The following is a 117,844-nucleotide window of genomic DNA, read 5'->3' as shown; positions in this document are numbered from 1 at the left end:
GTTTTGAGTTTGGACTTAAAGAGAGAGAAGGAAGAGATGTTTCTTAAATCAGGAGGTAGGGAATTCCAGAGTCATGGAGCAGAGCAGCTGAAAGCCCTGCTCCCCATGGTTGCAAGACGGGGGGAAGGGACGGAGAGTGAAAGGGAAGAAGAAGATCTGAGACAACGAGATGGGGCGGTGATCTTAACCAGGTCAGAGAGATATCGAGGAGAGAGATGATGAATAGCCTTAAATGTGTACAAGAGTATTTTGAAATTGATGCGATATTTGACCGGGAGTCAATGAAGCTGCTGCAGGACAGGAGTGATGTGGTGGGCAGAAGGGGTCCTGGTGATGACACGGGCAGCAGAGTTCTGGCAGTTAATGACATAATGTGTCATTCTAGACTAGAATAAAATATATAGATAAACTCAAGCAGCACACAGACAGTTTCTACAAATGTTAGTGAAAAATGGGTTGCTCTCAGAGGCTCAGTGAATTCCAGCATTGTACTGTGATAGCTTGTACCAATATGTCTTGTGTCTTCATCACAGCCTCACTAACTTCCTCTTTGCTTTATATTATTACCACTAGATGGTGCTGTCAGCTGACTGTAAATATATGCTGCTCTTGTTTGTTCAGAGGAGGTTGGTTGCTGCATCCATTGTTTGCATCTCAGCTGTTCTTCTTTTGATTCTGTTTTGTGCTTCTGTCTGCATTTCTCTCCTCATGTTGAACTTCACTGCATCTCACTTTCCCTTTAAAGCCAACTTTTTAAACAATCAATCACCATTTGTCACCTTCATATGGTGTCATCACAGTGACAATAAAGGCATTATATGTGTGTGTGTGTGTGTGTGTGTGTGTGTGTGTGTGTGTGTGTGTGTGTGTGTGTGTGTGTGTGTGTGTGTGCACATAAAATCACTGAAAATTCCCATAATCCATTACAGAGGATTCCGGACTCTGTTGTTCAGCTGGATGTCGGCTGTCAGCTGCGGCAGAGAAATGAAAGATGTGCACAGCTTCAGAGAAGAAGAAAAAAAGCTGACCGACAGTCAGCAAACGGTCGGCACAGTGTATTGTGGGACATCCGACTGTTTCTCCAAAGGTGCTAAATTATATTCAAACAGCTCAATAACTGAGAACACCTTGTATTGCCACAATGTGAGCCTCTTGAAATAAAATCAATTACGTTCATGATTTATCAAATGAAATGTCAGTATCTTGAAGAAAAATGACAGAATTCGCCAAACACTGCCTAGACTCTAAGAGAACAGTGGTGGTTTTTTTTTATGAAACCTGCTCCTGTTACAGTGGTTGTAATTTATCTTCAATAAACAAGAAGCAGTGGTGATCTGGATATGTCCCTGTAATAACTTTAATAAGACAAAGGCCCTGTGGCATATCCATTTAGCGCACACACAGCACACACCAGATGTGATTTCTGTATAGAAGGAGGCCTTTACTGTTATAATTTCTGAAATCTCTTTCTCGTTTTTTGGCTCTGGGTCCTCATGGATTCTGTCCTTGATGTCTCTTTCACATGACTCCTACTGTTTTACTTCACTAGCTCTCCTTTCCTTCATAATCCAGCTTCTTTGTTCAGTTTAGTATTGTTTATTAAGCGTCTGAGCATATTGTATTTGGTTGCCAGAGTGTTTCCAAAGTAACCTACAACATAATTTGTCAGGACATTTGTCAAGGTTCTTTTTATTGGAAAAATGATTGCAACATTTAAGTCTAACATAGACATGATATATAACTCATTCTCTAAGCTCACCCATATGGAAAAGATATATATAAATCTTATAAAGTTTTTATCTGTCTTGTGTGAAACTTGTATGAAAAGCATACAAAAGTGAAAACACATATAAGATCCCTTGAAAAATTATATAATGAAACTTGTATGTTTTGTATACTTACTAAAAAAATATATGAAAGTAATGAGAAAGTGGCCACTTTCATAAGTAAATCATATATGTTTTTACTATTTCTTTTCCATATGGGCACATTCTATGCACAAAGAGGTTTATACACAGCTTCTGATATATTTGTACAGCATTAACACTGATGAAGAACATTCGAACAGGCTGTAGACTTTGTCGAAGAACAGAATGTTTCTTAGAATCTTCAGCAGTCTTCAGATTGCAGTAACAGGCTGAGGCTTGGATGGAACTCTGACTGAGGTGTCTGTGAGCTGGAGATGGGAAAGAGGTGGGCTGCACAAACAAGAGTCTGAAAGGGAAAATGACAGATAGGACAGATTAAAACCTTGTAGAGTGGAGGCTGATTGGCTCCAGGGGCGGATGATTGGACTACTGACGTCTTTTTCTCATTATGGGATATAGTGTGTAGAATTTTGAGGTGAAAAAAAGAAAAAAAAGAAAAAGAAAAAAAGGGAATTTAATTAATTTGGAATTTTGTAACATGGCAAACTGTGGGACAAGTGAAGCACTGTGAACACTTTCCAGATGCACTGTAAGTTTATCTAAAAAATTGCCACAGCTATGAGTTGTTTTCTTGTTTTTGTTCTCTGCTAGAGAAAGAAATCAGCTTGTTTTTTGTTTTGGAATTAAAAATTTATTAAGTTTTAAAGTGTCAAACTCAGTTTCATTAAGGCCGTACTGGGAAAATTGAATGTCAGTCATTATTGATCACTCAAAGTGCCCTTACACTTACAGGCCTATTACCCATTCACAGTGCACTTTATCAAGTTTATTTGTCATATACAACGGTACATCATTACTGGGATCAGAGAGGCTTCTCTGGGCCTTCCTCCTACAGCTGTCGGGGGCATGGTCTGTGACCCAGCTCTTTGAGCTATTTAGAATTGTTGATGTCTTTTGGTAAAGTATTGTTTAGTTCGTGTGTTGTTCTTAGTTGAGGTTGAGTTGAGAATTTTGTATGTTTGATTACTTATGAGTAGGGATGGGTATCGTTTAGGTTTTATCCGATACCGGTGCCAAACCGGTACTTTTGAAACGGTGCCGGTGCTTAAACGGTGCTCAAACCGGTGCTTAAAGAATGGAGAACACAAAATTGGTCCAAAAACCTCTCATGTTCAGCTGTTTTTTTTGTAAAAAGATAACAATGTTAGCCTTTTCTGCAGCTATGGGGCATATATGGTATCACTCTTGGCTGGAAGCAGTGCTTAAACAATGGAAAAAACACAAACTTTGTCCAAAAACCTCTCATGTTTAACTGTTTTCCACTTTTTCTTTGGTCATTTTAGCCTTTTTAGCCAGGGTGAAGGGAGTATCTGCCATCAAACAAGAAGACAGCCGCATGTAGCTATGATGGTGTTTGCTAGTTCACCTTACATGCATTAATGTAATAACGTGGTTAGCCTACTCAACGTAAATTACACACGAACAACATTAAAGCACCGAAATAAAGCACCGAAATGTGCGCTGCTTTTCGGTCTGGTTACTACCATTTATGACAGAACCGGTGCCATGATGGCACCGGATACCGGTACCCATCCCTACTTATGAGTATTATTTTCGTTTTTAGTATTATTATTTAGTGTGTCTTAGTTGAGTCTGGTCTATGTTTCTTCTAGTTCTCCGTGTTCTCCGAGTCTTTTCCTGTCTTCTGTGTAGTCTGTCTTGTCCCCTGTGTTAATCGTGTAAGTTATGCCCGTGTCTTCATCTATCGATGTTTCCTGTGTTATTTTGAAAGGTCTAGTGTTTCCATGTTCGCTGTGTTTAGTTTCACTTCCCTTGTAGCATCATGTTCATTTATGTCAGCTGTGTTTCTCCTGGTGTTTCCACTTCCCTCTTTACCCTTCTGTGTATTTAAGTCCTCTGTCTTCCTCTGTTCAGTGTCTGTGCGTCTGTTTTCCTCCCTCCCCGTCAGGTTTCAAGTGTTTCATGATTCTGTTCTGTTCATGTTCATGCTTGTGGTACAATCTGCTGCTTTCAGTTCATGTGCGGAGGAGGAAAATAGTAAAGCAGTACTGTGATGCAACTTTTGAGGAGTGTGTATATGGACATTACATTTATTTTTATTCTACAAAAGGACCAGAGCAAGGGAACGTGTGTCCAGGACAGAAACAACTGTAATATATTGCTAACATAACTGCTGCTCTTTGCAAGTAGATGTACAGACAGGAAGCTAATGCAGAGCTATCCAAGAACACAGGGTAATGATAAAGCTGCCCGTATGTGACCCCAGTCCAGCAGCTAGACCCTGTGTGGTGCCCAAATTCTTTTGAACCCCTGAAAAAGGGGGACTATGTATAAAAAAAAAATTCCTAAACAGCTTATGTAATAATTTTGTTTCCCACTGAATTCAAGCTTCAGTCACAGAACCCAAAGACACCCAGCCTAGGGCAAATACCACATTGTGTCTTCTGTAAAAACATGTACAGGTAATTCATTTCAATTCAATTTTATTTATACAGTGCCAAATCACAGCAACAGTCGCCTCAAGGCGCTTTATAATGTAAAGTAGACCCTACAATAATACTTACATACATAGAAACAGAGGCTACAAACCTCACTGCTCATCATTGCTATGCCTTGGACCATGTTGAAGATCAGGCTCTGGCTAATGGGCTGGGTTTTTACATCACTCTGGACACTGGCTTTGTGTTACCGTGTTTTTGGTGCAGATTCTTGTGCCAACAGTTTAATGCAGGTGTTTCTGTTCCAGGCACAGTTTATGCTTACTATGCTTACTTACTATGCTTGCTCTTGTCCTTTCTCGCAATAAAAATGACAGTGAAAATTTCATTTATATTGCACCTTCCAATACATGAAAACTCAATATGCTTAACACAGGAAATGAAGAAACATTGCAAAGAACTGTACAGGTTTAAAGTAGTAAAAGGGTAAAACAGCACAAATGTAAAACTATTTTTAAAGGCAATTCTATAATGAGTCAGTTTCAGATTTTTAAGTGATAGAAAACAGTTCTGGTAACATTGTTGATGTGATTATCGAAACTGAGGTTACTATACTTAAATCACAAAATTACAAGAAAAATGTAGCTGTAATTAAAGCAATTAAAGTCAGCAACAGCATTTTTTTTTCTTGAGTGAAGGAAAATACAGTGAAACAATCTTTTCAAGGGACAATGTATGTCCTAGCAGGACTGTTGCCTACATTGTTAGGACATAAAACCATATCCACATAGTATTACATAGTCAAAGACAGAGAAAAAGAGAATGCAGATGAAGCAGACAGAGTGACAAGTATAGATGTTTCCAGGTAACGGTCTGCAATATGCTGTAATATTGTGAACTAGTGCATTAGCAGTAGTTTTTGATGTGAAATGTGTGGTGAGACTTAGAGTCTTACAGGGTAACTGTGGAATGCTACTTTGGTGCCATGAAGCCAGAATAAGCCACCAGAAAGAGGCTCTAATGCCACTTAATGGGCAATCGTGGTTTGTGTGTGTGAGTGTGTGTATGTGTGTGTGGGGAATAGGTTGTTGAGGTCTGCTGACTCGTGGGCTTTTGTGGTGAAGGAGCATTAGTAAAAAGGAGAGGAAGCATTTGTGAATCATAAGAACTTCGCAATGGGATTTAAAACAGCACTGGATGTGTGGTCTGCTTCCATTAACGTGGCTGAATGGGTAGAGATCAAGTCATAAAGTTGGTTTGGGAGTGCATGTGTGTATGTGCTATGAAACAGGGTTATGAAAGTGTGTGTGTGTGTGTGTGGGTGTGTGGAGGTATAGGAGGACTGCTGACATCAATATAACAACATAAAATCATAAACAGCAGGGATAAAATGCCTCTTATCGATGACTTAAAAGATAAAGTGACCACAGGTAATTGGGTTGTCCAGGATTGGTTTACACCTTCATCTGCACTTTGAGCAGTTTAGTAAAAAAACAAACAAAACAAGATCAATTTAAACGAGGCAGATTGTTTGCCATCTTATCTGAAAATCAGCAAGAAACCAAATACATTAATGGATACAAATGAGGAAATATTGTCCCGTAATGTGCTGAGATAAGAGGAAAAGCCATTAGAAAAGATTAAGTTGTATTTATTTCAAAGCCAACTGGCATTGGGTGTGCTAAAATGCTTGTTTCTCAACTTAAAATGAACAATCATAGTCTGCAGTGAGTGAAGTCACTGAGGCAAAACATCAGACAACACATGGAAATGGGGTAAAATATAAATCTTCTGGCATCCATACAGTTTGTGCTATTTATTCAGGTCCATACGATGGACAGCAGTCTAAGCAGAGATTCTCAGTACTTCATCTTTACTGCCACCTCCTCCAGCACTTCCAGGGAAACACTGGGGCATTCTGAAGCAAGCCAAGACGTTTTCTCTCTCATGTGGCTCTGTCTCAAGGCCTCATCCAAGCCCTTGAAACTCTTCACCTGGTAGAAAGGTGAATTCCTCACATTATTTCAACTTCTCCCCGATGCAAACTTTACATTTTTTGGCTGGGAACTATGGCCTCAGAAAAATTTGTATTCCTGCTGCTTCACACTTGGCTGCAAACTTCTCTAGTGAATCTTACAGTGCATCTGAGATGTATTCACAGCACTTCACTTGTTCTTTTTTGTCATGTTGCAGCCTTATTAAAAAAAAAAAAAAAAGATAGGTTAAATTCGTTTTTTCCTCAAAATTCTACACACAATACCCAATAACAACTAAGTTAAGTGTTTGCTTGAAATTCTTGCAAATATTTTCCAGAGGTGCACTGTTCCATCACGCTGCCTATGCTCCACCACTATTGGGCCAACACCTCCATCAGTGAAGGTACAGGTGTTTGTCTGGGTGGTGCCCATCCTGTCAGGTGTGTCAGCAGGTGAACCAGCTGGCCATCCCGGGAGTGCCACAAGTTACTGCTGATGGAGAGTCAGTTTGAGCGCATGGACCTCAGGCCATTTTACAAGAGTGCACGTGGACATTGCTTGATATTAGTTATGTACAGGGAGTGCAGAATTATTAGGCAAGTTGTATTTTTGAGGAATAATGTTATTATTGAACAACAACCATGTTCTCAATGAACCCAAAAAACTCATTAATATCAAAGCTGAATGTTTGTGGAAGTAGTTTTTAGTTTGTTTTTAGTTTTAGCTGTTTTAGGGGGATATCTGTGTGTGCAGGTGACTATTACTGTGCATAATTATTAGGCAACTTAACAAAAAACAAATATATACCCATTTCAATCATTTATTTTTTACCAGTGAAACCAATATAACATCTCCACATTCACAAATATACGTTTCTGACATTCAAAAACAAAACAAAAACAAATCAGCGACCAATATAGCCACCTTTCTTTGCAAGGACACTCAAAAGCCTGACATCCATGGATTCTGTCAGTGTTTTGATCTGTTCACCATCAACATTGCGTGCAGCAGCAACCACAGCCTCCCAGACACTGTTCAGAGAGGTGTACTGTTTTCCCTCCTTGTAAATCTCACATTTGATGATGGACCACAGGTTCTCAATGGGGTTCAGATCAGGTGAACAAGGTGGCCATGTCATTAATTTTTCTTCTTTTATACCCTTTCTTGCCAGCCACGCTGTGGAGTACTTGGACGCGTGTGATGGAGCATTGTCCTGCATGAAAATCATGTTTTTCTTGAAGGATGCAGACTTCTTCCTGTACCACTGCTTGAAGAAGGTGTCTTCCAGAAACTGGCAGTAGGACTGGGAGTTGAGCTTGACTCCATCCTCAACCCGAAAAGGCCCCACAAGCTCATCTTTGATGATACCAGCCCAAACCAGTACTCCACCTCCACCTTGCTGGCGTCTGAGTCGGACTGGAGCTCTCTGCCCTTTACCAATCCAGCCACGGGCCCATCCATCTGGCCCATCAAGACTCACTCTCATTTCATCAGTCCATAAAACCTTAGAAAAACCAGTCTTGAGATATTTCTTGGCCCAGTCTTGACGTTTCAGCTTGTGTGTCTTGTTCAGTGGTGGTCGTCTTTCAGCCTTTCTTACCTTGGCCATGTCTCTGAGTATTGCACACCTTGTGCTTTTGGGCACTCCAGTGATGTTGCAGCTCTGAAATATGGCCAAACTGGTGGCAAGTGGCATCTTGGCAGCTGCACGCTTGACTTTTCTCACTTCATGGGCAGTTATTTTGCGCCTTGGTTTTTCCACACGCTTCTTGCGACCCTGTTGACTATTTTGAATGAAACGCTTGATTGTTCGATGATCACGCTTCAGAAGCTTTGCAATTTTGAGACTGCTGCATCCCTCTGCAAGATATCTCACTATTTTTGACTTTTCTGAGCCTGTCAAGTCCTTCTTTTGACCCATTTTGCCAAAGAAAAGGAAGTTGCCTAATAATTATGCACACCTGATATAGGGTGTTGATGTCATTAGACCACACCCCTTCTCATTACAGAGATGCACATCACCTAATATGCTTAATTGGTAGTAGGCTTTCGAGCCTATACAGCTTGGAGTAAGACAACATGCATGAAGAGAATGATGTGGACAAAATACTCATTTGCCTAATAATTCTGCACTCCCTGTATTATAAACTATACTATATTAGTGCTGGACCTAAATAAAGAAAACTGGGAGGAAGGTTTAAGCCCAGGGGAAAATTAAACTGACACATAGGTGGCCTAACTTAGGTTGGACGGCTACCAAGCCTAAGTCGGGCAATGGAGATATGCGGTGGTGCAGGGGTGGTGCAGTGGTGCAGTGGGTTCAGGGGATAGTTCGAGGGGAGGCTGGCCGACTAGAGCTAGGACAACTAGAACTAGTGCTCATTATTTCAGCCATGTCGGAGCAGCCAAAGGGGTGGGCTGAGAAGAGTAACATGGCAAAGCTACATAAAATGTGTACTGCTCCACAACGCAGCCTATGCTTCAGTTTCTTTTGTATCACACATGCTACAAACTTGGGACCCCCCTTTGTGTGCAGTTTCTGTCATTCTCTCTCCTCAAGCTCCATCAGGTTGAATGGGGTGATAAATTTTGTAACACTTGTGGCAACTCAGTTGTAAAGAGAGTGCAGCAGCTGAAACCTCCTTCTGGTTGATCTGTGCTCTAGCAGTTTGCTGTGGTCACCAGTATTTTACATGAAAGATCTTGATTTTCTGTAATAAATAAATTACCCCAGGTCATGAACAGCATTTCTTACACAGCATGTCTCTTTAAACACGACTGGTTTAGTTAACGCCAAAAACTTAATTTTGGCCTCATCTACTCCACAGCATTTCCCCCTAAGGCTTCTCTGAATCATTTAGATGTTCACAGGCAAATTTAGATTAGTCCTGTACTTGAGCCTTCTTGAGCAGTAAGACCTTACACACACTAACTTTTAGAATCACCAGTTAACACTAACAAAGTGTCTTTGGACTGTGGGAGAAAGCCACAGTACCTGAAGAGAACCCATCCAAACATGTAAACTCCACACAGTAAGGCCCTGGTGAGGTGGTGGAGTTGAACTCAGGATCTTCTTGCTGTGAGGAAACTGTGGTAACTACTGCCACTGTGCTGGCCCTCAACTGAATACTTGAAAAATGAGAGAGGAGATGAGAGAACAAGCATTTAGCTAAAACATCTAAAGCAATCTGAAATTGCATTTTCAAAAACATAGGGAAAAAAGCTAGACCTGGAGCTAAAGTGCATGAAAATGAAGCACTGAATTTTTTTTTGAAACCACCAGTTAAATGCAGGCTGTTTCTGATTGGTGGCAGTTTTTTTAACACCCCCTCTGCCCCAAACATACCCACAAACACACACATATATAAACAGGTACATGTCCCCGAACTATAATGTGTGCATACACATTCGGTGATGTGGTGAATTGCCTTCAGTTTGACGTGTGTGAGATTTCACAGTATAAGATTTGACTGTAGCAAATGGTTACAGGCTTGTTACGTGAATATGTGCCTTGATCATTAAATCATATTGCCCTATCTATATGTGCTGCTGTTCTGTGTGGCCTTTGACCACAGCACAACAAACCACCATGGGGTTTTTTGTGTTGTCAGAAATTGTTGTGGGACTGAAACATGTGTTTTGAAGTTATAACTGGAAACAGCCCGAGGGAATAGTGCACAAAGAGGAAGAGGATGCAGGAAGACATGAGTATAGGAGGCTGAGGTTGGGATATGCAGTCAAATATGAAATAAATGAAGATGATCCTGGTGGGCATTAAGAACATTAGATGATGTAGTCTGTGAGAAGAGGAAGAGATAGGCAGTAAGAGCTCTGGATGACGGAGATGCTGATGTTAATTGGTAGATAGAGGGGGAAGGGGAAAAGCTAAAAAAGGAAAGAAGCGGATATAAAAAGGAAAGATGTCAAGTCACATAAACGCTTTTATGGAGCACAAAGATTGCTGGTGAAACTCCTTTGCAGAGATAACATGATTATTAGATAATATTACAGATATTACAACAATAATATCACAAGATACATTTAATGGAAGAATGTGTATAAACTAATATTTGAATCAAAGACACAACATCGTGAAAGCTCTCCATTATTACAAAAACAAAAGAAAAAGGATGGACTTATTGACAACCATGGGTTGAACTGTGCATTTCCACTTGAAATCAGTGTGTATTTCAGTCTTGATACCAGTGTGGAATCTCATTGTTGTAGTTAAAACATTAACAGCTGACACCTGATTACCTAACACTTTCTTCTCATTTTTGACCTGCTAATACTTTTTCTGGTGTTTGTTCTGTCCTTCAAAGCCATTTCCAAGTGCTCTCCCATGCTCTCGCTCTCAAATTCACACACTTTTGAAAAGCACTCATGCCAGCAGCCAGACATGAGCATCACTATTTTAGGTATTTTATGGTTAAGTTAGCATTTTTTATAGTGTACTACATCGGGTAGATAGGCTTGGGTTACCAGGTTTCATTAGGATGCACAGTTACGTATCATCTGTGTAACATCTGTATGAAGAAAAAAGGAAGTGGTCCATGAGTACATGTGTCTGTGTTTTGATTTTTAAAGATTTGTTTGTGGTCTGGTCCTTAAAAACCTTCTTAATGGCTAAAGGCTAATGGGTTATACTGCCAGGGGCACAGCACAGACTGTAATGGTGTAATAGTGTGTGTGTGTGTGTGTGTGTGTGTGTGTGTGTGTGTGTGTGTGTGTGTGTGTGTGTGTGTGTGTGTGTGTGTGTGTGTGTGTGTGTGTGCTTGTATGTTTTGTTTTTCATAGAACAAATAGGGACATTACTTTCCTAAATGGACTCATCTGTCCTTCAGCTCTGTGAGTCCACAGATAGAGGGTGAAATAATTCAATAGGGGGGACATAAATATATTTGTTAGGGCTAAAATGAATATTAAGAAAGCTAACCAGACTGAAAGGAGAATTTGTAGCTTTATCTCACTCATCCGTTTATAGCTGCACTGTGACACTCCCAGTCTAGTGGCCCACCAGAGGTAATACTGCTCAGTTGTTATGGGCTGAAGCTATGGATAATGTACCACCTTCATCTGCACTGTCTTTATTAGGTATAACTTTTTGGAATAGATTTTGAGTGTCTGCAACAGAGTGAGATGTGAAGATTTATGATAAACAAACATGAAAGCATATGACAGACTGGGGAGACAAAGGATGAAACACAAGGAGAAGAACATGGGAACAAACCCAGAGACAAGGAGGGCGAGTGAGCAAGAGACACAGAGTAAGACACAAATGGGAAAACAAACATGGGACAGAGAGGGAATAAATCAATACATGACTGAGGAAACATACACAGAGGACATGACAGACTGTCACAGGAGACACGGGGATGAGACAAAGACAAGAAAACATAATAATTGAATAGTTGGTTGAGTCAGCGTGTATTAAATAAGTTGATAGGTTTGGATGGAGTTTGATTGGCCCATTCTTTTTATGGACAAGGTGACAAACAATACACCAAAAGCACACAGTTTAAAGGAGCCAGTATGGCACAACAAAAGCAGATGCTATGAGGCCAGAGCTGGTAAAGTTTAAAAACTGAACTAAGTACTATCATCATCATTTCATCACCTTTAAGGTTTTATTCCTGCTGCTTAAAAAAAAATGATAAGAAGAAGAATTCCAGTTGCACAGGTGTTTGATTTCAGTACTCAGTATTCTGTGTCTTCAACCTTTAGGAAGCACATAATGTTTGATGTTTTCTATTTATAGTTATATGAATTTTACTATAAAATATAATAAATAACAATTAAAATGTGCAGCTATCAAGTGATGCCCTCAGTGTTTCAAGAGTCTAGCAACACCCCTGTTATTGCAAAACATATTGCAGGCCTGTGTTGTGTGTGTGTGTGTGTGTGTGTGTGTGTGTGTGTGTGTGTGTGTGTGTGTGTGTGTGTGTGTGTGTGTGTGTGTGTGTGTGTGTGTGTGTGTGTATAAGAACATGACAGAGGCGCTGAAAGACCTAAAAACAGAGAGGTTTGTTTCTATCCATCTATCATGAAACCACAGCCTGGTCACATGCTCTACATTAACCAGCCATTAGGAATCAATGGCTCATCCATAATGCATTATGGTCATAGGTACATTAAGAAGTCATGACATTAACATCTGATTGATTTCATCAGAATGGGTGGCACCAAACCCTTTTAGCCCAAAACCTAAGTGGAATAAATATAGATATATAGTGATTTACAGTAAGAACAAACTAAAATTAAATTTAATTAAAACAAAAAACAGGTGCACAGCTTATAGTATGACATTAGCAAAGACAATTTTTCTTTTCTTCCTCTTAATTTTTCAAAAGCCAGAAGCCTAGCAAAAGAAACAGAAACAGGAAATTCTACTAACGTGTGATTTAAATTTAACTTAATTCAAATTTTAAAAACTCCTCTTTAGAAAAATAATAAAGGTGAGACAACACCAAAAAGCCAATAATACAAATACCTAAGACTCATAATACACTAAAATTATCAAGGCTAATGGGCAGGTAGGACTCAGATGCAGGGTTTAGAAGACCACAGTTCAGGGCTTTTATTTCCAGTGAATAGATATTTACACCGTGAACAATGCAACAGGGGAATAGTGCTCCAGGCGGGTCCAGGGAGGTAGGGAATCTACACATTCAATATTTACAGGTAACACTCGCTCTCAAACGTCAAGCTCAGCACACCAGAGAAGGGAATCCGGGGATTTGTACAGAGTAAAACACAGGGTAAGAATTCGTGAGACACGAGAGGCAGACACACACATAGAAGTAAGAGCCAGTGTTTAACTGAGTAGTTCAATGATGCAAAGCATGACTATCAGCTACTACCTTAAGTAGTGGCTCCCTGATGCCACCTTCAGAAATGGGTGGTTGATTGTTGCATTGAGTCTCGCCCACAAACACAGACACAAACAAACGAGCACAAAGAGGAAAAAAATCAAGGGGGAGAAATATAAAGAAGACAAACCTGGAGGACTGAGGGACAATGACAACAATAAGGTTTTAAAAACTCCATCCATCTATCGATCCATACATCCATTTTTTTTATGCTCACCCAGGGTTGGGTCGCGGAGGTAGCAGCCTAACCAAGGACGCCCAGACCTTCCTCTCCCCAGCGAACTATTCCAGCTTATCGGGGGGAAACACCAAGGCTTTCCCAGGCCAGCTGAGAGATCTAATATCTCAAGCCGGTCCTGGTTCTGCCCTGGGGCCACCTTCCAGTAGGATATTCCCAGAGCACCTCAATCAGGAGTTGCCCAGAAGCCATCCTAGTCAGATGTCCGAACCTCTTCAACTGGCTCCTTTCGATGTGGAAGTGCAGTAGCTCTAATCTGACCCTCTATTGAATGACTGCACTCTTCATCATATCTCTAAGAGAGAAACCAGCAATCCTGACTAAGCTCATATCTGCCACTTGTATCAGCAATCTCATTCTTTCAGTTGCTACTCAGAGCTAATGACCATAGGTGAGGGTGAAGATATAGATTGACCAGTAAACCAACAGCTTTATTTTATGCTCATGTCTTTCTTCAACAGGAAAGACTGGTGCAACATCCACATCAGACTTGGCTCCAATCTGTCTCTCAATCTTCTGCTCTCCTCCCCCTCACTCGTAAGCAAGAGATCCAACAAGATCCAACTATTTGCAGCAATGTGGGCCTAGTCTTGCAATGGTTATACAGTGACTGAAAGGCTCATAGCAGTGGACCCCCCACAGGGTCCCCCAAGAGATGCAGTTCAGTGTCTTCTCCAAGTCCACAAAACACATGTGGACTGGATGGGCGAACTCCCATGCATATTTGAATATCCTGAAGAGGATAAAGAACTGGTTTACATTCCTCAACTAAGATGAAAATGACATCGTTCCTCCTTAATCTGAAGTTTGACTAATTAGCTCTCCTTTCCTGTACCCTACTATAGAGCTTCCTATTAGTAAAACAGAGTGATGGTAACAAAAGTAGTTAATTTTATTATTTCTAGGCTGAACTATTATAATTGATTATTATTGGGTTGCCTTAAAACTCACTAAAAGCCTTCCCTTGATCCAAAATGTTGCACTAAGAGAACTGAAATAGACTAGAAACAGAAGAGTATATTTCTATACGGGCTTCTCTTCATTGGCTCCCTGGTAAATCCAGAATAGAAATTAAAATCCTACTTCTTGCATACAAGGCCTTGAATAATCAAGCTTAATCTAATCTAAAAGACCTCATGGTATCACCCCAATAAAGCACTTTTCTCTCAGACTGCAAGCTTACTTGTGGTGCTTTGGGTATTAAAAGGAGAATGGCGGGCAGAGCCTTCAGCTTCCAGGCTTCCTTCTGTGAAACCAGCTTCCAGTTTGAATTCACAGGACAAAAACCCTCTCTACTACTCTACTCAAAGAATACGGTTAAAAACTTCCTTTTTAATAAAGTATATAATTAGGGCTGGATCAGGTGACCCTGAATTGTCACTTATAACTTTTTTTCCATTACTACCTAATGGCTTGATACAGTTTTTAGGGTTTTCCATTTGATGATAGTCCCTCATACCAGCTACTTTTTTAGTAGCTACTTGAAGTGGTTTGAACGATCCAAAAAATGTGACATTCACAGCCTACGTGCCGATTGGCTAGTCAGTGGCGTCACTCGATGAGTCATGAGAGCGTGTCTTTGAGAAAAATCAAACCACCATTTTTGAAACTCGGCAATGAAGGAAACAGCTGCACAAAAACAACACTGTGGTCATCGAGCCTGACCAAAAACAACAGACCAAGCAGCAGGTATACCGTTGCCTCAAGATCCACCTTTGTTGCGGCATTCATGTCGCATACAAATATTTCGCCGCATTGCTGTAACGAGCCAATACACAGATGGTACTCGATTGTAATGGAATACAAGTCAAACTGACTCGACTTGTTTTAAAATGCGAGTAAATTGGGCAATAAGTATGCTTTCAATTCTTTTGCATTCACTTCATGTCTGGAAATTTGCTTCATAGCTGCAATGAAAGATACTGCCTATGGAGGTCAGGCTCCCCCAACACTCACACGCACTGCCCTGCCTATAGTTGTTGTTGAGATATTTTGATCAGAATTTATATCATTGATACTCTATAAAAGAGAGAGAAAATTAATTTCATAAATGATACTGAGATTTGATAAAGATTTATTCCAACCAGGTTGTTTTTTTTAAATATCTTTTTGACCTCCTTTATATCGATCAAAAAATAGAAAAGGATTAACAACTTCTTCCTCAGTGGACCAGTTATCAATGCCTGAGATCAGTTGTGTACCACTCCAGCTGAAGTGCAGGATGATACAGGATGCATCATCATTCTGTTTTGTCTGCCCCTGATATCAATTGCGAGTATACGTGGAATATATTGATATACAAATATACACCACTCCTAGTGTTGGTAATTTTTTCAAATTTTATACACATACCAGTGAACATGACTGTGCCATCGGGTAGAAAGAGCCCACTAGAGACACTGTGGTGGCTCCCACACAAACTCTTCCCCCTCGGTGTAAATTTGCCATCTGTACATAAAACTAGTGATAGGTCTCAAACAGTCATTAAAGTGGATATCCTCCTTATGAGTCCTTTTAATATTACAGGCCAAGTGACTATGAGATGAAAGTCACATTTTCAACTGATATCCCTGGATGGAGGAAAACTGCCTGACGATCAGTTTGATAAGCTGTGATTAAACGGAGACAGAGGAAAACATGAATGGAAGAGTAATGGTCAGCAGGCTCATTGCTCTACATTAACATTCACGAGATGCTTTGTATAGACCGTTTATTGTTGAGTGAGAGTGTGTGGAGAACAGAATATGGGGGTAATATGTGTGGACACATTTCCAGGTGAACTGTGATTTCCACAGGACATGATCTGCAGGGGAGGAGAATCTGTGTAACATCTCCTTGGGATCCAACACGTATGCAGACACATATACTTACACGTAGATCACAGTATGCTCCAAAACTGGAGCTATACATTATGTTAGAAAGGAAAACTAAGCCTGTATGATCCCACAGCTACACTCTGTCATTCAGGGACCTCTAGTGGTCACATAATGCTATAGTTTCAGTCAGGCCAAACAGGGAGCGCTGTGGCTCAGCGGTCACAGCGCAGCTGCCTCAAAGGCCAGCTTTCATCCACCTAACCAAACCTTTACTCTTGCACCGTCACCTGAGAAAGAGTAGCTGCTCATTTTACAACAGTTCGAGAGCTTGATGGAGATAATATAACACACATATGTGTCTGATAATCACGAACTCATATTTATCCCAATTGCTATTTAAACTGTTCTTTACTGTAACTCAGCCTGATCAGAGCAGTGTGAATATCTCTCTCTTTCTCTCGCTCGTGTGTGTGCGTGCGCACAAAAGCAAAGCTGACGCGTGTCCACTGCGCTCCTCTGCCCAGCAGGTGGACTCAGAGGATGGGGCCTCTCTCTCTCTCTCTCTCACTCGACCCCTGGTGGAAGAAACGCCACGGGGAGCGAGAGAGAAAGAGAGAGAGTGTGTGGGAGAGACTGAGAGATGGACAGATGACTCAAAAAGGAGATGAAAATGAGGGAAATGCTCACTGCGACCGTACACATCAAACAGCGGGAGAATATTCTGGATTTTTCTTATTTTGTCCTCTTTGTTCCATCCAAACGTTGTTGGTGTGACGAGCAGGGAGGGGGGCGTGACTGGCATCATTAAAACCTCTGATACCCCCACAAGCACGCGCACACTCAGACACGCGTGAACACACGGAGGGAGATGTTTACAGCTTTGACCGTTTGGACTCCACTGAGCGGAATAAGGCGAGCGCAGCGTTCACACGGCTTCAGACTCTGACGGACTGAGTCATTTTCATTTTTAGTCATTTTCATTCTCGTTCAGCTTCAAAGTTGGAATCTGGGACTGAATCGTGACAGCATGGATTTGTTCGGCGCGCGTCGCCTTCTCGGGATCCGGTGCTGCTGGAAGGTTTCCGTTCTGCTCAGCGTTTTCTTTCACAGCTGCCCGAGCTCCTTGTTGGACTGTCCCCCCACCTGCACCTGCTCTCCCACTGAAATCTTCTGCAGTAAGTCCGACAACAGCCAGTTCTTCCCGCTGCTGTCCTTCCAGGGGACCGGGAATGCTGGGAATAATACCGGGAGCATCGAGGATCTTTTCCAGAACATCACCTCCATGTGAGTGCTGCTTCTCTAGATCAAAGCTTTAAGGATATTTAAGAGAAGTTTTGTCCTTTTAATTGGTGAATTTATTATAGTTTTTTTTTTTTTTTTTTAACAAGTGGACTAAAAACCCACGATAAGATCCAGCTACAGAAATGAGTGATGGTTCCTCGGTTGGGGCAAAAAGGCGATCTTCCTGGTTCAAACAGTTCTGGTGTTTTTCTTTTCATAGAATAAAATTGAAATCACAGAATTGTTCAAAAAATGTAAACTTTTTGAAAATCTGGCAAATTTTAAATATAATACTTAAAATATATAAAAAAATAAAAAAAATAAAATGAAATAAAATAAAATGATTCTTCTTCTTGTTAATGATACTATTAATAAATATTACTATGAATAACAGCAACATCAATAATGATCCAGATGACTCAGGGATCCAGGCTCAGAATACCGAAGAATGATTATGCAAATAAATGTTCCACTTGACTCAAATAATAAATGTACCTGCTTTATTCAGGACTTTATAATGAACCATCTTAAACATCCTCTTAAACATTTTTTGAGAAACTTCAGTCTTCTCCAAAACTTCCCTTCATCTGTGCACATGTGCAGTGGTTCCTCACTTTCGGGAACCGTACACTGTGATTAATGGTGATGGTAAAACCCCATCAGAACAAGCAGAGCTGGCAGGTCTGGAGTTACTTTATAAAAATTACATTCTGTTATTAATTTCTTGTAAAATAAATGAGTAATCTAAATGTAAAGAATTGAGCAGGTCTAAAAAGATTAGAATGATGATGAATATGGTTTATCTCACATGAGGAGGCTTGATCTTTGTCTGTGTTTAGGGTATTAAACAGGTCTTTGGTATGCCACAAGTGTTCAAGTGTTCAAATTCAAGTGTTCAAATTCCGAATTCCGAACTGATCTAAAAGATGTGAATGAATCAATTTATATAGGAAATGGAAATCTGAAATGCATGAATATATTTGATACTTTTAAACATAGCCATCTGTTGATGGAAAGTGTGCCTCTCCCTTAGCTGTTCCTGCATAACATTGCTAAATGCCATGGTTTTATAGGAAACAGTCCAGCGTGAGAGGTAATAGGTCCAGATGTTTCCAAATAGCTTTTTTATTGCATTATAAGAACAGTCATGACTCAGATAATATTAAGCAAATTTTAGTGCAGAAGTCTGTTTCTTTAAGATGAAGAGCCAACCAGCCATCCAGATATCCATGAAAAATGTTATCTGGGCAGATACTGAAAACTGACCACATCAGACCACAAGTGAATTTTTCTCAAAAACTTTCTTCTTGCTTTGGAAGAGAGTGGCAAACAGTCCTCAGTATATCATAAGGTTTTAATATAACTAAATTTATATTCATTTCTTTGGTGAGGAAATGTTGTAATAATAATAAAATAATAATAATAATAATAATAATAATGGATTACATTTATATAGCGCTTTTCGAGACCCTCAAAGCATTTTACAATGCCACTATTCATTCACTCTCACATTCACACACTGGTGGAGGCAGCTACAGTTGTAGCCACAGCTGCCCCGGGGCAGACTGACAGAAGCGAGGCAGCCATATCGCACCATCGGCCCCTCTGGCCAACACCAGTAGGCGGTAGGTGAAGTGTCTTGCCCAAGGACACAACGACTGAGATGTGTGTGTGAGTGGGTTAATGTGGCTTTTTGTATAAATAAATAAATGTAGCACTCTGTCTAAGTTTAGGGATAGTGTTTAGTTACTGGTCTGTGACTAAACCAAAGTCCAGTCTTCTTCTGAGCCTTTAGTCTCTTGCTCAGCATTGCTCGTGCTCTTTTTGGTGGCCTGCTTAGTTCAGCATATGCCATGGCTGCATTTGTCAAATCACACTGACTTTCGCTGTACACTATGTTTCCTTACTGTGAATTCAATCAGTCACTTTGCCCAGGAGGTAGACCAGCTCATCCATTAGCTGGAAGGGTGATGCTTTAAATCCTAATTCATTAAATCAAATATATGTTGAAATGTCCATGGGTGACATACTGAACCCCAAAATGGTGTGGTCAAAGTCCTCTAAGGGTGAGTGTGGTTGTAGTGTCGGGGTTAGTATATAAATATATAAATTTTCCTGATGCTCTGATAACTCTTCCTCATTAACTACAGATTGGTTTTATCTGAGAAGATGTGGTGTCTTCTCTCCTTGTCATATTCTTCCAGAGCCTCTTTGAGAACGTAGGTCATGCTGAGTGGACATCCTGCTTTGGGAGTGGCACTGCAGTCACTTTGATCAGAAGATCCAGATCATTACTGCCTCTTGTCTCCTCTAGTTGTCAGGAGTGCACCTGCTGCAGCACTGACAGTTTATATTAGAGCTTTGCTATAAACCCTTTCCTTTTAATATAAAGTCCACTCTAGTATTAGGTAAAGTTTACGTGGACAGTCCTAATCTCAGTGACCAGTCAAAGTGATTTTAAACTACAAAACCTCACCTCACATTCACACACATACACATGTGCTCAAGGGCTCAGGGATAATGCACATACACATACACGCGTGCGCACAGGCTGTGGTCCATCATGTTGTTGTTGTGGACTGAAGTGGACCTGACTGTCACAGCATCTGTAGGTTCTTTGTTTTTATCTCTTATGTAGCCAACAAAACACACATCTTGTACACACACTACAGTAAAACACACAGTAATTAATAAGAACGGGAAGAGTTTGTAAACTGTGGCCAGTCTACAACAAGATGGCAGAACACATTGCTACACGCACAGATTATTTTGTGAGCACAAAACCTCACTTCATTATTAACCTGGTTTTCTGAAAAATTATTACTGATCAAAGGAGCTGCTGAACATCGAATTCCCTCCTGCTTCTCCAACACTGATCGCTACACCCGGAAAAATAAGGGAACCGTGTAAAAAAGCAGTTTTACTTGCAATAATAATGATAATAATAATAATAATAATAATAATAATAATAATAGCCAGGAAGCCTAAGCAGAATAAGTGAAGCATGTGTAGTGTCAGATGTCAGCTCCATTGTTCCGTGTGCTCATCAGCACAATAGTGGAAAACTGGTTGAAAAACACAGGATTGGTTTCAGTTGCATATCCCACACAGTTAAGTGAGGGGTTGAGTTTTAACATGTAATAATATGAGATAAAGTGTGTGTAAGTACAGGAAATAAAGTTTATTTGAAGCCATGTCAGGATATTAACGTGAATAAAAGCATCTTTTCATTTCTGAAAGGAGCTTCGTTTAACTACGAGACCACCAGCATATCCTGGGTGGTTACGGTAACTTGATTAATAAAATGGTCAAATTGGCACAAATCATCATGAATAATTGTATTTATTGTGTAAGAATGTACTTTTTAGTAGGTTTGGGTTATCTTTAATTTGAAGTAAATTCACGATTTAATATATTTGGCTTTGAATTTAAATTTTTGGGGGGATAATTTTTACTTTGGATTTTTGTCTATTTCATTTTAAGTTTAATTTCAGAGAAAAGTATTTAAGGTTTAATATAATTCATTGCCACTAAATTATCATGGTTTCTGGCACTTTTCCCCCTTTAGCAGCCATTGTTTAAAGTTAAAATAAATTCAGTGGATATATATAGTAGATTTCTGAAATTTATGATGATGGAAAAGTGCCAGGAAAATCAACCAACGACTAATTTAAAATCATTAATTATTTGCTGTGAACAAACCAACATGCTGACTTTAAGAGCTGTATTCATTAAACAGTCATACTGACAATAAACATGTGACTGTGTCCTCTTTTTCATGCCTTTATGTATTTAACTGAGCTGTTTTTGAAAGACATTATGACACAACATCAATACTGTGCTGACATCAATATTAAAATGCTGTCATTTATGACCATGAAGATAAAGTCAATAAGTTCTTCACTAATGCACTAACTGAAATTACAGATTACGCAGAGAACAAAGAGATGTCTGATATGTCACAGTAAGTCAGAGAGTAAATAAAGTATCTGTTATCTGGAAAACAGTTTTTTTGTAATTGAATTGTGATTTAATAATAATAATGATAATAACAGTAATATCTTGGCATGAGTAGGATGGGTTAGGCTTTGAGGACTACAGACTGGAATGTACAATGTGACCCACATAGGGAGTACAGTTTAAATGTATCAAATTCTGTGAACATACCATCTTACCAACCATGGCTGTAAGACAATTTAAAACAATTAAAAAAAAAACAAACTATAATTTAAGATATTATTATTTTAAGAAGAAAACCTGAATTTCTGAAGATGGGGACAAACTGAGGAGAGCATAGTACGACCTAAGGGTGAAACTGAGGACTCCTGCAAGAGGAAGCTGGACAGTATGAGCAGAACAGTGTGAGGGATGTGTGGAGTGAAATGAAGAAAATCACTGGTTTTAAGGTGACGGACAATAACCGGCACCAGCAAGGAAACCTGAAGGGAGCAGAAAAGCTGAACGATTTTTAAAACACTTTTGGTTCACAGCCCTCTGCTGCTTTTCCCCACAACACACTCTACACACTATGGCCCTTACACACATTCATCGCCTTCAGGGGTATTAAAAAAATTAGGCTAGATTAATGCTTCCCATGCCAACCCAGTACACACTCACAAAGGATATTCTCTGTCTCCAGATATTCACTTCCTGATTAAATAAAGTTTAAAAAAGAAGTGGATTAGCAGACTCTGTTTCCTAAGTACACTGAGCTCCTTTAATGTAAAAACATGGCTATTTCCTGTCAGTCAGTTGTGGTGTGTACACAGTATACTCACCAACAGACTAATAAACTGATCAGGACAGATTTTTCTGTGATTGGCTGCAAACTGGAGACTTCTGAAGTTGTGGTGTAAAGGAGGTCACTGAACAAACTGTTATGCATAGATAGTTCTGATCACTACCAAATAGTTTTACACCATGTACACCATGTTTTCTTATTTATTTATTTATTTAATTTTTATTATATTTCAAGTTTTAAGGTTAAGTCAAGTAAAATAAACTAAGCCATAAAAATTACCTGAATTTGTTCTTCTTGGAAAACGGTCTTACATTAATAGGAGCAAAAAGAGTTCTGACAGTGTTGTATCTCCTGGATGATGTGGATTTAGTGTGTGTGTTTCTGCATATTTAAGTGTGTAAGTGAATGAGTTTGTGTCTGTACGCCTTTAAAGGAGTATGTGGCGGCTGCAATAAACAAAGGCAGCATCTCAGCATTCTCAAGTCTGCCCGGTGTTTTAATGCAACATTTTTGTGCTGAAAACAGACATTATGTTGGTGTAGATGTTAATAATTAATGTTAATAATAGCTAAGTGTCCAACCCAACAGCCCTGAGTCAGTGGCCCAGAGTTTTACTGATCCATGTAGAATTTTATTGGCCTGTGGGAAAAAAAAAGCTTTTATTTTTGAATTTTTAAAATATTAAAACAATTTAATAAATGTGATATTTACATTATTTTACTTTATATCTGAAAAATGTTTCAAAAGCTTTGAAATAAATATGGTCTAGTACACCCAATGCCGCCGTTTATACTCACTCCTCCTTGTTCTGCTTGCAGGTATCGCTGCCATGTAAAATGTAATATTTTATTTGACTAAAATTAACAGTTCTGTATATTTTAATGTAACTTCTGTAGCTTTACTGTAGATTTTTGCTGTGTATAAGAAATGAAGTTCACTTTCCTTCACATCAGAGCTTATTAAACAGGTGGTTTGATGAAGCTAGCTTTTTCCAAGTAAACATCTTGATGGTGATAGCTGTGCTGCTCATTGGGATGCTGGAAAAAACTTTTCTTTCACTCCACCTGAAGTGACTGTCTCAGTAACAGCTCCGCGTCTTTGCTCTTTACGGGGTGTGTGCAGACGCACTCTGGCTCCATGTTCAACTATGACGGCATGATTGTCACTGCTGCCGTTTATCTGTGTTATCCATCTTTTTGTTTAAAAACTGGGGGCTGCATGGGCCTAATGTTGTCAGACTTTTTATTCACACACTGCTCCTTGATGCATGTCTAATGCACATCTCTTTTTAGTTGCAATGGAAAATGAAATGATTGCATTCACATGATGATATAGAGCTGTCCGTTTAACAAAACATCAAAGCAAAAACATTGTGTTGAGGATTCTTTATAATTGAGTTATTCCAATTACTCGATAAACGGTTGCAGTCCTTTATAGTTCTAATTCACATTTTGTTGCTGACCCTTGTGCTGCTGTAATGTGAATATCCCCAATATCCCCATTGTGGGATTAATGTCTAAAAAAGTCAAGTCTAAGTCTATATATAATGGCTGCAGTAACCACTGCAGTCTCAAAGTGAGATGGAAGGAGGTGATTCAAATATATTATGTAAAAAAAGGTAAATGCCATCCATCTATTTTCTTTTGCTTATCCAGAAGCAGTTTGTGATGCCCAAATCTCCCTCTCCCCAGCCATCTCCTCCAACTTATCTGGGGTAACACCTAGGCTTTCCCAGGACAGCCGAGATATGTAATATCTCGGCTGTCCTGAGGCTGTCCCAGGACACCATGGAGTCCTCAATCCAGGTTGGTCCTTTCAAATTCTCCTCCCTCCAGTTAGCTGGGGATTCCAAATCGGCACCAGCCTGCATTCTGTGTACCTATGGAGAAACGGAAAACAAAGGCAGGGAAAAAACAAACAGTCTGCAAGACACATGCCCTTACAAGTCCAAGCAAGATGAGATCAAGATCATAGGGCACATGACAGTGCATCAGCCAAGACTCACCCTGTACAAGTTCCTCGGGCTATGTTTGGACAAAAAACTGAACTGGTCATGCAACACACTGCACCTGTATTAAAAAAGCCCAAAGCAGACTGTACTCCCTCAGGAGACTGAACTACTGCAGGAAGCTCCTGAGGATGTTTTACCAGTTAGTGGTTGCCGGAGTACTATTCTATGTTGTGGTTTACTGGGGGAGCAGCACAGCAAAGAAGGACTCATCCAGGCTGGAAAAACTAATCAGGAAGGCTGGCTCTGTGGTTGGCATGAAGCTGGACACTCTGGTGACAGTGGCAGAGCAGAGGACATTAAAGAAACTGCAGGACATTATGGAGAAAGCCGGGCATCCTCTGCATATGAAAGTAGCAAGGTGGTCAGCCCAATGATTGGAGTGCACGATGACCTCATAAAGATATACTCTGCAGTTTGGCACATCACACAGTGCTTTGTTTACAAGCTTGCCAATATCCTTTCAACATGTCAAGTTTACTGATATATGTGGCAGGTCCAATGTCATCAATGCAGTCAAGTGACATTTTGCCCGAGCTTGTGTCAATAGGTTCTGGTATGGATATAGTGACTTGATTAGTACTAAATTTGGAATCATGTGGTAATAATAGCCAAGAATTTCCTCACCAGCAGCTCTTAGAAGCAGGTTTCGAGGGTTGCTGAAAACCAGCACTGGACAGCTCTGCTGACAGTGTTTCCTCCTGCTGAATGCAAAGTAATTTTAGAGAACAGCTGATCCCAGGCTTTGTGGGTGTGTCGTGGTTGCCGTGGCTACTTTGGCTTCAGCGTTTGGAATTTGTTTGGACCACAAGCCTTTTAAATTAAATTTTAAGTCACACCACAATGCTGTATGTAATCTTGTGAAAATATTTCAAAAGTAGTGAAATAAACAAATTTGCCTTGTTTGGGGATTTGTGTTCAGTTGTATGGGTGGATTCTTGAATCTTAAGACTTTTTAGTGAAAACACTATGTTAAGTGATCTTGATGACCATGTTATCATGGCTCATACAATTGAATGCCACAACTAAAAACATATACCATGGCCTATAACTTTTCTCGAGATTATGTGATGGAGATGTATCTGAGAATGCAAATGGGTATTAAATGGTCTTCAAAATCACTATGATATTCAATTTGCAGCAGTGTGATAATAGATAAGATAAGATAGATCTTTATTGTCACTGTTACCAGAACAATGAACACAGTTTGGCATCTCTCCATTGGCAGCTTGTAGGTTTTTACATTCACATTCTTCAGATAAGAGAATAGTATAAATAAAGATAAAATAAGTGCAAGTTACAGTCCAGAGAATTCATGCATGTTATTTGTAGCTCCTGTCTTATGTCTTGCCCAGTCTATCCAGGCAGCACTTTTGCCTAAAATAGACAAAGTATTTCCAGGAGTAGGAACATGACTATTGTGAGCTAAGTGCAAAAAAAGGAAACTTCAGATAATGTTCTAGCCTAGTTTCCTCTAATAGTCATGTGTGAAAAGACCTTTAGAGTCTTGTTAAGCTGGTGAAGTCAGATGAAGTCTAAACAAAATCTTTAAATTAATACTCAAAGAAAATGTATCTTTCTTTAGCATACTGATGACCATTTACATTTACCATTTACTGTGTTTTGAACATTTGTCTTCTTCTTCTCTTCAACCCAAAATTTAGAGCTTTTTAATTATTAATGGAAATTATTGATTTAAGTCATTAATCCCCTCTTCTGCTTTTTTGTTTTTCTTACTCTGTTATGTGATCACTACCTGTCAACAGGTAAGATAATTGACACTCATGTCAAAAATGAAAGTAAAACAATGAGCAGTGGATGAACCATAATATTTTGGTGTCAGTCGGGATAAAGTTTTTTAACTTTGTGAGTCAGGACTACAGCGATGGTGGGTGATATACTCTGAGATGTTTCATTGGTAATTGATATCTAATGCTAAATGCTAATGCTAAAGACACACTGATGTATTACATATTATGTAAACAGACTGATTTTTTGCTAAATTAGCTCTAACAGGACAGAGGTAATGCAAGCATATAACATCCTTGTGAAACATGATATAGAGATAGATTAACTTACCTTAAAATTCATACATGATATGAACATCTATAATATGTACACTATATTGCATTTATCTTAACATGAGTTGGCATCTTATTCTTAATCCATTGGGTTTAAAAGGATGTCAGCCCACCCTGCAGCTATAACAGGTTTAATTCTTCTGGGAAGGCTTTCCACAATGGTTTAGGAGTGTGTTTATGGGAATTTTTGACCTTTCTTTCATAAACATATTCGTGAGATCAGACAGTGATGTTAGACGAGAAGGCCTGGCTCACAGTATCCACTCGAATTCATCACAAAGTTGTTCTATAGGGTTGAGATCAGGACTCCGTGCAGGTCAGTCAAGTTCTTGCACACCAAACTGACTCAGATGTTTATGGGCCTTGCTTTATACACTGGTGTGCAGTCATGTTGGAACATGAATGAGCCATTCCCAAACTGTTCCCACAAAGTTGGGAGCCTGACATTGTCCAAAATGTCCTGGTATGCTAAAGCATTAAGAGTTCCATACACTGCTAGTAGGGAGGTGAACTCCTGAAAAACATCCCTCACACCATAATTCCACCTCCACCAAACTTTTAACTTGAGACATTGGGGTTAGTATCTTGCCCTAGGATATTTGTCATAGCGATGGAGTAGCCAGGGATCGATAGTAGATGACTTGCTGAATTCTAACCTTCATTACTTTTTCCTGAAGTTCACTGATGAGCACTGAGTGTTTTAATTTTTAAGAATATGGCTTAATCATTTATTTCTTACAGTTTAAGCACAGAGAGTCATGCTGACAGATTTAATTCACCGACTACAGCAGCATCCTTTTTATGATTTAGAAAAAAATAGACATACTCGTGCAGTTATTTCTTATTCTGAGATATCACGGGGATTAAATGTGTAATTGAAGTTTAAAATGACAGACAGGGAAGTTTCAGATCTTTCCCAGTTGGCACTGTATGGATGATCAGAAACTGACGGTACCTGTCTGTGTATATAATTACATCAATTTTCACAACGCTGGCTGAAATTCAGCCCAAAAACATGTCAGCGCCTCCATCGTGTTTTACAGATGGCTACAGACTCATTGTTCTACCTTTCTTTTGAACACCTCCGTACTAAATAACAAATTAAATTTTTGAACCAAAAATTGAGAAGTGTTTTTGAGATGTATATGCTTATTTGTATATTTTGCACTTTATTTATGCTGATACGTGTGAATAAATAACAATTCCACAATTTTAAAAAATCTCTGTTTGACCCATTCAGCAAAAATCATGGTTATGATATGGCATGATTCAGCTTTCTAACAGGAAATAAAGGTATATTTAATGTATCAGTGTACACTTTATTTTATCACAAACATACAATTGATCACAGCTTGTGTTCTTTTTAAAGTCAAGAATTTTCTTGAGTTTTTACTGAAGCTCGCTATTTGAATTCAATTTCACTACTGTAAATTTAGAATTAAAAATATTTCATATTATAATACAATAAATGTAATGTTGACCATATTATATTAGCTAATGTAGTATATAATACAATTATTGTTTATTAGCTAATACTAAAATAATAATAATAATAATGGATTGCATCTATTTAGCGCTTTTCGAGACCCTCAAAGCGCTTTACAATTCCACTATTCATTCACTCTCACATCCACACACTGGTGGAGGCAAGCTGCAGTTGTAGCCACAGCTGCCCTGGGGCAGACTGACAGAAGCAAGGCTGCCATATCGCGCCATCGGCCCCTCTGGCCATCACCAGTAGGCGGTAGGTGAAGTGTCTTGCCCAAGGACACAACGACCGAGACTGTCCGAGCCGGGGCTCGAACCAGCAACCTTCCGATTACAAGACGAACTGCCAACTCTTGAGCCACAATCGCCCAAAATGACTGTTGTAGCCTAATAGTCATGGTTTTTCAGTCCCATGGGGACTGGTTTTTCAGTCCACCCCCCCAAAGCTTTTGCTGTGCAATTCCTGGACAGGGAGCGAGCTCACACTATCTATGTCCCAGGAAGCACCTGGCACTGGTCTTTCTAGGAGTTTCATCCTTCTACACCCTAACAGTCGGCAGATAACATAGTTAAGCAGCCTACAGCAGATCATATTGACACATATGTCCTTCACCTAAGAGATAAAAGAAAATACAAAATCCTACAGTGAAATTCTAAGCACCTAAATATAAATATGAGAATAAACTAGAAATTTTCCATCCAAAAATTTCAAGGTCACTTTAAAGGTGGAAAGCTTTTAGTTTTTTTTTAAGCTGACATCACCCATGTTTTAACAGTTTAACAAAACATTAAAAAAAAAAACCACTAAGACATATAAAACAAATGCTTCTATGAATGGGTGAATGAGGAATGTTATATAAAGCACTCTGCATGCTCAAGTAGAGTAAGCACTGTAAAATAATCGGTCCATTTACAGACATCCCAAGTTGACTGTTCTGTGCATACACCACATTGGTTCATTACTTGAGTTAGGTGTTTTTTTATGCTTGGGTGATTCAGGTCAATGATAAATGAATTACACAATAATAAACTAAGTGAAAAAGTCCAAAGAAAAACTTTGACAGACCTGGACTGTTACTCAAGATCACTTGAATTATTTAATTAAGAGTCTGGCTCCATGTAAGTAAAATACAAAGCAATGGGGATTGCTCAAGACTTTTGCACAACACTGTATGTGCAATAAAATGTGCTTTTTAAAACAATATATTGATATATATTTGTTGTAATTACATCAAATAAGAAGGGAAACGAATAAAGACTTTAGCAATAAACTGCTCTTTCAGCTCCACACTTGGCAGTCATCATCCCTACGACCAAACAGATGACATTCGGTCTGTGAATTTCTTTCCAAATTTGCTTTCCCTCTCTCTACGGCTGTGTTTCTCACACTTTGGAGGCAGAGTGTGTAGGAGGCTGCTGTAACATTGCAGTTCCTTCTGGCAAGCAAACATTGATGGTTTGTTTGTGACTTTTCAAACAGTGCCAAGTTAAGGAAGGAAAGAGGAGAGGGGTAGAAATAGAAAGGAGGACTAGAGAGAGGAGGAGGAGTAAGGACAGGCAGTAGTAGTACTGTTGGGCACAAAAATAGTTGGTTTGAACATTTTCTGTTATATTTAGTAACCTCAAGACTACAGTATGTGCATGCTTTACCTGGGGGTTACGTAATAGCACTACTGCTCAAAATGTGGTTGACCACTTTTTTAACTGTCTGCTGTAAATATGCAATATGGAGAGAAATACTCAGAGATATCTGGACTGGTGTTGTGTCTAGCTGATCAATTTCTAGAGTGCAGTATTCACTGATCTCCACCAAATATTCATCTCTTTAATTAAGTCTGTGTTCAGCATTTTCTCTTTCTATGTGCTATAGCTTTGTAATTACAGGACAGTTTGGGCAATGAGCTACCAAAACTTCTTCTGCAGTTTTACACCTTTATTTCTTAAAATTAAAGCCAAAAACGTCAAACGGACACTTTTCATTAACTAAAGCAGTATTTTCTAATCTTTTGGAAAAACTGAGACAACCAATTGAAATTAAATGTATAAGTAAACTTTAAAATGACACAAAGAAGAGTTTCACTGGTCCAGTCAGTCTACCATGGTGAGTCTCATCAACACCGGCTTAAATCAGTCTCAGTTCATCTAATATGGTGATACCCATAGGGATATAGAGACTCTGACCCGTTAGATGGAGAGCTGGTCCAGACCTCCTGTACAGGGGTAACTGGGATCTAACCGACTATTTAATATCAAAGTGGGCTGTATGTGACCTACCATGTAAAATGAGTTTGATATCCCTGCTCTAATGTATTTATACCATGTCATATGGCAATCATCAGTTCAACCACTCTGCTCAAAGTTATCAAATATTTATTTTGCTACAGCAACGTTAGAATAATCAGTCAACCTAACATGTCACACTTCAGTGTCCTTGGACTGTGGCAGGAGGCCAGCATAACTGGAGGAAACCAACTGGGCTACAGGGCTAACTATCTGACATGTTATAGAATAAACTAGGGTGACCATATTTAGATTTCCAACAAAGAGGACACTTGGCTCAGTCATGAAGAACTTGCTTAAAGAAACATAAAATCGTCCCCGGCATTTTGACTACAGACCGGCCCACCAGGTATTATAGGAAAAACCATAAAGCCTTTGAATGAAAACAAACGCTGTTGTGACAGTGATATACACTGTCTTGTTGGTATATGTATGATTTCTATACATTTTACATCAGGTAAAAACTTTGGTTGTAAGATTCAGATAATAGTTTAATAAAAGTGAGAGATTTTAAATGAGAATAAGAAAGAAAAGTATTTCTTTGTGTCCCCCTCTCCCTGTTAATGCCCTACCTGCCCCCCTGGCAAAGCTTTGCTAGACCCACCCCTGCACAGTTACCAGCTGTCAGCTACATAAAAAAGGATCCTGGTGTTATTTGTCTCTCAGAAACAGTTCATAACTTCCCTTCAACTCATTCATGTCACCTAAAAGGTAAACCTGTTTCTCCATCACTTGTTCAGCTCTGATGGTTCAGTAAGGACATCTCCTGGTTTCATCCTCATGTTTCCCTCTCACCACATATCCAAACCGACATCATGACCAGCAGCTTTTACAGCTGTGGCTCCAGCAAACATCAGCTGATACTAGAAATTAATATTAAATAAATTCTAACAACAGCTGATCAAGCTTAAACGTGCTGCTGTTGTTTAGCGCGACATCTGGCGGTATCTTCTTTCTGTTCTTCTTTCACTTATCACTGATCAGTGTCATGATTGAAGGAGCAACAGGAGAGAGAGGGGGAGAGAATGAGAGAAGAAGAAGCAGCTGTGCAGCGTAACGATGCAGAATAACTCCAGCTTTGTGTCTTTTTCCATTCTAGCTGAAGTCCAGGACAAACTGTTCCTTTTCACCTCAATACGAAATGCTTAATATTTCCTCTGAATACGGGACGATTCCGCTTTTTACAGGACGGTTGGCAACTCTAATAACTAACCTTGTGAATAAAGTTCAACATCAGTAGCATCATAGCACCCACCCAGCTGTAGAAACTCTGTCATGCTAGCTAGTACGCAGTGCGAGTTATTGTAACTGACTGTAAAAGGTCAGCATAATGAAAATAAACTCCACCTAAATTTGGTTTATATCTGACTCAGACTGCAGGTCATAACTTCTTACCTGAAGTTCATTTCACCTGCAACCGCCTCGGGTCTCTCCTCCTCCTGCCTCCCCTTTCCCTCATCCACCTGCTGACCTCTGTGGAAGCTCCGCCACAGCCACCACCAAACAACTGAGTTATTTTTACACATCGGCCAGCATCTGGCCAATCCACCACCTTTCATTGTTTATACCGTTACAAAAAAAACCCCCATCGGCCCATAAAAACGAAAAATCACCATCCAGCTATGGTCGGTACGAGGGAAATTTCTTTTGCAGTTCGTCTGAAAGATGGACTTGCGCTTTGGGATCTTTTAAACATCATTAGGTGCGTTGCTACGCGCTGTCTGTCCTGTCTGTGAGCGCAGAACAAGCAGCAGTTTGGGGGTGATGTCACACACACGGGTCCTCTGTCAGAATATAGGAAAAGAGGACGGTTGGTCACCCTAGAATAAACAGCCCAACAAATCTGATCCATGAAATAAATTGTTAGATTATTAATTTGTTACTTGTAACTTGATACATTATACAGCCTACTACAGTGTCTTGCCTGTATTCCTTTACAGACACATCGAGAATTGGACTGGTCTGCAGACCTTGAGGGATTTCGATATGGAGCTCTACACCGGCTTACAGAGGCTGTAAGTAGTAAGGCATTTTCTACAACATGTTATCACTGAAATGTCTGGCCAGTGAAATTTAACTTTATTCTTGGGGATCAGACCAGTGCTTTAAAAACACATGCGCAAAAGCAAATGTTTCCTCTAAAGAGGTTCAAGCAGCCCTGCACACTTCAAAGACCCACTGACCCAAGCATGGGGTTCTAATAATATTTGGACCCAGAGATATCCCAATCTCAGGAAAGAATCTGTTCACAATTCACAGTTTAGTCTACAGCAGATGAAAGGAAGCACCTCAGCATACTTTGGAGCTGGACCACTTGGGAAGTAAACAATATTGTCCAGTAAGGCTGTTAGCAGTGCTTTGATACATAGTTGTGTGTTGAATTTCAAATCCTGTTTCTTATTAAATATCTTCATTTTGTTTTAATCTTTATGGAGTCCCTTAGTGTTTTCCAGCCTTTCCCTTCTGTGTTAATTCCCCCATGTTTAGTTCTATGTCTGTTTCCCTCACTTCCTGTTTTATTGTGGTAGCAAAATAATTTGTGGTGCAGATTACGTGCAGAATTCAATGCATGCATGCACACAAATGGCTAGTCTGGAGTTGCCTATGTCATTTATTTCAAATCTAGGTAAGAGAGGGCGTCGAGGAAAACAGCATTTAACAGTGCATGAATAGGTTGGTTTGCTTTCACCCCAATTGCTGGTGACTTACTTAAACCAGCTTTTCTTTGTTTTTTACTTTTACTATTGTCAAAGCTATTAGGACTTTATTTCACTGATTCCATTCAATTAGATATTTAATTGTAATTAGATTTACTTCCATAAATACAGGTAGACTAATGACATAAACATTCTTTCACTATCATGGTATTAGAATTTCAATAGGAAAACAAACTTAAAGTAACCTGCATAGCTTTATAGTTATTTTTCTTCCAACAATAGGTAATAGATGTGTTTCCTCCACGTGCAATTGTTCTGTTGGTATCAGAAATAGCTAAAGTTTTTCAAAATAAATTAAAGCAAAATCCTTAATTTTTAAAATAGAAAGGAAAACAACAAGGAGCTACATATTAAAAAAAGAGTGAGCAAAATTCCTTTGCGATGTGACATGCTGAAAGTCCACCAGCTCCACAAGTTATTGTATTACAGGGTGTAGTCATTGGTTAAATTCAACTGAGTAATTACATCTGATAGGCAGTTGACTACAAAATAGGGTAATGTGAAGTGAGAATTTTTCATGGACTGCAGCCTGGTAGTTGATGCTAAACTGAGTATTTTACAGCATTGTGGTACAGGACCATCTCTGTGAACTAAGCCTGCTAAAGAAATTGTTTAGCTCATTCGCTCTATACTGAGTGAGTGTATGAGTTGTAAATAGTGAGCATGACTGTGTGAAAAACTAGAATGCTATTAAAATAGAGGAGACAGGTGTGACACCAGTCCCAGCAGTGGTCATCTTTGTATATTGCATATTTGTACAAGTACATTGTATAAGTTGTAAGAAGGGCTTTTAGTCATTTTGAATGTATTTAAGCGTATTTGTGTTCAGAAGTTGTGATTTGGATTGACGGAAAGATATCACTCTCACTTTGTAGTCGGAAGATTGAATCATCATTTTTTAATAAAAACTTACTATATACAGTAAGCTTTTATTACAAATTTTGATATACAGAAATGTAAAAATTCTGTTACCAAAGTAGGTATTTCTAAGTTCAGTTGATCGGGATTAAATCTTTCCTGTGTGATACATTTCAGTTGCTGATAATCAAGAAACTTAGTGTTGCTGATTCCATGTCTTGATGAGAGTTCCTGAAATTAAATGAAATGGCATTAAAGTTTTCCCCTTGAATAACATTTCCTACGTGTTTTATCCCTTTCTCGTTCCATGGTGAAAGGTTTATGCCTTATGAAAAGCAGATTAGAGATTTTTACTTTTCCACAGAGTGCTTGTCCTAGGTCCAGCCATGGGCTACCTAGCGAGCTTGATTTGATGCATTTTGAAGCATATAAGCAATCTATTGGATAAGAAATAATAATAAGAATTTGGTAGTTTTAAACCACCATTGTGTTTTGGCTTTTGTAGAGTTTTCAAACTTGAGATGTTTGAGTCCAGTGTCTTAAACCAGGCAGTAAATGGTTTGTTAGGGATCAGTGAGAACAAGTAGTTTATTTTAGGCAGATTTTAATTGTGACGACTGATCATTGAGTGCTATAGGTAAAGTTTTCCAAAACGTGAGATTATCTTCTACCATTTCTACTAGAGGGATATGGTTCAATCATACCGAGAGGCTGGTGGAAAAAATTATACCTAAATACCTAATGTTGCCCGACTGTAGTGTAGTGATGGAGGTCTTCTGAAATTTACAGTTCAGAGGCAGAACTGTTGAGTTAATGGAGTAGTCTGACATGGATGAGAACTTATCTATGAGTGTGATTGTCTTCAGAAGAGAGGTTTGTGAGTTCCCAAGGAACAGTAATGCATCATCAGCATACAGGCTTATCTTGTGGTCTGTATCTATTTATATCTACATTTTGTCGGATTGCTGCTGCTAGTAGTGTCATGGAATTTTGTAAATAAAGTCTGCAACATGGAAAGAGCTGTGATCAAGCTATTTATTACTGCGCAGGAGAGCCAACACACACATCAACCATCACAGTTCACAGTCATGCCAGCTCTGCCCTTGGGATGTCTCAGCTCCTCTTTTATACCCCTCCACACACAACTCTCTGCATCTTTTTAGTTACAACAGGTTTCTGTCCCACGGGCTGTTGCTGGGCAGAGAGCAACTGCCACTATCTTTTCCCAGGAAGCTCCTGACACCGGTCATCTTGGGAGTTTCGTCCTTCCACAATATCGTTAGGCGTAGCTAAGCAGTTCTTTGTGAGGTCATACTGACACACACTTGCTTCATCTTAAGCAGGCAAAGGTTTATACAAAAATCATACAGTAAGATTCTAAACATATAAATCTAAATGTGAGGATAAACTAGAATTTTTCCATAACAGTAGTTTGATGAAAATGACTAAAACTGAGGTTGAAAGCAGACAGCGCTGTCTGGTGTCCCTCTTTAGATTGAAGCTTTGGAAAGTAAGGTCATTTGTCCTAACATGTGCATTTTGAGAACTGCTTAGTGTTTTGATCCAATACATGAAGAATGAACCAAATCCAAATTTTTGTAGAACTGTTGACAACCTATGAGAGAGCAAATGAAGATTTTGTGCTCAAAGTTGATGTGTTAAGAACAGAAAAAAATGGGAAAGCATGAGCATTTGAGTGATTTTGACTCACTGCACTGCGACGCTGCAGCAGTGTCGGTTCTGACAGAGGGTCCAGGGATTTCATCCTCATACCTAATGGCAGTCAGGGTGCCTGTAGAGGTCTGTGTGTCCCTCCATGGACATGTCTTCCCAGACCGTTGCTGACCCACCACCAAACCGGTCATGCTGAACAATGTTACAGGCAGCATAATGTTAACCGCAGATGTGCTCAGGGTGAACCTGTTCTCATCTGTGAAAAGCACAGGGTGCCAGTAGTGGACCCGCCAATTCTGGTACTCTATGGCAAATGCCAGTCAGGCTCCACGGTTCTCTTATTGTTTCTTCTCTAGTGCATCTTTAATTTAATTTATACCAACGAAGCTGAAACCAATCAACACCCCCCTCTGCCAATTAACTTACCAGATCAACATCCCAGAAGTTTGACTGACTCGATGCTGTACTAGGATTAAAAAGTGATCATTTTATATCTTTGAGCTTATATAAGATGACAGTCCCCTGGAGCAATACATATTGGCTTCAATTTTGCATAGTGGGAGGAAGTGGAGCCAGGTCGTCCATCTTTTGTACAGTCATTTTGCTTCACTGTTGGTTGCAACCAATACCATTGCAAGCACCTGATGAAGCCGGAAGAGCTACATCATCCGCCCAAAATAGAGGTGATCCTGAGGCCACCAAACCAAAAACCCTTTGTCACTTGGCCACACCTAAAATGTGGCTTTACTGTGCCTTAAAACAAACAACAGAGCAGCTTTTCACTGGCCTCCACATCGAATTTTTCTTCACTTTGTTAAATCATTATGATTTACTAGCAATAGGTTACTATAGTTACAGCTTTTTTTAAGATTCAATTTTGGCCTTAAATTTTCATTTATTTTTTTGGCAGGACAATAGTGCAGACAGGAAAGGATGGACAGGGAGCAAGTGAAATGATCCGCAGGGAATGTCCTGGCTTGGGGAATCAGATCTGCAGTAGCCGTTCAGCATTTGGGTCGGCTGCTCAACCCACTGGGGTATACTGGTACTCAAATCATACTTGTTTTTTAATGAACCATAAAACTTCCAAACAAGAGACACAGCTGCTCTGTTCTTTCTGTGCATCTCTGACCAGTCAATTTTTTTCTTTTATCATCCTCCATTTCTTTCTTTTCTCTTCTTGTTATGCTAAACATTTGTTGTCTCCACAACAAGATGCAAGTTATAGATGAGATTTGTTTCATCCCAGCTGCCATAACTCCTGTATGCTTTTGAGTTCAAAATGACATACTGCTGTCTAAAATCAGTGTGTATCTTAACATGTATTAAGAGTTTGGTTAAGGACTAAGAGGCACTTCTAGGGAAATATTAGAAAGGCTCACTATCGTTTGGACTTTCCTCCTCAGAACCGTGGAAAAAAGAATCTTTCCATTGAACTTTTGTTGTGATTTCCTTTCTCTTTGGATCTAATAGAGGCCACACAAACACATGAGAAATCAATGGAAAGCCCAGGTTGTACTCTTTTTAGTACATCAAGACTTAGTAGAGTAGCTCAAATAAGTCAAACGATAGAGAACGAAAACAAATGTCCATCACAGAGGACATCAATGAATAGGCTGGTTCTCTGGAGGCTATTACTCTACAACCATTTCCATTAATGTTTCTCATAGAAAACACTAAATAGCCTCTATTATAGCTTTATTTCACAGACATACATAATACTGTGCTGATATATAATTTCCTATTAAATGATTTTCAGCATGTTCTAGGTGAGCAAATTGTTGTAAATCTGTTTAGTTTATTAATTAGTGCGCTTAACACTGTGGAATAGCAAAGATCTCCAAAAAAACCAAAATCACTTACTTTCGATCACCTTCGTATCTTGATGAAATCTTTGCCTTAGCTCATCACTGACATCGCCCAGATTTGGTGGAAGAAAGTCAAAGTGTGATTTCAAAAAGTGCATCTTCACTGACATTCTGTCACTCATTAGCTGATGTGCTTTCATGTTATCCAAAGCTCTTTGTAATTGTGTGCTCTGATTGACAACCTGTATGAATCCTTCCCATGCCACTCATTCAGTTGACTTGAGTTTCCTTTTTAACTCATCATTAAATATCAGATCATGGATTTTTAGAACCAGCAACAACACCTTTCTTAATTTTGGCCTCACTTTTCTTGAGACCAAACTTATTTCTTTAAATGTTGTAAATAACATTTGTTACAGTACAGGTGAAAGAGTCTGAGTAGCAAAATGTGCTAGTTGTTGGCCATTGACCTTTAAAAATTGTCAGATTTACTGCTGCCTCAACGGTTGGGCAGTGCTGCTTATTAACTCGCACAGCCTACTTTCCCCTCCGGATTTAAAGTGGACCAGAATTGGCTGAAATCTTTTGCTTCTACAGGTATATGCTAAATGTTGGTTGTTGTGCAGCTCTCTTCATACACTTTCACATGACATATACAGTGGCTTGCAAAAGTATTTGGCCCCCTTGAACTTTCCCATATTTTGTCACATTACAGCCACAAACATGAATCAATGTTATTGGAATTACGCACACCCCACTTTTCAGTTATTTATTTGTAAAAAATGTTTGGAATCATGTATGATTTTCATTCCACTTCTCACGTGTACACCACTTTGTGTTGGTCTTTCACATGTAATTCCAATAAAATTGATTCATGTTTGTGGCTGTAATGTGACAAAATGCAGAAAAGTTCAAGGGGGCCGAATACTTTTGCAAGCCACTGTATATAAGTTAAGCAGAGAGCAAATATACAGATGTACTACGAGCAAAAATGGAAAATAATCCATTCATTGGCGCTGTTTCAAGCAAGAAACTCACTGTCAGAAGTGGGATAATAAGTTCTAATAATAATATACTTTCACTGATTTTCACATTTGTTGTGTAGTTGACCTGATTTTGATCCAACTATAAATCGTCTCGAGTTGTTAAGTTGTTATCTGCTCATTCGTTCATTCATTTTTAATTGTCTGTTTGTCAGAGTAACAGAGCTGAAAGTTATTCAAAGTGCTTTCTCTCTTCTTTGTCTGTGTGTGTGTGTGGTAGAACCATTATGAGGAGCAACCTACATACGATCCAGGCTCGCGTTTTCTCCAAGAACCCACACCTGCGCTACATGTGAGTATACACACACACACACACACACACACACACACACACACACACACACACAAAAACTTGATTGATAATACTGATACTGAAACACTTACCGTTTTTGGGCACATACAAACCCTTTGTCCTGTCCATGCTGCACCCTGCACATATCGACTGTCTCTTTAACACAGTAACACAGGACACTTTTGAATTGCACTGATAAAAAAACCTAATAAACTAGTAGCAGAGTGTATTAATGGAAATAAACATTGTGTCCCTTTAAAGTTTTTTTAGTGTTTACAAGCAGGGAACTCTATTAAAACTGAAGCACAATTAGTGGTTTGGTGAGCAGAACAGACAGAACTTAGACTGACACATGAAACAACCACACACTCAGTATTGTGTCACAGACAGAGTGAATGACTGACCGCAACAACACCTGTCATTTCACATCTGTCACTTCTGAAAATAGCACATACTAATCACCAGTGCTTGTGTTTAGTATTGTACTCAGATAAGATTTCACTACAGTCACTACAGATATGCATTACTGTAATATATGCAGTCATCCATGGATCCATGAGTATAGGGAGTGTTGCACTGATTCCACTACCCATAAACTCCCATCACAGATTCAGATGTAGATCACATGTAGATACATTAATATTACAGCTGTCCTTATTTATGTCTCAGGAGCTTGGAAAGAAAGCAACTGGACTTTTTAAAGTTTTGTGAAGATGTTTCACCTCTCATCCAAGAGGCTGCTTCAGTTCTAAAATCAAATGGTTTAAGGAGTGGCTGTTTGGTTTCGCCAAGGAATTGCATGCTGTGTGGACAAATGTTTGTGCATGTCGGAGGCATTTCCCACTTTTGTTGTGATCAGTGTTAAGGTCATTACTCAAAAAAGTAATCTATTGCACATTACTCGTTACAGTAATTATTACTCTCCAAAGAAAGTAATTTGTTACATATTACATTACTTTCTTGTTCCTTTGTAAAATGACCTGAAACATATTTACCATTTTATAATATAAACCTACAGACTATCGTCCCACATACCAACACAAATCCCTATACTATGAAGACACATACTCTTTCTCTTAGTATTTACGCATGAACACAAAGCTGACAGCCACAGCGATTCTACTTTAGAAACATGAACAGTTAGAAAGACAGACTGTTTAACCCCTTGTTATTTGTTAAAGGTCAGGGTCAGACTGCTGGGCTGAGGTCAGCATTCACTCGGCTTTAACATCAGTCTGGGTTCTTGGCTAGCTGGATGCAGTTTGCACTTTACCATCACACACTTATGTTCTTGAGCAATATAAATTAGTGTGTGTGTGTGTGTGTGTGTGTGTTAAGAAGGTTGAAGATAAATCTGTAGTCCCACCATCCTCAGAGTGCATGACATGCAACACAATGGTCGTTAGTACAAACAGAAATGTGAGAATGGTAGAATATTAGTCTTATATGATCAGTTGTAGTGATTATGACACTGTGGTAGTGTGTGCAGTACTGTGAGTGAAATACTTTTTTTTTTCTAATTTCATGTAATTTTTATGCTCTAAATTATTTTAAAGCAGGAAATGCTGCCAGTAAGATCTGTGATTACTGGTTTGTATAGAGAAAGGCTGACAGGAATAAGGAGGGTTTTATAAAATGAGACCTGGATTTTTATCATCACTATATTTTCTATTTTTACCTCTATTGTGAATCACTGGGTACAGCAAAATACATCCAATGATCACATTTCGACTCTTTAATGCTGTTTGTCAAACAGCATTACAGACTCATCAGAAATTACATAAAAAAATATGTATTTTATATTTCTTGCATGCTTTTTCTCTCCCAATCCTGAGTGGAATACTGATGAGGTATTGGATCTCAGCAGCTATGAATAATAAACACTCTTACATCACCAGCTGAAAGAAGAGGAGAGGAACAAATAGAACAAAATCAAAGAATTTGTGACCACAGAAGAGAAAAACAGAGTTTATTGTTTGTGAGCAGTGGGCATTTTGGTTTGTTGTAGCAGGAAATGGACAAGTTGATGACACTTAAAACTGAATCCCATTTAAGAAAGCTAATTGTCATGTGCACTTCATTTACTCTCACAGAATCTGAAATGAAAAGTTTTGCTGCACCTAGAACTTTGCTGGAGAAGATGGAGAATTATATTTCTTTTGGTGATTAGAATTAGCTAAAAGCTACAGCTGTCAGATAAATGTACTGGGAATATTCAAGCGCAGTCCTCAACAGCAGGTTTGTCCAATGGATAGCTTGAAATGGTACAAATGTAAGTGGTGAACTGCCAGAGATTGAAAAAAATAAGCTAAGGTTACCTAAAACTGAAAAATAATCTACATTTCAGAATTATACAAAAAAGCTTTTTTCAACGAACACAAAATGGGTCAACAATGTAAAGCTGTTCTGCAGCTATGAAGGTTTATCAAGTCTTGAAAGCTGGTGCTACTAATTCCTACAGGTGTTCCAACTTTTCAGGATTACTTACCACCCCCTCTGTCTGCATAAGGGTTTATGTTGGAACACACTGTTGCAGCATACCCTCATTAGTATCAATGGAACATTATTGTACTGCAGAACAATAGTTCTCTGTGTTGCTACAAAAATGACAAGAAAAAGGCAATTAACAATGAAAGAGAGACAGACCATCATAACACTTATAAATGCAGGTCTTTCCTACAGAGAAATTGCAAAGAAAGTCAAGGTGTCAGTGATTCCAGTTTCCTTCACCATAAAAAGGAAAAGAAACTGAATCAGAGGGTGAGTTTTTGAGAGTTAACAGGTGGCTCAAAGCACAACAGCTTCAAGCACAGCTTAATAGAGGTCGTAGTGAGCAAGTTTCATTGTCAACTGTCAAGAGAAGACTTTGAGCTGCAGGTTTGACAGGATGAGTTGCAGCAAGAAAGCCATTGCTAAGATGTCAGAATAAGACAAAGAGGCTTTTCTGGGCCATTAAACACCATCATTGGACTACTCAAGTCTGGAAGAAGGTATTACGGACTGATGAATCAAAATCTGAAATCTTTGGTTCATCACTCAGGATCTTTGTACGCCGTAGAGTAGACGAAAGGATGGTTCCACAGTGTGTGGCATCAACTGTCCAACATGGAGGAGGAAGTGTGACGGTCTGGGGCTGTTTTGCTGGATCCAGGGTCGTTGACTTGTACAGAGTGAGAGGATCACTGAACCAAAACAGCTACCACAGCATTCTGCAGCGCCATGCAATACCCTCTGATATGCGCCTAATTGATCAGGGGTCATCCTACAGCAAGATAATGACCCAAAACATAAGTCTATGCCAGAACTACCTTAGGAAAAAAAAGAACAAGACAGTCAGTTGAAAACATGGAGTGACCAGCACAGTCTCCAGACTTAAACCCCATCAAACTGGTTTGGGATGAACTGGACAGAAGAGTGAAAGCAAAGCAACCTACAAGTGCCACACAATTATGGGAATTTCTGCAAAAGATATGGGAAGAAATTTCTTAATAATATTTGTTATTACTAATAGTTTTATTAATGTTAATATTGAATATTTATTTCTATTGTAGAAAGAATGCCACGGGTGTGTGCAGCTGTTAAATCTGCCAAAGGTGGTTTAGAATACATTTTGGTCTATAAATTTATTCCACAATTTCTCTTTTTAACTCAAATTGCTTATTTGTACTATGCTTTCATTTCAGAGTGTAATGAAATCTTAAACTGTCTAAATTTCAATTAAAAACTGGAACAATTGGGGTGTTCTAAAACTTTTGACCAGTAGTGTGCATTCAGTGGGCTACATATTCTTCATCACTGCTTGTGGTGTGAGTGGTAGTCTCTTCTTCAAACCGTCAGCTTCGCTTTTCTAATAAATTTTTCTTCCTCTCCTCCAAATTTTTTTGTTCCTCTTTCTGTTTTTTTCCTTCTCTGTGTTTTCTTCCACCCTCTAATTTCTCAGCTGAAAAGGACAAAGCACTATCAGCTGCTTTAATCCTATCACTATACAAAAGTTCAGATGAAAGCAAGAACATACTGCAGAACATCTGATGTGTGTGTGTGTGTGTGTGTGTGTGTGTGTGTGTGTGTGTGTGTGTGTGTGTGTGTGTGTGTGTGTGTGTGTGTGTGTTGCTGTTTTCACAGTTTTCTTATGGAAGCAGATAAATGAGATTCAAACCACTGCAGGGTGATTATTTAAATACCTGTTCTGTGTTCTATCAAAGGAGGTCAGGACAAGTAATCAATTAGTACATTGACCATAAGCTCACTAGTATTTGTTTTCAACTGAGTTCAATTTTATTTATATAGCAGCGAGTCACAACAACAGTTGCTTCAAGGCACTTTATATTTGAAGGTTAAGACACTACAATAATACAAAGAAAACAGACAGAACCCCAAAAGTCATATACCCCCTTTCAGCAAGTGCTTTGGTGACAGAGGGAAGGAAAAAGTACATTTTAACAAGAAAAAACCTCCTGTAGAACCAGGGTTGGGGAGGGACAGCCAGAAGCAGAAAATTAGAGGTCATCTGTGTCTTTATGTCTTCAAGAAGACATTCCTGCAGTTTAACTAATTGGTGTGTGTTATCTGGCTTCATGGATAGATAAAGTTATGTGTCATCTGCACAGCAGTGAAAATGTTATGCTATAACTTTTAATGATACTGCGTAAGGGAAGCATGTATAATGTAAACAGAACTAGTCCTAGCACAGAACCCTGTGGAACTCCATAATTATCCTTGGTTTGTTCACGTACATGGAGAGTCCTCTTCACACACTGAGCCATAAGAAGATAAGAAGCCATAAGAAGGCAGCCAGCAATTTAAGGAGAACATGCAGCTGTGGTAAACTCTAAATGCTGAATGTAACTCTTTGAATAAACTGCTCTTTTGTAGATGATCAGTTAATTTAAAAAGCCTTTGCTTTTTAAAAAAGTGGTGTAATTATTGCAACCTTAAAAGCATGTGATACAGATCTCTATAAAGATTGATCATATTTCAGATTAAAGAATGAATTAATGGTAGGATCTGGAGTCAAGTAGATATGTTAATGGTTTGGAGGAAGTAATTGAAGTGACTGAAAAATCACTGAGGAAAGACAATACAAGTAAATATCAGCAGTTCTTTATTTTAAAAGTGGTTGTACCTAATGATGTATCTGAGGAATGGTTGGTTCTTTATGGTTAATTATGAAGAAATTTGTGAAGTCCTCACTATTGCTCTGGGTAGCTCCCCAACTGGGTCTAGACTGGGTCTAGAGAGTACTTTAAATTCAGGGAATTTAAAATAGAAAGTAGCTCGTCCACAGAAGGACTGGTAGCTCCCCTTGCGATAAGGGTTCAGATCGCGCGAACAGGTGTGAAATGTGTGTGTTTAGTTAGTTTGTTTGTTTGCTTGTTTTAATCAATTTTAAATCATGCTTTTTATTTGTTTTTGTTTCTAATGTCTCTGTAAAGCACTTTGAATCACCTTGTTGTTGAATTGTGCTATACAAATAAATTTGCCTTGCCTTGCCTTGCCTATTTCAAGTTAAAGTAATACTCGGCTAAACAGAGCTCTGATTCCTTGTCAGCCTCTTTGCAGCACTGAAGAGAAACCTGGGCTTATTCCTATAGTTGTGAGGGAGTGCTATGGGCTCAAATTGTGGTCATAAATATTTTGTACTTGTAAATCAGGATTTATATGTGTAAAAAGAATTTGTGTGTGCGTAAAAAAGATTTGTGTGTGGACATAGCCAAAAAATACGTGTGAAACGCTGCACTCAGGTTTCAACTTACAAGTATGGATTTTGACCCGATTTTTCTTCCTTTCAGCTGATTGGTCAATGTCATGTCAATCACAAATTTAACTATCGAATCAGAGAACAGATGGGTTTGGCTGTCTGAGGGGTGCTTTTCTGAACTGCAGGTCCTTGAAGGGTAATACCGTTTGAGGCTGGAGGATCTTTATATAAATATTCCATAAGGCTCATACAAGCTAGGTCCTTTAACGTTTGGTAGCTGTTGAAAGGGTACAGTTGTGGTATACCAGTGGTCAGAAACACTATTACTGTTCACATCTGCTCAAACAACTTTCATTAAGTGGGAAAATGAACCAGAGTCGATTTAAACTGACTAAACACCCTAAGTGGAATTCTGCTCTTTTATGAATTTCACTTTTCCCTCGTGTTTTGCACTCATTACAAAACATCATGTAGAAAACCTAACATCCATGAGCTTTTATTGTCACGTTGAAGTGAGGTTTCTGACACTCTCTGTTACTTTCTTGTTCTCTTTCTTAGAAACCTGTCCAAGAACCCCATGTTGACCACGTTGTCCTGGCAGATCTTTGAACATCTGCCGCTTTTGGAGCTGTAAGTAGACCCATGTCTTTTTCTTAGTTCATTGCTGCTGACACACAGTAGACCTGAATACATCTGCAAGGAAATGGGTTGATGTCTTTTTCAACCGAGTTAATATGATCAGTGAATTGTGTTATGTCCTGAAATGGCACCTCAGTGGCACCTTTTCTACTCTAGACTCAAAGCACTTTAAACAACACACTTCATTCACCCATTTACAAACATTCATACAAGCAATTTTATCTACACCTAAGTGCTTTCTAGCTAACATTCATGCATTCAAACATTGCCCAAGGATATTTGGCATGCAGAATGGAGACTGGAGCAGCTAGAGATCGAACTACCAACCTTAAAGGGAACATGAAATGCTCCACACATACAGGCTAATATACACCCTTAAGCTCTGCTCTCAAAAATGAACAGTGTCTGTGACGCTGGATTTAAGAAATCAGTGCCCGAAGTTAAAGTTTGAAAAACATGCATAGCGCCATCTTCTGTCAGTACAACGCCACAACATGACGTCATGCGGTTGGTTGGTTGTGGCTAATAGACTTACATTAGTTTGTTCGCTAACTAGTGACATAATCGATAACTCAAAGTAAGAATTCTTCCTTTTAACTGGCTATCCAAACATTCATTAAAACCATCAGCAGAATAAACAAAGTGGAGTCGATCATGTTCGTTATAGCTGCATTTTCCATTTCATGCCATAACCTGGTGATAAATTTAGAGGTTTTCTTTGTGTTTGTTTGTTTTTTGTTAAATGACCCGCTGAACTCTGAACATTGTAATGCTGGAATAAAAACTACTTCTTGAGTAGTTGCTGGATGAAGGACAGAATGCTATATAACCTCGAGATTATGATCTATATTAACTGATAAAAATGTGCTTAAGTTTCTGTATAATCAGTTTTCATTAGTAATGTACTTTGTTGTATTGCAGTCTTTAGGATAACCATAATTTTTACTTCAGGTTAGCTGGGATAACTGATGGATGGAGGAAATTTTTCTGCAGTCATAGAAATGCTGAACATAGAGAAGGAAATGAGTTACACGGCAGATTAATAAAGGAAAATAAGAGGAATTTAAGTTTTATATGATAGTCAGATTTACTTAATGAGGCAAATTGTTGTGATGTCCCAATCACAGGGTGATATACTAACAATGCACTATAATTTACTGTGTATACAAAGATGCAGGGAGTTCACTTCAGTAAAACCAGCATTCTGCAGAAAGAATACAAATTAGTGGTTCAAAACTCATCCAAGACCCACTAAAAGGTCTATTTCGGTTTTTTGATCAAATCCGATTTTTTTTTTGTCTGGTTGGTCACACTACAAATAAAATGTGACAGCAAACGCGCGCTAGTGTGAACGGTTCACGGCCCTCAAAGCGGCCCACATGAGGAAAAGAAGACGTCACACACAACCCGCTCTGTTTACAGAAGTAAAAATGGTGGCTACAGAGCTAGTAGGTGTTGTAACCGACAGAATTTTGACAAATTAATTAGAGAAAGAAGGACACTGAGAAAAAAGTCCGTGCTTTAACAATAGCCTTGTTTGGAGCAGTGGCTGCTACCTCAGAGGTTTATATGGACACGGAGTCATTTAGCTTGAATAGAATTGTCTCCCCATATGTTTTTTTTTCCCCCCATATGTTAATCAAGTCCAAAACCTCAGTTTCTGTCCATTGACTTGCTCCGTCTCCAGTTTCCGCCGCCATGCTTTCTCATTTGTCTTCTCCGGCGCTGATAATTGGCTTCTGTCTTGTGTCAGTAACATAAAGGACGGATTTAATGCGACATGACCATTCAAACAGCAGTTGCTTTCTAAAACATCAGATATGTATAGGATTCAGTACCACATACGAAAGTGACCCAGGTCGGATTTGAAAATATTGGATTTGTGCTGTTCAAACTGTCATACCATGACCGGAAATGGGTCGCATAGGATCAAAAATGGCGGATTTGTTGCGCTTTTGCCTGCAGTGTGAACGTAGCCTTTGTCTGATCCTGAGACACCAGCAACTTAGACTTTAAGTTTGCAGATGATACAAAGGCCATGTTTTATTACATTTTCACTCTTCTCAGTGGTTGATCCTCCTTTTGATTTTTGACTCTCTCATTTTATTATCCAAATCATTTTCAGTTTTTGAAGTTTTTTTGTGTTTTTCTTTTTGCGTTTACGTTTATAGTAGTGTATCCAGAACTGGTCTGCAATATTTTCAGAAGGTTTATTTGTTTAGGAGAGAATTGATACATATCATGCATTTTGTCTGCTTACCACAGATAGCCATGGCAAGCAGTATTTTCAATAGTGCCAACTTTTTACCCCTCCGTCATAAAAGACCGATGGTGTCATCACCCCATCAGTGGCGTAGACACCTAAATTCTGAATATGATAACTGGAGAATGCAATGTAGGAGCTTCAAATTGATACCACAAGTGCATCTAAAGAAAAATCTCTAGATGGTGCAAGACTGCATCCAGTAAAATAAATATTACATTATAATAATAGGAATATAGAAGATCAAAAAGTTTAAAGAACAGATTACAAGCTTTTGCTGATTTGGCCAATCTTATGTTTGAGGCTTTGTGAGAATAACCCAATATATTATCTCTCCCTATTTGCTTCTCTCTTATCTGTATTCTTATCTATAAAGTTTCAGCATGGCAAATTTGGTAAGCGATGAACAAAAAATAGTTTTTGTACAGTGTTTTTTACAGTGTGCTCTGAGATAGGCATGAGATGATGCCATACATCATTTCCTCTGAAGGTTCTCCCTCAGACACCTTAGAACATGACATTAGAAGAGAACACTGACATTCTCACTCTGGGGGATAAGGTCATGCTGCACAACCCAATGTTGAAAAAACCCAAAAGATTTTAAAAAAGAAACTGACCCAAATATGGTGTAGAGTAGGGCTGGGCCATATTATACCGTTCACGGTAATACCGGTATAATGTTAGGCAACGATAGGAAAATGAAATATCGCGATAGAATATGAGTAAAACGAGCATGCGCAGAGCCTTTGTTTTCATATGCACATGGCCGATTGTTGAGTGAAACAGATGAACCAGATTTGGTTTGTAAAAATGGTGCAACTTCAGTGATGTGGAACTGGTTTGGTGTTTGTCCGTCAGATACACAACAAAGCACATTTTTTTGCAGAACATGCAAGCGGCCGTCGTTATTGTCGTATTTGTCGGACTAAGATGCTCTTAAATCTGGGAGTAATCTGGGTCCTAAACTCCGTATACTTCAGGTCAAAAGAACACTGCAGCATCACTGAGAGTTTAAAAACTGTCTAAATTCTTTCATCTTTAATAAAACGATCAGAATTGCTGCTTTACCAGGTGTATCTATGAAGTTTAACTTCCAGGCATCCATGAAAACAAAATTTATTACATTTAACAGAGTTAGAAGTTAGCAGGAAGCTAGCGGACGTTAGCTCGCTAGTTTCGCTAGTTACCTAAGCATGATATAGCATGTTCTGACTGAGAGATTTCTGAAAAAATTCAAACGTACAGCTCTGCTATCACTTCCAACATAAATGAAGACAGGAAACTAAACAGCAGTGACGTTTGTAGGGTTACTGAAGTTGGGCTAGCTGGTATACAATGATGTGCTACGTGATCGCTAGCGACACAGCTATGTTAGTATAACATACACAGTGAAGCTGGAGGACGAACACTAACACTTTTCCACTTATAAAAGTTAACGTGAAGGTTCCTCATGGTTAGAGACAAATGCAATCGCATGGCAGGATGCTGTAAACGGACCAAACTTCAGTCAGGAGAACAACTGAGATAATCCATCCACAATACGAGGTTAGTCATTAATATACTGCAACAACATGGGAATAGAGCAGCTGCCAGAGAATTCAACATTAATGAATCAAAGGTACAGAAGTGGAGGAAGCAAGAAGAATGAGTTTAATAAAGTTTGATTTATCTGACTGCTTTGTTTCGATTAATGTGCCTTATAATCCCGTGCACCTTATGGTCCGAAAAATACGTACTGCACACTGCAGTTTAATGTTGCAAAGCACCTCTTTTTAACTTCAGTGGATATTATACATGGTTATGCTCAGGATATGTCAGCCCATTTCTACTGGAAATGCCTTTTGGTTAAACTTTCAGCAAGGAATTTGCATTTGCACTGTTACGTTTTTATAAAGCTTTAATGTACATAAAAAACAGCTTCTTGTTTAAGTGAAAATAAATGGAAGGTTGTCTTTTTGCGCTAGTAATGTTGTGGAGTTGTATTTTGTCTCGCATCAATTATATCGTCAGTTATATCGTTATCGCAAATTTTCATATATATATATATATCGTGATAAATATTTTTGGCCATATCGCCCTGCTCTAGTGTAGAGGATCATCATTGGTGATGGTGGTTTAAAGCAGAGGTTAATACAAATGTATTAAATGTTTATTCCCATAAACAAATAATGTATTGATAGTTTCCTTTTTAACATTCTCCATTTCTTTTAAGTGTAATATAGAAATGTTTTCAGACAATAATGATAACTAGTGATCAAAAGATTTGACAATGATGCACAATTATTGATATAAATATACCATTTTGTAAAGAACTGGCACCAAATAAGTAGCTTTTGAGCATCAAACCGGACACATCTCCCCATCTGTTTTGTAGTGCTTGTAAAAAATGCAGCCGTGTATTTATTATTTAATAGCACATTTAATTCAATTTTATATAGCGCAAAACCACAACAACAGTTGCCTGAAGGTGCTTTTTAAGATAAAAACCCTACAATAATAGAAAACCAAAACAATCAAGCACTTGGCAAAAGTGGGAAGGAAAAAATTCCCTGTCAGATGAAAAAAAAACCTCTGGCAGAAGGTGCAGACATCTGATGCAAAAGACAGAAATTAATAATAACTAAGAGTAGAAAGAGGCAAGTAAAGAAGAAGCGCCCAGTGCATTATGAGAAACCCCAAGAAGCCTGGGAGGATTCAGAGTCACCTGATCCAGCCCTAACTATATGGTTTAGGAAAAAGGAACGATTTAAACCTAATCTTAAAAGTTGAGAATGTGTCTCCCTCCCACGTCTAAACTGGGAGCTGGATCCACAAAAGAAGAGCCTGAAAACTGAAGGGCAAAATATTTCCAAGCATTTTGAATACAAATTTTTCAAGTGATTTCAAGTGAAGGAGCTTCAAGAAAAACCTGATAATAATGAATTACAGTAGCCCAGCCTAGAAGTAATAAATGCATGAACTAGTTTTCCCCACAGCTGTCAGACTCCTGAACTCTGCCTCCTGACATCTGACCCATGTTATCACATGGACTGGACATACACACACCCACAACCACCTACACACACAATGGACAATTGCACCCTCATACACACAATAATAACATGGACTGAACCACCACTCACAACCACTTGCACTTTATATAGCCTCTGTAGACATTATCCACATATCTCACTTATCTTAACTGCACTACTGTATAATTCTGTGTAAATAATCATTCTGTACATACGATAAATTTTAAATCTACAACTGTTTATAACTTGCATAGTTCACATTTCTGTATAGCTGTATAGCTCATATTTCTGTATAGTTTTTCATATTTATATCCTGTTTATAGCCGGTACATAGCTTGTACTCAATACAGCCTGTACATACTTATAGTTATAGCATATTCATAACATACTTCATACCGTGTACATTATAACATACCATAATAGACCCATTTCTGTAATATACTCACATATCTATATTATTGCTAATATATACTGTAATATATCTATATCATGGCTAAAGCACTTCTGGATGAATGCAAACTGCATTTCGTTGCCTTGTACCTGTGACATGTGCAATGACAATAAAGTTGAATTCTAATTCTAATTCTAGTTTTTCAGCATCCTTTTGAAACATGATATTTCTAATTTTAGAGATATTACGCAAATAGAAGAAAGTAGTCCTACAAATTTCTTTAATATGTGCATTGAAGGACATATCCTGGTCAAAAAGTATTCCAAGATTCCTCACAGTGTTACTGGGCCAAGGTAATGCCATCCAGAGTAAGTATCTGGTTTCTAATAAAGTTGGGTATCATCTGTAGAGCAATGAAAATGTATCCTATGCCAGGGGTGTCGAACTCCAGACCTCGAGGGCCGGTGTCCTGCAGGTTTTAGATATCCCCCTGGGTCAACACACCTGAATCAAATGACGAGTTCATTACCAGGCCTCTCAAGAACTTTAAGATATGTTGAGGAGGCAATGTAGCCATTTAAATCGGCTGTGTAGGATCAAGAACACATCTAAAACCTGAAGGACACCGGCCCTCAAGGCCTGGAGTTCGACACCTGTGTCCTATGCCAATGAATGGAGGAAAGATTGGGTAACAAAAGGTTTTTAAATACCGTATTTTTCGGACCATAAGGCACACAGGATTATAAGGCGCATTAAGCAAAACAAAACAATCAGATAAGTCAAACTTTACTCAACTCATTCTTCTTGCTTCCTCCACTTCCGTACCATTGATTCATCCATCCATCTTCATCCGCTTTATCCGGGGCCGGGTCGCGGGGGCAGCAGCCTAAGCAAAGAGGCCCAGACCTCCCTCTCCCCAGCCACCTCCTCCAGCTTATCCGGGGGAATACCAAGGCGTTCCCAGGCCAGCCGAGAGATATAATCTCTCCAGCGTGTCCTGGGTCTGCCCCGGGGCCTCCTTCCGGTGGGACATGCCTGGAACACCTCACCCAGGAGGCGCCCAGGGGGCATCCTTGTCAGATGCCCAAACCACCTCAGCTGGCTCCTTTCGATGTGGAGCAGCAGCTGCTCTACTCTGAGCCCCTCCCGGATGGCCGAACTTCTCACCCTATCTCTAAGGGAGAGGCCAGCCACCCTTCGGAGGAAGCTCATTTCTGCCGCTTGTATCCGCGATCTCGTTCTTTCGGTCACTACCCACAGCTCGTGGCCATAGGTGAGGGTAGGGACGTAGATCGACCGGTAAATTGAGAGCTTCGCCTTTACACTCAGCTCCCTCTTCACCACGACGGACCGGTGCAGCGTCTGCATTACTGCAGCTGCAGCCCCAATCCGTCTGTCGATCTCCGGCTCCCTTCTCGCATTACTCGCGAACAAGACCCCGAGATACTTGAACTCCTCCACTTGGGGCAGGAACTCATCCCCGACCTGGAGTGGGCACTCCACCCTTTTCCGGCTGAGAACCATGGCCTCAGATTTGGAGGTGCTGATCCTCATTCCCGCTGCTTCACACTCGGCTGCGAACCGCTCCAGTGCGAGCTGGAGGCCCTCACCCGATGAAGCCAACAGAACCACATCATCTGCAAAAATCAGAGATGAGATTCTGAGGCCACCAAAGCGAAAGCCGTCCGCCACTTGGCTGCGCCTAGAAATCCTGTCCATAAAAATTATGAACAGAACCGGAGACAAAGGGCAGCCCTGGCGGAGCCCATCACCCACCGGGAACGAGTCCGACTTATTGCCGGCAATGCGGACCAAGCTCTTGCAACGGTTGTATAGGGATCGAATGGCCCGTAGCAATGGGCCAGACACCCCATACTCCCGCAACACCTCCCACAGGACACCCCTAGGGACACGGTCGAATGCCTTCTCCAAGTCCACAAAACACATGTAGACTGGTTGGGCAAACTCCCATGCACCCTCAAGTATCCTGGAGAGGATAAAGAGCTGGTCCAGTGTTCCGCGACCAGGACGAAAACCGCATTGTTCCTCCTGTATCCGAGGTTCGACTAGCGGACGAACTCTCCTTTCCAGCACCCTGGCATAGACTTTCCCAGGGAGGCTGAGGAGTGTGATCCCCCTGTAGTTGGAACACACCCTCCGGTCCCCCTTCTTAAAGATGGGGACCACCACCCCGGTCTGCCAGTCCACAGGTACTGCCCCTGATTTCCACGCAACATTGCAGAGGCGTGTCAACCAGGACAGCCCTACAACGTCCAGAGCCTTCAGGAACTCGGGGCGGACCTCATCAACACCAGGGGCTCTGCCACCAAGGAGTTGTTTAACTGCCTCAGTGACCTCGCCCCCGGAAATTGGTGGGTCATTCCCCTCATCCCCAGACTCTTCTTCCTCCTCGGAAGACGTGTCAGTGGGATTAAGGAGGTCCTTGAAGTATTCCTTCCACCGCCTGACAATTTTCTCAGTCGACGTCAGCAGCGCTCCGCCAGCACTATACACAGTGCAGGTAGAGCACCGCTTTCCCCTCCTGAGACGCCTGACGGTTTGCCAGAATCTCTTCGAGGCAGTCCGAAAGTCTTTTTCCATGGCCTCTCCGAACTCCTCCCACACCCGAGTTTTTGCTTCAGCCACTGCCCGAGCCGCATTCCGCTTGGCCTGTCGATACCTGTCGGCTGCCTCCGGAGTCCCAAGCCTCGGGCTTGGTTAGCCATTGATTCATTAATGTTGAATTCTCTGGCAGCTGCTCTAGTCCCATGTATAGTATATTTTGACTAACCTCGTATTGTCTGACTGAAGTTTGGTCCGTTTACAGCATCCTGCCATGCGATTGCATTTGTCCCTAACCATCGGGAACCTTCACATTAGGGCTGCACGATTAATCGTTAGAAAATCGCGATCTCGATTCATACTTATGTGCGATCTCATTTCCAAATGACAACGATTAAAAAAAAAAAAAAAGACGACGACGATTGTACCGCATTTTGATCCGGGACGTAATCTGCATGAAAACAAGCGCTCACTCTTCCTGCTCAACAAATGACAAGGGCGGAGCCTTATACCACATGGTACAGAAGCTGTGCCATGTGATGCTAAAATTAGCAGGGAAAAAACAACGGAGAGCACGTCAGGGATGACGAGAAAGTGACAGGAGAAAATCCGTCCCGGTCAACCACCCAAACATCAATAACGGGAACCTTATACAGCGCTTCCCTATACCCGTCGAACTTCCGCAGGCACAAAGAAATTACGGAGGCTATCACTTATCACCTGACCAAAGATATGGCTCCCATCAACACTGTGCAAAACGAGGGATTTAGGAAAATGATAACACCCTAGACAAACGCTACACAGTGCCGTCCCGCAACTATTTTTTTATTGTTGCACTACCTGCTCTATACACGCAGTGTCCAGCAACGGTGGAGATGGAATTTCAAGCAGTACAACATTTTGCGGCAACAACAAAACGTGAGACATTTGTTGTTTTTATGTTTATTTATTGTTTTTATGTTCAGTCTCAACTGTTACGAAGTTGATGTGCAGTTAATAAGTGCAATAAATATTTATACTGGAAAAGAAAATCGTGAGAGAATCGTGATCTCAATTCTAAGCCAAAAAATCGTGATTCTCATTTTATGCAAAATCGTGCAGCCCTACTTCACATTAACTTTCATCGAGTAGAAAAAAGTTGTGCTAACATAGCTGTGTCGCTAGCGATCACGTAGCACATCATTATATACCAGCTAGCTGATTTGTGCTGATGTTGGTAAGATTCCAGTATGGTTGTCTTTCTCTAAATTTATGCCAGAAGTTTCTAAAAATATCTTAAATACAAGCTGACTCATTTATTTTAATATAATTACTTGGCTGATTCATTTCACCAGCCTGAAAATGCACAGTTCAAAGGAAATAGACCCAAATAGACCCATTAATGTTCACTGTTACACCAGTCTTTGTTGCCATGGATTCCAGGACTTCCAAACTGGAGTGTGTTCGGCTTAGGCCCGCTGGGGAGCAAGTCACCTCATGGAACATTGCACTGCTTGATTAGATGCTAGTTCTATAGAACTAACATCTAATCAGAACCTTCTTAAAAAGTTTTGAAAATGACAAACGTTCTTGTTCTGCTGGCAGTGAGTCTAAAGGTGAGTATGAGATTTAGAGCATTGCTAATTCTGTCAGTGCTCTTCTCTTTTCAGGCATTTGGAGGATGTGGTGTTCACCTGTGGCTGTGAGATTCGCTGGCTGCAGCTATGGCAACAGAGAGGAGAGGCAGGTCTTAGCAGCCAGCAGTTATACTGTGCTGACAGCTACAGGAGAATATTGCTTCAAGATATGAACATCAGCAGTTGTGGTAAGCTTGTGTGGTTATATTTATACTCTAAATATACACATTAACCATGGTATTCTGACTGCTGATTCCATTTAATTGCAGCCAGTAAATCTCCAGTAGTTGATTCTGTTCATCTGGATGTAGCGTTTTGTAGGAGAAATGTTTCGTCACTCATCCAAGTGACTTCTTCAGTCCCAGCTGACTGCAGGTTTCATCTTATAAACAGTACATTTGCACAATGACTGAAACCATCCCACTGAAGGAACAATGGGCTGGGAGGTCAGTTCCTTAATCTTAATTATGCAAATTCTCATGACCGTTGATCAACAACCACTGACTAAAACCCACTGATCAAAGACCATTGATCAATGGGTATGAGTACCATTCACCAAGAGTTGGGGAATGGCTGCAATCACAGCATTGTAAGATGGCGAAAGATGTACCCTTAGGCGCTCTCCTCGATTCAGAGATGGTCTTTCCCTTTTCATGTAAATGGCCTCCTTGACTCCGCACTCAAACCAGCGTTCCTCCCTGTCCAAGATGTGTACATCTTCATCATTGAAAGAGTGTCCACGGGCCTGTAGGTGTGAATAGACTGCAGAGTCCTGGCCTGACGAGGTGGCTCTTCTGTGTTGTGCCATCCACTTTGCCAGAGGTTGTTTTGTTTCCCCGATGTATAAATCCTGACAATCCTCCTGGCATTTAACAGCGTACACTATGTTACTCTGTTTGTGTCGGGGGACCCGATCCTTGGGGTGGACCCATTTTTGGCGCAGCGTGTATTGGTGTTTAAAAGCCACAGAGACCTGGTGTTTAGAAAAAATGTGTCTCAACTGCTCTGACACGTACGGAATCACTACAGGTTTTCGCTTAAGCAGTGGTTGTCCTTTTCTCCTGGATCGGCTGGAGCTTGCTTTTGGCGCCTTCCCAGCTTTGACAAAAGTCCAGCTGGAATAACCACATTTACTCAGGACCTTCTTGAGGTGCTGTTCTTCTGCTTCCCTGGCCGCTGTGTCTGTGGTGATGGTGTTCGCTCTGTGTTGTAGCGTCCTGATGACACCCAGTTTATGCTCCAGTGGATGATGAGAGTCAAACCTTAAATACAGATCCGTATGCGTAGGTTTACGGTACACGTCAGCTTTTAGATGTCCCCCATTGCTGATGGAAATCTCACAGTCTAAGAAGGCTAACCTGCCACTTTTCATATCCTCCCTGGTGAATTTGATGTGATATGAACAGAATCAGCTATTGGAGATTTACTTACCTGGATGATTGAGCATCCATCAAGATGCAGCCAGTAAAATGATGGTCAGAGCATTTGTCTTTCTTTCAGTAATGCTGGGCATACGCTGTGTGATTTTTGGCCCATTTTGAGCCGATTTTTCAGTCGTGCGACCGACTTCATCGTGTGTCGTGCATCATGTAGTATACATGGGTAACGAGAAGCGATTAACACCTCACGTCCAGCTCCCGATCATCAATCGTTTGGTCATAAGAAAATCAAACCTGTTTGAAATCTTGTCGGCCTCACAAAATTATCACGACTACAACAACCGTGAAAATAATTGGATGGACATTGCTGCTCAATCACAGCTGCCTGTTCATAGTTTTTTATTAGCAATTTAGCAAGGTTGATGGTGGTGGTGTGCGTGTCTGTGTGAGTGAAAGACAGAGAGGAAGAGAGAGGGAGAGCGAGCGACAGATTTTCTGCTATAACCTTCATGTTATGGACGCACAGTGTGAGCACTCAGGTCGCATCAGAGCCTCGGGCTTTATAGTGTGAGACTCTGCATCGTGACCTACGAACTTCTAACCCCTGCAAGTCAATCATACAGTTTGAGCAGGAGCTGAATAACGCGACTGAAAAAATCGCACAGTGTTTGCACAGCTTAAGTCTGTCGATGCTACTGAGGTATCCCTGTCAACCTCATAAAATCAGCAGAGAGAAAAACTGAACACAGCACCTTTAAACAAAAATGGATAAAAGCCACTAGCTTGAGGATGATGATGATGATGATTATTGTTGTTGTTTTTATTGTTATTAAAAGATAATAATAATAATAATAATAATAGTAATAATAATAATAGAAATGTTGGCAGAAATGTTTTTTACACACACACAAACATACACCATATACTGTATACTAGAAATGCTAGTTGGTTAAATTATTCTTATATGTTCAGTTATCAGTTACCTGTTGGTTCAAAGATCAAAGAAGAAGGCACCTGCCACTGACTGGACCTGCAGCTCCAGCAGATAGCTGTTCTTCCCCCCCCCCCTTTGTACACACACAGGCACACTCTTACTAAAGTAATCAAGCAAAACACAATCGTCTAAGAATGTGTATCTCTTTGTTCTTCTTTGTTCTGTCTCTCTGTATTCATATTACCATGGTGCTGTGTTGAGATGAAAGCTGTTGCAGTAGCCCTTGTGTTTATGACTTTGCTACTTAAACACATTTTTTTTCTCATTGGGCTTTTTTTCTTTAATTTAGGTTTTTTTTTAACACTGGTGAGCAAGACCTGGTATTCTAAGGAGAATAATCTGTCTCTTCCGGAGGAGACAATGGGCTTGCATGGGTAAAGCTAAGTGATTCGAAAATAAGAGATGTAACCTGTCCATTCCAGCTAACATCATGGGGAATGTGAGTTCCTTGAGCATAGGATAGATTAAAGAGGGCTGATTATGACACAGAGGGACTACTGTGAGTTTAGTATGTTGTGCATCATCTAAACATGGCTGAACTCACACATCCCAGATGACAGCATTAGTGACTGAAAAATGGTACAATCCTGGACATGTTACTATGTGGGCCAGATATTGATCTGGACGGTGTTAGACTGCATTCATAGTACTTCTTATCGGTTATTGTTGGTGTTGTTTACATTGAACCATCAGCTGATGAAGATGCAGCATGTAACATCACTCTTTCCTCGGTAAAATGCCTGCCAGCCCTGAATTCTGGGGTTTTTATTGTTGTCACTGCAATCCCTCTTCTGACCATCTGACCACAATGTAGTCCTGCTGACACCAAGGTATGTTCCTCTTGCTTAACAACACATTGTATCTACAAGAGTTGTTCATGAGGCTGTGAAGACACTGCAGGTCTGCTTTGAGTCTGGAGCCTGGAAAGTACTTTATAATCTGCATGGAGGAGACATTAACAGTTTCCCTTGCTGCATCACAGACTAACAAAATGAACAATAAGCCTTGCATTGCTAGTGACCAAAAGGAACTACTTAATTAAAGGGTTAAATCCAACATCTTCAGGTTCGGGCACAGAGAAGAACTGAGGAGAATGCAGCATGACCAAAGGGTGAGGCAAAGGAAATGCTAGGACCCTAGGAGAGCTGGACAAGGACGTAGAAGGCCCTTAACCAATCAGTAGGACCAATACCTGCTGCTTTGTGCAAGGAGGAACAGGATGAGCACTGCCAGAGCTACAAAATTACCTCCATCAAGCAACTGATGTGAATATCTTTGACCAAACTATCAGAAACAGAATTAGGAGGGTGGCCTCAGGGCCCAACATCCCCTAGTGGGCCCTGTCCTGACTGCCTGGCACCATGAAGCCCAATGAGCGTTTGCCATTGAGTAATAATAATAATAATAATAATAATGGATTGGATTTATATAGCGCTTTTCAAGGCACCCAAAGCGCTTTACAATACCACTATTCATTCACTCTCACATTCATACACTGGTGGAGGCAGCTACAGTTGTAGCCACAGCTGCAGACTGGGGCAGACTGACAGAAGCGAGGCTGCCATATCGCGCCATCGGCCCCTCTGGCCAACATCAGTAGGCAAGTAGGGTAAAGTGTCTTGCCCAAGGACAAAACGACCAGGACAGAGAGCCCAGGGATCGAACCGGCGACCTTCCGGTTACAGATGCAATTCCCAACCCCCTGAGCCACAGTCGTCCAGTACCAGAATTGGCAGCTTCACCTCTGGCATTGTGTGCAGATGAGAGCAGTTGAACCCTGAGCACATGTGACAGATGTGAAAGGGTCTGGAGAAGCTGTGGAGAGCATTATGCTGACGGTAATGTTGTTCAGCATGACTGGTTTGATGGTGGGTCAGTGATGGTAGGAATAGGAGGGACACACAGACCTCTACATGCTTGGCAACGGCATCCTCACTGCCATTAGGTGTGAGATGAGAATATGCTGGAAATTGCTCAAGGATGAAGGAATTGATACCATTGACTGGGCCCACGCTTGCCTGACATAAATCCAATAGAACCCCTTTGGGACATTATGTTTCAGTCCATCCAATCCCACCAGGTTCCATCTGTCCTGGATCTTACTGATGCCCTGGTCCACACTGAGCTAGGTCAATTTATTTATAATCAAAATTTAAAAACAAAAAGGGTTAACAAAAGTGTTGTATAAATAAAAGGAATAAAACAGAGCAGGAAAATGCAGAAAAAAACTTAAGACAGACAAGAAAAAAAACATAGTGTCACATTTAAACACAAGGGCGTAAAGATATGGGTGTAAAGATAGGTCTTCAAGTGTTTAAAGGTATTAAGTGTTGGTGAGTTCCTAATTTAAAGAAGCAGACTGTTGCAAATTTTAGGTGCAGCTACAGCAATGGCCTGATCTTTTCTATGCTTTAGTCTGCTTTTGGAAAACCAGAAGAATCTGATCAGCTGACCCTAAAGTTCTATTAGACGTGCATTGTTAAAATTTTGGAAAGGTGAGAGCGTGCTAATCTATTTAAAGACTTAAAATGACAAAAAATTCTAAAATGTACTGGAGGTCAGTCTAAAGAAGTCAAAAAATCGGAAATATGGTCTTACTCTATTTGCATGCACATGTCAGGAGGAGCCCCCTTCAAAATTAGTTGCAAAGAAAAGAAGACCTGACTGATTCCAAAATAAAGGCTGTTGCAGTAATCAAACCTGGATGGAATTAAGGCATGAATTTCTTTCTCGAAGTCAGGAGAGAGAGTCAGAAGGAATTTGTTGCGTACTTGAATTCAGCCCAATGTAGGTTGATCATTTTCATTTCCAACCAATGATGTGACATCCTTTTGTTCCTAACACATTATCAGTCGATATTACTGTAGATATCCAGCAGGGTTTTTTCCTCATTAATATCTGATGTTTTTACAAAGTTTTTTGAACAGTGTATTAGTGATGAGCAGTACAGTAGGAGGTGGATCAAGCACATGTGAATGATTTTGTGAAGTGTTCTTGGAGTAATCATCTGCTTCTGAATGTGAACAGCGCTAGACAACCTAGTGATCTAGTGGTCATTTCAGCAGGAAGAGGATGGCTGCATGGCCTGTGTCTGTGCTGGGACAAGGTGCTGATATGGTGGGGCAAGTACCTGGACATCCACAGTGACAACTTGGTGAACTTGAAACCTAACACAGTTGGAAATTTTAGCCATTTTCAAACATTTAAAAAAAAAAAAATCTCCTTGGGGTGGTATCAGATCAGTTTCAGTTTGAATCTCAGTGGTAGAGCACCCAGGGTGGAGAGAGCAGTGATTAGAGCAGACTTTAATAGACCTGTAGCTGAAGGGAACAGAGGTGATGAGGAGGTATTAGGTAGGTATGGTGTTACGGAGAGATTGTTCAGATGATGGTGGGTTTTGTGAAAAGGATGGAAACGACTTTGGTGAATACATACTTTAAGAAGGAGGAACATAGGATAACATATTTTTCTCTTTCTCCTTCTCTGTATTCCCTTCTCAGACCTACCAGATATCAGCGTCAGCCACAGCAACCTCACAGTTGTCGAAGGTGATCAAGTAACGGCAATCTGTAATGGCTCTGGTTCACCATTACCTGAAGTGGATTGGCCTGTCACTGGCTTGCACTCCATCAATGCACAAGAGGTAGGGAGGGCATGCACAAATTCACAACTTCACAGAGAACGGACTAATCCTAGGCTTGAAATGACGGCATTCCGTAAATTGATACCAAATGGCAGCAGGACGTTCCTTCATAAATAGCTTTTCTATCTCTTCTTGGTATCATTTATTGACATAATTACTACTAGAAAGAGACCACTGTACTCTTTGGATTTATTTTAAAAGTTAGCTTTAGCTACTGATATGAAGGGGTTAATTAACAAAGCTGCAACAACTAATTGTTGTAGCTCAATCACTTGCCTGTTTTTTATGGGAGTTGATTTTAACAATCACGTAGAAGCTTGAAATAACTGCCTCAAGACTACTTTTAATTTAATATTTGAGTCAACAGGCTGTCCTCAAAATTAAAATAAGCTTACTCACAAGTTTAATCGCATTCTGATCTTGTCCTGGGATAGGACATAAAAACTGATCATATACCAAAAAAACCCTCCTTTTTTAATGACCATTTTTGACAACTTTTAAATTTACCATAATCAATAGAATCAGGGGTTTAGAGCAAGGGTTCCCCACAGAGAGCCTTCTTCACCAACACATATGCCACCTAACACTGCCCCGTCTACCGAACCAGACTCGGGGCACCCTTTTGGGGGGCTGGTCAGCTCTGTGAAGTTGAGAACGAACCCGCCGTCATAGCCAGCAAGCCCCCAAAAACTGCCTCACCTCTTTGTTAGTCTTCAGCTGTTCTACCAACCTGTCAGCCGAGGGTGGTAGACCCTGGTCCGAGCAGATTTTATGCTCAGTAATTCTGGCGACTATACTGTATATTAATACAAAAAGGATTACAAATGGAAGCAATGGTTTCTACAATCTTCATTCTCCAGCTTCGACTTTACCTCATTTCAAATAAGTCGCACTAACCCAGTTTTCTGTGCTGTCATCTGCAGCTGCCTGAAATACAATAAGAACTTCATAAACAACTTCCCTGATTTTTTTTTTTTTTGTACAGTGGGGCAAAAAAGTATTTAGTCAGCCACCGATTGTGCAAGTTCCCCCACCTAAAATGATGACAGAGGTCAGTAATTTGCACCAGAGGTACACTTCAACTGTGAGAGACAGAATGTGAAAAAAAAAAATCCATGAATCCACATGGTAGGATTTGTAAAGAAATTATTCGTAAATCAGGGTGGAAAATAAGTATTTGGTCAATAACAAAAATACAACTCAATACTTTGTAACATAACCTTTGTTGGCAATAACAGAGGTCAAACGTTTACTATAGGTCTCTACCAGGTTTGCACACACAGTAGCTGGTATTTTGGCCCATTCCTCCATGCAGATCTTCTTGAGAGCAGTGATGTTTTGGGGCTGTCGCCGAGCAACACGGACTTTCAACTCCCGCCACAGATTTTCTATGGGGTTGAGGTCTGGAGACTGGCTAGGCCACTCCAGGACTTTCAAATGCTTCTTACGGAGCCACTCCTTTGTTGCCCGGGCGGTGTGTTTTGGATCATTGTCATGTTGGAAGACCCAGCCTCGTTTCATCTTCAAAGTTCTCACTGATGGAAGGAGGTTTTGGCTCAAAATCTCACGATACATGGCCCCATTCATTCTGTCCTTAACACTGATCAGTCGTCCTGTCCCCTTGGCAGAAAAACAGCCCCATAGCATGATGTTTCCACCCCCATGCTTCACAGTAGGTATGGTGTTCTTGGGATGCAACTCAGTATTCTTCTTCCTCCAAACACGACGAGTTGAGTTTATACCAAAAAGTTCTACTTTGGTTTCATCTGACCACATGACATTCTCCCAATCCTCTGCTGTATCATCCATGTGCTCTCTGGCAAACTTCAGACGGGCCTGGACATGCACTGGCTTCAGCAGCGGAACACGTCTGGCACTGCGGGATTTGATTCCCTGCCGTTGTAGTGTGTTACTGATGGTGACCTTTGTTACTTTGGTCCCAGCTCTCTGCAGGTCATTCACCAGGTCCCCCCGTGTGGTTCTGGGATCTTTGCTCACCGTTCTCATGATCATTTAGACCCCACGGGATGAGATCTTGCGTGGAGCCCCAGATCGAGGGAGATTATCAGTGGCCTTGTATGTCTTCCATTTTCTGATGATTGCTCCCACAGTTGATTTTTTCACACCAAGCTGCTTGCCTATTGTAGATTCACTCTTCCCAGTCTGGTGCAGGTCTACAATACTTTTCCTGGTGTCCTTCGAAAGCTCTTTGGTCTTGGCCATGGCGGAGTTTGGAGTCTGACTGTTTGAGGCTATGGACAGGTGTCTTTTATACAGATGATGAGTTCAAACAGGTGCCATTCATACAGGTAACGAGTGGGGGACAGAAAAGCTTCTTACAGAAGACTTTACAGGTCTGTGAGAGCCAGAGATTTTCCTTGTTTGGGGTGACCAAATACTTATTTTCCACCCTAATTTATGAATAAATTCTTTACAAATCCTACCATGTGGATTCATGGATTTTCTTTTCACATTCTGTCTCTCACAGTTGAAGTGTACCTCTGGTGCAAATTACTGACCTCTGTCATCATTTTAAGTGGGGGAACTTGCACAATCGGTGGCTGACTAAATACTTTTTTGCCCCACTGTAGCTGGGATTATGCCCAACTATGATTGTGTTCTCATTGTTAGAGATTTTAATATACATGTGTGTTGGCTCGCTGGTCGATGGCAGCAGACCTACTGTGCAGTCTCTCCAAGAAGGCACTGAACAAATTTTTTGCAGACCACTGTTACCTTTTGTGTTGAGTGGGCTTTCTGTTTGAGTGCCAGTTTGACACAATTGGCAACCACATGGCCAGGCTTGTGACAGAAAAAACACAGTTTGGGCCTAGGTCTTAACACCATAACTGCATTTTCCTTCTTAGCTGGCCCACTTTTACCTGTCCAGGCTGCGCTATAGTGCAGAGGGATATCCTGTCCTACCGCACTTGCTGTATGAATCAGCTTAAACTCATCTGCCAGGGTGGCAGCTTGCTGTAGAGTTGTAACCCTCTGTTCACTTAAAGGGCCACAGACTTAGGAACAGAGTTTTTAAAATCCTCCACCAGCATAAGCTCACGTATGGACCCCACATCATTAACCTGGCTTTCCGCACACCACCTATCAAAGAGCCTCGCCTTCTCCCTGGCGAAGTCAAGATAGGACTGTCCCTGCGCCAACTCCAACCCTCGAAAATGCTGCCTATAGGCCTCAGGTACCAGTTCATAGGCTTGGAGGACGGCACTTTTGATCTTTCCATAAACCAGGCCGTCCTGCCTAGACAGACCAGAACACGCTTCTTGAGCCTTACCTGTCAACCGACACAGCAACATCAACCCCCACACATCTTGAGGCCACTGCAGTGCAGTTGCCAGGCGTTCGAACACACTGAAAAAGCTGTGAACACTGGATTCACAGAAGTCTGGAACCAGGTGAATGTTATTGCTCACAAACGAGCCTCTAGACACCTGTACACTAGCAGCTGTGTCAACCATTTTGGGGATGGTGAAGAGTTAGAAAAACACAACCTAATTAAGACAGTTAACAGACCACTACACAACTTCCTTTAGCTGACCAACTAACCTCCCGCCACACACACGTTAACAAAACAACTTACCCAGTTCCAAAACCTTGCCCTGTCTATCTTCCGGAGCGTGCTGGGCTCGAGGCAACTTTAAAGGCAGAACTTCAGCGACCGGAGCCCTGAATTGCCTACCCCCGACAGAGAATTAATCCCCACCCAGGATTACTCCAAAAACAACAAAGGCAAAATAACAAGAGTGCCCGAAGGAGGAACTTAAAAAGCTCAGCTGGGCACTCACCTACCTTAACTGGGAAGTTATTAATCTCTAAAAGGTGCCAAAGCGAGATAATCAAAAAGAAAACCAAATCCAACACAGAACTCCCTTTTCAAATATCCCGGACGAGCCCCCACTTGTTACGTTCCCCTGGGGGGGGGGGGTCTAGGCGGTGAGGGGGAAGTAACAAAAGTGACCGGGTCAGAAAAAGGAGTCAAGGAGGCGAAACAGTTTAAATAAAACAGTTTTATTGAAGTAAGTCAACTTAAAGAGACGGACAAGCCGTTATCACCATAAAACACCAACAAAACACAAACAAAACTCAGGCGTTGGTCAAATAAAGCAAAAAGTCAAAAGGAAAGCGCAGCTCACTAGCTGGACAACACACTACACAGCTCACTAGCTGGAAACCACCGCAAACACTCAGCTCACTAGCTGTACCCACACAAAATGGCACTCTGGCCCAGAGCTCACCCTGCTCTGGGCTTAAATACCCTTAATTGCTGATGGGAGTCAGCTGCGCCGGAGGGAAAGGTGGCATCTCAGGTAGGAGCAGCGTCTCCAGGACATTGCATCTGGTGCTCAGCTTAGTATTGCAATTTTTCCATTTATTTAGTGCAGCTACACTCCAAAACTTGTGCTCTTGGTTTGAGTTGTAGTATAATTCTCAAACGCACTCCTTAAAACAGATAACCCAGTAGCTCGAAAGTGTTTCCGTAATTTAGTAGATATTTATTAAAAATGTTTTGTTACTCTAAGTTTAAAAAAAAAAAAAAAAACCTTAGTAAAGAAAAGACATCTTACTACTCGTCACTGATAGAGGAAAACTGGAACAAGACCAAGTTTCTTTCTTCAGATTAAGAACTCTGTTGAGCTGTGTGTTTTTAAACTAGCGATGAATTTCTTCATAAATAAAAGTATAACTAACCGCTGAGACTGTTTCTCTTCGATTGGTCTTGCTGAGTATAGTTCATTAATTGCTTCCTCTGTCATATTTAGGCTGTGTGCAGGCAGGATGAGGACCCAAGCGCAAACTCACGGGAGAACAGGACTGAACTCAAAGTACAGCTTTATTGCTGATGGAAGTTAAGGCGATACAAAATAATATGAAACTAAACTGGGGAGTCATAAAGGAACTGACTCACGAGGAAACACACGGAGGGGCACACAGTCATGAGGGAGAACGCGACACTGAACTGAGGGAGACGCGGACATAAATACTCAGAGGGTTAACGAGGGAAGTAGGAGCACACGGGGAACACAGGTGACACTGATAATTATAACAAGACACGGCAGGAGTAAACAACACTGATGGGAGACTGACAAAGTGAAACAGGAAGTGCACAGAGGTGCAGACAGGAGGGGAGAGAGAGAACAGACATAACGGGCTGGGGAAAACATTGAATGAAACACAAGGAGGGGAAATGAGGGCTCACAGATACACAGAGGGGCACACAGGGGGTAATCAAATAAGGAACATTTTAACAGGACAACCTGGGAACCAAGGCATAAATAAAGAAAAATACAAGACGCATGAAAACTGAGAATGCTGGGCCAACATGGCCCAGGACCATGACATCCTCTAAACAATCAATGTTTCTATTGGACCATATTTTTGTTGCTTATGCTTGTTTATTTTATCTTGTTGTCCCTCCAGGCTAGAGTCTACGACAATACTATTCACTCCATCAACATAACCTTGGTCAATGTAAGCAGAGATGACAACAACTTCCTATTAGTATGCACTGCCACCAACATAGTGGGCATGACCAACGCTTCAGTTCAGCTAACTGTTCACTGTAAGTAGATACACCACAGACACAACGTTATACACAAAACTGCACTCCATAAAAACTGTGAAAAGTAGCATTATAAATAGTTGTGGAAATGTGAGTTGGCTACTGTATCCATTTTAAGCTCTCTTCTTTTAAATATATAAATCTTAGTAAGATGCACTCATAAATTAAAACTCTAGCTTTACTTTACGAGATTGTCTTTGAGATTTCTATGAGGCAGTTAAGTGACTGAAATACTGTGGAAGAGATTAATAATAGTAATAACTAGTTAAAGATGGGAGCTGACAAATTCATTGTTAAAATTTTGACTTTACATCTATTTTTGTTTTAGTTCTATTTTAGCTGCCAAATTTTGTAATTGTCTTGAATCAATATTTATAAGTATTAGTATATAGTAGTATATAATATATTAGCGTTATTAGATAGCTGCTTCTTTGTACTTAGGTTAATGTTTGTGCAAATCTTAGAATATTGCAGGGAGAAATTACTGTGGTATCAGTTGTCTTCTTTGAGTGCATACTAGTGGTATTTAAGGTTTATTGCAGCCAAGGGTACTGTATATGCAGAGGGCTAAATAATGTCACACAGTGACTAATATGTTGCAGCTGTGTTTGAGATTGTAGGGTAGGCCTTGGATTGTAAAGGACTGAAGCGGCTGCAAGAATATTATAGCAATAAAGGCCTATGCACAACAGACATGTAAAATCAGTGGACATATTTTATGTGTTAAAACTAGTTTTCAGACTCAACTATTCTTAATGCAGCTGTTTACACCAACCATGTAACTGGCGGAATTTATGTTTTCAAACCAAGCTCGATTCTTTTTAAATTTTCAGAACCAGTACTGATAAAAAAAAAAGATTTGGGAAATAGTAGAGTAATCCTATTTAATCTCAGACCCACAGCTACAGTAGATGCTGCTCTGGGTCAGTGGGCACTCTAAAAGGATTTCACTGCCTCCTTAGATGTGGTCCCAACTCTGCCAGCAAGAGCTCAAACTGTCCCACTGACATCCTGAAATATGTATAAAAGCCATTATACAGCTTTAACTCCTGGATCAAACCAGTCTCCCTGCTGCTGCTTCTCCTCAGAATTGGATGGAACGGAATCTCAGTTTCTTACATTTCTTGTTTGGGAACATCACGGCCAGCTCATGATCACTACATGTTGACTTCATTTTCTTACAGTGTGGTTTTGTTTTCTGCCAGTCCAGAAGTGGCACTTCTGGATGGATGCAAACTGCATTTCGTTGCCTTGTACTTGTGACATGTGCAATGACAATAAAGTTGAATTCTATTCTATTCTATTCTTGGTACCTAGTCTCACACTAAGTGTTGTAGAGGCTGTGTTCAACTGCCGAAAGACCACTTTGTTTTTGTGATGTATACTATAACTATTTTGGTTATTTTTTATTTCTATTATTATTTAGCAGTGTTTAAAGTGGGATCTGGCAGGTGGAGAAACCGAGTTCAGGGTTAACAATGCAGTAATACAGGGGGATGAGTCACCTGGAAATAAGCTGCATAATTATTTTTTTAAGCTGCAGTAGATTTTTTCCCTCATCTGTATCAACAGCAGGTTATTGTAGTATATTGATCTGGACCAGTCTGAATAACCCCATGAGGGGGCAGCAAATGCAAAGAAACCAATAAGCTGTCTCCCAGCATAGTGTGGGGGCTTTTTTGGCAGGGGTCATGCACTGGGTCATCCTCCTTTTGATCAAGACAGCTGTGTGATTCCAGTCTAAACATCTGTGTAATGCTATTCTTAGTAACCATTAAAAGTGAGGAAGGTCTCCATTATACAGAGATCTATATATTTATCAAATTTCCTGACTTGCTTGGGCTCACTCTGCTGAGCTGCCCGGGACCTCTGACCATATAGTTTTTATTTTGTATGTATTCATTTTTTAAATTAATTATTGTATTGCTCCAATTTCCAGGTATTTTCAGGTATTTAGGGATTACCCACTATATTTCACCTATTTACTGGGGTAGCTATAATCTAGTCTAGTCTGCATGCAAAAGTGTCCTTGGGCAAGATACTAACCCCAAGTTGCTCTCCAATGCATCCATTAATGTGTTAATATGTGTATTAATCTGTGTGAATGAATAAAAAGAAGTGCTTGTATGAATCGGTGAATGGGGTACCTTCTATAAAACACTTCGATTACTCAGGTAGAGAAGAAAAGCTTTAGGACAAGGACACGCCCTAGAGATGAAAAGGAATACAGAAATGAGACTGACTTCAGGACAGGACAGACTGGACACAAAGGGGAATTAACACAGTTAAACAAGGAACTAGAAACAAAACACAGAGGCACTAGCAAGAGCTATACTCAAGACTAAATAATGCAGAACTAAATTTAAAAGCAACAAATTATGAGCCCAAAACAAAAACTCAAAATACTTGGTAGAAACCCGGGGACATGACCAGTCCATTTACCATTACCACCCAAGCTTTTTTTTTTTCTTTTTCTTTTTTTTAATGTGTTCATTACAGCTTTAAATATCTATATACAATCATCCATTTATGTATAATGATATTTGTTGTTATTTTTATCATTATTATTGTTATTATTATAATAAACTTTGTTTAACTCGGAAGTCCCACTGACATCAAAACCCGTTTTAATGGAGACCTGTCCAAGGTAACAGCTATATAAACTCAGTACATCTAGAAAAACATCATCTAATATTATCACCTCTTGAGACATCTCCACTGTGTTCCTGATGATGTATAAATTCAGCACTAGATGTAAGCATGTTTAAGTTCAAGTTCATCCCATACACAAGCATAGTTACACACAAAGGGATCCATGAGGAGGAGCATAGAGGATTATTATTGGTACTAAAACAGAAAATGTTACAAAGGTAAACTGGTTTATGTAATTTACTCAGTATTAGTTTATTGAAAAAATTATACCAGCTATGGCCAACTGACCAAAAGAACATGTAATGAACATGAGCCGAGTCTGGCTGTGGAACTTGCTGCACTGTCTATCCGCTATCTTGGTGTTGTTAAAGGCAAAATTATTTAAAATACCTATAAAAATAATTTCATACTTGAAGTTTTGTCCACATGCAAATACCCTTTAAATTTGTCCTGATGTGTAGTTTGCTTTGATGAGACTTTCTGGAGGCTGATGGTGAAGTGGGATTTAATTTCTGACACAAGCAGATCAGGTGGTAGAAAGGGTAGAAATACTGCTGTCATTTTGTTGCTTTCTACAAGACAGCCAAAATCATTCAGTTTTTCTCAATCTTTTTTTTTAAAACTGCTACTTTAAAACCTTAAAAACCTTAAACCTGAAAGGAAATCCAATGCAATTTCAGAAGTGCACATTTCAGTGTTTTAAGGTTTTTTGACAGTAAAAACGATCAAGTTTATATGGGAAACACAAAAATAGTTTACTTCTTTCTTTGGTTTAATTTTAACTTAGGCAGGTGAGTACCTGTTAACATGTGCTATACAAGTGCAGATCGTTTACATTTTTTTCTTTATTCTTTGTCCTCTTTGTCTCTCAAGTTCCTCCCACCATTATTAGGCTGAAGGAGCCAGAACGCCGCCATGACACGTGCATTGAGTTTACCGTTCGTGGTTCACCCCACCCAGTCTTACGATGGTTCTATCAAGATATGGTATATTTTTAATTTCATGCTCGTAAATCTATTGTGCACTTTTTTTTTTGTTTGATAAAAATGTGTTGTGTACTTGTTACTCTCTGTAAAAGGAAATGTCATTTATGAAAAAACAGAATTTCTGTGCTCATCAAAAAAGCGGTTACATTTACAGCCCCTTGGTTAGTATTTACTCAGTACATTACAGTAAATTGTTGGGTAAATGCCACTGGGAAGAGGTAAATAAAATAAAAAAAGACATACTCATCAACTCTAATACAAGTACTGCGAGGTTGTGACTGGTTTAGGTTGAAAGTAACTCAGCAACCATTTATTAGAAACATATTGTCTGTAAAGCTTCAATTCCACTTACAATTGTAGTTATCCAAGGTTTATTTTGGTAATTCTAATAACCTTACTATGGATTATATAAAGTTGAAAATAGTCCTTTCAAATTTTAGTTTTTTGGTTTGTTTCATGTACCATAGAAATGCTAAATTTGTTTTTTGTAATCCTAAATGGGGATGAGATAGGATTAGAACTGAGCATATGAGTGGGACAGTTCAGGTTTTGAGGCAAGACTGAAATAGTTTGGATATGTGCAGATGAGGGGTACAGGGAACTTTCATGGATTAAGTGGAGGAGGACAAGCAGAGGGTTGGTGTGACAGAGGAGGATTCTAGAAATAAGAAGAGATGGAGGCAGTTGATCTGCTGTGACTTCTAAAGGGAGCAGCTGACAGAAGAAGAAAAGTTATTTCTGATTAAATATTCATATTTCCTGTGGCACCCCTCAGACTTGTTGCTGTTTCCCCAAGTGACAAGTCCTTTGAAAGATCCTGGAAACAACCGTGCTAGTATGTATGTGGCATTGCAGTTAGAATTTAAAAACAGGAGGTGACTGACACTAAGCATAAAAATACAATTTGGGTCCACTGAATCATAATGCAATATGAATTAGCAAATGCTAGATATGTTGTTCTATTTTATGAAATGCAGGAGAAAAGGTTTGTTTAACAGTCCAAATGTTACACAGAAGCTACCATAACTGTTTCCATGTCATTTTCTTCACATCATTACCTCAAAACAGCCAAAAGGGCAATGTTTGGAACATAGGGGAAGATGAATTTCAATTAATATCAAATATCATCCCTTGTTATCAGCTTATTAATATATTTTATTTAGACTTCTATCTAGCTTTATCATTACATTTCTGAGGGACTACTATTTGCTGTTTGGTTTAAGAAAAAACCTGCTTTGTTAACTACCAACAATAACTACTAGGGTTTTAGAAAAAAATATTAAACTTACTTTTAAAGTAAAGGTTTCTACAAAGTCTTAGAAGAAATGTTACAGAGCTCTGTATACTGTATCATGCACATAAGTTTTCAGGGCTGTAGCTGATCTCTTTCACATCAATCCTTGTCATTTTTTGACAATGTAGGAAATTTCCCACACTGAGTATGTGCGGCCTGACATGGATATTTACCTGGACTACATAGAGGGATGCCTAACCTTTAAAAACCCAACACACCACAATAATGGCAATTATACTCTGGAGGCCAGAAACTACCTGGGCATAGCCACCAGTACTGTGTATGGGCACTTCCTGGAAAAGCCTTTTGGTAAGTTCAATCATTTAGAGTTATACTAAAGTAAATCAAAAGCTTTGCCTTCACCCCAGCTGTGTCTTCACCACAGCACCTGCATCGCTGTCGGCACTACATCAATCTGTCACTCACCTGCTCCAGTTTCCCCTTACTTTTGAACAAGACTCAGAGAAAGGGCAGTACATTTTGAGTGGGCACTCCATCCTTTTCTGATTGAGAGCCGTGGCTTTGAATGTCGAGTTCCTAATTCTTTTTCCTGCCAGTTCAGATGAGCTGCAAACCATCTTAGTATTGGCTGGAAGTCAAACCACGGTTCTCCGTCTGGGAATCCGATAGTTTGCATTGTTTCTTCTGAATCCGAGGTTTAACTAATTGCATCCAGTCCAATACCCTGGCATATATCTACCTAGGGAGGCTGAGGAATGGGATCCTCTTGTAGCTGGAGCACATTTTCCAGTCCCTTTCTTAAAAGGTTTAAATGTCATCCATTTCTGCCAGTCCAGAGAGAAATCTACATGTATCATTGCAGATGTGTTCCATGCCATTTCTATTTTATCAAAATCTTTCACAAACTAGAACAAGAAGAATATTTATCCTGTAAAAGTTACGCAACCTTTTTGGGCTACAGCACCATAGGGTCCCACTCTTGCAAGTGCCCCCTGTTAAAGTGAACATGGAAGTTTCAAATGTATCAGTTGTCTGAATCAAGGAAAAATCTTTACTCTTGAACATGACCCTGAATTATTAGTCTGCATGGTGATCGAATGTTAAACAATGGCAATATTGAAACTCAAAAACTGCTTTGCCACATTAAAAGTAATATTCAAACAAACAAAACATGAAATGTTCCCTGTCTAATTTAGCCTTGTACCACAAGGAACCACTGCATTATTCTGCTGCTTTCAAGCTCAGTTTTCAGTTTTGTTTAGAACCTTTGCAGGAAAAAGTAAAAAAAAAACAAAACAACAAGTTTCTGCTAAAGGGACATTTTAGTTCCCTGTGCTTTATCAGAGATTACGATCAAGCACACTGTCATGACTTAGCATTCGGTTTGACTCAGTGTCACAGTTTTCTTATAAAACAAAACATGCTCTAATCATCGCCCTGTGTTAGTACTGGATATAGTTGTGAAATAATGCTTATATTTAGCCTAAGTGTAAATTAGATGCGGAGAAATTAGAAAAGTCATACAGGATATGATAAGCTTCTTAGTAGTGTTATTTATTTCCAAATTTTTCACATTTTCAGTTTTAAGTCATTTTCAGTCATTTACACCTGCTTTCTTTGAAGTGATGCCGTAGGTTGTTTGATCAGATTCCTTTGTAGAGTATGCCTTACAGAGGATCTTTTCCAATCGTCACTTTTTCTCTTCTCTTTCTTTTATAGATGATTACGATTATGGTGAGTTTTATTATCCATCAATACATTATCAGAATCAGAATACTTTATTGATCACTAGGGGAAATTATGTAGTTTTCCATTTCATTTGTTTTCCTTTAAAAAAAAAACAAAAAAACAATACAATGAAAAGCCCAACAATCATTTGACCCCACTATGAGCAAGCACTTTAGTGATGGTGGGAAAGAAAAACTCCCTTGTAACAGGAAGAAACCTTCAGCAGAATCAGGCTTACAGAACTGGCAGCCATCTGCCGTGTGAGGGGAGGAAGACAAAGACACACTGTGGAAAAGAGTCAGGGATTATTAATAAATAATAATCATTGAATTCAGAGAGGTGCATAAACACAAAGTGAGTGAAAAAGCTGAAACACTCAAGGCATCATCAGCCTAGAGCTATTGCAGCTGAGGATTCAGGGTCAAGCCCTAACTAATTCCTTACTAACGCTAATAACATTTACAATAATAGATTACAGATTATTTGGGAATAAATTTCATTGCAGTAAATGTCTTTCTGAAAGTGGTCTAACTAAATTTAAGGATATAATTCCCTCACTGTCAACTTGAGTGTCATGTGCTAACACAATACAGAACAGCTTCCTGAACTCGACTCCCACAGAGGTAAATTATATTACTAATAGTTTTACATCTTCACTGTGTAAGACTCCATACTGTGGTTCCTCTGGGAAACACTACCAGTACTTGAATCATTGGTATAACTCTTAAACACACACCTTAGACCAAATAACTCATATGCTGAAGATGAAGTGGTGCTTGTTTATGGAATTACAGACCCCTCTTCACACACCAAGGTTTAATATGGAGTAATGCAGGCCGTGGCAGATAGTTGCTCCTCCAATGAGCCTGGTTCTGTTTGAGGTTTCTTCCTGATAAAGGGGATGTTTTCCTTCCCAATGTCACCAAAGTGCTTGTTCATAGGGGTTCATAGGGTTTTCCTCTGTTTTCTCTGTATTATTGTAGGGTCCCTTATCTTACAATAAAAAGCCCCATGAGGAAATTACTGTTGTGATTTAGCAGTATACAAATAAAACTGAATTGAGTTGAATTGTTGCATGTATTATTTTTTGTTGTTTTGTCTAACATTATGAAAAAAAACATTCAACAAACGAAACTGTTCAGCAGCAGAAATCATATCAAGCAAAACTGCAAGAATTTGTTAATAATGTGTGATTTCTTTCTTTTTCTTAAAGGACCCACAGAAAAAGGTGAGTGGAATAAGATGCCACCGCCTAAAACGAGTCAGTTATGTTGCCCCGAACACTAACCAGCTACACCCAACAACTAAGAGATGCACCTGTACTTTACCTCTGCCTGGGAAAACAAACTAACATTTTTTGTGTTTTTCTTACAGTAATTCCAACTGCAGAGACTCACATACCGGAGGAAGATACTTTTGGGGTAAGAGAAACTGTCTGCTGCCTACAGTGCAGTTTTTAGACCCCTTCCCAGGCATCTCAACTGCCATTCACATCTTGCATCAGGTGATTTCAGTGGGTCAAATAATAGGGTGAGCTAAGGTCTCCCAATCGTTTCACCCGAAACCTCTGCTGATAATGACCCACAGCTTTTTTCACACCTTGGCATGTGGTGAGGCCCATGATTGATAGTGAGCTGACGACCCTCATATCTAGGGATTAAATACTTGGGATTCTTCACCATTTGGTTTTAGAACTTAAAAATCTTACTAGTTCAAAGATTACTGCCTGCTGAAGACAGTATTTTGCGATGTTTGTGGGTCTAAAGATACTGAGTCCTCGCTCCTGAAAATACTTTAGAAGTCAGGTACTTTCAATTCAATGCCGTGAAACTGTGTGACTGTGACGTTTAGACTTCATGTGATTTACAGGTATCCATAGCAGTGGGCCTGGCAGGGTTTGCCCTAAGTTTAATGCTGGTGGTTCTCTTTCTTCTCATCAACAAGTATGGTGGACGATCCAAGTTTGGCATGAAAGGTAAGAGCGAATGTATTTTTAGTCTTTCTACTCTGTCTTTGATCTGGAATAAAAATCACATGTGTGACTTGTATGAAGGTGGGCAGCAGAAAGAGGAGCTCACAGTGTTGATTGTAGTCGTTCTAAATCTGCACTATAGAAATAAAATTGAACTGAATCCTTGGAAGGAAATATTAAAAGTGTGAAATCTGCTTTGCTCGTTTTTTCATTGTGTGCACACACTCATATGAGTATATAGTGTGGTGGGCTGCAGAAAATTGCAGATAATATTTGTGACATACTATGCAAACATGGTACTATACTATGCAAGCAATACAAGTGCAGTCAAGACCAAATGGAGGAACAATGGAAGAACACATAGGAGACAACAAAGTGCCAAAAAAACAGTTTGACTGTTTGGCCAGTCTGGGCGTTTTTTCACCTTTGACCTCTACAGCATCTTTCTTTTCCCCCTTTGTCACTTGATGCATGCTGGGATGAAATCATTTTTTTGGTTGGATAAGACTTTTATTTTATATTATTTACTGACTAGTAAGGAACAACCAGCACAGCATTCTGTTGAAATCTATATGAACTGATTATGATAACATATTGCAAGACTAAGCAATACATTGTGTTGTATGTTATTTGATTAGCTATACTGCTGATGGCAAAGATATTGGGATTTTTAGCTTGCTAAATGTCACAAGTGTGTACAAAAGCAGTACAATTCCTTGGAAATATTGGGAAACAGATGTTTCCATGCATAATTTATTCTCCCTATTGTTATTCTGAGAAGCAATTAGAAACATGCTCGGTATTATTGTAGGGTCTATACCTAACAATGTAAAGTACCTTCAAGCAACTGTTGCTCTGATTTGGCGCTATGTAAATAAAACTGAATTGAATTGAAATCAAAATGTTACATTGAAAATAAATGGGGAGACACTAGTGGTGAAAACTTGACTATAAAAAAATCAACAAAGAGAAGCATGCTACTGGCATGCAGTATGGGTGGAACGGGTACACTGAGTAGCATGTGGCCTTTGCCGTGCAGTAGTACACACTCCTAGCTGAGTGTCTGCAGCAGAACAGAGGTTTAAAGCTACTGCATGTCAACTCACACACTGCCATCATGAGGTGGTATCTAGAGGTGGGTGTTTGCACACATCAAATCTAGAAATAGTGAAAGTAAACTGTCCACAGAATGCTCATGTTTACCAGCCTGACTCATATCAGTGGATTCGAAAGGGATTAGAGTGGGAAAAGGTCCAGGCATGATGAGTCAAGCTTGGATTTTTCTCAGCTTCACATTGTCACTCTGTTTGGTTGGAGAGTTTATGTGCTTCAGTTCAAACCAAATTTTCTTTTTAGTGTCTTGATGAGAATTAAAGTTACTAGACAATTTTTATTTCTTCTGTGCACCAACACAATCCATAAATCGAACAATTGAGATGTGATTGAAGTGCAGCTTTTACATTTTTAATTTAAAGGGTTTCACAAAGGTGTAAAAGAAAGAGGCAACAAAAGCCCAATTAGATGAATGTTTTCTATCCTGAAACTGCTGTCAGGCAGCGTTTTCTGAAGAGAAACTGACAAAAAAAATGGTGTTTCACCTTGCAGAAGGCACAATCACTTTGTGACTTGTGTGTAGGTTCATTCTTAATAAAACTAAAGGCTGTTAAATATTGGAGTTGCAAAGATACCCTGTGCTCTCTGAGGTAAAATGAGTTGAACTACTTAAGGTGATGATGTTCTTACACAAATGAGAAACCCCATAGTTGCAGTTATTATGATAATTATTAGCTTTGACAGTATGCACACAGGTCAGAGCTCAGTGATGGGTGACCATTAACTGTGATACTTATTGGGACAATTTCTCATCAACAGAGAAATACTGAGTGTATCACTTCATCTTCACATTGCTGTACTGCAGTGTAGTTAGATTACAGTTGTTTCGTAGTCTCCACAGAGAGATTGAAAATTTCAAGAATATTGTGCTTCTCCAACATTCCTTAATTGTGTCTCAAACTTTTGGGCACATATTTTGGCAATGAAAGGAAGTTTGGAAATGGGCCTGTAGGTTTTCTTCAGTGGTGTGTCAATGTTTGTTTTTCAGTGGTGGTTGGATAAACCCGTTTAAAGCATCTGGCGACACAACCTGAACGCAAAGAGCAATATATCAGAGTGACTACAGAGGACTGAGGTTTCATTTTGGTCAATATTTCAGATATATCTTCTAAGTCATTTTAAGACCTCATAGGGGTCTTCAAAAGACCCCTATGAGTAGAACATTGAGGGAACAGTTTACCCAGCCTGGGATAGGATTACCAGGGCTCCCAACCATGGAGCCAGGCCCGGGGAGGGCAAACGTCTGGCGGCCAGGCCTTAGTCCATTGGGCCCAGCCAGGTACAACCTGAAAAAGTGACATGAGCTCATCCTCCTGTAGGCCCACCACCCACAGCAGAAGCCGTAGGGTTTGGGTGCAATGTGTGTCGGGAGGCAGCCAGGAGCAGGGGCCCTGGCAGACTGATAACTGACTACCAAAACTAATGGGACATGGAATGTTACCTCCCAGGTGGAGAAGGAGTCTGAGTTAGTGCCTGAGGTTGAGAAGTACTGGCTAGATATAGTGGGGCTCACCTCAACACATGGCTTGGGCTTTCAAACCAGTCTCTTGGAGAGGGGCTGGACTCTGTCTCAGTCTGGAGTTGCCCATGGAGAGAGGTGGTGAGCCGGGGTGGGTATCCTAGTATCAACCCAGTTTCCTACCTGTACATTTGGGTTTCTCCCAGTAGATGAGCAGGTTTGTTTCCTGCACCTTCAAGTTGGGGAACGGGTCCTGACTATTGTCTGCGCTTATGCGTTTTATGGCAAACTCCCCTAAAACTGTGGATGGATTCAGAGATCCAAGGAGTGCTGGCTTGACTAAAGTGGCACTTTGCTAGTATATTTAAACACAGTGAAAGCAGCACACACTTCCATATCATCACAAAGATATTTCTAGCAAAAAGTTCTCCAAATTTTCTCCACCAGTAATGTGTCAAGAGTACTTGGTATGTGCAATAGAGAAGCTGTCAAGGCTAAAAAACAAACAAACCATCAAATAAAAGACATTATAATCACTAATAAAAATGTCCAGGCCAAGTGACAGAATCATAGTTGGTTGGCTGGGCCAGCTATGTGTTTACCGAGTCACATGTTGAATAAAATGAAAAGATTCTAGAAGATTATGAAAGTCAGAAGCTATGGAGCACAAGCTGTAATCAACATGAAAATTTAAACTCCCCAACAGAATGATTCTTTCCAACTTAATGGAGGACAATAAGAAATCACCAAAATACACTAAGAAACTCACAGCTGATCCTGATGGTCTACAGATTAAAATGACATAGAAAGGATGAATCCAACCAATCGTCATCATCTGTATCTCAAAGGATTTAAAAGAAGAATTATTCAACATTTGACAAAAAAAATATTGCTAAAAATTACAGCCAGCGAATGGCAAACATCATTAATAACTAATTGTTACAAAGCATAATTAATTGTATCTAATTGATATAGATTATGAAAAGAGATTGTTAGGAGAGTAAATTCAATTCAATTTTATTTATATAGCGCCAAATCACAACAAAAGTCGCCTCAAGGCGCTTCATAGATACAGAGAAAAACCCAACAATCATATGACCCCCTATGAGCAAGCACTTTGGCGACAGTGGGAAGGAAAAACTCCCTTTTAACAGGAAGAAACCTCCAGCAGAACCAGGCTCATGGAATGAGCCTGGTTGAATGAGATGATAAATGAGATGATATGATGAGATGAATGAGATGATAAATGAGATGCCAATTTTACTTTACATTAAAATACATCAGTGACCTATGTCTGGCCCGCAGTGTGATCAGTGTGGCCTGAGTGAAGCCCTAGAGAAACTGTGTTTTAATGGCCATGAACACACAGAAACCCAATATGAACCATCTGGCTGTTCACGTGCATGCACGCTCACATTTTGAAGACATTTAGCTTACAGTGAGATGAAGTGTACTGATATTGTGTCACTGTTCACTTCCATTGCTCCAAATGCATGGTTTGTAAAAGAATAAAAAAGGGATGATTCCATTAGGGCTTCATAAATCCTGCTCCTCAGAGACTCTTTGGGGAGAAACTCTCTGGTTTCTTCTAAGAACATTGGCATCTTTATGTCACTGTACTCTCCTTTTGGTTCCAATAGGATTGTTGTGTTCTTAGGAGAATAAAAAATGTCTGTAATTGAATGTGTTATGGTCCTTGGTCAGTCCAGTCCATTCTTTAGTATGACCCTTTTTTAGTTGTTTTATTCTACTGTAAACCTTGAATGATACCATGCTCTCCCCCCATTGAGCTACGGTCTGTCTTTCTACATCTGTCTGTCTGATGCATATAGTCATATAGGTCTTCTGGGAGTGAAATTCAATCGAGGCTGTACTACATGCAGAAAATCTATATGAAAATTAATTATGAAAAACTATTAGGCATACTGTATATTTATTTAGTTCGGTGCATTTGTAATTCAGGGTTTAGATAATAAAATGTAGATTTAGGTTTAACATGTTGGTGGACAATTCTTAACTTACAAAATATCTGAATTGTAACTTTATTGTATTGAGAGGGTTCTTTTTCATTGTGTCTGAGGGATTAAATTTTAGCCGCCCCCCCTTTAACAAGCTGCACATGTTAAAACTATATTCATCTGTGGATTAATCACATATTCTTTTTTTTATTCAGTTCATTTCTTCAAAGAATGTCATGTTTGCAGTTTGTCAACACTGCTGTAACATTCAAGGCACAAAGCAGCAACCAGCATCACAATGAGTTTGTTGCTGTGACAACTGAGTGTTTTCTCTGAGTTTCCCACCCAAGCCAGTGAAAAGGCTCTGAGTGTTTTAGCCATCTTTATATAGTCCGTCTGTGGCTGTACACTCACTTTTTCGTGAGCGTACAGCCTTTTTTGGCAACTATGACTAAATTATCTAATAAAGGATAAACAGTTTCTAACTCAAATGTTCTTAAAGGTCAGGAAGTGAACTCACAGCCAAACCATAATCATCCATCCATTCGCTTCCGCTTATCCTTTTCAAGGTCGCGGGGGACGCTGGAGCCTATCCCAGCTGTCATAGGGCGAAAGGCGGGGTACAACCTGGACAGGTCGCCAGTCTGTCACAGGGCTAACACACAGGGACAGGGACAACCATTCACACTCAGATTCATTCGCACATTCACACCTAGTGGCAATTTGGTTTATCCAATTAACCTATCCCCACAAGCTGCATGTCTTTGGAATGAGGTGGGAGGAAGCCGGAGTACCTGGAGGGAACCCACGCAAACACGGGGAGAACATGCAAACTCCACACAGAAAGACCCCGGCCTGATGTTGGAATTGAACTCAGGACCTTCTTGCTGTGCGGCAACAGTGCTAACCACCGTGCCACCGTGCTGCCTTATTAATACACCTTAATCATAAAAAACAAAAAATGATACAGCAGTCTAGCTGCGTCATTTGTTATATTGTAATTGTTTACACTGATATCTGCGATAGATATCCAAATATTTGAGTGAAGATGAGGTTGAAATTATTTGAAGTCAGTAGTAGGGGTGCAACGATACACAAAATTCACGGTTCGGTTCGGTTCGATACTTTGGTGTCACGGTTCGATATTTTTTCGATACAAAAAAAATGTTCATGCCTTTTTAATTTGTCATTTATTAAAATTATAAATATATATTTTAACTCAAAAGTACAGTTTTTAAATTTAACCCTAACCCTTGTGCGTGTTTTTTATTTTGACAGCGAATGCGCACCTGCGGACCACTTATGTGCAGCCCTGGTTATTTAGCTCGTCATATTGCAGCCACAGAAATTCTTTTGTCCATGAAACCATAAAGCTGCACTTTCTTTTTGCCTTATAGTCTGATTTGTCATAACTTCTCCTGCTGCTTTTACACACACTCACATAAGCTCAGCGATTCTCTGCGCAATCAACCTCTCACATGTTTAAGCTGCGGGAGATTTCACTTGTCATGTTTGCATAGTAAGCTAACAATTAATAAGACGATGTCAGAGGAATTGGTGCACAAATTATCATCACTCACAGATCAGTGCTGTCGCTCTCTATACACAGTTCGCACGATTGCAAAGTGAAAGCAAAAAAACAAGCGCAAATTCAAACGCGATTTCAATATGTCACATATTGACAGTGGCTCACCGATGCCAATGACATAATTACCCAGCTACATTTCTGAAAGAATGCAAAAGCATTGACATATATTTTTCCTTCCTACAATAGCCCGACGGGTAGGGAAGAGATAGATTTTAGTAGCCCGACTGAAAAAAATACCGCGGTAAAGTGAGCCGTCATTTGTGAGCCGCGGTCAAGCCAGCCGCCTCTTATCCGCCGCATAAATTTCCTTGCGCTTTTACACCAGTCTTTACGGTAGCGCCTTTTCGCTTTATGTGCCGATTGAAAGCCTATACCCGCGCACGTACTATATGAGCAATATATATATGGACATCAACTACTCAGGATGACTTTTAATGAATTTTTGAAATAAACATAATTATAGTGTATTGACTGTATTGCACTGAATATGAGTTTACTGTGATGTCTGAGTAATATTACAGTAAATCTGGGTAAAACCTGGCCCAGAGGTAAAGTAGGTGTCCGAGAAGAGGATTGTGTTGAAAGCTTGGCATCAACTTTTAAGAATGATTTTTAATGAATTTTTGAATATGCAACCAGACTGTCACGATGGCTGTATTGGGCTGTTCCATTGTAATTTGTGTGTTCAATCAGGATATAAAGCGAAAAGGCGCTACCGTAAAGACTGGTGTAAAAGCGCAAGGAAATTTATGCGGCGGATAGGAGGCGGCTGGCTTGACCGCGGCTCACAAATGACGGCTCACTTTACCGCGGTAGTGATTTCAAATCAGTTGATCTCGAATCTGCAGTGCATGTTACTATGGAGATTGTACTTCGATAAATAATCAACCACCTTCATAGTACAGAAAACCCAGGGTTAACCCTGACGTTACAGAGATAAGGTGAAATCCTGCTTCGTAGTACAGTCCTCTGGGCAGCACAGATACATAAAAACTCTGGACTGACCTACTGAGTAAACAGTTGACAACTTAGTAGGATTGCTAATAAGGCAGATAAGACAAAGCTGTAGTACTGACAAAATTATTCACTCACCCATCTGAATCATGGAATTCAGAAGTTCCAATAACTTCCACTGCCACAGGTGTATAAAACCAAGCACCTTGGCATCCAGACTGCTTTTGCAAACATTTGTGAAAGAATGGGTCGCTCTCAGGAGCTCAGTAATTTCCATGATACTGTGATAGGATGCCACCTGTGCAAGTCCAACTATGAAATGTCCTCACTACTAAATATCCCACAGTCTACTGTCAACAGAGAGAATTAAAGCACTTTAAACAACTACTGTCACTAAGACAACAATATAATTCATGTTTGCCTTGTTTTTATATTTGTCATGTTTGTGACATAAAGTATATCTTGAACTGGCTTTGAAGTACAAGCTGTTTGGATTCTAGTATGTTGATTGATTGTTATGACTGATTGTTAAGGTTAGCTATATCGTCCTAAAACACAGCCTATTCATTATGTCCTCTGTAGCGCATAAAAACCGTTGAACTGAAAGATACTTTTTTCCTCGGTTCTCAGGAGGATAAGTCAGTGAAGAAACTCTGCTTTTACCCTTGCATCACATCCCTTTGTTTCGGAGACTCTTCTTATAATAACAGGAAATATTTGAGGAAGTGTCCTAGACTTAGAAACAGTTAGTGACTGACAGTATAGAGATATTCATCCAATCTAAACACTCCATCTGTGTCTTTGTAGGTCCGGTGGCAGTGATAAGTGGTGAGGAAGACTCTGCCAGTCCCCTTCATCATGTTAACCATGGGATCATTAGCCCCTGTACACTGGATGCTGGACCAGCTGCAGTGGTGATTGGAATGACTAGAATTCCTGTTATAGAGAACCCACAGTACTTCAGACATGGCCACAACTGCAACAAACCTACCACCTGTAAGTGAAAACATGTATTCAGTTTTCAGTTCGATTCACTTCACTTTTACCTATATAGCACCAATTCACAACAACACTCTTGGAGTATTTTATATTGTAAGGTAAAGACAGAGGAAACCCAACAATCAGACGACCCCTATGAGTAAGCACTTGGGGATAGAAAAAGTCCCTTTTAACAGGAAGAACTGGTTGCAGAACAAGGCTCAGGGAAGTGAGTCCATCTGGCGCGACCATTTGGGGACGAGGGGAGGACAAAGACATGCTGTGAAATAGAACCAGAGATTAATAATAACTAATGTCTTGATGCATGCTCAATCAACCAGGTAAGTAAATGCCAGAAGCTTGATTCTGTTCATCTGGACGAAACGTTTTCAGTGAGAGAAGTGCGCTTTGACAGTCATCCAAGTGACTTCTTCAGTCTCAGCTGACTGCAGTTTCCCCCAACCTTATAAACAGTACATTTGCACAATAACTGAAACCAGCCCACTGAATGAACAATGGGCTGTGAGGTCAGGTCTTTGATCATTAATATCCAAATTGTCATGACCATTGATCAACAACCATTGATCAGACCACTGATCATTGATCGGAGACCATTGATTAGTCGCCATGAGTACCACTCACAGAGAGTTGGGGAATGGCTGCAATCACAGCAGCCACTGTGTACTCATTGTTAACAGTTCGATTACTGTGCTCTTAAAAAAATATCAATATGGACTTAAAATAGAGGTGGATTTAGTCTGATATATTTGTCTCTGAATAGCTTCCCCTTGAAAATGAGGGAACTGTTCAGATGCAGGTATTCAGATTCTCTCTCTCACACACACATACACACACAAATTTTGAGAGGAGAATATTTAAATGAATCTTACAATGATTCACTAAGGCAAACTGTGCTTTGCACTTGATATGGTTCTGGTGGAGCAGAGCTTCACACATTTCTGAGCATTAGAGGCAGGGACAAGAAACGCCACAAAAGGCCTTATACCCCTGACATTAAATGGTCAAATGCCAATAAACTGGTTCACTGTTAAATAAAATCTTGATGCTGATGTTTTTGAATAATTCCACAAAGTGTTATTCAGTCATGAAACTCATTGATTGTGTATGTAACAATGTTATCTTTGTTATCATTTTATTCCGATGATTATTATGATATGCACTTACTCTGCTGCCATCACCTTCCTCAGCTGTGGTAGCAGCTGTGTGTAAGAAACTCAATGATGATGAGTCCCATGGTATATTACAGTGGCATTAATTGTGACCCAGTGGTGGAACAGTTTTCAGTGTGTGTGTGTGTGTGTGTGTCTTAGATAACTTCCTCCTTAATGACAGTAACTGTACTAATTACCAAGCAGCCATATGATCACATAAATTTATATTAAAATAATTCCTTGCATAAATATACGCTATTTGAGATATAATATTAAGGTGTAATCGAAGCCCATTTTAGTCTCTGAAAATGTGTCATTCACTGCTACAGGCAGGAAAAATATCTGTTGTAAATAAAATCCACTTGTGCTAAATCCCAAAACAGTGTGTTCAAATGAAAAAAATCTTCTTTTTTTTAATCCACAAAACACATGTAAAAAAAACAAACCCAAAACTATTTTAGATCATCCACAGAGAACAGTTTCAGTAATCTTCTGTTTGATTAGTTTAAAGTAGATCTATTCATAAGTTTTGCAGTTTTATTCAACTTCATGATGTAAATTGTAGCCAACAGGTGGCAATCAAACATAAGCAGCGGGAATGAATACTTGGGAGGTTTCATTTGAGTGGCTGTTTTGTAGTAATAATAATGGCTGAAAACTCATTTCCTCCTTATCTCTGTCTTTTTCAGATGTTCAGCATATTAAGCGACGGGACATAATTCTGAAAAGAGAGCTTGGTGAGGGAGCCTTCGGTAAGGTGTTCCTGGCCGAGTGTTACAACCTGAGTCCCACTAAGGACAAGATGCTGGTGGCTGTAAAGGTAAGCTACATAGATGTAACTAGTGTGTGTGTGTGTGTGTGTGTGTGTGTGCGCTCAGAGCATTATAGAAACAGACTACTGTCTAAAGAGGCTTTAGCTCAGGTGGTAGAGCGGGTCATCTACTGATCGGAAGGTTGGTGTTTCGATCCCTGCCTTCCCCAGTCTGCATGCCAAATATCCTTGGGCAAGACACTAACCCCAAATTGCTCTCTGATGCATCCATCGGAGTATGAGTGTGTGTGTGTGAATGTTACCGTATTTCCCGGACTACAAAGCGCACCTGAATATTAGCCGCACAAGCTAAAATCAGGGGAAAATCCTGTTTTGTATATACATTAGCCGCACGTGACTAAAAGCCGCAGGTGTTTCAATGTTGACTTATCATATGTAAGAGAATATGCACAAAGGGAATTGTCAGGAAAAAGATGGCTGTTTGGAGACATCACTTTTATTAATATTTTGAAAAACAAGTTATGGGTACATATTTGCATAACTTTTTAGGTATATGTACAAGTAGTGGTAATTACAAGTACGAAACATGTACTGTGCTTCATAAATGAGTAACAAATGTAGTACATAACAATAACCTACAGCACACCAGAAAAATAGATCCGGACTACCTTTTAGGCTCAGGTGCAGTGACACGGCTTTAACAAGAAGAAAAGTCAGTCATTCACCACCATCTTCCTACGCACTAAAACCACCAAAGTCCTCTCCTCCAGTGTCGGATACGAACAGGCTCAGGCTCAGGCTTCGTCATCCACTCTCCGCTTCTTTCCTTCGTTGTCACTTTCAAAACCAAACAAATCCTCGTTGTCAGTGTCGGAGTCGAACACCCTCAGAAGGGCCGTGGCGGTGTCCTCCTCTCCATCATGCAGCAGTCCAGCCCTTCGAAATCCGTTGGTGATCGTGGATGTTTTCACACTTTTCCACGCTGTCAGATTCCACCGGTGGAGTTGAGCATAACTTGCTTTTCGCAAGTTTATCGCCGCTCGTCATCCACGACTCCCGCTGAATGCGTAGCGCTACTTTGAAGTTTGTTTTTCGCACTATGTTGCCTGGCGGATGGACATGTGACCAACATACCACTCTTGAACCCCGATACTGTGTGTCTGATCACACGCCCTTCCGCCAGGCAACGTAGTGCCGTACAACAGCGGAACAAACAAAACAAATCGTCTTAGGATATGACAAAAATCATAGACAATCCATAGAAAAGCTGCACCTGACTAAAAGCCACAGGGTTCAAAACTTGTGCAAAAAGTAGCGGCTTGTAGCCCGACAATTACGGTACTTAGAAAGCACTTAGAAAAATGTGCTGGTGTGAATGGGTGAATGTACAGGTTGTGTACTTGTACATTGTGTACTTGTAGAAAAGCGCTATATAAGAACCAGTCCATTTACCATTTACTATGACCTGGATGACTGAGAACCTACACAGATGAGTCAGACTACTACACTCTCTTCGGTGTCTTTTAACTTGACCTCTGATGTTGCCCAACCCAAAACCCTGACTTCTTTAAAATATTTCTGGCCCATTCTTAAAAGCTGGGTCTGTGGCAGGAAATCAACCAATTTAAATCAACTCTACCAATTCTGCCAAGAACTGTGGTCAAATATCCAGCCAGAATTATGTCAGAAGCTTGGTGATGACTACCAAAAGCATCTGGTCGAAGTTAAAATATATTAGTGAAGGAATCTAAGCACTGTGTTGATTCAAACTGAGTTCAAAGAGCAATGGCAATAACCCTTCACAAACAGTGCAGTCTCTGCACATTTCTCATTAACATTGAGGTTATCATCCCTGTCCACTCAAAAAGCCAGTGTGAGTGTGAACACATCTCCATGAAACACTACAAACTGCATTCACAGTTTTCCTTTATTCTGTTAATAAGCTTACCTAGCTCGTCCACCCTATTTTCCAAGGACTTTACATCAATTACAGCTGGTACATCCTGTTTATATTTCTTCTTAGCTGTCCACTTACTTCATGGTCTGTCTCCCCTGTGGCTCCTTCAGAATTACAAGTCTTACTCCAGGCTGTAGGACATGAGATGCAAAACAATGAGTTATCTCAACTTAGTTGTGCAAGGAAGGTCAACCTTATCGGGTGATAAAGTCATTTAAAACAGCACAGCAACAACAATAATGGGAAGTGCTGTAACAGGCTGCCACTTAACAGGGTGCCAAAAAATGGAAGTCTGTGTGACAACTCACCGGTGTTAAGTACAGAAAATAACTGGCATTTGTGGTCAGATGCTGGCAGAATCTGGCCCAATTTAAGGATCATTTACTGTAAGTAATTAATGAAGTTTCTGTTGAAAAGTTCACGAGTGCATATAACTCCCTTGCTTTGAAAAGCTTATGGATATACACATGAGGGAGGACTGTTACCATAGCTATCCGAGCTATCCGAGTGTAACATTTGTGCTGTGATACCATTGTATGACAACAGAATACTCTCTGAATCTCCCAGACGCTGAAGGATCCCACACTTGCAGCCAGAAAGGATTTCCAGCGTGAGGCTGAGCTCCTCACTAACCTTCAACACGAGCATATAGTGAAGTTCTACGGAGTGTGTGTGGATGGAGACCCTCTCATCATGGTCTTTGAGTACATGAAGCACGGAGATCTCAATAAGTTTCTCAGGTAAGTCAAGCATTGAAGCAGCAGGTGTGTCTTTCTTCTTCTACAGGGTTTTGATGACAGTTTTACCAGTAGATTCTACTTGTAACAGTGCTATTCACTAATGTGTGTCTGTGAGAGATATGATGACAATATTAAAACATCTATCCATCCATCCATCCATTCGCTTCCGCTTATCCTTTTCAGGGTCGCGGGGGGCGCTGGAGCCTATCCCAGCTGTCATAGGGCGAGAGGCGGGGTACACCCTGGACAGGTCGCCAGTCTGTCGCAGGGCCAACACACAGGGACAGACAACCATTCACACTCACATTCACTCGCACATTCACACATTAAAACATCTATTGTTTCATATTGTACTCTATTATTTATTTCGTGATGTTGCAAAACACACTGTTTACTGTCAACATTTTTCATTGCTTTAGATAACAGTAATGGTCACCAAAGAACTTCCTAAACGAGGGGCTACCTCTGTAGCATGGACATGGTTTATTATGGAAAGTCTGACACTAAGCAGGAAACTGTATTGAACAAATTACGCAGCAAACATGTCCTACAGACATTAACACAACAAACCTCTTCCACAACCTAAGCAAGACTCATAAAAGAGTATGGACTCAAAGGTTAGAACTGGCTTTTCCCAGTAGCACGCCATATAATAAAGACTCACGGAGATAATTGCAGCCATTACACTTCCATCTATAAATACAGTTATGGCCAAAATGATCGGCACCCCTGGAAGTTTTCCAAAAAATGCACAATTTCTCCCATAAAATTGTTACAATTACATTTGTTTTGGTGTACACATCTTTATTTCCTTTGTGTGCAGTGGATCAACATAAACAAACTTGAATTTGACAGCTTTTCCCACAAAATGCAAAAACTGGGCTGGACAAAATTATTGGCACCTTCAACTTAATATTTGGTTGCACTCTCTTTTGGTACTGCAATCATTCACTTCCTATGACCATCAACAAGCTTTTTACACCTCTCAACTGGAATTTTAGACCATTCTGCATTTGCAAACTGCTCAAGGCCCCTCAGATTTGAAGGGCACCTTCTCCCAACAGCAGTTTTGAGATCTCTCCATAAGTGTTCAATTGGATCTAGATCCGGACTCATTGCTGGCCACTTCAGAACTCTCCAGCACTTTGTCTTCAACCATTTCTGAGTGCTTTGAGAGATGTTTGGGGTCACTGTGTTGCTGGAACACCTATGACCTCTAATGCAGACCCAGCTTTCTGGCACTGGGCCCTACATTGACTTCCAAAATGTTTTGGTAGTCTTCAGATTTAGTGATGCCTTGCACACAGTCAAGACATCCACTGCCAGAAGCAGCAAAACATCCCCAAAACACCTTAGAACCTCCACCATGTTTGTCTGTGGTAGGTGTTGTGTTCTTTTCTTCGTAGGCCTCATTCCGTTTTCTGTGCAGAAGATTACGTTTTTTAAGTCGAACCGTCTTGCATTAAAATTGTCCTGAATGTCCTGCAATTCTAACAGTGCAACCCTCTGATGATTTTCTCATCAGAGCCCATGGGCCAGATGCCATGATCCTAGTGGATGGACAGCCTTTGCAGACGAGTGGTGAACTCGGTCTGTCCCAGATGCTTCATATAGCCAGCCAAATTGCAGCTGGGATGATCTACTTGGCATCTCAACACTTTGTGCATCGTGATCTGGCAACCAGGAACTGCTTGGTGGGGAATGGTCTTCTGGTCAAAATAGGAGATTTTGGCATGTCCAGAGACATTTACAGCACAGATTATTACAGGGTAAGGACATTTTTCTTCTTGTATTTTTGTCTTCCTCTTTTTTATCAAAACTGGAAATGTTTTCAAAGATGAGCAATGAAATGGTAAGTTTAATTAAGTGCAGCTCTTCACATATGGTACACTTATACTGTGAGGTGTTACAGCAGTAATCTGTGGAATGTTTACATTTACCTTCAAGTTATATTAGTAAAGCATGGTTATAAATCAAGTCAAATAATCAAATCTTTAAAAAAATCATGGACATTGTGCCTATACTGCATCAGTTTGGTTAATAAGGCCACCACTCTTCCCCTCACACCCCCTTCTCTGGTCTGTGGATTTTTGAGTCACTAATTTAGGCTGCTCAGTCAAAATGGTGGTTATTACTGAGGCGAACACGCTTTGCCCAGAACAATCTAAATTAGTTTTATTTGCAGATGGGCAACATTGCTAAATTGTAGACTTGTAGTCAAGATTGCCAAAACCAAGACCAAAACAATACCAAGACCAGAGGGTATCGAGACCAAGACGAGACCGAGACAAAAAAGTCTTTAAACTGCAGCCAGATGCTGCTTCGTTTACGGGTGTCAGGCATATTTATGTGTTTTTGCGATGCACTCGCACAGCCCTCCTCACCACTGTCTACTGTCTCACTCACTTACTGAGAGGACAGACGCACGCTCCACTTGACTGTCGCGTCTCTCACCCTCTCTGTTTTTCACATAATGATATTATCCTATATCCTCGCATGTGATTGGCCACAATATGGAGGGATTGGAGCATAGCTGAGCCACTGTGTGAAAGCTGAGCAGTGAAAGGAAATTGAGTGAGGAGCCAGCTCTCGCTCAATGGGAGTCGACTCTTCTTACTCACTACAAAGCACTCTCTAAGCACGGCGCTTAGAGCTGATGCTTTTGCACACAACACATTAACAAACGTAACGTTGTGTGTCATGGATACTGTTGACTCCAAATCTCCCGACCACTATGTCGATCTGAAGCTGCAAGACCGAGACAGCGAGACCAAGACCAGACCAAGACCAAAGTCCGTCAAACTAAGACAAGACAAAGACCACATAAAGTGGCCTTGTGACCGGATGTAGAGTTGGATGTCTCGAGACCGGTCTTGGTCTCGAGACATCCAACTCTACTGAATTGTTCATCATTAATGTAAGACCTGTAGTATCAAAAGCCTTTTTAAAAGGCAAGAAATACACAAAGTGTTTCTTCGTGAGTACCATTGCATTTGACATATCTTCTACACGTTTCATTACAGTTACACTGATGTGTTTACTCTGAAGACATATTGGTAAACGCTTAATGCCAGTTTATAAAAACAGCTTTTCTGAAATTTTCAAGAGCTGGAAAAGCAGAGGAATTGTTCTGTAACATCTGTTTTATGACAGGGACCTTTGCAAGTGCATCCAGAAAGCGTTGACAGCACTTCTTTTGTTCCACATTGTGTCATGTTACACCCTTATTCCAAAAGAGATTACATTTATTTATTTATTTTTCACCTCAAAATTTTACACATAATAGCCCATAATGATGAAGTGAAAAATTTTTGTGTGAAATTCCTGCAAATTTATTAAAAACAAAAATATGATATGTTCTATATATTTTCTGAATACAGGGTGGGCCATTTATATGGATACACCGTAATAAAATGGGAATGCTTGGTGATATTAAATTCCTGTTTGTGGCACATTAGTATATTCGAGGGGGCAAACTCCTCAAGATGGGTGGTGACCATGGTGGCCATTTAGACGTCGGCGATCTTGGATACAACTTTTGTATTTTCAATAGGAAGAGGGCCATGTGACACATCAAACTTATTATTGTCGCAAGTAATGTAATTGTCGCGCTGACCTAGTAGGTCTGTGTGGCTGTTACTCCTCTCTTCCTCCTCCTGCTCACTACCTGCTCTGTGCTGCTGCTTGCGCGTGGCCGCTAATTAGACCTTGTGCAATCTACAACTAAGCGCGGCCTGGTGCGAGCTGCTCCGCCAGGTGAGCTGAATTAGAGCAATCAAGGGCTGGCGTGCCTAGTAGACCTTAAAATGCATGCAGCAGTCATTTGACCTGGGTGCAACATACTGAGAGGACAGCAAACAAAGCACAATCCACTTTCCACTGTGAGGAAGACTTTGAGCTAGATGGGTTATCGGTTTTTCACCTATCCATCTACCTACCTACCTACCTACCTACCTATCCATCTACCTATCCATCTATCTACCTATCAGCTATCTAACTAGCTGGTCAAAATAAAGTGAGTGAAATTCAAAGTCTGGTCTTTTTCAAGTGTGGGCACCTCACAGACAGAGAACACTTGACAGTAATGTTAAGTAATGTCACAAGAAAAACAATGGTGTGCTTGGTTTCACCGTAACTTTATTCTTTCATGAGTTATTTACAAGTTTCTGACCACTTATAAAATGTGTTCAATGTGCTGCCCATTGTGTTGGATTGTCAATGCAACCCTCTTCTCCCACTCTTCACACACTGATAGCAACACCGCAGGAGAAATGCCAGCACAGGCATCCAGCATCCATTGTTTCAGGTGCTGCACATCTCGTATCTTCACACCATAGACAATTGCCTTCAGATGACCCCAAAGATAAAAGTCTAAGTTCGGGAGACCTTTGGGGCCATTCAACTGGCCCACGACGACCAATCCACTTTCCAGGAAACTGTTCATCTAGGAATGCTCGGACCTGGCACCCATAATGTGGTGGTGCACCATCTTGCTGGGAAAACTCAGGGAACGTGCCAGCTTCAGTGCATAAAGAGAGAAACACATCATCATGTAGCAATTTCAAATATCCAGTGGCCTTGAGGTTTCCATTGATGAAGAATGGACCCACTATCGTTGTACCCCATATACCACACCAAACCATCACTTTTGTTGTTCCAACAGTCTTGGAGGGATCCATCCAATGTGGGTTAGCGTCAGACCAATAGCGGTGGTTTTGTTTGTTAACTTCACCATTCACGTTCATGAGTTATTTACAGGTTTCTCTTTGTTCACAACCATTGACATGTCGAAGAGGTTAACACGTGAGGAGCGGATCGAAATTGTGTTGATATCTGGTGAACGCAGTAACCGGGTCATTGCAGCAGATTTCAATGCAAGACACCCTACGAGACCACCCATCTCCCATGCTACAGTTAGCAAACTGCTTGCTAAGTTTTGTGAAACTGGTTCAGTGTTGGATTTGCCAAAATGTGGATGCAAGAAAACTGTCACTAATGAAGAAACATCAGTGGCTGTCCTAGCTTCAGCTTCATTCAGCAAGAGCCCACAGCGTGGCACTAGCCGCATGTCACTGAGAGTGGCATTAGTCCAACATCCCTTCGGCAGATATTAGCTACTCACAAATGGCACCCTTACAAACTCCAGCTACTGCAGCATCTCAACGAGGATGACCCAGATCGGTGCACAGAATTTGCAGAATGGGCAAAACAAAAATTGGAACAGGACCCTCAGTTCATGCAGAAGATTTTGTTCAGTGATGAGGCAAACTTTTATGTGAATGGTGAAGTTAACAAACTTTGTTTGTTAACTTCTGGGTCAATCTGGGTCAATCTGGGTCATCCTCGTTGAGATGCTGCAGTAGCTGGAGTTTGTAAGGGTGCCATTTGTGAGTAGCTAATATCTGCCGAAGGGATGTTGGACTAATGCCACTCTCCAGTGACATGCGGCTAGTGCCACGCTGTGGGCTCTTGCTGAATGAAGCTGAAGCTAGGACAGCCACTGATGTTTCTTCATTAGTGACAGTTTTCTTGCATCCACATTTTGGCAAATCCAACACTGAACCAGTTTCACAAAACTTAGCAAGCAGTTTGCTAACTGTAGCATGGGAGATGGGTGGTCTCGTAGGGTGTCTTGCATTGAAATCTGCTGCAATGACCCGGTTACTGCGTTCACCAGATATCAACACAATTTCGATCCGCTCCTCACGTGTTAACCTCTTCGACATGTCAATGGTTGTGAACAAAGAGAAACCTGTAAATAACTCATGAACGTGAATGGTGAAGTTAACAAACAAAACCACCGCTATTGGTCTGACGCTAACCCACATTGGATGGATCCCTCCAAGACTGTTGGAACAACAAAAGTGATGGTTTGGTGTGGTATATGGGGTACAACGATAGTGGGCTCTTTGGGGTCATCTGAAGGCAATTGTCTATGGTGTGAAGATACGAGATGTGCAGCACCTGAAACTACAGATACTGGATGCCTGTGCTGGCATTTCTCCTGCGGTGTTGCTATCAGTGTGTGAAGAGTGGGAGAATAGGGTTGCATTGACAATCCAACACAATGGGCAGCACATTGAACACATTTTATAAGTGGTCAGAAAATTGTAAATAACTCATGAAAGAATAAAGTTACGTTGAAACCAAGCACACCATTGTTTTTCTTGTGACATTACTTAACATTACATTACTTGTGACAATAATAAGTTTGATGTGTCACATGGCCCTCTGCCTATTGAAAAAACAAAAGTTGTATCCAAGATGGCCGACGTCTAAATGGCCATCATGGTCACCACCCATCTTGAGGAGTTTGCCCCCTCACATATACTAATGTGCCACAAACAGGACTTTAATATCACCAACCATTCCCATTTTATTATGGTGTATCCATATAAATGGCCCACCCTGTACAGTGCACACATGAAGGCTAAAAATATAGACAACATTTTTAAACTTTAGATGGGCTATTCTGGTACATTTACATTTGGTGTATGGCATAATTTTCTTTTACATTTTCTGAAGACAGGTCATCTAAGTGTGATGTCATTCTTCTACAGCCATTGCATTGTGAAGTCAGCATTTATTTTATAACGTGTTAAAGCCAAGAAAATGTCTTTTGCTTGTTTGAGTAACTAAGTGGAATGTGTTACTTTGTTATCTGCAAAAAAGACTGAGTGCCCAAAATTCAGTCCAGCATGAATTCATGTATTTACTTTTATATTCAAATGATTATCACAAATGTATAAGTCAGATTTGCCATGTTGATTCTGACTTGTTTGTGTACGTTTTGAAGTTATCATACTGCTTATACCTTTCCCATAAAGCATTTCAATGTGTGTGTATGTATCTGTATGTTCAGGTGGGAGGTCACACCATGCTGCCTATCCGCTGGATGCCCCCAGAGAGCATCATGTACAGAAAATTCACCACAGAAAGTGATGTGTGGAGCTTTGGCGTTATTCTGTGGGAGATCTTCACTTATGGAAAACAGCCATGGTTCCAGCTCGCCAATAATGAGGTAAACTATTATTTCAACACTGTCATTTGCTGAGGACATGATGTAATTACCAGGAACAAAACATTTGAACATTTTACTCAAATTAGCTTTTTCCCCTAGGGACCCAATTTATTAGTCCAGCTTTGTGAAAAAAAATAGAGGTGCATATATCACTGTAACTTAATGAGCAGAACTAATAGCCACTCTCATTTTACCTAACTTCTCCAAAAACTTATGAATTTCCACAAAATAATGTTGTAGGGTCTTTAACTTACATTGTAAAGCACCTTGAAGCAATTCTTGCTGTGCTTTTGTGCTATATAAATAAATTTCAGTTGGACTGAATCTGTCTTTTGGTGGTGTAATTTTCTTGGAATGCTCAGTTGGTGCCCTGTCTCTGACATCCCCTGTTATATGGAACTGGGCCTTCAATTTAGAGATGCTACTAGGACTCACTCCAGATACTTCTGCCACTTGGTTTTGCAGAACATCAGCTTATGGTTGCCCTATGGCACGAGTCCTAGCTAATTTAGTCAAACATGGCAAGTTCAGAACAGACACCAACTGACCACTGTAGCAGGGTCCAAACTCACAGGTATCCTTAATCAGATAACTGATTGTCAGTACCTTGGGTACCAGAAGCTCAAAAGAATTGTCAACAGCAATTGACAATAAGCTGTTTGTTGTTGTTTAGAGTCTAAGCTGTGTTTAATTACTACAATGTCAAGTGCTTGATGTAGTTTACAAGATACTGTAACCACTCCCTTTTGGATATAACAAATAAAACCAAACACCCTCAACTTAGACCAGAAAGTTACAGAGATACTCCAGGGGACTGAGACTTCTCTGCTGGATTACCACATCAACGGACTCTATCTCACCCAGAGAGGAGACACTGGGGCAGTGAGAGAGAGCACAAGTGGGATAAGTATGAAGGTATCTAGATTAGGCTAGCCACTAGCCTAAAGAGGCCATTCTGGCCAATGTTCACTCATTAAACAACAAAATTGATCCAGTATATCTTACACACAGTGCAAGATGTGCTTTTATTTTCATGGAATCCTGGACTACATCCTGGACTCTTCCATTCAGCTAGATCAGGTAACAATCTATCATGCCAACCAAGTCTTAATGGAAGGAGGAAGGACTTGTGGCAGGGCAGTGTTGATGTTTACATCAGCAGCGTTTGGTACTGAAATCTACTGCTGTGCACAAACACTGTTCTCCACTGTCGGAGTTTGTTATCATTAACACTAGGAAGGCCCAGAGCCCAGCCATTTGGCTTTTCTACCTTTAAAACCCGGAGAGCAGCCAAATGGCTGGTAGGCTTTTAGCTAAGCTTTAGCTTCAGGCAAGTGGAAGCTAAATTGGCTAGTCATTCATATGTAAATTGGGTTGTTACCTGGGAATTCTGGAGGGAGGGGAGTGGGGGTGTGTGGATGAGGGGGTGGGGGAGCTGCTAAAAGCGGTGAGCTTCCTTTTGTTTCATCTTGATGCATTCTCAATCATCCAGGGAAACAAATCTCCAAAAGTCACCAACTTGGAGTGTTTCAGTTTGCCATCTTAGGGAGAAATCAACACACATGGGTGTATGTCCTTTGTTGCTGAGATTTATTGATAAAAACAGTACAAAAAATCAACCATTTGTACACATTTTTACAAATAATTATAAAAAGTGAGTGAGTACATTTCAACATTTTCAGCAATCACTCACAATCCTGGCACTGCCATGGTATCTGTAGTCTGCATTTACCACATGTGTATCTGTTGCAGTGAACACATCGCACAGTGGCATGATTGTTCTTGCAATTGTGTTTGACCTGACACATGGCTCTTTTTCCAGGGCTCGGTGTGGAGGGTTGTGTCAAAGGCAACTGTTCTTTTCTTGCCTTCTTCGCAGCTACATGAGAGTGAGCTAACTCCCTTGCAAGCTCCACCAGGAAGTCCACCCGTCTTTCCTTCGTCCCGGAGCATGCTTGATACAGCACATGTGCATTCAGTGCTGCCATGTCAATCATGTTATAAAACACGGCAACTGGCCAGCGCCGTGTTCCTCTGCGGACAGTGTACTCCCGAACCATCTGGTCCATCACATCCACGCCACACTTTGTTTTGTTGTAAAGGGTGACAGTGTTTGGCTTCCTTTTGGTAGTGTTATCAGTCTGAACCACGCCGTGCATGCTGCTAAGAATATAGACTGTCTTCTTCCGTTTGGCCGCATACGCCGTCAGCGTGGCAGCAGAGGTTGAAAACACCTAAGAAATAAGATAAATTGTTATTTCCATAGCACTTTTACACACAATGAAACACATAAACATAGAACCAGAAAAGACCTGCAACATACCTGAGTGGTGAATTCATTGCGATCTGTCTGTCTAGTGGATTGAGGAATTTCCCTGCGAATCTTGTTGACTGTGCCGAGGATGGTGGTTTTCCGTCTAAGAAGTTTTTGCGCAAGTGAAAGCGATGTGAAAAAATTGTCCGTGGTAACATTTCTGCCCTTGTCTAGGAATGGTTCCATCAGCCTCATTACTACATTTTCAGAAAGTCTCTCCCCAGTGGGACGACTGGGGTCCTTGCCAAGATATGGGAAGACATTGCAAATGTACTTGGATTTTAGGTCGCAAGCCACCCAAAACTTGATCCCAAACTTGTCCGGCTTACTTGCAATATACTGCAGGAAACTGCACCGAGTCTTTGATGGGAAAAGCTGTTCATCAACGGTGATATGTAGACCAGGGTTGTAGCACGTGATGCAGTTGGTGACAAATGATCCCCACAAACTGGAAATTGCAGCGAACTTATCAGTCTTTGCTCGATCACTGCGGGTGGACTTGTCATCAAAGCGTAGGTGTTGCATGATTTCTTTGAAGCGGTTTCGTGCCATAGTTCCAATTATCTGTGGGTTTCCCAGGTTTGCTGACCAGCAGTCATTTAGAGATGGAACCCTGGTAACCCCCCGCAAGATGACAATTGCAATAAATGCCATTAGTTCAGGGAGGTCCATGAACCAATGAACATGCTCCGTTTGCTGTGCATGTTGAACAGTCCATTCTTGAATGCTACGAAGCATGTCAAGAGTGATGAAACACAGGAAGCTCCGAAGGCGACTCGTGATATTTCTCCTGGCCTTAGCCGTTGGCTCTCCATCTGCAGCGTACGCTTCTATTGGGGTGAAAGGGAGACAGGTCCCCACCTGTTCTTCACGCCACACTGTGCCATCTTTCGCTGTCTCAGTCCCCAAACAAGCTCTCTTTTTAGGTGCAGAAGCAGTCTCCTCATCTGCAGTGTGAACAAATTCAAATTGTGAGCAATGGGAAGGTCCAGTATCTCCTCCTCTGTATCAGAATAATGTCTGAAATATCTTACTTACAAACTACATCCACTTACTTATTTGAAATGAAATAGGAAATAACATGAAATGCAACTAACCGGAAGACTGATCAGACAGCTCTGAGTCCGAATCCGGCTGAACTTGTAGGTCTTCTCCATCCGAGTCACAAGGGTCGACTTCCCTCAGGATCATTTCCAAGGCCTGCTGAGTGGTGAGTCTTCTCTGCATTTTCTTTCCTTGGAGAGGAGGTCCGTACACCACAGAATTCTTCAGGGCAATGAAGGATTAGGCTAAGTGTAGTGAGATTGTATCATATATATAGGGCTTGGCTTCCTGATCAATGCTCCACTACCAAAAGGAAGCCAAGCCCTGCCACCCTTTACAACAAAACAAGGTGTGATCACATTGATGCCACAATGGACGACTGATCAATGCTCCACTACCAAAAGGAAGCCAAGCCCTGCCACCCTTTACAACAAAACAAGGTGTGATCACATTGATGCCACAATGGACGACTGATCAATGCTCCACTACCAAAAGGAAGCCAAGCCCTGCCACCCTTTACAACAAAACAAGGTGTGATCACATTGATGCCACAATGGACGACTGATCAATGCTCCACTACCTTTTTTTTTTTTTTTTTACTTTGATTTTTATTAGGTTATTTTATCATTGTGGACATACAGTAAAGAAAATAACAAACAGACATACAAATGGGTCTATAATTCTTGCAGTATTCTTTGTTTTTTCCTTCTTTGGGTAAGATTGTTATAATAGCTTCTCCCCATGATGGTGGAGCTATTCCCTGATTCAGAGTCCAGTTGAAGCAAGATAGAAGAAGTGGCTTGAGTTCTTCTTTGAAAACTTTGTAACTTTGTAGGTGTGATCACATTGATGCCACAATGGACGACTGATCAATGCTCCACTACCAAAAGGAAGCCAAGCCCTGCCACCCTTTACAACAAAACAAGGTGTGATCACATTGATGCCACAATGGACGACTGATCAATGCTCCACTACCTTTTTTTTTTTTTTTTTACTTTGATTTTTATTAGGTTATTTTATCATTGTGGACATACAGTAAAGAAAATAACAAACAGACATACATATAAACAAACAGAGTCTGGAGTTTACATATCTTTCTCCATTTATCACATTGCAGAAAAAAAAAGAAAACCTATTATGTTATTTCATTTGTGTCACTTCTGAATGTTTTCCACTTCCTCCATAGTCTGTCGTATTTACCTCCCATCAGTCTAATGTTGAGTGTTATTTTTTCCATCTCTGAGATATCCTCTACAATACTTGCAGTATTCTTTGTTTTTTCCTTCTTTGGGTAAGATTGTTATAATAGCTTCTCCCCATGATGGTGGAGCTATTCCCTGATTCAGAGTCCAGTTGAAGCAAGATAGAAGAAGTGGCTTGAGTTCTTCTTTGAAAACTTTGTAACTTTGTAGGTGTGATCACATTGATGCCACAATGGACGACTGATCAATGCTCCACTACCAAAAGGAAGCCAAGCCCTGCCACCCTTTACAACAAAACAAGGTGTGATCACATTGATGCCACAATGGACGACTGATCAATGCTCCACTACCAAAAGGAAGCCAAGCCCTGCCACCCTTTACAACAAAACAAGGTGTGATCACATTGATGCCACAATGGACGACTGATCAATGCTCCACTACCAAAAGGAAGCCAAGCCCTGCCACCCTTTACAACAAAACAAGGTGTGATCACAGGGCTTGGCTTCCTTTTGGTAGTGGACAATTGATCAGGAAGCCAAGCCAAGGTAAATGCAGACTACAGATACCATGGCAGTGCCAGGATTGTGAGTGATTGCTGAAAATGTTGAAATGTACTCACTCACTTTTTATAATTATTTGTAAAAATGTGTACAAATGGTTGATTTTTTGTACTGTTTTTATCAATAAATCTCAGCAACAAAGGACATACACCCATGTGTGTTGATTTCTCCCTAAGATGGCAAACTGAAACACTCCAAGTTGGTGACTTTTGGAGATTTGTTTCCCTGGATGATTGAGAATGCATCAAGATGAAACAAAAGGAAGCTCACCGCTTTTAGCAGCTCCCCCACCCCCTCATCCACACACCCCCACTCCCCTCCCTCCAGAATTCCCAGGTAACAACCCAATTTACATATGAATGACTAGCCAATTTAGCTTCCACTTGCCTGAAGCTAAAGCTTAGCTAAAAGCCTACCAGCCATTTGGCTGCTCTCCGGGTTTTAAAGGTAGAAAGGTAGAAGCCTGGGCCTTCCTAGTGTTAAGTGCCAACCAGTCTACCTAGCAAGGGAATTTACATTGATTGACCTTATTGCTGTTTGCATCCCTCCCACCACTAACGCCACAGCTAGGACCGTGGAAGATAACTACTGGATGCTGAGTACACCAAGTCAGGCTCTCTGATCACATCACCATCATTCTGAGACCTGCATACAGACCCAGAGTGAGGGCCTTCAGACCAACACAAAATCAGATGTGTGTAGCCAGAGGGGGCCTCCTCTGCTCTGAAGGATTGCTTCAGCACTACAAACTGGTACATCTGACCGGTGATCAGCATCGCGGAGCACGACGTCCGAACGGCATTGAGGAGAGTGAACACAAGGACAAGAAACAGGGTAACTATGTGAGAATGCTGTTTGTTTATTACAGTTCAGCGTTTAACACAATAGTGCCCTGCAGACTGTTCACAAAGCTCAGGGATCTGGGACTCAATAGCCGTCTGTGTGCTTGGGTGTTAGACTTCCCCACTGGCAGAACTCAGGTGGTGAGGGTGGGCAGATGTGTCTCTAACAGCATCACCATCAACACAGGAGCACCACAGGGATGTGTCCTCTCGCCACTGCTCTACTCCCTCTACACTTCAGACTGTGTGTCCACCCACGGCTCCAACACCATTGTGAAGTTTGCTGACGACACAGTGGTGTTGGGCGCCATCTCCAACAACGATGAGACGGCCTATATGGATGAAGTGAAGAATCTGGCATCGTGGTGCCAGGAAAACCACCTCCAGCTGAACGTTGGCAAGACCAAGGAGCTGGTGGTGGACTTCAGAAGGAGTCAGCACAGAGACTACAAGCCCATTATCATCAATGGAGCTCCAGTGGAGAGGGTGCAGTCCTTCAAGTATCTCAGTCTCCACATCTCCTCAGACCTGACATGTCTGCCCACATTCAGGTCCAGACCAAAAAGGCTAGGCAGCGCCTGTATCACCTACGACAACTGAGGAAGTTCAGGGTCTCTCCAAAGATCCTCAGGATTTTCTATACAGGCGCTGTGGAGAGCATCCTCACACAGAACATGACATCGTGGTTTGGGAACAGCTGTGTGAAGGACCAAAAAGCTCTCCAGAGAGTGATCCGTACAGCAGAACGCTGCTGCAGGATTGCTCTCCCCCCGCTTCAGGACACCTACACCAGGAGATGCCGGACTAGAGCAACGCAGATACTGAAGGACCCGTCCCATCCTGGCAACAAACTGTTCCAACTTCTGCAATCTGGTAGAAGGTTCCGCATCTTCCGGGCAAGGACAGAGAGACTCAAGAGGAGCTTCTATCCCCAAGCCATCCGGGCCCTAACTATGCATGTGACAAATAAAAAACCTTGAACCTTGATCATCAAACAATCACCCACCTAAAACAGACATTAAGGAATACGCTGACGCTGTTGCAGCATACATTGCAAAATGCACTGATAATGTCACTCACTGCAAAACTGTTACTGCCCATGCTCACCAGAAGCCATCGCTCACAGGACAGGTTCATAGGCCCCCCAAGGCAGCCTTTAGGGCCGGTGACACTACAGGACTTGCAACAGCTATAGAAAACCTACCCTGTGGTATCAGGAAAACAAAATGACAGTACAGTAAGAAAATATCTGGTCCTTTCACAGTAACAACAGAGGTCTTTCTGCAGGGTCTTTCTGGTGTGGAATCCAATCCTCAGTGGACACTTGAGTGCCCATTGAGGTCATTACTGGCGTAACAAGGGAAGAGTCTGTTGATGATCTACAGATGACGACACAATTATTAGCCCCCCTATTAAAAATTAGGTCAAAATTATTACCCCAATCATGCTAAAAGTAGGTTGTGTATCCTTGTTGTAAGGTTTCATACATGTTTTCTGAGCAATCCCAGGCTATTTTTGTTGGACCTTAGTCTTCAGGTCACCCCGTGGGTTTCCAGTGGAATTTAAGTTAGAGTTTGAAGCAATAACCCAGACCCAGTTTTGCTTCAAAATCTTCACATATCCTTATTTTTTTCTTATGATGCAGATGACACAAACAAGTACAATCACTGGCTTTAACAATGTTCAGATTTTCCTCATACTCCTGGCATTAACAGGAAAACTCAGTAGATGTACTGCTTGGTTTCATTTGTAAGAAGGGTATTTAAAAGAAGTCTTCCTAAGGTTCAAACATTTTAACATTATTGTTAAAAGGCTGTTTTGTTTTCTAAAACTGTACTCTACAGGATAATATGTACCTGGATTATTTGTATGATGTAGTCATTATATACTGTGTGCATCACTTGTTGCCTGTCAGTGTAATGACACTCCACAATACAGCCATAGCCCCGGCCAGTGCATTGCACAACTGATGCAAGTCTGGTTGCGTAGCAGTCCTTTCTTAAACAAGACAGTAAAGTATCTCTGCTCAACTACTGGTCTCTGTGTCTTTACAGGTAATCGAGTGTATTACTCAAGGCAGAGTACTGGAGCGCCCAAGACTCTGTCCTAAGGAAATCTACGATATTATGCTTGGCTGCTGGCAGAGGGAACCGCAACAACGTCTCAACATTAAGGACATCCAGAAGATGCTGTTTACTTTGATGAAAGCCACACCAGTCTATCTGGACATACTGGGATAATAATAGCCCCAAGGAGACACTAATGGAATATATTCAAAGCACTGAATTGCCCCCGAACAGAAGTGATCTGTCTGCATACTCTGTGGATTAGGGGCTGAAAATACCCTGTTTTCATCTGCCAGATATTTGAGGACTGCAACTAACACATTGTATATTATGTTTATTTAACTGGACCAAAATGATCTGAATTGCATCAGTACCTAATAATCTGGAACCTGCAAATTCTATACCCATTTTGTTTTTTCAAATGGAATTGTAACTAAAAAGACTTAAGTATACAGTATATATTGCAACGATGTGGAGTGATTATGCTGATTGTTCTGATGTGGTATAGTTAAGGTGTCACATCATAATAATGTGGGTTTCACCCTGTTTTGATCATAGCAGCACTAGTTCTAATCAACTGTTAATAAACCCTGACCTGGACTGGTAGTTTACTGGTAGTAATCCTGCCCAGGATTACATTGATCTCAGTTGGTTTCACAAACCTTAAGTAACCTTCTAGTCTTCCTTTGGCTTATCTTCGCCAGGTCTTCGTTTGTGAAATGTGAAAAGTCAGAAGGATTAATTTATTCTCTTTTTAATTATTTAAATTTTTATCTGTGCCCAAGCTGGTCAATTTCCCAAAATCTTTCTCATACCTTGGGTTGCAATGGTAGCCATCTTTAATCTAAAGTAATGATGGTGACTATAAAGTTTCAAAGTACTAGCATTTCTGTTTTCTGTTTTTAACTTTTGGCTACCCCAGAAACCAATGGCAGAGCCAAAATATTTTCAGGGGTGGCCAGGCTGAAAGGCTGAGGTTGAGCACAGAAAATTCACTTTCTTTTTAGAGCCCTTTCCATCCCCCCTTTTTCAGAGAAACAGTATTCACTAGATGTAATTCAGTTTCGTGGATCAGCACATGGATCCCTAAAACGTTTTGCTGTTGGTTGTTTATGTTACACTGTGGCCACAATTTGGCTCTGCCTCTGCCTGAAACCACCAACAGTCTTGTGACTTGTGACACAGTTGTTCTGACGCAGGTATTTGGGGAATAGACCACAGTTATTGAGCATTTACAAAGACCAGATAGTTGTATCTTAATGTCAAGGAAATGTGTAGTTTGTGTGACCATGTGCAGATTATATTTCTTGACTTTTCTTTCTGTTCATGTATAAATTAAGGAAGGAGGTGAAAAAATAGAACAATGCACATAAATCAAATATTTCATGTACAGCAGCTGCTACACATGACTGCTGTTCTTAAGTGCTAGTTCAGTGGCAGCTTGCAACACAGTTTTTATCTGAAACATCATTGTTACAACACTTTTAAGTCCTGAGCTCATGATAGCTCACTGAGCTGCTTAGCTTTACAAGACCCTGACCATACCTTCCAATCCTGAGCCTGGAAGCATGGCCTGAGTGACTGTCTGCCACTATAGAAATGGACCTAAGTGCCTCCTACTTCTTTCTGAACACTAGGAACCAGGAAAGTAGTCTTTCAAAATAATAGCACTTTTACATTTTGTTTACCTGCCTAATGGCCACTAGCTGTAAACTCTTGTTTTTCTTATTACCTAGTTTCATAAGTATCTAAATTTAAAGCAAAAAAAAAAAAAAAGCCAAACTACCCAACGTGAAATTGAAATTACATTACATATACACTAACCAGTCAATTTATTAGGTATACCTGTTAAACTGGTCATTAGCATAAGTATTAAATCAGCCAATCGCATGACAGCAACCCAGTATATTTAGACATATTTAGACATTGTTGTTGACCATAACTATGATCACAGTATACCCATCTTTTGGGGTGTGGTGAGACCACAGCTTCACGTTGTGGATGTAGAACCAAAAAAACTGTACTAACTGTGTCAGCATGGATCAGAATCTCTGAGAAATGTTTGGGGTACCTTGTTGATTTTATGGCGCAAAGAATTATGGCAGTTTTGAAATTAGAAACTGGCCCAACTCACTATTAGCAAGGTGTGCTACTAGACCGTTTACAAATAACCTTTTGCCATTTTCCAAAGCTAAAAAAAATGAATGAACTGATATATGTGTGAACTGAAAGGATAATACTTGAGACACTAGGATGTATATACTGTAAATCTGTCTGTCTTAAGATATTTATTTTGTTTTCCTATGTTGGATTATTTTCTTGTTTCTCAATATGTTATTATATGATTAATTTAAATCTAATAGATCTTTTGATTTGCTTTCCAGTTGTAATTTACTGTCACGAGTTGCATTTATCTCATTAGAGACTGGCTAAAAAAAATCTAGATTTAAGAAATGTCAATTTGTTTTGTGTCATTTTATACTATGCATCCATCGATTCATCCATATTCTTCCTCTTATCCAATTCAGGGTTGTGAGGCATTTCATATAATTGAAATAAATTAATAAAAAATAATAAGTCAGGAAAACCGATTAAAACTACAAAGTTACAAATGCTAAAAAGTCAATGTTTTATTGCCCTCTTCAAGAACTGTTCAAGGATCAAATGCATTCTTTAATTTAAAAGAAATAGTTTGTCATTCATCGACCACAGTCAAAAAATGACAACACTTTCATCAGTGTGTCTAATGATGTGTCGTGCACCTAGTCTCTACACTGTATTTGAGATTTTAACTGTTTTGTCCATACTGGCCTAAAGAATTTAAAATCTAGTCTCACAAGGAATTCAGTGCATAAAGTTGTTAACTTCATATGCTCTTGGGTCAATGAGTGAGTACTGGGTTTAGCATTGCCTTACTGACTCTATACCTCAGTTTTCAGCGAGCATCATGAGATGCAGGAATCGGTATTTTTCTTTATTTTACTTGAATCAACAAAGGGCAGCAGCATGCTGTCCATTAGCTTGATACATGAAACCCCTCCTAAGCCATTAGAAGAGTCATCTGAAGAGCAAAATGAAAAGCCTTTAATTAATTATTTATTGATATTTGAATGTATCATCAGTCTACAGTGAAAGACAGACTTCATTTATTCCGTCCCTTATTGTTAAATGAGACAGATTTACAATACTGTGAGTCACTGTCATCCTATTCTGTGCGTGATGTTTGAGTGTCACGTAGTTGGTGTTGGTTTTTATAAGATTTTGTTTCCCAAAAGTGTATTTATTCTAAAACAGTTCATCTAAAATAACTGAACATATACCTGGGATTTGCATTGATATATAGGTATATTGTATAAACATTAAGCAGGTGCATCACCTGCATTGCCTGGGTAGTATGAAGAAATCTGATTCTGTATCTTTTCTAAATTTAGATTAGAGCTGTGTAATTAAAGATATGTGCATTTCTAAACTGCAATCCTAATGCTAGGATAAAACATGATCAAAGTTATCTTACAGTAGACTTGCTTACCAAGTATCATCCATAATGTGAACTCTTGTTTCTAAGCTATTCATTTCATTTGAGCAAATTGATTATATTTGCATTAGTGTCAGTGCTTTAAATTGTGTCTTTCTCTCACTATGAGTGTTTGCTTACTCCAAGTCCTCCAGGAAGTCAGTATTACTTAGTGAATTACAGAATTAAATTTTGTTTCATTTGTTTTCTACACACAAAAGAAAATCCAGATTTTAGAGAAATTTCAACACATTTCTAGAAAAAGTCGGTTGCACAGAACTCTAAACATAAAATCAAAGAAGTTAACTCTTTCAACATGAAACACAGCACCCTCAAAACTGATTCTTTCCAACTAAACAACACAAACAGCTATTATACGATTAAGAGAGAATAAAAAACACTGATTGGATCAATTCAAAACCTACCATCAGAGGTGTTTGACTATGTCTTGGCTTGGCTTGGCCATGGTACATACTTTTTTTTGTTTTGGAAAAGTATACATGTTTATTTTTATTTTGTCCTTAGATACCATTTACAGTTATCTAGTGCATTATAACCTTTGTAATGGAAATAAATGAGAAACAAAACAAAGCAAATCAGTGCACAGATTTTTAGAAAAAACGTAACAAACAAAACATTTATTTGTTACCACAATACAAAGTTTTCAGATGAACTGACAAAAATAAAAGAATGCCTTCTTCCTCCTAGGCTTTTTTCTTACCTTTCCTCTTCCTTTGTGTTTTGGTTGCTTCATCTTCTCCCTATCACTTGAAGCTGATGCTATCCTCTGATACAGGATCGTTCTTCCGGTTGAGTGGTTCAAAGGAGGAGCATGAGCGAGATGAATTAATAGTCAGAGTGTACTTTAAGGCCATGTTTCTAGAACAAAATGTGTTTGTGTTCAGAGATTTGCAAAACTGTGATTTAGATTTGAGTGAGAGCAGTGGAACTCTTCCTAGCAGCTTGGAGTTATGATGATGATACAAAAACTTTATATTTTTACAATTTTGTACATAGTTCCACTTTTTGTTTGTAAGAAATGGGCAAAAGATCATTCATCTCAATTTTATTTTTATGCTCAAGCCAAAATTAGGGACCCAACAAGCCATGTTAGAAGAAACTGAAGAACAGAACCATATTCAATTCAGTTCAGTTCAATTTTATTTATATAGCTCCAAATCAGAACAACACTCATCTCAGGGTGCTTCATACTGTAAGGTAAAGACCCTACAATAATATGGAGAAAACCTTTACAATCAAACAACATCCTTGGTAACACTGGGAAGAAAAAACTATCTTTTAACAGGAAGAAACCTCCAGCAGAACCAGGCTCAGGGAGGGGCAGCTATGAGTGGTTAACCTTATCCTGTTTTCTCAAGAGACTTTCCTAAATGCTGCAAGCATGCTATTTTGATACATGCAAGCTTCCTGGAGGACACAATTGGCTAGCAAAATACATCAAATTGTATTACAAAACAGAAATCACCAGATAAATGTTTCCTGTATGATCAAGCCTTAAGCTTTCACAGACTGACAATCTTGGTTGTTTCTAATGATATTTGGGTTAAATGAAATCTTTCTCTCTGTTTGCTCTTTGTATTCTTCTTTTTCGTCTATTGTGTTCTCATTTATTCTCTTCCCCTTTCCCACTGTCACTTCACCATACAAAGTTTCTAAGCTGAATATGTAAGAAACATCATTACTCTATTAAGAATCCATGTCTTTTCTAATTGTTGTATATCCATCTCAACACATATGTATGTGAATCATTTGACTTATAAAACTTGTATAACATCTTTCTGAAAAGCTTAGACGTGGTGATTTTTTAAGGTGGCTCTGTGTATCATTCTGACTCTCAATTCTCATTAAAACTGACTTCAATGATCTTTGCGTTCACTTATTTTTTAACCAGAAAAAAGGGGAAATAAGTGACTCATACTCATTATGTAACATCAATTCCCTACTTCAAAATTATATTATTCCCCAGACATTTACATACATATCTGGAAACTGTGGCTCAGTTTCTCAAAGCTCTGAACACAAACTGTGTTAATTGGTATGTTTTAATTGTTAATTGGTTCATCAAAACTCTCCATCTTGCGAAATGAAAATGCAGCACTCAAAACCATAGCATAGCTTGAGTAGTAAAAATGACTGTTCTGATGGCTGAGTTTTGTTTGTGTGTGTGTGTGTGTGTGTGTGTGTGTGTGTGTGTGTGTGTGTGTGTGTGTGTGTGTGTGTGTGTGTGTGTGTGTGTGTGTGTGAGCTTCAACCTTAAGAGTTTTGTGTGTATCTGGAGGAATCCAGGAAGATAAGAAGTGTGTCAAACTGAGAGCTGGTTCCACATAAGAGAGGTCTGAAAGCTGAAGGCTCTGCCTCCCATTCTACTTTTAAATAACCTAAAAATCACAAGTAAGCCTGCAGTCTGAGAGAGAAGTAATCTATTGGGGTGATACAGTACTATGAGGTCTGATTAGTCTGTGCTTTGGGGCGTAGCCAGGCAAGCTTAAAGAATTATAAATAAATACATGTACATATGAACATACCCTGTACATATGGAAAACTGTCCCTCGGTCCTCATTGGTCAACTCACCATTTTTTATGTCTCTCTCTCTCTCTCCTTCTTTCTCTCTCCTTTTCTCTCTTTACTCTGTTGTGTGTGTGTTCTGGTTTTGGTGCAGAAGTGGGACTTTCGGGGTTCCTGGCCTAATCACTCACCTGCTTCTGATTACCTCTTTGTACCTTCTTCCTACCTGTCCAGATGCTCTACGGGCTAAGGAAGGCCAATTCTTCTGCATCTTAACCATGGGGACAAAGGACCTCAGGCCTCAGCTAGAGACTTTTCACAGGCGTAACTTAAAAGTCCTCCAAGCATTATTGCCTTCCAACTGGAGAATTCCCTGCTACAGAATGGTCAGCTATGTTTGGATTGAAAGACATTTGCCAAATAGTTTAAAAACTGTGGACAGCCATACTAGAGTCTCTGATTTTTATTGGAGATTATGTATCGGAATTTCAGGAGCGGGACCACGCCTCCAAACACGCTCCTTCCAGTTGTCATCTGTATAGGTTCCCCCAGTTCTGCAAGCTGTTCATTCTAGTTTACGTGCCCCACCCTCCCTTCCTCCCTCCTTGTTCTCAGTTCTTTAACTTCTTCATTTCTGTTTAGTGCACGGGGATCTGCCAGGCCCGGGAGCCATTGCCAGTCCCCTTCGATGCCTTCCCCAAACAGCAGCTCAATTCATGTCAAAGCATTTACTTTTACCTACTAAAACGCTGTCAAACCTAAAATGAGGACGTGGGCCCAGCTAGTGAATTAGCACACTAAACTTTGACTTGGAACTCCACGTGAATCCAATTTGTGTCCATACCTTGACAGAATGATCCGATGGACCCAGCCGGCTCGGGTCAAGTGAGTTGCGCCCTTGCAAACCAACAAGAACAGCTGGGCTGGCACGAAGAAATGCTGCAGCACATCTCAGGAGAAATGAACACAATCACCCTTCACTTGGGTGAAGTGAAAGGTATGATGCAAACACATGTAACTGAATTTTCTGGTTAACCTACCTGTTCGTCACAGCCCCGCACCACCTGTTGTTCTGCAGCCATCGCCGCCACCCAATTTTCTGAAAAGGCCTTTACCTACGCCTGAGTTAGTTAGAGAAAGATGGTGAGTTAGAGAAACATGGGGGTTTTCCATACCAAAAGTTGTGCCCACCAATAACGATGGGGTTATTGGCGGGCAAAGTCTCTAGTGTTTCATGTTAGCTGGAAACATGCCAAGACTCATGCTTCTAGCTAAAATCTCAGTCAGCGGTCAAACGTACTTCCTCAAAGCTTTAATTGATTCCGGAGTCAAATAGTATTGATCACTCTCTTGCTGCTCATTCATATTTATCTCCCGTTCCGCTTCCTGAACCTTTCTCCCTGTCTGCTGGACACAACACATAGAACTCAGGCCATAACTCAGACTAATTTCCTTGACATCATTACTGGAGTAAGTCACTGCCAAACTGCCAAGCACTGGGTCCATCTATGGGTCTTTTGGTTGGGACTTGTTCTTTGTAGAAAAGAAAGATAAATCGCTCCATCCTTGACTTTCATGGCCTAAATAAAGTCATGGTAAAATATCCACTTTCCCTACTCTAATTCCTCCAAGGTGCTACTATGTTCACAAAAACTGGACCTCCATAATACCTACCATTTCGTTAGGATAAAGGAAGGAGATGAAAGAAAACACATTTATGTAACTTTGAATATCTGGTTATGCCCTTCAGTCTAACAAGCACTCCAGCAGTCAAAAGTTTGAACACACCTTCAAATTTAATGGTTTTTCTTTATTTACATTGTAGATTCTCACTGAAGGCATCAAAACTATGAATTAACACAAGTGGAATTATGTAGTAAACCAAAAGTGCAAAATAACTCAAAACATGTTTTATATTTTAGATTCTTCAAATTAGCCCTCCTTTGCTTTGATTGCTGCTTTGCACACTCTTGGCATTCTCTTGATGAGCTTCATGAGGTTGTCACCTGAAAAGGTTTTCCAAAAGTCTTGAAGGAGTTTCCAGAGATGTTGAGCACTTGTTGGCCCTTTTGCCTTCATCTCATCCCAAACCATTTCAATTGGGTTTAGGTCAGGTGACTGTGGCCATCTGGCGCAGCACTCCATCACCCTCCTTCCGGGTCAAATAGCCCTTACGCAGCTTTGAGGTGTGCTTGGGGTCATTGTCCTGTTGAAAAATAAATGATGGTCCAACTAAAAGCAAACCGGATAGGATGGCATGTTGCTGCAGGATGCTGTGGTAACCATGTTGGTTCAGCGTGCCTTCAATTTTCAATAAATCCCCAACAGTGTTACCAGCAAAGCATTTCAGGTGAGTACATCATGAAGCACATTGAGAGAAGGCCAAGGGTTTAAAGCGCTGTCAATAAAGCAAAGGGTAGCTACTTTGAGGAATCTAAAATATAAGGCAATGCATGTGTTATTGAGTTATTTATCAATTTTTTCTTTGCTACAAGATTCCATATATCTTGCTTCATATATCTGATGTCTTCAGTATGTGTCTACAGCTGGGGTGGGCAACTCCAGGCCTCGAGGGCCGGTGTCCTGCAGGTTTTTGCTATTACCCTGGGTCAACACACCTGAATTGAACCATTTGAATCAGCTGTGTTGGATCAAGGAAACATCTAAAACCTGCAGGACACTGGCCCTCAAGGCCAGTAGTTGCCCACCCCTGGTCTACAGTGTAGAAAGTAGTCAAAATAAAGAAAAACCATTAAATGACAAGTTATGTCCAAACTTTTGACTGGCAATGCACCTTGATGACGTACTCATTTTTATTTTACATAAACACAGGCAGGGCTCTAAATCAAACTTGTGTCCAAACCTTGAAATATCTAACAGTGTGAACAGATAGAATCAAGGTTTCAATATCACAGTAAGTCTCAAGCAGGGAACTTTCAAACATCTTCAAGCACCTTGCCTAGTGACTCCAAGAAGTTTGGGTACACTGAACTGTTATTTGTCACATAAGCATAAACAACAGTCTTGACCTTTTCCCCAAGCCAAGGGCGTGGAGAAGCAAATCTCTAATACACCAGGGAAAACAGATTCAGTTGTTGAATTGAGGTACAGATACAACTCTACCCAACCTTGTCATCTGCATCTCAGCAACTCCAGATTGGTCCAGCCCCTCTCCACCACCTGGTTCCAGAGCTCAACCTGTGCATTTAGACAAGCCCAACTTTATCTATATGTATCTAACTAGAGGTTGCCAGCTACATTTTACACCTTATTACTGTAGGGTCTTTACATTACAATAAGCACTTTGAGGTGACCATTACTGTGATTTGGCGTGATTCAGCACTGGTCTTTTTGACAGCTGTGCCAACTGTGATAGGATTTATGTATTACAAGGGGGACACATTATATTATCATTTTAATTTTCATTAGGTTTTTTATCTAGATTGTCAACCATGAAATTTGATCCTCAGAAGGGACATGAGCCAAGTCACACACAGACACAGCAAATCCATATCATGTGTTAACTGAAGCTGGAATCCTTACTGCATAGCACACACCACACACAGGCTTGTACTGCTCTTTGTGACCTTTAAGTATAGAGTTGCATGGTAAATGCTTGCCTATCAGCCTCCACATGGTCTGGAGTGAATTTATCAGCAATAATAAGGGAGTAGTCTTTTGGTGCCAATGAATTTTTAAAGGAGACATGATACAACTGACTGACCACATACTACAGACTGCTGCTCTCTTCTTAATGTTTTTTTAGAGGCATATTTACTGCAGCTCATGAAAGCAGCTTACTACTATAATAGTAGTGGGTTAGGTTGTGCTATTGTATGTGTGTGTATTTTATTAAAAGAAATCACAAATTATATTAATTCTTGTGTTTAGATATAATTTTTACAATACAGGAAAGCAGAACTACATCATGCTGTTGGACCTCGGTTGGATGTTTGCACAAGGACACTTTTTTAAAAATTCTTTTGGACTATTTTGGAAAAACAATTTGGTTTGAGATGTCAGTCAGTGTACTGAACATATACATTGTGTCTGTTGACAGAATAAACATTTCATTGACACTCTTCATGGACCCACATGAATACACCTTTACAAATCATGTTTGATCAGCTTCCAAACTACAGTGATTTCCATGTCTCCTTAAGGCCATGGGGCAGTAAGCTTTGATGTTTAATTGGATCCAGTTGAAAGCTATCATTTGTAGCCATCACATTAGGAATAAACAGCAGCATTAAAAGAATCAGCTCCCATTAAGATTTACTAAGCGTTACTACTCTGTCTGCTAAATTCGTTCAATATATGTATATCAGCTCAAATAACAAAATCAAATCTGACATCTTACCAGCACCCCTCTTAGATCACAGACCCACAGACGTTTCTTGAGATAAATGTCTCAAATATATATATATATATATATATATATATATATATATATATATATATATATATATATATAAAAACACCCAGCACGCCCCTGCGGGCGGTTTATCCTTCAAGCTCGGGTCCTCTACCAGAGGCCTGGGAGCTTGAGGGTCCTGCGCAGTATCTTAGCTGTTCCCAGGACTGCGCTCTTCTGGACAGAGATCTCCGATGTTATTCCCGGGATCTGCTGGAGCCACTCGCCTAGCTTGGGAGTCACCGCACCTAGTGCTCCGATTACCACGGGGACCACCATTACCTTCACCCTCCACATCCTCTCGAGCTCTTCTCTGAGCCCTTGGTATTTCTCCAGCTTCTCGTGTTCCTTAACAGCTGGATAGCGTAGTGGTTAGACTACATGCCTTTGGAATAGAGGATCGCAAGTTCGATTCCTGCCTGGGGTGTCTGTATCCAGTAAGGGTCCTAAGGCTAGACCCCCTATGCTAAGCGAGCCTACCGCAGACATGAGCGAGACAAATAAATAAGAAGGCATGCCGGCTCGGACGTCGCCCGGATCAACAAGGTCCGCGTCAGGTGTTGAGGAACCAGGGCACCCTGACGAAAAGTGGGCTACTGGAACAAGAAGGCATCGGTGGGCAAGAGACGAAAACAGGGCGTTGTTGGAATGCTACTACGCAAGTAACCCCGGCAAACAGCTGCATATGTGTATATATACACTATCCAGGCAGGGTACACCCTGGATAGGTTGGCAGTCTAACATAGTGATAACACAGAGAGACACACAACCATTCACAGTCACATCTATGGGCAATTTAGAATCACCAGTTAACCTAAGCAAACATGTCTTTAGGTTTTGGGAAGAAGCTGGAATACCCACAGAGAACCTACACAAACACGAGAAGATGCAAACTCCACACAGAAAGGCTCTGAGCAGATGGTGGAGTCCAACTCTGGACCTTCTGGCTGTGAGGCAGCAGTGCTAACCACCATGCCACTGTACTGTAATGCATGTAACATGCAATAAAAATAAAATTCTTTAAACGAGTAAGTGACCTGAACGAGAACTATTGGGGTATTGTTATTCACAAACTCATGGACCAATGTTAAAACTGGGATCTGAATGTTCAGAAAATTCAATCTATTGTTATGCATGAACTGAAATTCTTTTCAATTAGTTTCACTCTACTTAAGTCAAGTATTTGCCTTTGTTTCCCACACTCACCCCATATTTGTATGCTCCTTCCATTTACTGCATTTATCGCTCCATCTCCTGCTCTGTCTTCTCTTTCTACTCTACATGTGTGTAAGTGTGTCTCTGCTTCTGAGTGCCTTGTCAGTATTTTAATCAAATTTTCTCTCTTTTATCACATCATCCCACGGGAGTCTCTTTGCCTAAGTGACACACAATCTGCCATTACTTAGACCACCTCTCCTGCACACACACACACACACACACACACACACACACACACACGCACACACACGCACACACACACACACACACACACACACACACGCACAAATCCAGCTTTCCAACATATTGCCTTTCTTGTTTTGTACTGTGCCGAGACATTTATCTCAAGAAACGTCTGTGGGTCTGTGATCTAAGAGGGGTGGTAAGATGTCAGATTTGATTTTGTTATTTGAGCTGATATTAACCAGAACTTCTTCATAATTGGGTCAGGCGTGTGGTAAACAGCCCTATATTGTTATTATTATAGATTAAAAATAGCAAAAAAAATAAAAGTGATGTAATAGCAAAAACGCTAATTAAACTTAGTAAATAGAACAGAATGCCCTTTATTGTCATTGTACATGTACAACGAAATTTTGGGAGCTCCATATCAGCTGTGCAGGAATGAAATATATATAGAAAGACAGCAGGTATAAATAACAAACATGAAAAATATATACAAAATAAGAAAAAGACAAACAATAGAAAAGGCACATTAAAGAACAGGTTGCAGAGTGCTTGGAAGTAGTGCAAGGGACTCAGTCTGAGTAGCGTCCATATGTGAGTGGTGTGAGTGATGAGGGTTACGAAGGTTGTCTCAGATTGGTGGGTGGGTGGCCCAGGGGTAGTGTGTGTGTGTGTGTGTGTGTGTGTGTGTGTGTGTGTGTGTGTGTGTGTGTCCAGGGTTGGGTGGGACCGGTGTGCAGGGTGCAAGGGGTAACTTTTGTTGGCCCTAGTTTTCCTGAGACAGGAGCAGCTGGCAATGGAGGCCACCCCTGGTAGAGCCAATGAATTTTTGGGCAGTGTTAATTACCCTCTTCACAGCCTTCCTGTTCAGCCTCTGCTGCACTTCATCTTTACCAGGGCATTGGTGACCAGTGTTGGTCAAGTTACTTGAAAAAAGTAATCAGTAACTAATTACTGATTACTTCCCCAAAAAAGTAATCCCATTACTTTACTGATTACTTATTTTCAAAAGTAATTAATTACTTAGTTACTTAGTTACTTTTTAAAAACACGATTTACACCCTGAATAGGTGATAAAGCGATAGACCAGGGGTGTCAAACTCAAATACACAGTGGGCCAAAATTCAAAACTGGAACAAAGTCGCGGGCTAACGTTAATATTTATTGAAAAAAAAATCTTCCTCTAGATATAAGAATGAATCTTTTCTTATGGACTCAAACAAGTTTTGCTGAAAAACTGAATATGGAACAAGCAAAGCTTAATACTAAACAATATATATATTAGCTGTATAATACCAGTAGGCCAGCTCTAACAATAATTTGGTATGGCTTCGCGGGCCAAATATAATTAGGCTGCGGGCCAGATTTGGCCCGCGGGCCAGAGTTTGACACCTATGCGATAGATCTTTCAGCCCAATTCTACTTTTTCTGCATAATCCATCATACAAAATGTAATCAAATGGAAAAGTCTCTTTTCAAAACTTGTTTTATTAGTTTCAATAAAGTATTCTGATTCTGATTCTGATTCTGATTTAATCTTTTAACTTTATGCATCAAGCAAAAATTTAATTATATGCAACATTCTCTGAGTTGAATAAATTAGTTTAACATTGAAACCTATTTTCTGCACATTCCAGCACATAAAATAAAATATTTTTTGTGTTTACACTCACTCTTTCAAATAGATGCAAGTAAAACACAGCAGAACATAAATAAAGTCAAAGACTCAGCGGTCCTGTTGCTCTATTTTCACCTATTAAGCAGCACTGCGGTAGGCGGAGGTTTAACCTGGTGCAGGTGTGCTGCGGTCAGTGGAAGAATCCGCGAGTTTCTCTGTGAGTTTCCCATTATGTTGTTGCGCACTCGGTACTTGCTTGGAAGTTTAGGGGGTTTTTTCGCTGTAAAAAGAAGTTTTCTTCCCACGCACAACGGACACTAGGGCTGCCACAAACGATTATTTTGATAGTCGACTAGTCACCGATTATTTTTGCGATTAGTCGACTAATCAGATCATCATCCATTGGACGTAAAACGTACAGCTTATTGCACCAGCAGCATCTGCTCTTATATAACTATCATTAGCTTACAGCTTTAAGTGTTTAAGGTCTGTGCTAACTAAAAATAAAGACAAGATGATAGTTTATTAAACTTCACCGAAACAATCTGCAAATTTCATTAAAATTTAATAAACTCCTTGCTATCTAAAATATAACAGGACACCGGAGTAAACTCTCGAGCATCTCACACTTCTGATAATCAGCTGTCTGCTTGAAGTTTATTCAGCTGTGTAAAAACTATAACTTTAATCTCAGCCAAACCGATTTACTCAGGAACTAATAAAATACTACAAAAGCCAAACAATAAAATTTTTAAGTTATCTAAGTGACTTATATATGTTTAACCTGAGTAGCGAAAGACGGCGGTGGGTTTGAAAACGATTTGCCAGGAGTCCGGTGTTCTCACGGCTCTAGCGAGCCTAGCCCCCGGCTAGCTATCGAGCTAGTGGGTAACAGACGTCTCCGAAAACGTCGGAGCGCTTTTGAAAACATGTGGTGTCTTGATAAACTGAGCAGATATTTGAGGTTTACACAGCTTCATTCTCGCCTGAAAATATGTTAAACGTTTATTTTGTGACCCAGAAAGAATAATAAGAGTAATATCAAAACTAACTAGCTGCCGCCATTGTTGGAAACTGAGCTGGGCTGCGCTATGAATTCTGGGACACAGCTTCTTCTTCTTCGGGGTTTAACGGCAGCTGGCATCCTTGTACATGCAGTGCTGCCATCTTCTGTTTCAGTCCGTTATTACACTCTTAAATCCTACTACTTATTCCTGCGTCTTTTGTGATCTTACAAAGCTTCAAACGACGCGTCGACTATTAAATCAGTCGACGACGATTTTGATAGTCGACGTAATCGTGACTAGTCGACAAATCGTGGCAGCCCTAACGGACACTAATGTTTTTGTCACTTTTTATGGAATCAAACTCAAAGTAAGGTCAGTACTTCCACGCTTTAAACGCTGCACGCTCATACTCTCTCCCACAATCGATATATGATCCATTGTTGATCTGCACACAGCTGTTGTCACTAACGGCGCACTCGCTTACGTCACTGTCATGAGACATTCTTGCAAAAAATCACGGTTTTAGTAACGCAGTGTTCCTACGGGAAAGTAACAGTAATCTAATTACCGTTTTTGCAATAGTAATCCCTTACTTTACTCATTACTCGAAAAAAGCAATCAGATTACAGTAACGCGTTACAAGTAACGCGTCACTGCCCATCTCTGTTGGTGACCCACAACACCAATGTTGAGACTGGCAGAGAGTGGGTGCCCAGAAACCTAAAGCTGGAGACAGAGTCCACCCATTCTCCATTT

General features: G+C 40.3%; 1 protein-coding gene across 1 annotated transcript; it reads left to right on the top strand.

Annotated features, from left to right (window-relative positions):
* Positions 1–16,768: 16,768 nt before the first annotated feature.
* ntrk3a (neurotrophic tyrosine kinase, receptor, type 3a) lies at positions 16,769–108,003 on the top strand. The gene is made up of 19 exons (XM_026174778.2): positions 16,769–17,510; positions 32,046–32,120; positions 38,426–38,497; positions 44,754–44,825; positions 54,711–54,865; positions 60,551–60,693; positions 66,130–66,271; positions 69,797–69,909; positions 71,332–71,512; positions 72,884–72,898; positions 74,106–74,120; positions 74,267–74,313; positions 74,762–74,867; positions 82,744–82,932; positions 84,776–84,906; positions 87,383–87,555; positions 89,081–89,324; positions 94,418–94,576; positions 102,593–108,003. Exons 1-19 carry the CDS (start codon positions 17,254–17,256, stop codon positions 102,776–102,778), a joined length of 2,475 nt encoding a protein of 824 aa, XP_026030563.2. The 5' UTR covers positions 16,769–17,253; the 3' UTR covers positions 102,779–108,003.
* Positions 108,004–117,844: the final 9,841 nt, after the last annotated feature.

Source organism: Astatotilapia calliptera, chromosome 7, assembly GCF_964374335.1.
Source record: "Astatotilapia calliptera chromosome 7, fAstCal68.1, whole genome shotgun sequence".
NCBI classification, from domain to species: Eukaryota; Metazoa; Chordata; class Actinopteri; order Cichliformes; family Cichlidae; genus Astatotilapia; species Astatotilapia calliptera.
This window is presented reverse-complemented; position numbering and strand designations above follow the sequence as displayed.

What these genes read in the sequence shown, in the direction of transcription:
- ntrk3a (XM_026174778.2), top strand. Translation starts at nt 17,254, where the DNA reads ATGGATTTGTTCGGCGCGCGTCGCCTTCTCGGGATCCGGTGCTGCTGG. An exon ending in CGGAGGAAGATACTTTTGGG is followed by an intron (nt 74,314 to 74,761) that starts GTAAGAGAAACT and finishes TGTGATTTACAG; the next exon opens with GTATCCATAGCAGTGGGCCT. An exon ending in GATCTCAATAAGTTTCTCAG is followed by an intron (nt 87,556 to 89,080) that starts GTAAGTCAAGCA and finishes TTTTCTCATCAG; the next exon opens with AGCCCATGGGCCAGATGCCA.